Consider the following 121,896-nt stretch of genomic DNA (forward strand, 5'->3'; position numbering starts at 1 on the left):
TTGTAAATCTCTCCTTGTTGAAGGATTTAGGTCACCGATTGTCAATACCAGAGATACTTCATAAAACAATTCACGGAATAATACAGGCTTCTCCTTCTCCCTTTTTCTGGCTAGGTTGTTATATTAGATAACCTTTTAATTACAGTACTCCATTTTAATTTGATTCCAGAAATGATGGGGGGGGGGAGAAAAAAAGAAAGAAAAGGTCCTTCCGTAATTCTATGCTTCTTTCACACATCTGCTGCAGTAAATTAGTCAAGATTGATCGAGGTTGGTTTGTTTGGTTGTTTGTTTTGGGTTTTTTTAATTTTGAAATACTGTCTTCTGTGCTATAAACCAACATGTAAGTCCCAGAGGGAGCTGGGTGAGTTCAGGAATTGTCAAGCTCATAGATTTAGTACCCAGCAATTTCTGGTTTCTCAACACACCTTCACTCCTTAACCTAAGCAGGTCCACTTTTCCAGAAAAAGAAATGTATGCCAGGAAAATTAAATTGCTGCTGCTGAGGCAATAATTGAGCGGTTTCTTTAGCAGAAATTAGAGGCAGTTGTTGCTAAAGAAAAAGTTGGAAGCACTGAAGATTGGCTGATGTTTCATGAGAAGGGCATTTAGTACTGCTACCTTCACCTGAATCTGTATCACAGGCAGCAAGGTCCCAACTTTCCTTGGTGTCCCTGTGCATCTGACCATGTTTGCACAGCCTGAAGCAGTATTGCACATTTAAGTATCACTGTTGATTGTGCCAAATAACTGGAAACTCGAACTGCAGAGCAGGACTTTGTTACTTAGTATAACTGCAACACAAGGCCTGTTAACAGGAGTGTCAAACTAATGATTTAAAACAGATGATTACGATGGGTACGTTGGCTAAAGTGATCAGACCAACTGGATGGTGATCACTCCCCTGAAGGAGTGAATGATTCATATGGTCCAATATGGATCAATTTATATGTAAATTACTTGGTAATACTGCAGCTTCTGTTTGCACTGACGAAAGAAAAGCACTTTGTGGTGATTACAGGAAGCTTGGTATTATAAGACTGTGCCACCTCTGTTTTAAAAGCCTACCACTGATATCCAGAGATTCACTTTCTCTAATTCATGAGAGCAGTGATTTTCACAGTGTCTAATCTGAGCCCACTCATCTAGCCCTCCTGCTTGATGAATGTTTTCCTGTGAAAACAAGAACTGACGATCAGCAATACGCACTTTTTTACAACTTGTTGAGACTCAGTTTTTGTTTCGGGACACATTGATGATTTTTAGAACATAATTCTCATCATGCAGTCAGGCATCAAATTGACATGCTAGCTTTTGGTTCTCAAACTATTTAATCTATTTTATAAGAAATCGTTGTATTATAATTTGTTTTACTACTTCGACCAATCACTGGATATAGTCCTTTTCACATGAAAATAGTACATTGTTTGTTCAAAATGTCAGACATTTTAGGTATGAATACTGGCCTAAGACTTATGATGATAATTTTAGCTATATTTTTACTTTAAAAAAATGCTTTGTTAGATGATCCTAAAAGGATCCTCAATTCCATCAAAATAAGTATGACCTAAGTGGAATTTATTCACAGGAATGTAATTTTTTTTTCACCAGCTTCTAGTTCTTGAGGAAAATGAAACCTTTACATTTTGCACCATTTCTTAGAGTGAAGCAAAAATATTAATTTTATAATGACAGTATTAAAAATATAATGCAGCAATAGTTTATTTTTCACTGTGTTAAGTTTTAAGGACATATCAGGGGTTTTTTCCAGTTTTTTTCTAGTGCCTTAAAAAATACAACAAATTTTCTGATTGTTATAAATTGAAATGATCTTGTTGACTCCAGGGTGCTTTTAATTTTTAGGGTGCTTTTACTCCCTAAACAAATCTCCAGTGGATATCAAGATCACTATATAGATATTATTTGGCACAATTAAAACAAATATGTCACTCTATTGCCACTAGAGTCAATAACCTAACATTTATCTTGAGGTTTACGAAGAATATACTAATGATGGCACTTTTCACAGTCTGGTAGCACAGCTTTCCCCACTCTAACTTCAGGTACATGACAGAGGTCCCTGGATTGGAAGTATAAATGCCTTTAAGCTCCCCTTTGTCAACAAAAAGCAAGGTGTTGTCCTTGCACCTTTCCTCAACATGAAAAAATATGAACTACTTTTAAAAAGACTGCTGGAGAGAACAGATTATATTCCTGGGTCTTCCATGGACTCTCCTGTGGCTGGGAGAGTGTCCCGCTTGTAGCAAAACGTGTGACTGGAACACAGTTTCCCATCAACATTGATATAGCCGTGGTGCTGCCAGCACACCTCTTACTGCAGGGTAATGATGATCATCATAATCAGAATTAAAATCAGCTTTTCTTTCAATTGCGCAGTGATCTGGGATAAGAACTATGTTATTAGAGCTGGGGCTTGTTAATTGTTTTGAGATGCAGCTTCTGGAGAGAGAGGGTAAAATACAGTCTGTAATGCTATCTGCTCTTGCCAGTAGGATCCAGCAACAAAAGGAGAGCTAAGGAGAGTCTCCATTCTTTACTGAATGTGAAGGGAAACATAGCAACAAAGGCTGAGTTACTTAATGCCTTCATTGCCTCTGTTTCTAAATAGCAAGACCAGTTGTCCTAAAGGTACCCAGCTCCTTGAGCTGGAAGACAGGGATGGGGAGCAGAATGAAACCCCCATAATCCAGGAGGAAATTGTGCCTGTTGTGCCTCTTAGACACACATAAGTCTGTGATGTGAGATGGGATGCACGCAAGGGTACTGAGGAAGTGCTCACCAGGCCCCTTTAAAACATTTACCAGAGTCTTGGCTCACCAGGGAGGTCCCAGTCGACCAGAAGTCAGCAAATGTGATGCCCATCTACAAGAAGGGCCGGAAGATGGATCTGGGGAGCAACAGGCCTCTCAGTCTGACCTCAGTGTCAGGGAAGATCATGAAGCAGGTCATACTGAGTGCTATCACACGGCACATGCAGGACAACCAAGGAATCAGGCCCAGATACCATGGGTTTAGGAAAGGCAGGTCCTGCTTGATCAACAACATGACCCACCTAGTGGATGAGAGTAAAGTCTTTGACACTGTTTCCCAAAGAATTCTTTGGAGAAACTGGTCGTTCCTGGCCTGGATGGGTGCACTGTTTGCTGCGTAAAAAACTGGCTGGATGACCAGGCCCAGGGAGTGGTGAATGGAGTTACATTCAGCTGGCAGCTGGTCACAGGTGGTGTTCCCCAGAGCACAGTGATGAGGCCAGTCCTGTTTAACATTTTTATCAATGATCTGGAAAAGGGGATTTAGTGCCCTTTCAGTAAGTTTGCAGACAACACCAAGTTGGGTGGGACTGTTGATCTACCGGAGGGTAGGAAGGCTTTGCAGAGGGATCTGGACAGGCTGGATCAATGGGCCAAGGCTGACTGTGTGAGGTTTAACAAGGCAAAGCGCTGGTCCTGCATTTGGGTAGCAGCAATCCCATGCAGCCCTACAGGTTTGGGGCAGAGTGGCTGGAAAGCTGCCTGGCAGGAGGGGGCCTGGAGGTGGTGATCAACAAATGGTTGAACATGATCTGGCAGTGTATCCAGGTGGCCAAGAAGGCCTGGGCTGCATCAGAAATAGTGTGGCCAGCAGGACTAGAGCAGTGATTGCCCCTCCATACTCAGCACTGATGAGGCCATCTCAAATCCTCTGTTCAGTTTTAGGCCTCTCACTACAAGAAAGACATTGAGGTGCTGGAGTGTGTCCAGAGAAGGGCAGCAGAGCTGGTGAAGGGGCTGGAGCACAAGTCTGTGAGGAGGAGATGAGGGAGATGGGGTTGTTTAGCCTGAAGAAAATGAGGCTTCAGAGGGTCCTTAATGTTCCCTACAACTCCCTGAAAGGAGGTTGTAGCAAGGTGGGCGTCGACCTCTTTTCACATTTAACAAGTGATAGCACAAGAGAAAACAGCCTCAAGTTGCACCAGAGGAGGTCTGGATTGAATATTGGGCAAAATTTCTTCACCAAAAGGGTAGTCAGGCAGTGGAACAGGCTGCCCAGGAAAGTGGTGAAATTACCATCCCTGGAAGGTTCAAAAACATATGGAATTGGCACGGTTTAGTGGTGATCATGGCAGTAACTTAGTTGGACCTGAGATCTCAGAGGTCTTTTCCAACCTTAACGATTCTATGATTCTCTGAAAGTTTCAACATCTCCCAGTGCTTTGTTTTATCTTCCTCTCTTTCTATCAAAAAAGTCTGAGGTGGTTTACTGACAAACAAAAGTTCACGTGTTCATTGCAGGTGCTAGCTTCAGCTAAATGTCAGTTTATACCAGTTGTAAGTAACTAGAAAACATTACCTGTGACGAGAACACAAGTATCTCAAATCTGATTAGATGTATAAGTGTCTGTGTGGATTAATTGCCAGAATTTCTTGTGATGGATTTGGCAGAGAGACAATTTCTGACATGAATAACAAAAAAAAAAAAACCTCCCTTGCTAAATAGTGTAGCGTCCCTGGAATAACATATTTCTTTACCCCTCCTGTCCCCCTCTCAGCCTATCTCCATTTTGAAATCCTTTTAGCCTTACAGTGTTATTACTTCAGTGTTAAATATGACCATTCCTTCTAGGCAAGCTAGTTTTTAAAATTTAGAGAAAAAAGATGTTGTACTCCCATATTTTTGCCTACTTGAAATTCATTTCCTTCCATCTTAGTATATTGCGTCAGTCTCAGGATGCAGCAAAGAATACAGTTCTCTGCAGTGCTGCCCTGAAAGGGCAGCAAAACAGGAGGGCCTTGCCTGTTTCTTTACCTTGCAGTAGTCCTGGAAAATAAAAGTATCTCGTGCTGGTCACAAGGAGTGGGGGCCTGGTGTGGAGCATGGGCAGTGCTGGCAGTGCTGCCTATGCCAGAAGCTGCTCTTGCTGCTTCAAAGGCTGCCATCAAAGGCTGGATCCCACAGCTGCTGGAAGAAGGACCACCCCAGAATCCCATAGGGCTTTCCATCCATAGATCTTATCTGTCCTTGGCTTCTTAGTCTCGAGGCAACAGAAATCAGTTGTTCTTACATTTGTAAGCCTGAAGTGTCCCCTGAGTAGACTTTCTGCAGGATAGGAAACCACTCACCTAAAAAGCTGGCAAGACCCTCATTACGGGCCCATCTCTATGCAAACTTTTGCCTGACCCTATAAAACACCAATCCAAACACAAAATAAACAAACTTTGCATAAAGTTTGTCTATGCAGTATTGACATGGATGCACTAATGTGCTATCCATTCTTCTTTATCCCTATAAGCCATTCATTTTCAAGCTTAAGAATATTTTGCTTTGAGAAAGTGAAATACAACTTCTGAATAGCTCTACTGCAGAGTAGTTAATATTGGACGTTTTTGTCATTTAATTTAATGCTACCAAGTCCTTCTCATTTCTCTGCATTCACCTCTCTCACGCACACAGAGTGCCTCTCTCTCTGTCTCATTCCAGTCTTAGAGCCTTTGAAATACACACCATTAAATGGATACTGTCATGGAATTTACTCCTTGCAGTTTGTCTCTGAGGTTTGTAGAAATGAAATTTTCAGTTTTATAGCAACCAGAGTTTGGAGGGCCTTCTGTGCATCTTATGCTCCCCCTCATTTTTTAAGAGAGGGACATGTAAAAGCTCTATATAGTTGTGTTTTTGCTCTTTGGATTATTAGAAGTCCACAGAGAAGCTAAGCCATTCTAAACTTCAAAGGGTCCTACCTTAATGAATAAGACATAGCACATGAATAATGTTGGCTACATGGAGCAGAAATAAGGACCAGTGACACTACTGTAAATGATCTGCAAACAGCAGTGTAATAAAATGAGATGCAAATGAAAGGACCTCTGTGTTTTGTGTCTGATTAAATTGGCTTATAGATAAAAAATATAATGAAGCCATAACTTTGTAATATCCTGTGACAAGAAGACACTATGCCTCTTGCAAGAAGGCCAAAGATATGCATTTCTAAAGTGGCAAGGCATTCTGGAAGACACATATGCAGAAATACAGGGCACTGTCACAGTAAAAAAGCCTTTTAAAGGTCTAACTAACCATGTAAATACAGATGCATACAAAGTTACTAGATCAACACTTCCTATTATGGGCCACAAGGCTTTACTTTTTAGGGAATGCATTCCTGAGAACTACTGCAGCTCCAATTTTCAGGTCCTTGCCCTCAGTAGAATGAGTATTGAAATGTTATTACTCTCACAAACATGTATTTTTGTTGTTAAAAAATAAAATTTATTCTTGGAATGTTTCAAAATTGCCTGGGTTTAGAGGTATGTGGTTTTGCTATGTATATCGATGCATACTTTATATGCATACACCCAAGCACATGTTTTATAAACAGCGTAGGAGCTTGAATGCAAATTTATCTTTGTTTTTTTTTTCTTATTTCTTCTCACAGACTAAAGTGTTTGTTTATTTACAACTTGGTGCCCTTCTGATACTTTTTTGTCTTTGACCCCAGGCCTTGTAAATTTGTAGGGCATCAGTTCACCCCTTTGATATGTGTCTTCATCTGTCTCAGCATTAAAGAGAAGTTGGCTGTGCAGGCAGGGGAGAAAATAAGCTCTCTATTTTGGCAAATGCCTCTCTTGCACTCCCTGGGAAGACTGTGGTATATTCTGAGCCCTCTGGATGTCACAAGCTAAGTAGCTCTGACAAATAAAACATAACAACAATCCGACGTAAATTTCATGAAGCCACTGGTAATGTTCATCTTCCAGCTTTGTGGAAACACACTGAAACATAGAATGGCTCCTCCTGTCTGCTGAGGAATAGTTAACAAGCTTGAAAGAGATAAGAGGAGGAGGATAGGCTAGACTAAAGCTGTCTCTCCTCTGTGCCTGAGTACCAGTGTGAAGGTGGGAAATACTTTGAGCTCTCAGACAAAACAGTCATCCTTGTAGGCAGCAAGTTTGACCTCTAAGAGCTTATACAGCAGCTCAGCTCTGAAAAACAGATAAAAATGAATTTTGCCATGTGAAAGATTGAGCTCAACAAACTAACTGCTATTATCTGGGGAACAAGTATATTGAAAAGACATTATACCTCTCTTCCAAAAAATTGCTTGAACTATCTACTACTGTGCTGTGCACTTGAGAAGACCATAGACACAACTGCACAGCACACAATTCATTACCCAGGTACAGCACATGGTGAAGATCCTGCCTCTGCTTCCAAATTCTAGGACTTTGGCCTGGTGGCAGCTTTCTGCCACAAAGTTTGATTTAGCTATCTGGACATACTAATTCAATGTGATGGCACAGAAAAGACCTAATTTTGATTTAACTTTACTGCTTCCGATCAGTAAGATCTTTGTAAGTGATGTTACCTCAGGGCCAGGCACTCAACTTTTTCATTCTCCTGTGTGAAAGTGCACCTAGCCCCAACTCCAGGCTCAGCTGGAGTCAAGGGGACAGCTCTGAGTTCCCTCACCTTCAGGGAGGAGCTGAGCCCAGGAAATACCTCTAACCACAGAGCACTTGTTGAGTTTCTCCCATCAAGTTTGCTTTCTCCATCCTTATATCATTTCTTGCCTCTTTCTCCCCTCTCCTCACCGCCTAGAAAAATTAATAAAAAAATAGAAAATATATGGTGCAAGAAAAGGAGAAAAGTAGTAATTAAGTTTGGAATAATTGAAAACTGTCTTCCTATCAGATCTACTATTAAAATTCAATAATAAATAAAGCCTACCTTTGGTTAATAGGACTGCTCCAGGAGCTGTTTGATAAACATGTGGTTTGTCTGTGCTGTATGACAAATCTCCCAAATGCTTTTCTAAGGACTGTATAAAAAGTTCCTTTATCTGCTTAATAATGTATCTAGATTTAACCTCTCCTTTGCAACAGGCAAAATTAAACTGAGTAAATCTGTCTTGGGATATGAGCCTATTATTAATACAGATCTTCTAACTGCACGTTAAAATACAGTTGTGTTCCTTGACACATTCAGTTCCATTTGCATTATGGAAAGCTAATGCATTACCTTGGCAATAAAAATGCATGGCCTTCTGAAATGAATGCATTGGTTGAATAAATGAATGAATGAATGAATGGATTCTGCCGGTTCTATGCACCGTCTCAATGCATTGCTCATATGCCCTTGCTTTTTGCAAGGTTGAGTAATATAAATTGTCCCATGTTCAGTAGCTCATTTTGCAAGACTCATAAAGAGTAATAAACTCACAGTGAACTTATCATTTTACAGACAGCTTCCAATGCAGAAATCCATTGTTTGGTGGGGGTTTTGTTGGGTTTTTTTGTAAGGCTTCCTTCCTTTTAAGGTGACAATCTGTTTAAATAACTTTACTATTTTGCTATAAAAAAATCAAAGCTCTCAGAAACCCCTTTAAATATTATTGTCTGTGCTTCACAAGCTCTGCTTTCAGTCCACAGAAAAGTTTAAGATATTTCAGCAGCTCTGTTCCAAGCTGTGATTATCCAGGAAACAAGAAATGAGTCACATTTACTGTCTAATGTTCACTGCATGTCATCTTCTCAGATTCACTACTTAATTGCCTGTTGACTTCCTATGTTTCATGTGTCCTCGAGAGCCTTGGAATGACTCAAAAACATAATGCAGGGGGCCATACTGATCATACTGATGTGCAAGTACTGAAAGTGTATTAATGGCCTTGTATATACATCTCCATACAAAGCTCTAGCTGACTTCAACAACTCGCTTGACTCTACAGATGTCAGGGTAAACAGATACTAATAAAAGACCAACTATGTGATATTTGTCTGAGCTGTAACTCTCAAACTGATCTTAAAGGCTACAATGGCTGGCTGTGTGAAAATCTCACAAAAAAACATCTACCCTGGTTTTACTGCAATCTCCTTATCCTAAAGGAACAGCTCAGGGCAAGCTGCACGCAGAATTCCATCTTTCACATGCATTTACTTCAAGAGATGGGCCTCTACAGCTCTGCAAATGTGCAACTTTGGTGTTTCCACCACTGTTGATTAAGGCATCAAGCCATAACTTCTGAGGGTTTTGCTAATACTATGGCAGGTATGAGACAAAGTGGTGTTATATCTCTTATGATTTCTAACTGCAACTACATCAATAGGTTTGTATTACTTCTGTAGTGAAACTCTCCAGCCAGGCACTCCCCAGAGAGTCACAAGATCTCACTTTTATGTGCCATGAGTACCAGGAATAGTGTCTTTGCTGCAACACTGCTTCCAGAGAGATATGCTATACTTGATTAGTTTTTTCAAGGGTTGTCTTTTACTTTGATTACTAATTTGAGCTTTGCCCTGCCAGTTCACAATTAGCAACTACTTTTCCTTTGTTTTTCCTATGTTGCTTACCCAGAAGGTATCCTTAATCCCTTACCATGCTTACATTTTTCACTTGTTTTTCTTAAGAAGTTATGTTAAATTAAACTGTATTAGCAATCAGATGAGAAACTACACTACTAATTAAAAATTATTCTCATCTCCTCCTCAACTCTGTTGAAGGGGACTTTTTTTTTTCTCTGCCATCTGTTAAAGAACAATTTGGTTTCTAGATTTTATAGGTGTTTCCAGTCACAGCCATGATTTGTCAATGGCAAGTGTTAGGCCCAGCTATACCTCTTCTGTCAATTTATTGCCTCAACTTCTTTGCTCATAATATTCAAGCACTTCCTGAGCACACTTAGGGATTGCAGGTTACAGTATAGGGAGGGAAACCAAGTTATATCATGACATCCTGAAACTGTATGTCTAAGTAGTCTCTACAGGTCAATTCAGACTATCCAGCTTTCTCTCTCAAACTGCCACTTTAGGGAAAGGCAAGCTACATAAAAAGCCAATAGGGTTTCATGTTGACATGACTCCTAACTGCCAATGCCTTGTCACCTGGAGGCAAACACAGAAGTAGGCTTGATGTTCTGCTTTCCCATGCCATTAATCACTGTCACAACAAATTGCTCATTTTGGGGGCCATTCCCAATCCTCCCCTCAGATCATCCACAAACCAGACTTAGCCACCACCTTCAGATTATTCTTCATGCCATGTAGATTCTACATTATCTGAAGTAAAACCTGTTTTTATTATATGCATACATGCAGGTAGTAATGCACTGGATAATATAAGGGGTCCCTTCCTCCCTCCCTGCCTCCCTCCCTGCCTCCCTCCCTGCCTCCCTCCCTCCCTTAATGCCTTCCCTACAGCTACACTTTCCTTATATATTGCTATTAAATATAGAATAAGCTATTTTTTCTACCAGAAAGAGTTGTCTTTACAGAAGTAGGTCATAGCTTCCCTTACAAAGTGGGTCTTTGTTGATTGGCAATGTTTTTGCACATTTGGCTGTACCTCGGCACACATCACAGTGTAAAAACAGTGCCAGCACAAAGGCTGCCATCCTCCTGAGACAGTTTTTATTTTTGCAGACCCAGATCACAGAGAAATGGACAGTGGGATTTCACTTGCCTTTTGTCTACAGAGCAGCTTCCAAGGCAACACAGTAGTTGCGCTCTTCAGCCCACATAAGGGCTTCTCTCTCATTTCCCAAGCCTACATGACAGTCTGCTGGGGTGGCACATTCATGGAATAGTTTAGGTCATAGAATCATTTCATATTCAACCGTTAACCCAGCATTGCCAAGTCCACCACTAAACTATGTCCTTAAGTGCCATGTCTATATGCTTTTTAAATACTTTCAGGAATGATGGCTCTTCCCTGAAAGAACCACTTCCCTGGGGAGCCTGCTCCAATGCCTGATCACACTTTCAGTGAAGAAATTTTTCCTAATATCCAATTTAAACCTCTCCTCATGCAGCGTGAAGCTATTTCCTCTTGTCCTACCACCTGTGACTTGGGAAAAGAAACCTCCCCTCCCCCCCCCCCCCCCCCCCTCCCCCCCCCCCCCCCCCCCTCCTCTCCTCTCTTGTCTCCTCTCCTCTCTTGTCTTCTCTCCTCTCTTGTCTCCTCTCTTGTCATATATTCCACACAGTAAAATGACAAATCTGGGTTACAGTGTACCTTTCTAAGCACCTAAATCTTTGCTAGAAAGCTGTTACATTTCTTGAATAATGAACAATCTCTGACTAGTAAAATCCAGTACCACATCTTTCACTCAACTGTAATTAGTGCATAAGACCCTTTGTTTTCTAACAGGATGGATTGGGGTTTAATTGATGTGTGTAACTGTTTATATAGCCCACACAGCATGCTCCATTCCACACTTTTCCTTTTGAAATAAGCTTTACTCCATGTAGTCTTCAAGTGACATACAGGCTCTTCAACATAGGCCTGCCATCCCTGCATCCAAAGGAGTGTGTCTGATAAACAATATTGCCTATGACAGATGGACAGAGCATTAGGATGAGAATTGCCAGCATGTTGAGGGAGGTGATCCTGCCTCTCTACTCAGCCCTGGTGAGGCCACATCTGGAGTGCTGTGTCAAGTTCTGGGCTCCTGAGTACAAGAGAGACATGGAGCTCCTGGAAAAAGTCCAGCATATGGATGCAAAGATGATCAGGGAACTGGAGCATCTCTCTTACAAGGACAGGCTGAAGAAGCTGGGCCTACTCAGTCTCAAGAAGAGATAACTGAGAGGGGACTAATCAATATTTACAAGTATCTGAAGGGAGGGTGTCAAGAGGATGGAGCCAGGTTCTTCTCAGTAGTGCCAAGCAGTAGGACAAGAGGCAAAGGGCAGAAACTGATGCACAGGAAGTCCCACCTGAACATGAGGATGAACTGCTTTGCTGTGTGGGTGAGCACTGGAACAGATTACCCAGAGAGGTCATGGAGTTTCCCACACTGGAGATACTCAGGATCTATCTGGATGCAATCCTGGGCAATGTGCTCTAGGATGATCCTGCTTGAGCAAGGTTGGACCACGTGACCCCCTGTGGTCCCTTTCAACCTTACCCATTCTGTGATTCTGCGACATATTGCAGGCTCACCACCCACGGAGAAGGGACATAACTGTGCACAGTTACCTGGTGTTTTTACATTGTGTACTGTCCCTGGCTTCCTTACAGATAAGTAGGGCACAGTGTAGGGGATTGAGTGGAGAGACTTGTTGGTTATTTCCAACAATTAGTCAGTTTGGGAGGTTCAAGGAAATAGTAATCTGATTATAAGTTACAGATGGCCTTAGCTGCAGAAACATTGCAAGAAAAATGAGAAATAACTTTCTGATCTTACCAGTAGCTTTGTGACAACATAATTTTAGTGATTCCATTTTTGTTCATGATTTACACACCAGTCTGTACTGTCAGATAAACCATCACACAGGAGAAATGAAATGAAAAATCCCAAGGTCTTTATCATGATTATTTAACAAGAAGTTTTTAGTAATTGTGATACACTTTGGAAAATTATAGCATTCAAGAGTCGACACAAGCAGTTCCTTTGCACCCTAACAAGAAAGAACATTGTACTATGAAGTATTATAGAACATGCAAGAAATCAGATGTCTTGACACCTACTTGACCCAAACTCTGTGTCTTTATTCATGATTACCTGATTCCTTTTTGAGACAGAAATATTTTTCAGTGCTTTCTGTAACATTCTGTACAATTTCAAAGGGAGGGGAGAGAAATATAACAGTAGAGATGCACATTAGACTCTGAAATCATAGATCTTTTTAGTGTCCTTAAAAGGGTGAAGATTTTTAACTAGTTGCAGATCTGGCTTCACTCCATAAAGAGGAAAGAATCCTGTGACAAACAAGGGTGGTGAACTGACATGTTTTATGACCTACTTATGCAGGATAAGCACAAAAGTATCCTTCCCAAGGGATCTTCTGAGATTAAGATTTCTCCCCTCTGGCTCTGATTTTCTTTCTCCAATTTGGAGACTGCAGGGAAGGTCAACCCCTTCCTATACCCCTTATGCCTAGGAAAACCTAGTTCCCTCTATTATCTCCTCTGTTTTTCAAAAACATGACTCCCAGCATCCCCTATGATTTGATCCAGTTTTTAGCTTGGAGGGAAGGAAGATGATGAAAGAAAGAACAGGGCCATTTGACAAAAAACCCAGCTTTTTATACCAAGCCCTATTCACAATGGGGTATCTGTCTGCACCTTTTGCCATGTCGGCAGAACCTCTCTAAGAGAGCGGAAGAAAAAACAAGGGCAATAAAACTGGAAATGCCATTCATAAAATTTCCTTTTTATGTGGATGCTGCTATATAGGGTATTTCAATCCCTTCAAAATCAATCAGAAAACTATTCAAAACAATAAAGGAATATGGCTCAATTTCTGGCTGTAAGATAAATGACATGAAAAAATGTTCTGAAGCTAAGTGGAAGGAATAGAGACAGTATTGGTAATCTGGATAGATTTGAACAGAAAGAAAGGGGACTGAGGTATACAACTATCCCTCATAGACTGATTTTAAGGCAATTGAAGGGATCGAGTAAAAAAATATTTACCTGAAGCAGTTTCTCTTTTTCATAGCAGAAAAAAGAGAGATAATTGAAATAAAAGTTCATGAAATAAAGTTTTATTCTAGTATTTTTCACTATCATTCCTAAAGAAAAAGAAAGAACTGATGGGAAACTATATCTCAAAATTCATATGGACCACAAATTTTGGAATAAATACTATGCAAGCCTAGAGTGCAATTATGCTATTGTACATGATGATTCAGTTTATAATAGACATAGTAAAACATTATAAGATTAAAAGTTTACACAGCAGAAAATCACCAGAATTAATAAAGTATATAATTTATTGGTAATTAAATTAGGAAAAATCACAATACGTTTACTGAGTAGAAGATAAAAGAAACTAGCATTTTTCCTTGCTGTTAATCTCACCTCTATGAACTACATCTTATTTGACAAAACATGTAAGACAATGAATACCAAAACCAAAAAGTGTAACTATATAACCAAACCCATAGGCTGTTCCAAAATTTGCTGAGTAGAAATGCCTAATTGATCTTTAAATTGCACCTGTTAAGCTCCCTCTTAGCTCATTAATGCAGATATGAATCCCATACATAGCTGGGTTCATTTGTACATCTCTGTAGCCTTGTTATGAAGAGTAGCTACTTGATCCAGATGGCTCTCTTCCCCCTCAACTCACCTGTGTGCCAAGGGAGAGCTAAAGACACAGCCCATCATCCCCTGAGGCTGAACATAAGGCCTTTGGGTGCACCAGCAGGCAGGCTCTCTGGCTGAGAAGCAAGCCAGTTTTGGAAGAGTCCTAGAGAGAAACCTGAAAAAAAAAAGTGTAGCAACTGTAAGAATGCAGTATAATTAAAAGTTACAGGATTCAGTGTGCCAAATTGGTTTGACAAAATTGAACAAAGAACAGAATATCAATAGACATGAATCAATAAAGGATATATTATGGATTTTCATCCATAAATATATATACCTCAAATCCCTTTAGATATTTTTCCCAGAGTGAGTGAGAAGTAGATTCCTTGAAGAGCCCTCTGTATCCTAAATATATAGAAAAATAACTGAGAAGAGTTTAGATGCAGGTTAAGAGTTATTCCAAGGAGAAGGATACATAAAGAAATAATGAGGTAAACAGGCCTAACTTATAAAGTAGGTATTATTGGATGCTTTTCTTTTGAGAACTGTCAGGCAGCGTGGATACTCATGAGGATACTGCTGGGAAAAGAAATGAACCAACAAATCTCTGCAGATTGCCGGAAGCAAACAACACTTAGCACTATTGTCAGTACAGTTTCTCCCTTGTTACTTGAACAATAGTTCAAAATTATGATTAGATACAGTTGAAACAGCCAGTGTACACAAGAAAAGGTGTGAGAGAATGCAGTGTTAAGAAAAAAAACAATTAATTAATTTTATAACAGTGAGGTGGCCTACAAAAGGCAGCCTTCAGAGTGTATTTATGACCTTATTCTCTAATATGCACAGAAACCTTTGAGATAAGTTAACTTAGTGATGACTGTGAGTGCAGGATATGTAGAATTCTTTAACTCATGAGGGGAGAAAAAAATTCATGAATGACTTTTCCTGAAGGGATTTACTTGAATCTTGAATCCAAAAAGGAGCTGATTATAAACTTCAGACCCACTGTTTGACATGAGCCAAGGTGACTTTTGTTCCTGTTCATCCACATGCAAGCTGGTTTAGTAGCTACTTCCTTACTGATGTCAACTAAGTCCCCAAAGCAAAGACAGAGCAGAAGATATGGGGATTTTCATGTGTTTTTCATGTGTTCCTTTTCTTTTTTTTTTACGATATTAAACAATAAGTTATTTAGGGAAATTATAAATAAGCTAGTTAAAAAGGAGACCACGCATATTCTTAGTGACTGAGAAATACATAATTGTAGTTAATTGTTTCCAAGGTATGTTTTGCTAAAAGCATAGAATTTCCAGTCTGTAATACACTTCTATTCCATATGTAGCACTTATTTTTCTGCTAGTGATGCAGAAAATAGTTCCTGTTGTCATCAGTTCTAGCTATTGTCAGTTAAAATAAGGAATTGAAATAGGAAATATTTCTATTTCTTAGTATTTTTTTAAAATTATGCATACAAAAGTTTAAAACTGTATCCTTTCCTGAAACATGAATAATCTGTATAACTGATTAGTGAGATTTAATACTTTTACTTTTGCATATTCAAAAGCATCTTAATTTTATCACAGCCATTGTGATAGCCTTTTCCATAAGGGGTTTTTGAGAATATTATCTGAAAAGGGAACTTATATCTGAATGGCTAAGATTTCACTCTAAATAGCAACTGTGGAAATAAAAAAAAAACAAAGACCATGTGAGGAATTCTTTTTTGACTTCCTCTGGTTGCAGCTTTATGATTTCTGCTCCAAATTCAAATTAAATCAGTCAAATAAGATTGTGTTATATTTTTCCTTGCCCCTAAAATTAGAGTATGTTTTCCATACATATGATTTATTTCAGATTTAAATCAACTACGAAGACTTTCAGAACAAGGTACTGTGCATTTCAATGTAGCAGGCAGCATATGTTCAGTCTCATAGAATGGCAGCTACCTCTGTAGACTGCCTAGTCCCATAAATTTAATGGTTCAGCCTACAGAAAATAGGATCTTAATGGTTATATATCTATAGACAGAGATTCATGGTGCTGGAAAGGCTCATTCAATCATCCAGGTGGACTTTCTGTATATTGAGGGGCTCTTAAATTTCACACTGTAGCCCACAAATGCAGGAGTAAATATATAGCTAATCATCTTTATCACCTATGGCAATTTGTAATGAGCTTCAGAAACCACGCCAGCAGAGCCTGCAGTGTACACGGGGGAGGACTGCCCCAGTGTACACGGCTTCTAGGACAGAAGTGTATCAACCAGAATGGATGCTTCTCTCTAAACCTGTTTCTTCAACCTCACTTTCTTTTATGCCTTTGCTTCTCTCACGTTAAAGTCTGGATGCTGTGGACCTGCAACCATGAGAAGTTGCTGACATACAGACTAGCTTCTTCTGTAGCCTAACAAGCTGTAGCACTTGAGGCCAGAAGTGGAGGGGGAGGGAAAGAGAGTCAGGCACTATAGGGAGAGAGGAAGATGGCAGGTCCATGTTCCTAATGGTGTGATTTTTTGAGATTCAGATGGCCGAAACTTACTCATGTCTACAAAGGCTGAAATTAGCTAATCACAGTAAATAGTAAGGCAAGTAGTGTCAACACAGAAGACGTCAGGGAAAGCTCCTGACTTGAAGGTCAGGAGCTTTACAGTGTAAATTCTGGAGTTGGCACAGAAAACATGCCAGGTTTATTTAGAGTGTAACCAAGAAACCTAGATTCTTTGGTAGCTGACTTGGGGATGGACCACAGATAAGTATTGAAACAATTTGTGCTCGTGGCTTTATGTGTGTGCCTGAGGGTTTAAGTATACCATTCCCAAAGATCACAGCACGCAGCAATTCATTAGAAATTCATTAGAAATGCAACTCATTGAAGACAATGAGTTGTCTTACCTTTTCTACTGACATGCACTGCAGAAATGGGACTTAGCAGAATGAGACATGGATATTTGCTGTAAAATGTTGTAGAAAGGTTTTGGAAACACATACCTAGATGTGTGACACCCTAGAACAGACTAAGATTTGCTAAACTCAGCCTCCAGTACTTTTTCTGATTTTCAGGCATAACTGGCCCATTCTGATTTATACGACTGTCCCTATTGAGACAAGTATCTGTGTATTTGACTCAGAGATGAGATACTAATTCATAAGGTCCCTATATTAAATACATATGCTATATAGTGTTTTCTGTCACTACAATGCCTTTTTCTTCCTATTTTGCATTCATTCCCCTCTTTCATTTATCTTGCTTTCCAGATAGTTAGTTAAGTTAATGTATTTGCACTTGGCTCATGCATTAATCTCTGCAAACTATATGACATTTTGCATACTGCACACCTTGTCATAAATTATTACTTACTTCATAGTATGTATAACTCTGCATTTCCAACCACTCTAAATAACGGTAAAGCAATGCCTCAGTGACTGGTGACTCACAAAATAACATTGACAGAAGGAAGCCATTCACAAATAGAGAAGTAATGAAGATTTCTTTTCAATCTAATGGGCATTAGGGAAAATATTTTAAAGTTCAGCAAGTAGTTTTGAATTTTAATATGTAAGTTTACTAAAACAACTCCTAGAGCTGGCCATGAATTCTAAGAAGGATAAGAAAATGTCACTGCGCTATGAGATAAGGAGTCACTTAATCTTCTGTCTTATTCCTTCCTTTGTTCAATTTTCTTTTATTAACACAAGAACAACGGGTTTCTTTAGGTCTTGAAGTATTCTTATTCATCTGTCTTTGCTGAAGTTCAGTTCTGTAGTGAAAAACTAACTAGCTGGGGGTTCACGCAGTGTCTGTCATTTCTTGCTGTGATATGAAACAAAACGAGGAGCTTTTAATATACACAGTGAGGAAGGTTAGATAGACCTCCTCTGCCCTTCAAATAGGAGGCACCGTGCACCACTCCCTGGATACAAATTACCCCAGCGTAACTGAACATCCCTCTGGAATTGTGGGATCTCACAGTTTGTCCTCATCAGCAAGACAGATTTTCTAGAATCACACCATGTTCCAGTGGGAAAAATAAATAAATCAACAAAAGTCATTTTATAACTAATTTAAAACCCTTCCTTCATCAAGTAAACAGAAAATTGTATTAATCCTCACAGTCTTTTATCCAGGCACACAGTGGTAAAAGCCAAAAGTTGCAAGCAAAGCCATGAAGTTTGCAGGACAAAAACAAAAGCCTTTCTTTCTCATCATAGCTGCAATAAGATCTGAAATATTCCTAATGTTCAAATGACTACTCGCCTGTCTGATTTCTTGTATACTATGCTTACACCATTTTCTGGAGGTTGCTGTTTCTGTTTTCCATTTTGTTGAATTCCCACAAAAATATTGTTGAATGAATATAGCTCTTGTAGAAATCTGCAGTTGTAAGCCCAGAGATGTTCAGGTGGTTGCAAAGCAAGTTTGCTAGGAGAGTGCTCAAAGCTTTAATTTTGGAATTAAATTGTAGTAACAGTAACAAAACCCCATTCAACACATCAGCTAGTAAAAGAATGTCATATGAGATCTGCAATTTCAGTTGCAAGTTTGTTGATGTGCACACCCACTATCTACTTTAGAATCTTTTTTTTAATACCGGGAATACATCTAGGTACAAGGCAGGTGTATTAAGACAGATGTAGTGTAGGTCGATACTAGTAAGCTTAATACTTGAGCAGTGAAAGTCTAGTTCAAAAAATAAGTACAAGTCAGTCCTCCCTGGGAGCAGAAGACTTCTTGAAAAGTTGAAGAATGCTCTTTACCTGCTCTGACTTCCTGGATGTATTTTCCTGCGTTCTCTGTGATACACTGAGACAGACACACTGCCAAAGTGTGGGATAAATTTGGCAAGCCCTTGCTCCTCACCATATTGATGCAGTGGCTTTTCTTACACTTGCTTCCCTGAAGGAATGGCTGTCCTCACAGAAGGTCTATTTCTTCTGTTTCTTAGTTCAACTTTCAAATACAATTGTAACTTTGTTTTATTCTGTGGATTCTCCCACATAAATTTCTTTTTATCTCAGAAGTCAATTACATCAGTTAATCATAAAGAATCTGGCAACATTATGTGATGCATGTGTGGGGCAACATAAAAATTTCAAATCTTGTTGCTACAGACGAAGGGAAATGCTGCTTATGAAATATGTTTTAGGAACTGAAAAGGCCAGAGTATTCCTAGGCTGGAGTTTACTGGCAACTTAAGTGCCCTTATCCCTGAAAGTCAGTGACACATATGCTTGAATCAGAGTTGTGACATTTGCAATTATTTTCAAGTAAATACATGTGCCTCCAGGGATAACACTCAGAGAAAGCAAAAACTTAGACAATAGACTTTTCTTTCTCTCTGTCTTTCAAATGTTTGGAACAGTAAAAATCTATTGTAAACACACCAATGAGCCATTAATAAACTAAATTAACAGATCCATGCTCTTATAATATCATAAAGGAAAATACATTAAGTCCTCGTTATTATCCAAGATGTTATTTGTTAAGGAAGATGATATTTTAAAGGGCCAGAATAGAAGACAACACAGAGCTGGGCTGAATTTCTGTTATGTTGATAATGTCAAAGTCCCCTTCCCATTCTTCTTAATAGAACTCTGGTGAGATCCCAGGAGGGCTGATTATTGACAAATATCTCCTCACGTGAATTTCCTTTCACTATGTATTACTGGATTTCATCTAATTCAAGTTGCTTCTATTTTCAAGGGAAACCATTGTGGTTCCAACCACTTGAGTGGTGTTCTGGCCCTTTTCTATATTTAAAGCACTTCCCAGCATACCCACCAGTAAATTTTATTATCAGACACATTCCTTTGCATCACAGATACTAATCATAGAGGAAGTTAGATCATCATGCAGTGTGCAAGGAGTCTGGCAGGGAGATCAAAACCACTCTTTTTATACTTTACAGATTAAAACCCAATTTTTTTTCAGTAGCAACAACAATGTTGAACATGAGGGCAAAAGTATGATTGCTCATGGAACTGAGGATCTCAAAATAACGACTTCTGGGGAAGAAACAAACCTCCAGTGGTCTCAACAAAGTGAACCAGATACACTTAATCCCACAACAGCAAGAAACCAAACAGACTGAGTCATAAATAGTAAGGATTTTTAATAAATTTTCAATTTGGAAAATATTATATGATCAGAAAAAGAAAGATAATAACTTTATGGAAGGGGTAAAAATTACTGCATGCTGCTGCTGGTTCACTACTCTGATCTCAATAATGCATTAGAACAGATTTTTGAACTAAGGAAAAGGGGGGAAAACTAGGACTGCATTTTCTTTAATAGGAACTTATTTTCAAGATAATAGAGTAATATGACTGGACAAAACATCTGTCATAGAAGAGCATGGAAAATGTTGGAATATTTTAAGCATCTTGCAGGAAGTCTCTTATACTGTTGCAGATGCCCAGACCACCCAAAACAAATAGCTTCCACTGAGAAGTAATAAAGCATGAAAAGGAAGTTTCCCAAAGACAGTGCGATCTCAAATGGTGTTTGCTACAAAACAGATTGCCCAGTGATCACAGGATAGTAGAGAAGAATAAAGTGAGATAATCAGGATAGCAGAGCCATTGTCTCCACTAACCATTTTCTAGACTGTGTCACTTCCTATGAGGACAAACTAGTTTTAGTTGCGGGGCAGGCTGGACAATTGCATTTCCATGGTCCTGTCTGAGCTACTCGAGCTTTTATGATCCACTCTTGCAGAACTGAATGGGGAATCACACCCTCTGCCTCTAAAAGAGCTTATATTACATCTGAAACCCACACAGTAAATCCTTTATTTGATGTACTTCATGAAAGCAGGACTGTTCGTTCAACAACTACATGTGATGTTCACACTTTTTCCATGTGCCATTCCTGCAGAAAAGAAAATGTATATGGTACTATGGATTTTATTGTTTGTTACCATCAAACCTTGACCAAGCAAAATATTATCAGGGTACGAGAGTAAAGATACATCAGCTGTGAACTAGTGATGAGAGTTAAATATTACAGCCTCTGTAATTTTCTAGCCCTCAGTCAGTACTCCACAGTGTCTGATGTTACTAGTTATACCTACTATATTTCTTTTCAGCATCTTTCCCTTGCTGAAATACTTCTAGCTGCTCAGTGGAAATAAATCTGCACACCAATGACACCTTGCTGGGCATCCCAGGGACTTAAGACCTTGACTATGAAAATGACACTGGTACTGTCTTTTAAAAAAAGATTGGCAGAAGATGCCTCAGAAGACCATCATGCCATTAATATGAAGTGCCAAAAGCGTATGTTTTTCAAGGCAACTGACAGATGTTTGGGCCTCTAGCACTTGTTTAAGATCAGCAAACTAATATTTTAGGGAGAAGACAAGAAAAAGCCAGCAAGAATTTTTTAAGGGTCTTATTAATGTCCTTCTCTCTAAATTACAAATGTTTAGATATTTCTCTGCACTTCACAGATGACAATTTTTACAAAAGAGATTTATCATTTTCTTACTGATAGTGTTTTATTTTATTTCTGTCAGTTTCAAACTCAGGTTTAAAATAAAAACAGAAAGATGGAGGTAAGCTAAATCACTGAGACATAAGGGTGGTGCATTTCTTTGCCTTGTAACTGTAAGCAGCTGGGCCAAGGGCTCCTGATAAAATTCATCTGGATTGTTAATCTCCAGCAGTGTGGGCTGTAAAGCAAAAAGCACAGAAAGTCACACACAGTAGTGCAATCCCGATGCGCTATTGACAGGTGTTGGGCAGAGGCTTAAATAGGGTGAAATGAAAGAAAAACAGCACTGAGTATGGGAGCTATCATAGCATTTCTGAGGCAAGGAAGATGGCAAGTTGGAAGAAGTTTCACCAGCAACACAGAAAGGCTGCTCTTAGGGTGGGTAATATGATTGAAAGATTAGTAACTGTGTCAGTCTGCCCAATGGAGACAGTGGCACGGGTGGCAGGCTTGGCTCATGCGCAGGGATTGAAATGGGTTCTTTACAGTTCCAGTTGAATTGCTCACGGATGACACATTTCAGAAAATTCATTACCATGGCCATTTCTTCTTATTTATTTCTCTTTTTAAAAAATACTCATAGTAGAAATAATGATCTAACTTATGAGCTGTTACACACCTGAAAAATAATTGCATGGCACTTAAGTTTTCTCTCTCAATACATTTTTGAAGGCCTCCAGCTTGGTTTTTGGATGCAAGGAGAGGTAAGAACGACCAAGGTACCAAACTCCTGTTTATCAGTTGTTGGCCAGTTTCCATTCCAATTTTTTCCACTTAAGCTAGGCCTCCTGTGAATTAAAAAAGAAGACATGGAATTGTAGGGCTCTTGATTTTCACCCTGAAAGTATACACCTAAAAAGGGATTTAGACACAGAAAAAAAAAATTCCACTTCTCTGTTATTGCTGCATCAATTACTTCAACATATTTTCAGCAGATTTAGGTGGTTTTTATTTACAGTAACCTTACCAGCAACATGATCAAAATACTTGTTTAATTCCTTATATTTATTTTTTGCTGGCCTTTGTGAGCATGTGTTGCTCACAAAAATCAACCTATACCAACCATTTTGAATGTACTTGCCTATACTTAGCATGAATCTAAGCAGATGGTTGAGTGTTGCTTACTTGAAGTGCTTGCTCTCACACTTTAGTATTTGGGTTTTTTTCATTTTAGTTTACATTTGTGTCTGATAGAATTAGGAGAAGGGAACAAAGACAGCATAGCATTGTTTGTTAGATGAAATAACCTGTATTTTCCTTCTTGCTCTATAAGAAGACAAGATGTAGAGTTGAATCCAAACTCTTTAAGGAGAATCAGAATAACCAGGCAGCGGCTGATAACATGTCTAGACCTAAAAAGCTCAAAAAGAAAAAAAAACAGAAGAAAAGAAAACTCAATTCATTTTGTGTTGGTGAAATGGAAATCAGATGAGCCATGACAGAGGCACAGAGAAGGATTTGTCTGCCAGGACATGGAGATCATTGAAAGCAGAGGAAAAACCATGGAAGACGGTGGCTTGGGAACTGAGCTGGTGGAGCTGCAACAGCACACCAAAAGCAGGACAAATATGAAAGGCAACAGCCCCAGAGACTTGAAATACTCAGCAGTGTTGCCTTTGTAATGTAAGTACTCTGCTACTCAGTCTGCCTCTGAAGGGCCTTCCTGTCAGGCTGAACAGAGAAGAAAGCCAGAGGTGACCACACCAGCTCTAAGGGGTTTTGCACTGAGAGCTGTCCACGGCCACTGAACCTGGTAACTCACCCTTACATGTGCCTGAAACTTTTCCTGCCAAGAAAAAGTTTCCTTCCATTTCCCTGTAGACATTTAGGGAAGCTTACATTTAGGCTAGAGATGTTTTTGAAAGAGAGAGTTCAGGGCTAGCTTGTTTAAATAGTAAAGCTTTCTTTTGAAAGGGAGAAACCTTCACGGTTCCCAATTTCTCTCTGTATGTGATGGGTAGAGGTTTTTATGATCCTAAGTGCTCCTCTAAGGCAGGTGTTTTTGGGTTTATGGAACAAAACTAAATAGTCATATCTTTTTCCAATACCAGCTACATTATTTCTGCAAAACTTAAACTGTATCTGTGCTTAGGATGCATGCAAATAATACAGAAGTGGTAAAAAGAAAGGAAGAAAAATTATTTTCCCTATACCTTTCTCTCTATTTTAAGACAAAACATAATCAGTGCTACCATGTACAAGTATAATATTCCCTGGGTAAAGCAGCACTCTACTCCATCTATCTATTTATTGCTCAGTAAATGAATTTGGGTTGGGTAAGTGCCGCAGGAGAGCTGCCCAGGAGTGGTGCAACATTGCCACCGTGTGCTCTGCACCGAGAATTGGTTTTACGGTATCAACACAATTACTCTCCTTTTCGTGTTATTTTGGAGAAATAGAAAAAGATTAAGGGTAAGTAATTTCTCCCCAACAATTTTTTTTTTATTGTGTATTTAGATACTGGGAAACAATGTCTGGAGCAGTGCCATTAGTCTCTTAAGGGAGTCAGCCAGCAACCAGCACATTTGGGAGTCTCCCATTGGTCTGTTGTGGGGCACGGGAACCGAGTTAGGAATTAATGATCCCAGAGCTAATTTCAGGAGCTGAAATAGATCAGGGGTGGGTTTTTTTTTCTAAATATACCATATTTCTTTAATATTTTTGCTGAAACTGTCAAGAAGTATCTTTCCTAGAGTAATCCAATGGAAATCCAATGGAAATCACATTCTAGTCACAGTGGAAACAATTAGCCATACATGATTGCCCTTAAGGATCAGTGACATTTTCAATCACCTTTGACACAGTCTTTCATTTTTTTAGAGAGGTTAGGTCTTGGCTAAGTGTGATGCTGATCTCAGCACTAGCAGAGTTCTTAAATGACCTATCTTTGCCTTTCAACAAGGCAAGAATGTATTTTTCCCTCTTGATGAAGAAGGCTAAACATTAAACACAGAACCTTAATGCAATCAAAATAAAACTGTGTGAAGGCATACTGTATTTTTAGTAGTTTTCAACTGAGAGAACTAAAAAAGTACATAAATGTATGGCATCTGTGATGATAGAAAAGACAAATTTAAATAACAAAAAAGGAAAAAGATTTATTTATTTTTTTTTTATAATCTCTATTGACAGGAAGGTGGAGGGCTACATTGGACCATTCATGATGCAAAAAGTAAGTATGTGTTTGTACCTGCAGTGTGGATACGTTTACTGACTACACACAGTTAATAAAGCCTGATCATCACAGTCAAAGTCAAGGTCACAGTCCCCAGTTGGTCCAAATGATTGGCAGCAACCAGGTGGATTCAGGGAGGGGCAGGTACTGAGTTGGCCCCTTCACCCTACTGACACCCTCGGTGAACCACAAGCAGATTTTAAACCTATCCTTGAGGAAATCAATCTTTACTGAATTAACTGGTGCAAATTGCACCTCTCTGTCTAATGCTAGGCAATGTCATGCAGCCATTCTGGTTCCCATCTTTGCCATTCTGGTCAAAATAAATATTTCTATTGGTACGCAAGCCTAGAGAGCGCATCTGACAGCACTTCTTGCATACTGATGTTTTTCAGCCCAATTTTGTCACAATTCAAAATGCTAATTATGAAACCTAAGACCTCTAATTAAATTAAATCTCTAAATAATGCAGAACATTATAATAACACTAGCTCGGGGCATACCAGTCCTGTGGTACAGTGCTCACAGCCATGACTTTGAACCTCTGAAATTCATTTTTTGTACACACTCGCCTTCACACTGCTGCTAGAAAACTTCCTATCCCATCTCAAGTCTTTCCATAACCACATTTACTAGCTTCCTTTTGTAAACAAACCCCTCACCAGCTGGCCCTTCTCTAAGAAATCAGACAGAACAGAGAGCAATCAGAGTATTGTTCCTCACTTGTACAGGTTTTAATTTTTCATTGTGTATGGCCTTGAGACAGTAGAAAAATGCATGATAATATTTTATTCGAGTTTAGACAGCTATAAGTGAATTCATAAGACATTCTCTGGTGGTGGAGTCTTTTCTTTATTACTCAGCTCTTGGATATTTGATTCTATAGCTCACCAGAAAAGACCCAGCACACCTCAGTATGAAAAGCATGGTGCAGGTAAATATATTCCCAGCAGACAAGATCCATCAGGGAAAGTGACATGACCCAGTTGTGCTAGTTTAGCAAGACAAGAACATGTACTATATCAAACAGACCTATCAAGAAGATCCATAATATTATTTTCTTTCAATAATATAATGTAACATCATTATAAGAACATGCATTATTTGTTAAAAAAATTGAATGTGTTGTTTCTCATATTTAGAACATTTGAATTAAAATTGTAATTTAATTGTAATAAATTATAAATAAAATTGTAATTTAAAAATCCTATTCTCAGCAAAGACAACAAATGTAGTGGTTTTCAGCTTGAGGCAAAAATTGGTTTAAGAAGCAGCTAGTGCAGCAACTACCAGAGTTGCTACTACAAATTTGCTATCAATAGTTCATAGCTGCACATGAGTTTGAGGATTGTGTCAGTACATGGCTAACAGGGAATCACTTCCACTCCTCATTTCAGGACAAGACCAATAGAAAACACATCTGAAGCCTGAATATTCCCAAAGTAGGGGCTGTCTTAGGGTTTGGGTTCAGTCCCCATTGGGGGTACAGGCTCTGAAAGTTAGCTTTGATTTTTCCAAATTTTTGACAAGAGACATTTCAGACCCTTCACTGAAATCGGGGTTTTTTTTATTCCACTTAGCCTCTCCTATTTTCATGTCACATGCTCTGCAATCAATGAATAATTGCATCAACCCAGCAAGAGCATGAATCGCTAAGTGAGCAATATCCATTTTCAACGGGGCAAAAATATTGGTGTAGGCCCACTCAATTGTTCCATGATACAATTTAGCACTGCTGTATCATGTACTAAATTAATTAAAAGACTTTCCTTCCTGTCAAAGGTATAATCAAGACAATTTGCTTCCAAACATAATCAGAAAACTATGCAAGGAAAGCTTTGCAATATGAGCTATTTTTTCATGTGGAAAGTTAATTGATTTTCTATCACTTTTCCCCTCTGGGATTCAAATGAAGCTTTATAAAAATTGTTTCTCTTTTATGTGTAATTGGTCCACTTGAACTTTTAGAGCTTACTTGAAACTAGGCCAACAAAGTACTTCTTTTCTCCCCTTCTCCTGAGAGATTGTATCAACAATCATTTAAAAAAAAAAAATTACCTAGAGGTCACAGAAAACTCCAGAGTACTTAAAACAATTAAATTTGTAACAGAGAAACTTTACTGTGAGGTAGAATCAGTTTCCTCTCCTACTGAATATATCAGCAATATATCAGCAAACAATGTTAATAAGAAGGAGGTGGTTTGAAGAAACACATTCTTGTTTCCTCAGCGCTTGGCACCAAAGGAAAAATTCCACCTGGAAAAGAAAGGTTAGGGAAAGTGAACTGAAAAGCAAAATTGAACACTCAGTAATACCAACAAGTGCTAATCAGCCTAGGTGTTGGTATTCTCCCCTAGACATTCCTTTGGGGAGGACAGGGTGAAGCAGGATTACATGGAGGTGTGTTTTGGAACAGAAAATAAATAAAAATTACATTCTCCTCTGGGGAGCCTCTTGGTAAGCTACAGCTCCCTGGAAGTGTCCCAGAGAATTGGCAGCATTATACAAGAGCCCAGCTAGAACAGACAGTGTGTGTCCTGTGTTTGCTATGTCGATTCTGATAGAGCTACAGTGAGACAGGAGCATCCAGAGGAATTTATAGTTATCAAAAGACAGACTACTTTGAAGTTGACTGAACTGAGTTTTCCTCTGAATTATTTCAACAAGCAGCACCTCCCTGATTTGGGTAGTACAAATATTTCATAAAAATAACAGCTTAACTCAATATCCATCTATGCAAATTGACAGATGGCCAGACAAAAAGGTTTCAATGGCCTCTTTATATCTCAGTACGGAGAAGGTTCCCTTTTCCTGCTGAAAAATGTAGCAGTGCCATACCTTGTTCTCTGTGTATTACCCTATATTATAATGATTGCTGTATAGTAGCAGTTGAGACAAATAAAGGCAAGGAGAAAAAACAGTAAAAGAAGTATGCCCTGAAAATATAAATTAGACAATGCTTTTGGATTCTGAAAAAAAAAATAGCTTCATTATTCCAAAGTAAGATCAAATTGATGTCATTTACTTCAGCAAAGAGATCAAGGCTGAGCAATGCAGTCATGAGCCAAAGATCTACATATAGAACACAGGTTTTCTCAAAGCCCTGATGTGGTTCTGATCCAATATTCCACTTCAAAATTCTAAGCTAAATTACCTTCTTAAGAGCAGGGGAAAAAAAGCCATCTCTCCTATCTTAATGTGCAATTGTAATGCAATGAGGCTGTTCAAAAAAAGCGGAATATTTAAATAATATATCACTTCTCATTTTTGCAAATGCTGGCAGTGATGCTTCACAAATGGAATGCCAGCCTGTGTACAAATCAAGAGTTGATAGAGATGCTGTGGAACTAAAATGATCAGACTGAACCTGCAACAATAGTAACCATCCTTTCTTCCAGTATAAGAATTGGAACTCATGACAGTGACAATCTTAACAAGTAAAATTCTTCAAACCTCAACCATTCATTCTCTTGTGCCTTAATCTTAAAGAGAAAACATTAAAGAAGTCCAGCTCCTGACTGATACATTATTCTGTTTCTGTAGCATATTCTCCAATTTTCTTTTCAGATTTCTTTTAATTGACCTCTGCAAATCAGCTCCACCAGCTTCCTTTTGTGGCACTTGCAGAGTCAGTGTACTTAAATTTCAGCAAGCTGTTTTTCCTAAATTTAACATTACTTAATTTTATATCATTCCTAATTTCATTGCTTCTGTTCAGAGCACTCCAAGTCATGTTTTTTTAGTATCATCTTTGAAGGATGACTTTGATCTGTTGATTCTGAGGCAGTGAGTGAAAAATATCAAAAGAATATACATTACAAAATTACATTTTGGGAAGTATAGGATTACAAGCAGTACCAGACAAACACTCATTTGAACACTTGTGATCAGAGCCTAAGCCTGTGAGTAAATGCTATCAGTTGCAAGCACTTTGTAAAACACACCCTGTAATGAACACTAACTATACCCTTGAAATAGTAGCAAATTGAATTTGATTAGCTTGTTTGCCAGCACGTTCATACATGTGGGTTTGGGGCCACAGTGGGGAGAGGTGCTATTCAGCTAACTCTTTTGACAACCAAGATTCTCATAACAAATACTGCAAAAGAATCAAAAGCAAGACATCAAGCATCACATTTGGAGCACAAGTAATGTCAGGCTGCTCAGCCAACCTCTTTTCCCACTAGCTCTCTTCCTCCTCTCAGCAGAAAGATACCCACTGGGCCATTGTTTTTTGTACAGTTGACATTCCTAATGTTCATGAATGGCAAATAAATCTGTGGAATTCAGGAAATGTGTCACAACCCAAAACAAAGAACCTTAAATAGATCACAATTTTGTTGTGGGAAATGCTGTTCAGCTAATGCAAGCTGTCAGTATTTTTGACAGTTTGGATTTTGAAATATGTTAGTTAACAGAATCCTTGATGGGCAGTGGAGCTGAAGTGTAAGCAACTGATTTAAACAAAGGATATTTGGAATTAAATTTTCATTCAATAAGAAGGCTGACCATTATTTGTATTTTCCTGATTGTTTGGTTTTGACAGCTTTGCAAATGCTAAGCTTGAGCATGAAATGTTAACCATGCTTTGATGTTTCATGGCCCAAACAACAGCCTTCCATATTTTTTACTTTAAAATTTTATCCAGCAGGAAAGTAGCTCATGAGACTAATGTAGTGTCTTGTCAAGTTCTAGGAAGTTAGTTGCAAAAGTGACGTAGGAAAGACAAAAACAAAAATAAGGAAAAGAGGATGAAAAATGCATTTCAACATTTCTCTCTCAAAGAACAAATGTGCAATCTGCAGCAAATCTAAATGGCAGAATCAACACTCCCAAGTAATTGGGAGAATTTGTCCTCTTGCTAAGTTATTCTGAGGAGCGTAAGCAACATAATAAATGACACTTCTTTCTAAGAATTATGCATATCATACAAGTTTTTATACATATGGACAGAAAAGCAGATGGATTCAAGAAAACTTATTAAACTTAGCACTTACTTGCTACAAGTACACACCTGCTCTCCAGAAACTGCCACCAGAATCCTCAACCACAAAAGCCACATAAGAACAAACTCTGTTGTAACATATGAGAGAATAAGGCTAAAACCTTAATTTAAGGTGTTAGCACTGCCACAAAATATACTGAAGAATCTCACACAAGTTTTAATGTTATTTTAGTGGCTCAAGAGATAACTGTGTTGTAAATCCACATGAATTACAAAATCATTACACTAATTTTTCAGTTGGGCATTCAAAGACTCTCTGGAATTGCATGAAGTCAACAGAATATTTAGCATGGTTCATTCTCTAGAGAAATATAATTTTCTATATAAAATATAATACTACTCTATCTTTAGAGTCCTTTTATCCATTATCTTCGTATAAAGTGTAGTTATTTCAATTGTCACATTCCATTGGTTCTTTTTATATAGGTAAGTCCCTGATTGCTTTGGTTTTTTTAGTCCAGATTGGTACTACATGGTTGCTACAGAAATGTTTGGTTAGAGATCTTTAAAGTAAAGTAGCTACTTCCCCAAAGTTTGGGAATATTCAGATCAAAGAGGGGTTTGAATATAGAGAGAGAGTTTCCACAACCTGTAATTCAGTATGAAGTTAGATTTGGGGATTTTGTTCAGATCTATCTTTGCTTATTATTTTGAAACATTTATGCAGAGATGTACTGAACAAGGCACCACAGAGTATATAAAATTTAGATCGTTAATCAGGGAAATTTTACTATCTGTCCTTTTTAGAAGTGCTGTAAATGAGACAAATATTTCTGCATTTTCATAAGGCATTAGAATTGATTTCCATTTTAACTGTGAGGTACTGCAATTGCAAATAAAGTAGCTCGTCTATAAAAATGACACCACCTTTTAACACTTGCTTTTCTTTTTGCAAATTTGTTGTAGACAAGCACTGAAACCATCTCCAGTCTAACTTGTGGTATTGCACAGATCATACACCTGCAGTATTGGCTTACAATGTCTTGCCAGCAAAACACAAGGTGTCACCTCCAACAGCCAGCAATCACAAATTTACCGAACTCATCATCTTTTGAGATGTCCCACTACTTAAAACGATTACAGGGAAAACTGTCTGCCTTGTGTTCCCAAGGGATGGCCAGACACTCAGCACCTGGGAGAACTGCATGCGCCCACGACTGGAGAAGACAGGCACCTTGCTGTGAGAGGAGCTCCGGACACAAGCCCTCGTACCCACCTGTGCTAACTGACACCCGGCCACAAGAAAGTGCTCTGCGGTGGGAACCTCTCTGCTACCACAGGCGCCTGGCTCCGCAGTGCAGGAGCTCACCTCTTGAGGCCAGCAGGAGCCCTTCTCAGGGGTTTCCTCGCTTTACTGGGAGGCTTGAAAATGCCGAGGTTGACTTGCAGCCCGGGAGGGAGGGCAGTGAGTTGCCTCTTCAGCAAGGTCCCCGAAAGTGAATGGAGTCTAACAAATCTCTGGCCCAGCCCTTGTCAGTCACCACTTTTTCCACTGCACATCTTCAGGAGTATCACATTCACGATGGCTGTAACACAAATCTCTGCCAAACAGAGGTGAATGGCCACACTCAGCTAAACTATTCAGCAGGCTGGAGTATGCACTAGTACAGCACTGCTGGTTCAGCTTCTTTGGTGGGTGCAACTGAACTGTCTCACAGCCTCTTTGCAGGGCTGTGAAAATTCATACCCTGGTAGGAAGGAGCAAGCTACTGCTCAGACTCTCAAGTAAAATTGAAGGTAGAGGACAGCAGGATACAAATCAGCCTGCTATCCAAGAAGACACTTTCATATTAAATATATGTTTACCCACACTATGATGTACATGAAGTTGCTGAGCAACTAGGAATTTGGTCCTATTTACTTCTGCATTTAGTGTTGCATCACAAAGTGTCAGCCTACCTTTATAAGGAAGTGTATGTTTTTACAAAGGATACCAGATCTTTTTAAAACAATTCCAAGATAAAGCGAAGTCCACTTCCAATCCTTGGCAAGATGCAGAGGGAAAAAGAAAACACTTTAAAGGAGGTCAGAATCTGTAGTAGTTATGTATGTAATCAAGTTTTGTGCTTTGAACAGGACTTGCAAATGTATGTGATATTTTTCATAAAGCAAAAAGCAATGTTCTAAGCATACATTACTACAGAAACTCCAAAATGACCTGTGCAAAATTAGCATCTGAACAGTTACAAGATATGTTTTTTACATTTCATTTGCACTGGCTCTTCATTGAAATCTTTCCCCATAATGATAATGGGCCATACACATAACTATATATTCAGTGAAGTTAAATCAGGAATTGATTTGGCTCCATATTCTTTCAGCTAAGACTGTAAATACCAGGCTCCTGTCTGCTCTGTATGAATACAAATGGCCTCAGTGGAGTTCTGCCAGTTTATAGCAGCAAAAAATGAAGGCCAGAGGATCAAAGGGTCTTTTCCGTAAGAGCAGGGATTTGTTTCTGTGCCATCTTTTTCAAAAGGTTCTGAATTATTGGGTGAGTACTCTCCATAGTAAATCATTTTCTTTCAGTGGCACTGTGTGTATGCAAGTGTATAAAAGGATACCTTTGTTCATTAATAGAAATATATTTAGAACCATAACAATGTCTGAGTCAGACTTGTCTGCATCTCTTTTCATTTCTTCAATTTTTATCTTACTCTTTCACAACCATTATCTCACCAAATAATTACTGTTACTTTTACACCCACAAGGAGTATCTCTGTGCATTAACAATATTCAAGCTTTCACCAGAACCAGCCAAGGAAACAACCCTTCAAATTCCTGCCCTGATGGAAGGACTATTTTACTTCCCATAAAACTCAAAGAGTTTCCCCCAATACCTGCGGATCCATCAAGACTGTGGAGAGAAACAGTCAGTATCCTTCTGGTAACACCAAAGTAAGCAACAAGTTTAATGAAAAAAAAAACATTTTCTGTAGATAACAGCTACCATAACCAGTCAGATAAGCTCCCTGACTGATATAGATGCACATCTCTACTGCATTTTAGACATCAATGAAGTCACAAATACAAAGGGATTCGAGAGATGCATCACATAGCCTTCACTTCCAACGGGTTCACCCAATGTCACAGATTTTGCAGTTCCTCATCAGTGTGGTAGGGAGAAAACTGTTCCCTACTGCAGCACCCCCTAAATCTATCCCAAGAATCACTCCAAGTTTCCTGTTCAGTGTAAGAGTTTTGCCTTTAATTCTTCTGCAAAACAGGAAAAATGTGCAGAAAAACCATAAATACGAATGACAAATGTCCCTTGCCAACCCCTGCTGGAAATATTAAAAATTAAAGAGAACAGAAGCTACAAAAGGAAAAGATATATATTATTCAGATTTCAAATCACCTCACAAACACTGAAACAATTCCAGGTAACTAACTCCATGTGCAAGTATAAAATTTAACATGCACATAAAGTATGTTCTTAAAAATGACAGCCTTGTAATGGAGAAGAGGAAAATATGCCTCCTCTGTGAAGGATAATCAAATGAAAGGTATAAGCCAAAAACAACCACAGGGGCAGGCCAATAAAATGTCATGTTCAGAAAATGTAGCCTGCACTGCCTAATCTTCACTGTGATATTCATGTCTGTTAACAAAGAGCAAAAAATCTAACTCATGAGTGGTGTAAATGTAAGTGAATTATCCCCATTTCTCTGTGTAAGATGAATGTCACTAAAGAGTTCCAATTTTGTTGGGTATTCTGCAGCAAAGTGCTTCTTTATATCAAACGAAACCATATAATGACTATACTGAATGACACTTATGGAGCATAATAGGTACTCTGAACATTTGGTAAGAATCATCTGCCTATGAGAGAAGGAACTGAATGGCTGGATGTATCCCTAATGTACAGGGAAAATTGATAATGAAATGAATAGAAAATTCACTTAAGAGATTCCAGAGCCAATTTGGCCTAAAGAACATTATGAACCCCTAGACAAGTCTTCTCATTGACTCTGCTGGGAATAGGATTCCCACAGGACCAATCTATTGTTTGTGTGTCTCACACCTTTCTAAAAAAGAACCTTACACAAGAAGCACCTAATTCATCACTCCACAAACCCACAAAAGTTCTCTTTTATGACTGATTCTTTGTCTGCAGGATAGCAAATTCTGTACACAGAGGTCTCTCAGACTGAAAGTTCCTTGCATTATCTTTGCTATACATATATATTTCAATGAGGTTGTCTCCCTTATTTTTCTGTTGAGGTTTTCAAAGGCTGATCTTGCTATCATTATACAGCACTTCTCAATTTCTTTCTCACAGATTTGCTCATGGAGCTCTTCCAGAACTTACTTCTTCTCCTTCCCATTTATACACACATTACATGTGTCTTCCAGATGAATTAGTAAATAGATCTGTTCCGAAAATTTTAACTGAATGTTTCACTGGAAAATTTCATTTGGATCTAAAGCACTTAATTTAAAATATCTTGGGTTCAACAAAACACTTCATTGAGTTCTAATAAATTCACATAAAACAAAACAAAAACAAAACCAAAAGTTTCAAAAAAACCCAAGCAGAATCTGCTACACAGCCAATTACATTTCAAAAAGCATTTTAACTACAGCACAGGCATCTTTTTGAGTGTAGATGTTAAAAAAAAAAAATCTCATTACCTTCTACCAGCAAGGTCCTGTACAGACCAATTTTTCTATACAACGTACTTGTAATTTTATATCAGTCTCCTTAAACATCTTCTGTGAGACCTCTTTCTTTTCTGTTTTTTTCTTTGTTAATCTCACTCTTAAATTATATCCCTCTAATCGAGGTAAATGTCATTCCTCAAAAGAAATGCTATTCAGAGCATAATTGTGGTCTACAAAATTACTGATCCAGAAAATCTCTCCCTTGGAACACCGAAACACCTTTCTTTGCTTTTATAAATTGATGCCAATGAAGCAGCCAACTGGCCACAGAGATTTCATCCACAGCCTTTAAACAGCTTATGGTTTGGTGTTCTGTCTGTCTGCTCAGGCACTCTTCCTATATTTATCATCATATTTATCACTTCAGAAATAATGGAAATAGGCCAAGGACAAAATGTTGGTCAGTAAATTTTAGTGAATGCAGTTGTACCAGAAAACGACCAATAATACAATGCAGTGTTGTGATGTTAAACCAACCTCTACAGTAAACCTTCTACAGTTAGCTGAAAAAAAAAAGAATTCTTAACTTTTCATAGAAAGTGTACATACTACCTTGCATCAGAGACGCACACTCTTCTTTCCCACCCATGTAGCTGACCTTTACTCAACTCCAGTTTGCTGGCTTTCAGTGATGCAGAGTATAAGCTATAAGCTGGTATTCAAAATCATCTGCTATAAAAAACAGTAAAATCTTACAGCCTTTCAGTGCCAATTCCTTTAATGGATGAGATTGCTATTTTTTCCTCTGTGTGGAAGGGGTTTTTTTGAGCAGTTACTGTTTTCATTTTAGGAGTTGTACCATGTCAATTTTGATCGACACAAAAAAGTTTATCGGAAACCGGAATATCTATTTCTTTGCAGAGAAAAAAAAATTTTCCCAGATTTATTCACTCCTGTAACTCTGTATATTTAAGAGAAAGAGCTCAAGATTTGTCAGGTGCAAAAAAGCAGCCTGAGATCAGAGCACAGAAGCTCTGATAGAACTCTTGAGGTAGAGGTCTTCAACTGGAAGCTGCCCAAGACGTTCTGACTCAGGGGTGAATCCCCTGAGGAAGGGACCTTCATGGGATGTCTTACACCCCATGATATGACGTAGTGAAGCGAGTTTTGTCCCTGCTACGCAGTCCACGGAAGAGAAGACCCTCGCTTGGAGATGAAGGGCCACGAGGGCTTGGATACCCCCTCGTGTGTACTGGCAGAGATCCAGCTACAGCTGCTGCATGAGAAGAAGATAGATGCCTGCTGCCTTAGAGACATTGCTGCTCTAAGAGTGGAGAGGGATCTTTTCCTTCTTCCCTCCTGGACTTTTATTTGGAAGGGAGAAGAGATTTGATCCACTGTAAATACTTTTATGTCATGGTAGAGATAGCTAAGATTGTATATAATGTATTGTAGTATTTATTTTGTACAGTCATTGTAATATATATTCCCTTCCCCCCATTTGAGTCTTGTGTGGTGTCTGGAAAACCCCTCTCATACTGGGTTGAGATGTGGGAGGGGGTTTGGACTAGGGAATTGGATTTTGGAGTTCTCAAACCATGACACAGCTTTAAGATCAGCTTTGCACTAGTCAGGAACCAAGTCAGTATAATAATAAGCAAGAGTAGCCATCGTGCTAGTCTGAAATCCACCATCTTGTTTTGGTCACTCCAGCATACCTATCCTGACCCAATACAGACTCCAAGGCACGCTGGTAAAATAAACAAAAAATCTCAGGGATGTCATTTACTGACCAGGCAGGTAAGAACATTAAATAGGGGTACAATGAAGAGCTAGATTTGTCCCATAAAAATGTCATTTCAACAGCCTGCACAGAATGCCTTTGACTGAGTCTTCAGCTCATGCTGAACCCGTTTTCTTCTCTTTAGACAATTCTTTAATGGCCTTCAGCTCGGCTTCAGAGAACTTAGGGGTCACTGCCACATTGTCATAGTCAAATTCTTCATCAAGTGAAAATGGTTGAACATCATCCCCCAGTAGCTGTAATGAGAAAAACCAGATACATAAATAATATTGCTGCAAGTGATAATAAGGTAGCTTAAAATATAAACTTCTAATTAATATTTAATTAAACTTTTTTTTCTGACTCTAACACTCTCAGCTGATTAAGCTCTTTTTAAGTAAAAGAATAAATTCAATTATTCAATTTGACCTAATTTAAGCCATTTAATGTGCCCCATTTGTACTGTACTGTATCTGAATGAATATCATTAACTAATTTTGCTCAAGGCAAGGAATCTAAAAACCACCCCAGCATACATCTATTATATTCCTGCCACTTGTAGCAGCAAGGCTGTGGGGATATGGACATGTTATGTGCAGCTATGTTAAATTTCAAAGACAGATTCCATATCCTTAAAATTTGGGCTAGTATTACGTAAAGCTTCAGCATACATGCATCTGATACTAATGTAACATGATTTCCAGAACAAAGTTTCAGCGAAGGAAAGATCTGAAATGAGCAAAATGACACATAATCAATTTTCAGACTCCAATAATTTCTTTTCACCATCTCATAGATATGCAATTGGCTGGTTTGTATTTCTTGCATGATGAACATAAGAATCTCACTGCATTTGCCAATATGTGCTTTGTTGACATATTGTATAGCATTTTATTGCTTCTGGTTGAAATATCTTAGAATAAACAACTTGCCTATAAAATAAAATAATGAAAATGAATAACTATGGCAGGCCCTATGCTGAGAAGAAACTGCAGAGGGCCACAACACAAAAGGTTTATGGTAAGCAGTTACATAAAATGAATTTCAGGGTAACACAGGAGACACATCCTCACTACTAAAACTGTACAGGAATGCTCCCTATACCATGAGAAGTCAATATAACATGCCTAGAAATGTGTTTCAAAGATTTAAGTACTTCAGCACCAAATCAGCAAAAGATTTAAACGTATGCTTATTTTTTCAAGCTTCTGATGAATCCTTGGTGAAGCCAGTGACTAATGACATATTGAAATTTAGAATACACATTTTTTGTTTGCTGACAGGTAGGAAGAACAGTCAGCATCTTATGGTGACTGCTCAGTATCCTGCACAATTTGATGCAACATTTTGTAAGAATTGGCATTGACACAGCTAATGCCACAGGCCCAGTGGTAGCTGGATTCCTCTCTGGTGGCCAGGCACGTGATAGACATGGCAGAGAGCATCTGGGTAATATCTACCTCCTTTATTAATAAATTGTAATGTTGCCTGAATGATCAGGAAACAATTATTTGGGTTTGTATCACTTTATTAATCATCTGTATTGCTTAATTTTCTAGGGACCTGTCATACACTGGCTTAAACAGATGATGGAGCATATGAATCATACTAGATGCAGACCTGTAGACCATGGGCATTTATAATGGAAAAAACTGTAGATAGAGTTGGCCTGGAAAACAGCATTCATTCTGCTTGCAGTTATTATGTCCGTGGACTATCCAAGGTAAACCATCATTAACTTTTATAAATAGCACATTTGAAATATGTTTACATGAGATAAAGCTTGCACACAAGCTTTCATTCCCATCAACTCAAAGGTCAGCTCCTTGACCTCCACACCATATTCATGTCCATTTTCATCTTTTTCACAGGGAGACACTCCTGGAATTCTTTGTAAAGTCAGTAAGGTCACCAGTAAGCAGGTAAAAAGTTGTACCACCAATAAGGGTTCTACTACCTGTCTTTCATTTGCAGAAATCCAAAACACTCTTCTAAAATACAATGCAAGGCACAGACTTTTCATTTAGTTTGGTTTTAACAATATTTGTTACCACATTGTGCTGGTTTTGGCTGGGGTAGAGTTAATTTTCTTCACAGTGGATGGTATGGGGCTGTGTTATGAATTTGTGTTCAACACGGTGTTGATAATACAGAGATGATTTTGTTATTGCTGAGCAGGGCTTGCAGAGAGCCAAAGCCTCTTCTGCTTTTGGTACTGCCACACTGGTGAGGAAGCTGGGGGGGGTGTGGGAGGTTGAGAGAAGACACAGCAGGGACAGCTGACTCCAACTGACCAAAGGGATACTCCAGACCATATGGCATCGCACTCAGTATATAAAGTGGGGGGAAGAAGGAAGAAGGGAGGACATTTGGAGTGATGCCATTTGTCTTCTCAAGTAACTGTTACATCTGACGGGGCCTTACTCTCCCGGAGGTGGCTGAACCAGGGAATTGCGTGCACAAGCTTTTGGTTTCCCTATTGAAGTGTCTTTATCTCAAACCATGAGTCTTCTATCTTATCCCCTTCTGATTCTCTACCCCATCCTACTGGTGTGAGAGTGAGTGGCTGCTTGGGACTTGGTGTCTGCCTGAGGTTAAACCATGACACATATCTATAGGTAACTAAGCTAAGAAGAGTTTAAACTACAGAAAGCCTTCATACGGATTCTACAAAAGCAACTCTATTTTCCTCTACCAACATAGTTACAGAAAGTATACACACATTCCCTATGACCTTGTGCTGACCTTCATGTAATTCCAGGAAACATTTTAGGTAGACATAGCAAAATAGTGGAAAAACTTTTGTTTACAAAACTCGACCCCAAAATCCTAACTGAAATTAGATGCCAAAACAGAACATACCCAACTTCACCCCATTAACAATTTTTCTGTTATCCACTCATTTCACATTTGAAAAATTTGTCCACACTGCATATTTATCAGTATGCTCCATCTCTCAAATGAATACTCAAAGCAGTAGGGATTCTTTTTTTGCTTCTTCTCCTAAGAAGCCATTGACTTCAACCTTCCTTGTAGACAAGTAATCTAAAACTTTTATACTACAAACTGGAATTTTTATGTATTTCAAAAGGAAGACATCTTACAATAGAACACCAAATCCTCTGAGCTGATCAAGTTATTATCTGGTTATTATGCCTAAGGAGCTGAGAGAAATATGTGAATTTCAGGTGTCTAATTTAACATCTAATTGAAATCTTTTTGAGAGCTCTCTGGGAATAGAATCCTGCTCTAATAGAAAACTGCCAGTTTGCTTAAGATTGCTTCTGTGATTTACTCTCCGAAGAAAAAATCACTTTCATTTACCGTTCCTGCATTTCCAAATTAAAGGGGGGAAAGAATGTAATAATTATATTAATAACTGAAGTATTTTGCTAGTGGCTGTTTTATGAAGTAATATCGTAAATAAAATACCTTAAAGTTGACATTTTCAAAAGTCTATCAATAACTGGCAACTCAGTTCTTTTATTAATCTGAGTGAAGTTACAGTTAACTGAACAGCCTGTCTCTGTCCTCCTAAAACTTGTATTTCTGTGTAATTATGGCATCTATGATTCACTTGATCAAATTATGCAAAGTATGCACATACACTCACCAGTGATTTCATTGCATACTCATAGGAAAACTCACTAGTTCACTGACAACAAACTAAAAAAAAAGCTGGGGGGAAGGCATGTGCGCTATGATCTATATAAGCTTAACATATACTGGGGTATGCAGGAGAAAAAAAGTTTGTCTTGAGCTTGAGGCACTGGACTGGAAGTCAATAAATCTTGTCCAGTTTTCCACTTCTGCTTCATCATTCTGGACAAGTCATTCAATCTTTGTGTCTTTACTGGCCTCTGAGAAGACATAACTCTTCCATCTTCTTTCACTTAGTCAATCCTGTCTTTAAGTTCTTCCATGTTCTTGTTGCATTTATGCACAGCACGTAGCAGAAACAAACCTCAGTTGAGGCCTATCAGTAAGACCTTAAACCAAAGAAACTCAGTGGAAGCCGTATTTTAGATGATAGATGCTGCCATGCCACAGATAAAGATAAAATGACAGGCATGGTAAATACTTTTTTGAATGCTGAAACTACACACACACAAAAAAAAGGGAGAATAGAATTCTTTCCTAATCCCAGCCATATAAAAATTAGGTTTCTAGATTAAGGTAGTTAATTAGCAAAAAATGGCCCAGCCAGAGCTTATGGATGGAGACATATTACATCTTATGACAAATGCCTATAGCAAATGGGATGAATCACTTTATGGAGTTGCTTATCTCTGCCTCTTGATGACTGAAGGACTAAATTAGACTGCATCTAAAGCTGAAGTTAGGTGAGATGAATCCCACTTTGAATGCAAGTTTATATTGAGTGGATGGAAAATATGCATCAACTGCACTCATGTGTATGCAGGGAGGGAAATAAGAACAAATAAAGACCCTAGGAAGCAGGCATTAAGACATAAAAAAAGCTATGATGTCCTTTATGAAAGACAGTATTTAGTAGAAATAAAGGAGATAATAAATTTCTGGGTAGAGAAGGAAAATGTTCTATGATAATGTACTTCAATCATTGAGTGCATGCTGGTTCAAACTGCAGTGGCCTGTGGGAGGTCATGTATGCTGCTCTGTCAATACTGAAATCTTGTGATATGTGTATGTCTAAAGTGAGGAAAGAAAGATGAAGGAACATTGGTGGACAACACAAATAATTTGCTGGGTCATTCACCAAGCCACTTCCTAACAGCTTTTGACAGAAAAACATTTTCAGGCAGACAAGTTGGTCTCTAACAATTAGCCAGGTTATAAACTGGGTCTTAGCAGAGCTTCATTTTTCAAACTTTCCCCAGCAATACATTCAGAGATACATACCTTACCCTGAAGTGCCTCACAAGTATTTCCACAGCGTAGACATTTGACATGCTGCTATTTTTCATAAGGAATAGTCTTCCATTCTCTAAGAAAATCAATTAGGCAGTCACATTCTGTTGCCCTTCCCTAACAGAGTTGTTTTGATGGACAGAGAACAGTCTCATTTCAAAGCAGAGATGTCTCCAGGGAAAAATATTTTTCCCTCTCTAAACTAGTTCTGCCATGAGCAATGAAAGACTTAATTTTCAAGGCAATGACAATTTGAAGCACTGAGGGATTTTCAAATGGACCAGTTCAGTCTTGACAGTTCTAAAAAATCAGGCCACAGATATATTATCTAAATGAAGACACAAATATGTTTATAATTTAGGTAAAAAACTGCCTTCATCTTAAGTAGCCTGGCACCAACCAAATGGTTGTGAAAATTGTAAATCCTTCTTCTTGAAAAATGCAGCAACTCTTAACCAATGTAATAATACTCAGTTTCTTTCATAACCTAACTTTTCCTCAAATGGACATGAATTTTGCATGCAGTGGGATCTTTATCTATTTTTCATGAGATATAGTTTAAAGAATCATATGCAGTCCTTTATGAACACTGCAGGCTGCTACAACCCGCCTTCCTCTTTGGTTTTATACAGAAGTTATCAAATAAGAAAGCTATAAAACAGCATTCTAGGTTTTTTTGTTGTTCTTTTTTTATTTTCTGTGCCAATGGATATATCTCGAGGCAAAAACCTTGAATTATGTCAATCCTTAGAGAAAAGAGTGAGTATTTTTATTCACAGAATGGTGGGCATCAAAGCTTAAGAGGTCATTTTAGTACGTCTACTTTTTCCCAAAGCAGCCTTGTTCCTTATAGTAAAGGGTTTATTGCAAGGAACTAAACACAGCTGAGCTCAGGACAGGAGGCACCATATGCACTGCTATAACACCAAACCTTCATTGGTCATGAGTCATTTATAAACTTGATTTAAGCCTCATGGGAACATCAATAAGCATATGAAACTATCAAAACTGGCCCATTTTAGCCAGAAGGTAACTTCAGCTTCTAGCACAATGATCAGGCAGGGGAAAGGAGTGGTGAAGAATTCTCTGCAATAGAAACATCCCCAAAAGTTAATGCTCACACTGACTATTTTGATAGGAAGCTTAATGACTTAAAATAAGCCTGTGAGCAATCTACACCTTCTGTTGCAGTTTGAAAAGAATTGAAATTCTGAAGGAAAATGGCAATTCTAAATTAAAGCTTGTATTGACTGTGTCTCACTAAATGCTCACAGTCCATAAAGCAAACCTCTCCATACCAGACCTAGACAATGCAGACTCTCAGCAGCATCTTGCTACTACTCATTTCCAAGGGAACAAATCTCAATTCTGACCACAATATATTTTAAATCCTTTTTTTTTCTGAACTGTCATGTTAAAGGGACCATTCACTACCTCCTTGTTGCAGAAAATGGTTCCTATTTTCCAGCCAAAGAGAACTGCAGAATACCATGAGATCACTGAAAAATTAAATGGCCTATCATTCTGCATAAGTAAGGATTTGTTAAAAGGTCGGGAAGTGCAAGAGTTTACTTGAATATTCTGTGAGTTAAATAAATTAAATATTAAAAAGCCCATATAGCATTTGAAGTATTGAAGTACACATTTTGAAAATGTAGGATTATATAGTAGCAGTGTGAGAGATAAAATAGAGAGTTTATCTCAATTCTTAATGTATTTAAGAATTCATTATCAATTTAAAAATCACTAATATGACATGTTAACTCACAGTGGTTCAACACACTCCATCTAGATCCATCTGTTCTTGTGGAAATAACATTAGAAGCTAAAAGGAAAAAAAAGTACCCCAAGCCCCTAGTGTTTAAACAAAGAAACCTCATACCTCTTGGGGTTTGCTGTCCAGTGGCTGTGGAACTGACAAGTTTCTGAACTTCAGTTGAATAGGCTTATCAAAAATGGGTGTACAATAAGTCCCTGTCTGTTCCACCTCTCCTGGAAGAACTAATGACCCTGCTGAATAAAAAATAGTCAACATTAACCTTCCAGTCGACATATAAATTAGCAAAATCTTGTTAAAATCTTGTACTGCTCAGAACACAAGTAGAATCTTGTTAGTCAAAGTGTGCTGCACTTATTGTTGCATAAGCTATCATTAAAACAGATCCATGCAGTCCTGAGCTACAATCTAAATAGTAATACAATACTAAGCAAAAATCAAGGTAGGTCTTCTTCCTTGAGGACACTGCATTAAAAAATCTGGATGTAGATGCTCTTAAACTCAGAGAACACCTGGGATTACACCCATTTAATTCATAACAAAGATGGAAGGTCCTGAACAGAGATGTCTGCAGTATAAGTTATAAAATACCTCATCTGCCATTGACTAGCCGAGTAGGCTCATTCATTTCTCATCACGTGTACATTGGGCATTAAGAATCATTGCAAAGCATCCTAATATGACTCTCCCAAAACATTAAGTAAAAATACTTGGTAGAAGTACTAATATTCCCCACTACAGTGCCAGATGACTCTCTCGTCCAAGGATATTTCATGGATGTTTTTTCCTCCCTAAATTTCCAAAAAGAGGTACTTGAGAGGACTTCCCCATATCTGGGATAGAGCAACATGTGACCTGTCCATGCAGGCAGGATTTGGCCCACAGTTCACAAATGCACAGCCTTTTTGAATTGCTCTTCCTTTACAAACTTAAGCAAAACACTGGGAACAGTGGGTTTGCATTCTGTGACAGATCAGAAGGATATGCCTTAGGTTGAAAAATATCTTTTAACATGAATCAATCTCAGCTCTGCTACAGCACAGATGCATCCATCTTGTCTCAGTAATGTTTTTATGAAAGAACTTAAGGGGACCATATGTCTTGCAGTTTAGTCAAAGAATTATGTAAATCTACCTGCTATTTTTTCCATCTGATACACAAGTATCTTTACAGTTTTACACTACATTTACATTCCTCTTGAAATTTCAGAATAAATTTTCAAAGCATCGCTTAAATGTTAGTTAATGGAACCAATAAGAGGATACAGAGATGCAGAGTGGAAAGGATGAAGTTACTATTTAACTATACCTGCACAATTTTACCAAAGTAGTGGAGTTATGTACCTCTCATTCTTCTGTAAATCTGCATTTGAAAATAATGATTTCCTAGCTAGGCCTTTGTAAAAAAATCCATGATCAAATTCTTCATTGAGCTTTCTTCTGGGAATAGTGTACTATTTCAAAGCCAACGGGGTTTGGAGTTGTAAAGTAAAATGTTCTTTTAAAAGGAGTTGAATTAATTCCCTTGGGTATTTCATTCCCAGATTTTTGTTTCTTGGTTCATATTCACACATAAGTGGTTTCGTTTTCATACCTATTCTCTTGGTTGTGTATGTCAATCTCTAGCCACCTATGTGCTTTCAGTACTTGTTCTCAGCATAGCATCTGTTCTGATTCTGCACCAGTTATATGAGAAAGCCTCCTGAAAAGGACAGCACAGTCCACGGGTATCTATGTCTTCACATGCTCTGCAGCTCCTTTTTTCATAATTTGGGTCAAAAATATTTGTAGGACAGAAGGAAGATGAGAATGCTTATTTACAGACAATGGCATCTTCCAGTATTGTTTCAAACATGCACCTTAAATCTAGACCCTCACTAAAGTAAGGGAAGTCTGGACATGAAGAGGTTTGTATCACCTCCTGATATAAACACTGATTATTTCTGCACTAAGAGCTTCTCCCCCTCAACAGCCCAATCCAGAGAGGGAAGATGAGGAGGAAGCACTGTTATGCAACAGTCTGGCAATGGCTCAGAAAGATAACTCTTAAGAATTAGGACAACAGAAGGAAACTTATTTTTGCTTTTAGCGAGAAGTGCTTGTCATACTCAGAATGTCAATTCCACTTTTTAAGGCTTGTTAGAAATGCAAATAATGTTTCAAATTCCCTTCAATCACCCCATAAGAATGTAATCAACCTTTGTTTGCCAGTAGACATGCCAGAAATGAGCTTTGTCTCTCTCTATCCTGGCTGTGTGACAGCATATGAAAGTCTAATTGGTAAATGCTGCTTTCCCTGATAATGTTTAATAAAGAAACTCCTTCAGAGAGAAAAATTAGAGAGTTTTGACAGTCCTTCTCAGTGGGAGAACCCAAAGGAACTCCAGGCTATTGTAAGTTCTAGCCAGTACCTCACAGCTTGTTTAGGCTGCTGCTACAGCACTACTGGATGATGATCCTAATTAAGCTGCTAATTATGTTCTCTGTGGAGGTGATTAATTAGCAACAGGAAAGCCTTGGATACTGCCAACGGCACCATATATAGAGATAACTGAACAGGCAGTGATATCAAAAAAACTGAGAAGACATTTTGAAATGCACCTCTCATATCATGAAGAATCAACTCCCTGGATGATATAGCAGTGAACACCAAAGATTTTACTCAAGTCCAGCATACTTTAATGACGGCACATTTGGAAACTGAACAATTCTCTTTAGTCACTCCCCCCTCAAAACCCAGAAAGTGATTATTTAATCTGTCAACAGTGCTGAGGTGGACTTTTTGCTTATTGTGTACCATTAATTATAGGTATAGAAAAAAATCTACTGGTACAGGTCTGCTTCAAACTTTCAAGAGTAAAGAACTTCAAAGTCCTGTCTATATCTTTAACTTTATGGTAGCCAAACAATGCCCAAATATATATGCACTGACACAGATTTTACCACTTTCAGACACTACATTTCACAAAAATGCTGTTGATGGGCAGCTGAGAAGGGAGGCAATGATAACAAAAAAAGCTTAAAAGCTAAATTTTGCAGTCTCCTCTGATTCTCATGCTTCAGGCTGTTAGTCCCAAAGAGCTGCCTAGCGTGAAATCATCTCAAGGCAGTGCTAAATGGATTGCAGAGACTGGAGGAGAAAAACAAGAAAGGGATTCACCAGCTGGGGGGAGCCCCGTACTTAGAAAAATCCACCTAATTTAACTCTGAATCCTCTTCCTCAATCTGACTTTTCTGGAGGTAAGCATAGACTCAAAATATAAATGAAAAAGGCACGGATTATGAAAAATAACAGATATTGATATAATTTGCCTAAATAATTATTTAATTACTCAATAGTTATGCTTGGCCTCAGCTTCAAAGTAACTGAGTCAATTAGGTTCTCCTCAGCCTCTGTGGGGTTACAGACAACCAGGACCTTGAAAAGATAAATTTGCAGTAACTCAGTATTCCAAGCTGAACTAGGATGAGACTCTGACACCCTTGCCTATGCAGCCTCATCCATATATTTAACTAGTCCTGTTGTAATTTTAATTAATTTAATTTTCATTTTCTCTTGTATTTAAACAATAGCACACTCCAGGTCTCTAGACATGCTTTTCACATATTTTGTACTTTATACAAATATTGCCTATTATTACCTAACTACCCTTAAAGCCCTGCAGCAAGAGATTTGTAACCAGACCTGGAAAGGAATTCTGTTGATCAAACACAGGGCAACACAGGCACTAAGTATTCTCCATCTATCCCTGAAGAAAGCCTGATCATCTCTATTGTTGCCTTACGCAACTTACAGTTACAGATTAAATGCAGTGAGAAAGAGTGATTAAACAGTTCACCATACACACGCTGTCTCTACACGAAGCATTAAAGCTATGGTTTATAGTTTAGGGCAACAATTTTACTTTGCCAATCATGGTTTACTGTGCCAAAGTCCCACAATGCAAAGCATTGCCCTGGTTTCAGGCTTTCAGCCCAGTGATGTCAAAGAAAAACAGCCACAATGAATTTGCATATTGGCCAACTCCATGGGCTGTTTTTTTCATTTGTAAGAAGCAGCTGCATGCATTCACACCTTAAAAGACACTGAACTTTGCAAAATACATCAGAAAAAGAAAAAAACCCACTAGAATGACTCTTCCAGGACATTTCCCAAAAAGCACTAGTTTATATGAGATATTTTAACATCTATTTTCTATCATGCCTTTCACACTTGTCAATTTTGAGCCACTTGCCCCTAGGTGCGAATATTTATTATATTAATGTACAGTTGCTAACTTAGCTAACTGATCTGCCCTTTAAAGCTAAATGAAGCACAGAGATAAAAGCTTGTGGCAATTACACTAGCAAGGTGTGATATTTTTTACTGTGTAAAAAAAGATACAATATTTTTAGCTTGTTTTGTCAATATGAAGTCTTAAATCAATCATTTGTTCTGACATATAGGTGGCAGCATTTACAAATGCCAGCAAAAGAATGTCTTTCAAATTTGTGTCACACTTTGCTTCATTTATAAACTAACTGGAATTCTTCAGAATTAATCCCTATTAAGGTGGTCAATAGGGATATTATTTTAGATTACTTTATTATTGCAAACAATAGAAGTGACGTCATTTTATATTTTAAATTGCATTTTGTTGCTATGGTTTCTAAAGGAGTAAAATTTTACCTCTCTTATTACAAAGCCTTTCAAGTGGATTTTGACATGTACGACAATCATCAAGCTATAAGTGCTATTTTCTGCACTTAGGAGTCAAGGGGAAATTTTTTAGCCTGACTCAACAATGATCTCCACCAAAGAAGCCCCAGGCAAAATCCAGGCTGTGCATTTCCCAGGTATAAATTTCGATGCTGTTCACTTTCCTTACAGAGTTTAAAAGGAATAGTAAGTGTCTGGCTCAGCAGTGTTTCCATGCTGTAAAATGCAATCTAAATGCTTAATGATGTGATGAGTCTTGTTGATACAGTTTCTTTCTGCACTAAGGCAAGTCTGCCTCAAATGAAGCGTGTTTTACTAGGGGTTTCTAAACGTATGTGACTGATATTTACTCTTGCACACACACAAATACACAGAAATGACCCAAAAGCTGGAGAAAGGCAAGGTCTGTCATCATTCTCTGTGATGAGCTAACCCCAAGCACTAGCAGAGCTCTTCTTTCCTCACAGTTCCACTCAGTATTTTAGTGTTGAGCTTAATTCTCAGCAACCAATTTGGGGCCTGTTTGGAACTCACAACATCTAACCATACTTTAATGAACTAGACATAGACAATTATCATTTCATTACGATACAAGTGAAATTTTTATGCTTACATCAGTAAGCTCCAGGGTCTTTTTAACAGATATTACTATAATTTAAGGCATAAACACAGAACAATTGTCTATGAAGGGAAAAATGGGCACATATGAACACTACACTCAAGAGAAATCTTTGATGTCTGTACCTGATGTAGCACTGCTGTCTTCCTACCTTCTTTCTGAAATGTCCAGGTTGAAGTAAGAATATTTGCTGTAAACCTGACTTATGTTTATTAGGTTTATTATTTTCTTATGAGATACTAGAAGTCTCTAAGCCCTCTGACTTCATAGGAATTCTGCATATACAGAAAGACTAATCAAATCTTTACTGTAAGAGTGGACAGACCAATCAAATGGCAATGAGTAAGAAACCAAGGATCAAAGTCCTCCTCAGTAGCAGCTTCTGTCAGTGACCTCAAGCAAATCCCTTCATCTCTGTGGCTTGGTTTCTTTACACAATCACATGTATAAATGAGGAAAATTAATTTAAATACTAAAAGAGTGTCAATTCTGGTGGCAATAAAAACCACACAAGGACCTATGACAGACAAATAACTATAGACATTAACATTTCATTTATTTTTCGGAGGTGGGAGAGTTAAAATTATTATAGACATTCAACAATTCAACACAACTCAAAATGCTCATAATTGGAACTCTTAAAGAACTTCACTGTTAATTCAAAATCAGTCTCATCTATTTTAAGCCCAGGATGGAATCATTTTAATAGGTAGGGACAACATTTTCATTAAATACTTCCACTTTGCAGAACTGTCTCTTAGCACCCAATCGCTTTGTAAGAAACTTCTGTAATCAAAATAATTTCCATATAAAACAGAAGTGCAGGAAAATGCAGAAATGTTGCTAACAAGAAGTGTTCCGCACTTCTAAAAATCTTGACAAAAATAACTATTCACAAGGACACAGTTTAATAAATATTCCTTTTAATTTATTTTCTCATTACCTCTTAAGAGTGAGGAAATTAGTACTTTAATTTGGGGAATTGGGGCAACGTGGGGAATTTTCTGGCAATAGAAGAACTGAGGAATATCATTGCTTTTAGTTCTTTAATTAATGTCCATACTCTTGCATTCAAAGAAACATGTTCATGCTCATAATCTTTAATCATGTTCATACATTTGCATTCAAAGACAGAAAATGACAGTGAATATGGAGGGGGAAAACCTACCACTGCATGTCTCTTCATCTGAGTCTATATCTTCCCAATCTAAGTACTTGTCCACCTGCTGTAAAAAACCCAAATTCCAAAATAGATTAAGATGTATTAATTCCATTCCTTTTAGTACAACCTAGAGCAAAGCAAAAATGCATTAAATTGTCTGCTTCATCTTTTCAATTCTCCCTTGCATTTTTTTAAGAATATGAATTTTCTTTGAAATGTGTAACCCAAAGGAAATACTTTTAGGTATAATATAATAATTGCTGCCAAAATTGCCGCATATCAATGTAAGTGATGGAAAGAAGCTCAAGCTGTACAGCAACTTTTTCAGGAACTCAGTGGAAAGATGGAGAAGTAAAATATTTTCATAGGAAAAAGATAAATGATAAGTTACTATGCTATTTTGCAAGTTCACTTCATATGGCACAGAGACAGTACATGCTATAGGCAAACTAGAGCTTGATCCTTCTGTTTTGACATTAATGGTGAACTGATTGGGAAGTAAAAAAGCTAAGAATAATTAAATTTCTAGTATTTCATCTGGGACATTGCTCTACTGTTTTTTTAGACTGATGTTCCTTGAAAACAGTCTAAACCATCTAAAAGGTACCAAAAGAAAAGGCATTTGTCATTTCAAGTATCACTTTGAATAGATGCACGGGGTGAAAGGCCTTTACCAGCCTATATGTAACTAGTGTTACCATGGAGGATTTACTATATGCACTGAGTTGTCTGCTGTGTTTCTATGAAGTAATTAGAAATGTTCTTAGATAAGTTTTTCCAACCTGGTTTGACAACATTCACATCAAGAGTTACATAACCTTTACACTCTAAAAGCACATACTCACTAATATTTGAAAAAATTCTGGATTTCTCTCATTGTTCTTTCCCACAGATGGGAAATAAATACATCAACAAATTGCAAGTAATTTATAAGTTAATAAAGCAAAAATCAGTCATGTTCTGATCATAATCTCCACTCAGAAAAAAATCAAAGAAAACCCCACCTTCACTCTTTCAGACAGACTGAGATTCTTTCCATCTGATCCACCAGCTTTCCAGCTCTCATTCATCATTGTCTGCAGGTAGATATGTAGAAATACCTACATGCACAAACCAGAACCAAAGTAAGTCAAAGCTTGTACTGATTTACACATACAGTTCACGGAATCACAGAATGGGTAAGGTTGGAAGGGACCACTGGAGGTCACCTTGTCTAACTTCCCTACTCAAGCAGTGTCCCCTAGAACACATTACTCAGGATTGTGTTCAGACAGCTTTATATACGTTGTATATAAAAATTTTTAAGAAGTGAATGCAATGCTTCTGAAAATAAAACGGATGCAGGTATTTCCCTGAAAACCTACACAGGACCAGACTGAATCAATTGGAACAACAGTGCAAGTAACCATAACATGCCTAAAAAGCAGCATTTAGAGGAGTAGCACTGTTTTCAATAGCAGTTTTTTCCCCTCTTTCCTTTCCTCAGGGTAGGCTTAAAGATCACAGTGGTCAATTTACCCCATTACAGCCTCCTCCTGCTACTACACTAGCAATTTTTCTAATGCATTCTACTATCACTGTATTTGTTTCTTAAACTGCAAATGTGGCAAAAATGTGCAGCCATGTCTGAAGCTTTTTTCCTTAGATACAAAGACAAGCATTAAGATGTTCTGTTACAAAAAGGATACTGGAATTCACACATTGCTTTATGGACAATTCAAAGTGGCTAAAGAGACCCAAAGACAGACTATCCCAATGAAGCAACACTATTCTTCATGAAAAAAAATGTTAAAAAGAATCTTGTCATTATTATTACACAATTAACTGACAGAATGTGATTGTTTTAAAAGCCTTGCTTGATTCCACCTCAAGTGGAATAGTCCTAGTGGGGAGGAAAAGGTCATTTTGTGCTCTTTGCCTGAGGCCTGGCAGGCCCACCATTTGAATACCCCTAAGTGTGTTGCTCTGTGTATTGCACAAAAGGATGTGCTACTTCTTTTTTAATAAAAACTTTAATGAAGGGAAATTTTGAGTACAGGTTAAATCACAGCTTTGTCACTTTGTCAGGTAGGAGGGCAGAAGTTCTTAACAAGTTGACTCAGATTTCCATATCACTCTCTCCAGATGACGTCTGTTGTTTTCCTGTCCCTACACGTTAAATCCCTAATCTCATATGTTTCAGAAGACTAAAAATGCCTCTGGCCTGCCTGCTGTTTACTTAGGCATTACTTCAGGCATCTGAAGTAATCCAGCTTCGGTAACACAGAACTCCATACTTCCTAAAATCTACAAGAAACAAAATAAATCTTTACGTGCTGGCATCCATACTCTCAAGATTTCTTTTCCTTTTTGCCAACCTCTACTACTTACTGCAATCTTCAGCAAAAGCATCACATGGCCATTGCAGGGCACCTTAGTTAATAGCTGGATTATGGCAGCTCTTCAGCAAGGCAAATGCCACTGCCAAACACGATCCCTGTAGGTGCCTCTCTAAGCATTAAACACTTCCATAGTATTTTAAATATTTGCCTCGAATCGGATAAATACCACTAGCCTCTAACATTTGAACAGTGTATCTCTTCATATTTTCAATGTGGTGCCTGTCCACTTGGACAGTTGTAACTCCTTACCTCATTCTCATTTGGCATCTGTGATGGAAGAGATACCCACATTTCTTTGCTTCTTTCAGGTGAGCCATTCTGTTTATTTCTGTTTGATAATTCAGAAGTAGAAAATATTTTTCTTAAGTAGTCCACTTTATTTCCTTGAATTGTCTTCTCCTCTTTCTCTGCAAGGAGAATCACACCAGGTCAGATAACATAAAGCACTACCCAAGAAAAAGAAAAACATGTATTTCCTTAGATCTAATACTGACTTATTTTACACATTCACTTTTCCTCTCATGCTCAGAGCTTCCATGTGCAACACAAACAAGTATTTTGCAGCCCTTATCATAAAACCAAATATTCATTTGAACTTCAAGTGCATAGAGTATCACCTGTTCCTCCATACTGAAAACTTAATTGTCTCAAAAGCTTATGCAATGTACAGAAAAATTTATAAAACCAACCAAGAGCTGAAATACCCAAAAAAGCAAGACAGTAGAATTATACCTCAGCTTTTATTCTAAAGCTTTATTTAAATTCTCTCTCAATTCTGGACAAAATGGCACATAACATGTGCGCCCATGTCTTCATCTGACACTGCAAACACCAATATATATGAAGAATCTCTTCTTTGAGACACTACTATACATCAGTCCAACAGCAACTGCACACAGCTATTTCAGAAGTACACTTTTAACATTAAAACCAGAAAACCTCCCTCATTCCGAAACACCAACACACACTCCCAACACTTATATCTCTAATTGTAAAATTCCATCAATGATGCTTACATGGGATCTGTGCTTACAAAATCACTTGACTTGTCAAGGAGATGACTAATCAATGATGTATCTTCTGACCATGCACAAGAAAGGGCTCTGATGTTGATCATAGTACAGAAATGATCTGGGCCACAAATGGAGTAATTCTTACACTTTCTACATCAGTATCTTGGTATCACCCTATTTATACTGGCTATTAGTAGGTTCACATGTGAACCTCACAACCACTAAAGCAAATGCCCATGTTGTCTAGTACAGAAGTGAGCTTTGGCAGTTCTTCTCAGAGTTGGTACTGATACTGGCTGGTTCAGGGTCAGTATTCACAGAGCTCCTGGGTGTCCATGGACACCACCACTAGAACCTCCACCACTCCTCCACCAGTCCAGGGCTGTGTGATGAGATGTACTGACAGGTCCTATAATTCAGCTCCTATGTCTTTAGTTAGAAAAACACCTCGTTTCTTTACACAGTGTTACTTTCAGTGTTTAACAACTATAGAACGCTCAGTAATCTGAGGGGAAAATTTTGCAACTAAATACTTTTTTATTGGGATCAGACTAACAAACAGCAGTATACCAGTGATACTTCATTGCCAAAAGTTTAGGTCCAGAAATTAAGGAACAAATACAGATGTTCAAGCAGGGTTTGTTCCCTTAAGAAATTCCTTTGGTCTTGAAAGACAGACTGGAAAAATGTTTTGACAGTGTATTTTCAGAAGATCAAAATAACTTCTCTTGGGCTTATTTTATACATCAATAGTGGCTAATTGAGTCCTCACTGAAAATAGGGAAGTATTCAGAAACAGAACTGAGTATTTCAATGATAATTTTTGACATCTTTCAGACCTTTAACAACTCCTTGGACAACAACAGCAAAGTTAAGACAACTATAAGAGCTTCTGACTGTCTGACCAGCCAGGGCCCCAGGGCACAAAGGCTACATCTAGGTGATCATCAAATGAAATGTCAACAGTACTGGCTGGATCTAGGAGCTGCTCACAGACAAGTATGTGCATGGATGTGTGGATTTCCAAATCCATGCTGTATAGTTGGGTTTTTTTCCTTCAACATGGTAAAAAATACAGTAATCACGGCCAAAATAAAAACGCAGTACTTTTTCTTTTAGAAGTCCCATTATCAAATATGGAGCAGCTACAGGACAATCAGTTCAAATAAACTTCACACCATATTCTCTTAATGAAAAACAAATGCTCATTTAATGAAGTTTTTTGGGTTTAGTTTAAAAAATCCGCTTTGCAACCACAAGAAACACCGCAGTGCATTTCTAAAGCATAATTATATGTTACAAGCATTGAAGCAATTCTTGTGGAGAGTACTAATGATGCCCTTGGGGTTACTACACTGAGCCATACGGCAGAGTTCTTAATACCCTGGGACAGCTCTGTGCTGCCATTACTATGACACAAAGAAAGAACTGGCAGAATGGGTATAACCTGAAGTCCACACTCTTATATAAAGTAGGGTTCATAGAAAGAAAATTGCACCAGACCAGAGCAATCTAGCAAACAGATTTTAATGTTCACATCACAGATGGATTCTCTGAATAATTCCTAAATCCCAGGACTCTGTGACATGTGGCTTCTCCCCACTTTTTTAGCAAGTACTTTCCTAAAACAATATTTTGATACAGCAGCACATATGAGCAATCTCTTCCTCCTACACACTCTCTTTTTCAAGTCATGGAAATGAAGCAGCATTAGACAAGAAAAACCCTCTTTTAAATTCTTGACTGGTAAAATGGTTACTCACTATTTGAAGAGACTTTTACAGTCACCCTACTTCATAGGATGGCTATCTCAAAAAGCTTCAATTTTTTGTTACTGTAGTAGTAAAGCATGGATGGACATCCTGTTTTATACAAAGAACTCGCAAGTTTTATCTTAAAGACTGACAAGACACGAAAGGATATTAGTGTATTTTAAGTTAAGTGTATATTGGTGAATTACTGCAGCCAAACACCTGCAGACCTATAGAGTAACGAGGGACCGAGGACCCAGTATCCTCCCTGTCCACACCAGGAGCATTTATGTATGAGAAGTGATAAAAAGCTTCCAGAAGCCATACAATTTTGTCAGCCAGACCAACAGAGAGACAAAAGAAATCATCACTGGAATGATCAGCAACATAATTCATACAGATGACAGATTCTGAACAAACATGATATTCCTGTACTAGCCCGTGCTTATTTTGGATACCACTGTGGTCATTCTTCTGGGATATAAATCAGATCATTCTTCTTGAAAATACAGATTCTGAATTTTCCAAAGAAAATAATATAATTTTTAGCATCAAAAAACCTATGACACACAGTTGGGCAGTTATAATTAGGCAGTACATATGAGCTGACAAACTTCCTTTATTAGGTTATATATTTTCTGGACAGCTGAGCTATTGTCACAGCTAAAAAGCTAGATAGATTAAATAGCTGGTAAGAAATCAAGTGCATTCATAGTCTTTATGTGCCATTTACCAACTCCAGACTACAGCTAGAAGCATTATCCCTTTTCCTAAGAGATCAGTCATAAACTTTTGTCAGAAACCTTTTTCTGGTTAAGACCATTGCAGAGTTATTGGGTTACAGAATATTAAACATTACTTTTGATGAAACATTCCAACTGCAATGTAATACTAGATTAATGACCGCAAGTGAAAAAAAATTCAGAAAAAAAGTGACTAAGCAACCCAAAGCAGTTGTTAAAAGCAAGTCTGCAGACAGAATATCAGCTATGCAACCGTGAGCATAATGAGGCCATGCCATATAAATTAAAGGGGGGGAGGTAAATTAAACATTATGTTGCTAGCCTCAAGCACAGTGCCTCACGACCAGTAAGATCCACCTTCAGATGTCCAAAGTAATTACTGACACCTACAGCTTCCCAATGCAGGTATCACTTAACTGGCTCCCTCGAAACAGTTAACAGTCATGATCTTACAAAATATTATTAAAAACAACACACATAAGTTATTATAAAGTTAAGGAAACTACAATCTGTAGTAGCAGACAAATATCACAGATGTATTTCTTTGCTAATGTTCTGAATTTCAACCATTTCTGTTCCCGTTTCTGAAAAAGGGGAAGAAGGAAGGATCACATTCAAGCCAGCAAGCGAATCACTCTGCCTTTCCCCTGACTAAGTGATAATTGACTCATTATTCACAGTCACAGCTCTCAACCTGCCAAGATCCTTTTGCAGAACACTGGCCTTCACAACATGTGACTTAAATCAAAAATAAGGGATACAAACACAACAGAATGTAGCAGAGGAAGAAAGTTGAAATGATGGAAAGATTCACATATTCATCCTGCAGACAGATTTTGTCTCACTTTTTAGACAATTTACTGTCTGTATCTTAAAAATGAAGTAAGAAGCCAACTTAGGTCTCTAGAAAAGTATATCTGAGTCTCTCAAAAGAAGTATCCATCATAATGGTGTGTCACCAAAGAGTATGGTGTACACTTCAGAAACATGTTTGTATCAGAAAGTATATGAAGCTTGATAAATTATTTTGTCTCCTGCTATCTATCCTCTATATTGCTTAAAATTCTGTTTGTCTTCCAATTTGGAAGGGAATCTTTTGAAAACGTCCACTGATCACTCACATCTTTCAGAGAATATTGGATCACAAAAGCAGAGAAGAGAGTTACCTGTATTATCAGGAAAAACTTACTGTCAGTGTAATCTGTTAGATGACATAGTAGTCCCAGAAGAATGATAAAAGTCTCATGGTCTGAAACATTTCAAAGCCAGACCAGACAGAGCAATCAGTAACATAATATAGAAAATCTGGCTTGGGATAACACACTGCACAAAACAATACAAACTACCAGATATTTCCCACCTTTTTTTCAATTGAATTAATTCATTCCAAAAACAAAAACTGGTTGAGAATTATAAACAGACTCCTTTAACTATATAACAACAACAACAAAAAAACATACAGGAAAGCTACTACTGTAAGTTCCACCTTACTTTTTTATCTTCAAATCCTGGACTGAGGGCCAGCAGAAGGCCTGTGAATCACTTAAATCCCTTCCAAGCTATGCTTTGATGAAAAACCTGGGATTCAAATACTACAGTGACTTTGTACAGGACTCCTGAACAAAGAACAATTTTAATCAGAGTAGCATAATAACTGTCTTGAACAGAGGTCACAAGTACAAATTTCATGTTCATTCACTATCTCCATTCTTGAAACCCATCATCAGCAAACAACCACATTTTAAAACAAGAACAAAGACTGTCACTGAAATGTTTCCATAAAATATCACTTTGACATGTTCACAAGGTGGTAAAATACTGCAGAAGTACCTGTATTTACCTATTTGTAACTATGTAAACCATTGTACCGCGCTGAGTTCATCTACCCTAAATGACAAGCTGTAAGAGGTAAAAAAACGAAATTTCAAGGCTTAAAATCCAATTTGCTGGGAAGATAATTTTTAAAGCCTTCTATCAATTTTTGATAACGCAATCAAAGCAGCCCCCAGATTTTCTGCAGTAATCCAACCAAAACTTCCAGCCTCCCTCTGCTTGTATGTTCTCCTGCTGAGAATAGAACAAAGTGTTTTAAAGTTACTTAGCCTAAAAAAGCCTTTCTATGTTCTCCAGATATCTTACTGTTTCTTTGTATTTATATGCATAAATCTCTGTAAATCAATGCGGTTTGTCCAAGTTTTCATCACAAAAACTCAAAGTATCCCATGCAGTAAGTACCTGGAGGATTTCAGTATTAGGGTTCTATATGTCTGCCCATAAGTAAGAGCAATTCATGGGCAATTCAGGCACCTAAATTTCATCACATAGTCCTGTTTTGGGAGTCTTAGGGCACAGCCTCCTGCTGCCACTCAAAGAAGCAGGCGATGCGTCATAGATACTGTGCCATATCTGCCCACCCTCAGCACTTGAATTGGCTATCCCCTAACTACCTGCATTCCTGTAAATCCCATTCCAATCTTACTCCACCACAATCCTCACTAATTTCAATGACAGTGATCTCACAGTAGCACTGAGGAAGCAGAACTCTTCTGTCAAACTTGATCTATACAGCAAAGAAAATAACTTGACTAAAATACTTGCCTAAGTGTGCAAGTTAGGCAAAAATTCAGCTGGTGCAGCCTTTTTGTCTAAGATCTTTGATCTTATCTTGATTAAATAACAAATTAAATAACAATCCACAGAAAGTATTGTTTAGCTTTTTTTTTCCTTCAAAAAGGTCATTTTTACTATAATCAGTAATATGGCCTTGAATTTTTTTCTCAGTTATGCCAATTTTTAAGGATATCTCACTACACCATGTCCTCAGCTAGGATAAGTCCATGGAGTGGGACAAGTAATTTCAGTGGGACTATTCCTCACCTAAAAGGGTCCCAATTGTTACTTTTGGTTGTTATTTTTGAATACTTACTATGTTTAAAAATCAGTTAGGAAAGGACTTTCCTTGTGTGTGCTCCTTCAGGAGAAAGATGAATGACTGCTACTCTCAAGTATATTTCAGCCATGCTCACACGCCTGCTCTAACTTAATGTACTACAGTAATACTTCTCTAAAACCAACAGAACTCCTAATTTTCAAAAGTTTAACTGTTCTTTTACTGTATCAGTCTCTTTCCCTTTTTACTAAATGGAACCTATGCGTTCTGGTTTTATATAGTGTTTATCTGTATCAATATCTATGTCTCTGTTGTGCTTTAAATAGTCTCAGTGTTAGAAAAGAGGCAATATTTCTTGTTTCTACCTCATTCACACCAACTGATCATTTAAAAATACGTATGATTCTTCCACAGTTCAACACTGTTTTTGCTGGATACCTTCTCCATTTGAACACTAATGTAGTCAGTCACTTGATAATTTCAGTAGCCTTCATGAGCAAAATCTGGCTTCTTCCAACAGAGGAAGATGAAAAATAATCTTAAAACAAATTCAGAAAACAATGAGAGAAACACTGAACAGATCCTCAGTGGATATTAACCAGTACAGTCCTATTAAGGGAGCTACACCTCTTAGTATACACCAGGGATCAAGTGATATCTATCACCACCAAGCAATGCCAACATACTAGAGCAGATTCCTAGTTCTAACAATAAAGAGTGTTTATGTGATAGGGGGAAAGCACAGCTTTCTAAAGGCAGAGGCTGTACAACTGATAGTATTTTGTAATTATAATTTGAGAGAGTATCAGGATATAAAAGCTGTAACACTTTTTCCAGTTGAAAAAGGTAGGCCTGCTTCCAATAGCTTCAGAAAATCTACACTGTACTTTGCAGAATGCAAATACTGCTATATTTCATAAATTCCATTTCAGGGACAGTTTAAGAAGAGCTTTAAATTAGACAGTAACTAATTGGAGAATACTATTTCAGTGCATAAGAGCTCCAGACTTCTGAGTTTTGGCTACACTAAGCCATACTTTGAAGCTTAGCTAAGAAAAACAGAATGTATTTGAGTTTATTTCTTAAATAAGCACTGCATTTGCTACACTTGATTTTTTTATTTTTTTTTACAGTCAAAGAAACCACAAACGTGCTTAAAGTCATTCTCAGCACAAGGAAACTACATTAAATACATATGTGGAGAGCACTTTAAAAGAGCAGGAGATATACTAAGAAATCAGGGCAGAATCAATTATGAAAACTTTCTGTGTACTTGCATCCTAGAAGAATTCAGCACTAGTAGGCAAGTAGACAAGCGCTGTAAGAAACAAGTGAATTGTATATAATTAAAAGCATCTGACATCTCCATACAAAGTGTTCCTTTCTTAACAAATAATATCATAAAAAGATTACAGCAGGTGGGAACAAACTAATAAAATGTCAGAGAGCCCAGGAAAATGCTTGATTTTAGACATTATAATCACAACATTAAAGCATCCTGAAAAGGTCTGGTTTTGGTTGTTGTTTTTTTTTAAAGGCAAATACCTACTTTCTTGAAATTAGGCAATTGTATTTGATTTTATATTGAACACAGAAAAGCACTCAATTCTATAAAGAGTTTAGCACTTAACTGGAAGCGAAGTTACTTGATTTCTGTTTCCTGATTGTCCTGTTAAGTCACTATATATAGCTCTGATCTCTGACATTATTTGCTCTGTGTCATTTCCACATCTGTAAAAGAGAGCTTCCTCATCTCATTGCAATGACATGAAACTAAGCCAACAGCTGCAGTTAGTACACTTCGATGCCTTTCAAGACAAGGTGATGAGGTACAGCAAGAGTTCACTCTGTGTTACTGCTTTTTATAGTACAACAGAATTCAATCACTGCCAATATGTCACTGTATGATGGAACCTTTATCAAGCTATCAACAGCACAATCACAAAATATTTCCCTTTCCTACATTCTAGAAAATCTAAGTTATACAAGAGAATGAAAATGCTTTTTTTCTTTTATCTGAAACAATCTTTAGAAATTGTTTAGTAATAAAGACATCACAGAAAAAAACCCAAAACTGCTATCAGGGAAGCACTATTATTGAAGGGCTGACCAAGTTTCCAAGAGTCTGAGTGCCTCTGTCCTTATCTGGTGCTGCCAGTGAGCTACTGTGCAATGAACACAAGTCATTTCCCTTTTTTTAGGTATATTTTTTTTTCTGTCTATACAATGGAGATGAAGTATCTTGCACAGCAAATACCACGACAAAAAATATCCATAAAACAGATCAGCCATTATTATTTCAGAAATAATCTATTAAGTTTGCATCTCTATGTCTGGGGTTTTTCCTACATTTAGGGGCTCTGTATGATGTTTGATTTTATACTATATTGAATAAAGGTTACACAGAGATAGGTACTGAATTTATGATCAATAGAAAATTGCAAATTTTGTCTCCCAACCAATTCTATCAAATGCTCCAACACAACACATCAATAAAAAGCTCTGAATTGACGCTGTTCCCCTATTTCATGCCCTGTTTAAGTTCCGTGGGGATGACAGATTAATTTAATTAGTTTTATTGAACTGTCTACTTGCTTTTATTGGAAAATACACTCATAGGCTGAAATTTCTCTTGGGGTTAGCATTGTCCTATTGGTCCATTTTTAAAATTAAAGTGAATTTACTGTCATTTCTTATATAGTTTTCTGCATTGCTTTCTGCTGAGAAGACTCACATTTGTAAAGTGCCTCCACTGACACTTATACAGGAAGTTGAAAGCTTTTGTTTTTCCTGAATGTAGTTAATGCAAAAAAAGCAACAGATAGCTACCATCAAATGGACTGTGAACTGAATACATCGCCCAGCTTTCACTGGATGTTGATCACAACACAGAAAATGGCTCTTGCAGGCCACCTGGAAGCAGAGAAGTGGTCAGTCACTTTCAAACTTCCTCCACTTGACAGTTTGTTTGGCACAGAAGTACCAAAACAACAGCACTGAGGCTATGAAGTTTATATCCAAGATTTCGTTTGCTTAGATGGGTCTGATCAAAGTCCTTGGACTTCAGCGCACTGCCAGGCAGTGTGAGGTGTATAAAACAGAGTAAAATGAACAGCAGGAATGGAATTAATTTAATTTCAGTGGTCAACTGCCCAGGACTATGGAAAAAAATACAAATTTAAACTTGGGTTTGGGTAAGAATTTTATTAATGGCAACATTTTTCTATGCAGTTGACTGATCCAGAATCCTGTATTTTCAGAAGTGGGAGAGGAGTAACTTAAAATCTAGATGAAGAATTTGAAGCCTGGAGGATTTGGGGGGTTTTTTTCTGTAGTTTTTTTGCAGATGGTCAAATGAGATATTTTATGCTCCAGTTAACTTCCCATTCTTCCTCTGAGTTTAGAAAAATGAGCAGATGCTGCCTTCTAATTTTGGACATCATAGTTCTCTCCACCAGATTTCAAACACTCTTCCTATGATTTGAACTCTTTCGTACTCTGTGGGAATTTTTCTGAAAGTAGGGTTGGGTGTATTTTCATGAGATGTTCTCCGAAGTTGTTCTAGGAAATATATAGTTCTGAAGATACCACTCATTGACCACATCTACAGAAATCTGAATCATCCATTTTTTTGTAAATCCAGCTCTTCTGAAGTTTCTTCAACTGCACAATCAATAAATCAGTCTTAAAATTTTTCTCTGTACTTAAAAAACATAGCGGAGTTGTGCACTCTCAAGACAAAAGTCAGTTAATTGTTTTGTCATCAGGTTGTTTTTATACTCAAAGATAAAAGAATAAACTAACAAAAGTAAATATATAACTTGGCATAAGCATAAGGGGGTTTAGGGATTCTAAGAACAGCACAAATGAATGTATTAAAATAAATGACTAAAACACTTATTCCTCTTACCAGTGTCTTTGCTCTGACTTCCCACAAGAGGAGGTCTTTTCTTTTCCAGATGCAAAACTTTTGCAAAGCTTGAAAAATGCGAGCATGAAAAATTTCATCTTTCTGAATCTGTGCTTTAATTGCTAAATTATATTCCCAAGGATTCACCAGCCCTTTCACCTATCTATTCATCTTGTTCTTATCCATATCACAAAAAGCACACTTTGGATGGTATAAGTAGGAAAAATAAGAGACTTAACTAGAATCTTAACCTAGCCCTCAACTGTCCGTCCATTACAGAATCAATAAAAAGGGGTTAAAAATTTTCCACTTATGGAGGAAGTGCTTTTTAAATATTATGTATTCAAGATATATAGGTCATGTTCTGTTGGAGCATATATGTTTTAAATGCTGAGGTCAGACTTTTAAAAATACATTTATGTATGTTTATCCATGTTCCATCAGATCTGTAGATGTGAGGTAAAAGTCTTACTATAGGATTTACTTGTCAATTAGTCTATGAACTCTCATTCTCTCACTGCACCAAGTACAATTTAAGGAACAAAATCATTGGGATTTTTTTGAATTTTAATCAGGAAGATTAAATTCCCATATCAAAGATATAATTTTATGGTCCAACTAAGTTATAAGTTATCTGTGTGATAGTTACACCATACACGTCATGATATCTATTATACAGAATTTAGAAGGACTTATTTTAACTCCAGATCTTGTTCTATATGAACTAAGAGAATATCTTTTCAAATATAGCACAAGGAAGAATGGAAGTAGTCAAAGGTCACGCATTCAGATACCAAAAAAACATTCTAAAACTGTGATTTTCTCGATTAGGATATTAGCAATTCATAAAAAGTCAAATGGAAGTCAGGAATGTAAAAATTTGCTAACGCTCTTTCCCATATTTATAAGAATGAAACTGTTCTCTAAGCAGAAGATCCTAATGTGTTCACAGTGGGTCACTCCAGGCTATTTAGCTCTTTTAAGCTAGGCCAGAACAGTCAAGGATGCTTGGGTCTTTATATCAAGATATATTCTTTACAGTATTACTGTGTGCAAATGTAATTTATGAAGAAAAATTAAACAATCGTTAGGGTATATAGGAGATGCTGGAGAAAATATCCTTGCAATCCCAAATATAGACCTAGGACAAATTCATAAGCAAGTGAAAATCACCTTCTATAAATCTGTTTCCCTGTGAAATCAATGGGATCCAATTAGTTCTGTGTGTGGGTCTTCTGTTTCCAATGTTATGACAAAAATCTATCAGATGACAATGTTTTCCAAGGATTTTTTTTAAAGACCTCCTATATATTTATGCTTGGTTATTTGTGTATACAAATAGCTATCTCCATATCTAATTAGGCAGGACTGCAAATTCTCACATTAATGCTCATTGTACAAAGATTTGGTGTGGGGGTCAATACCATTATCAAGGCCAAATTTAGAGAGGTAATCTGAAAACAGTAAGATTTTTTGCCTGACAGTAACCACAAATATGTCCCCACAGTAAATATCTCATCTCATTACACCAAAGTGAAAACTTCTGGATTCTATTACCAGGTAAGTTGCTTTAAAAAAAAAAATTAAAGTCGAATGACTATTTTTCAAATGCAAAATTAAGAAACTAACAATGTGATATTTTATAAAATATTTTGCACTGTTCTGATGCTAAAATGCCTTATGTTTTAAGTGGAATTTTTGCAGGTCATTAGTTCATAATGCAAACTAGCGCCTTGGATATTTTTAAAGGAAAATGAAGGTAGGAAGAAAACAAGCTGAGCTGTTTAGTTTATACCATCATACCTGCATTTCTAAGCATTTGATTCAGGTAAAGCTCTACCTTTTATACAATTTTAGTGGCAAATGCTATAGTGACAAAGAAAGTGACTGAAACACATGCTGAAGCTTTTTGCAAGTAGCATCATGATAAGCAGCATGCTTCTACAAGAGCAGCTATCCCCAGTGTATCAATCATACATAAGAAGACCACAACCGGATTTTCAATCTTCTTATCTCATTTCCCAGTGTCTCCTTGCTCTTCTATTTTTTATAGGGAGGAGAGACAGAAAGTTGCCACAAGATTATTTCTGTGGCAGCTTCAACCCCACCCCCCAATGGTTTTCTGCTCAGTGCCTGTGACTGACAGTTCTGCCTGAAGGACAAGGACAGGACAGACCTCTGAGTGCCAATCAATGGAGCATGCCACATGATGTATTGAAAAATACAGTGCTTCTGCAATAATATGAGAACATCATTTTTAGTGCAAAGTGGTGGTAAAGAGATTTGTGAGTAGCTTGTATTTATTTTTATGGTACCAGACTTAACATGGTTAAAAGAAATAAACCCGAGCTACAGAATTCAAATCCTGTAATTAAGCAATGCTGAGATCAAGGTTAAGCACCACCTTTTATTTCATCTGCAGAGCATGAGACCTTTTCAGCCCAATCATCTAATCTGATGTGCCTTCATCCAAGTTACCTATTAGCTCGGCACAGAATGGATACAGTTGGGTTAGGATGGAAGAGACCACAGTGGGTCATCTGGTCCAACCTCCCTGCTCAAACAGGGTCATCCTAGAGCACAGTCTGCAGGATTGCATCCAGCTAGAATCTGAGTATCTCCAGTGAGGGAGACACCACAACCTCTCTGGCCAATCTGTTCCAGTGCTCAGTCACCTGCACAGTAAAGAACTTCTTCCTCAAATTCAGGTGGAACTTCCTGTGCATCAGTTTCTGCCTGTTACCTCTTATCCTATTGCTTGGCACCAATGAGAAGAGCCTGGTTCCATCTTCTTGACATCTTCCCTTCAGATACTTATATACATTGATGAGATCCCCTCTCAATCATCTCTTCATGATGCTAGACAGGCCCAGCTCCCTCAGCCTGTCCTAAGTGAGATGCTCCAGTTCCTCAATCATCTCTGTCACCCCTTGCTGGACCCGCACCAGGAGCTCCATGTCTCTCTTGCACTGAGGAGTTCAGAACTAGACACAGCACTTCAGATGCAGCCTCACCAGAGCTGACTAGAGGGACAGGATCACTCCCTCAATCTGTTGGCAGTGCTCTTCTTAGTGTACCACTGGCTTTCTTGGCCACAAGAGCACACTGCTGATTCATTGATAGTTTGTTTTCCACCAGGACCCCCAGGTCCTTCCCCACAGAGCTGCTTTCCAGCAGGTTGGCCCCCAGCCTGTAGTGGTGCTTGGGGTTATTCTTTCCCACATGCAGGACCTTGCACTTGCCTTTGTTCTGCTCTGCCATCTCTCCAACCTGTCAAGGTTCTTCTGAACGGCAGCACAGCTCTCTGGGTCATCAGCCACTCCTCCCACCTTTGTGTTGCCAGTACACTTGTCGAGGATGCATCTGCCCCTTCATCCAAGTCATTAATGAATAAGTTAAACAAGACTGGTCCCAGTATTGTATCCTGGGGGACATCATTACTGACAGGCCTCCAGCTAGACCCTGTGTCACTGAATACGACCATCTGACCATTCCGCCAGTTCTGAATTCCCCTCAGTGCCCACTCCTCCAATACACACTTTCTGAGTTTATTTCCGAGGATGTTGTAAGAGATGATGTCAAAGGCCTTGCTGAAGTTGAGATAGACAACATCCACTGCTCTCCCCTCATCCCTGCAGGTAGTTGTTTCATCACAGAAGGCAATCACATTGTAGAAGGCAAACACACAGGCATAGCACAGCAGGCTAGTGTTAGTAAACCTGTGAAAATTTTGCACACCCCTAATCTCAGCCATCTCATACTATTAAGTACTTTAATTAGGCTCTTCTCTTATGGAAACTTTTCAAGCAAAACAGTGCAGGATGTACTTAGGAAACATCTATCCTTCCATAGGATAATTCCATCACCGCCCTAAAGCAAGCAAAATGTGGTTACCCACCAGTACAGACCTACCTTAGCAGTCTGTGAACTAATCTAAGGAAAGTTGTCCTTAGGGTTCCCACTGCTGAGCAGAGAAACAAAAGCATCACAAGGATTTGCCTAAGGTCACAAAGCAAGTAAGAAGCAGACAAACACTAGATACTACTGCTTCTCCTTTTACCTTCCCTTCTGTCTGTGATTTCTAAGGAGAGATTTGGGAAGTTACATACCTTTCAAAAGACAGGTGAATGTATTTAGAAACTCTTCATGTGACTGCTCATGGCTATTAATAAATTGATCAAGGATGCTGTTCTCTAACAGTTGTTCTCCCATGATCCTCACCTTGAGAGTCGAACAGGTGGATTTGCTTTAGTAGGCTGCTTCTGCAATAGAAAGAGAAGAGCCATATGTATCTGCAGGCAAAAAACAAATCAACTGAAGAGTCCCTAATCCACATAGATGGACAGCAAAATTTCAAATTTTTCTTCTCTCCTAGTGAAGTTCTGATCTTGTCAATGAACTTTACAAAGTTCCCAAAAAATTCAAATGGACAGAGAAATTTTAAGTACAAAGGGAGAAACTTCAATCATCTATGCCTGGAATTTAAGACCTCAGGTAATATGGGTCACAGAAGTGCCATCTTCTCTCAGTGGTGTTCATTCCCTCATTTTAAGTTGTTCAGTCTTTCAACCCCTGCCTTCTGTGCAGAAACAGCAACCACACTCACTAGCATGTTGTGTTTAACAACTGAGACATCTGTACATTCAAAACTTGGACTGAATCCATCATTCTCCAGATGCACTGCTCACTGTACCATCAAAGCCACTAACCCAGATTTTGAACAGCATGTTAAATCACCATGGCATGTGTGTGTATGCTGAGACAACACACAGGACAGGTGAGTATGGTGGAATGGGGCAGCCACATGTGAGGACCACTCTCAAGAAGAGAACAAATTATGAGAGCTAAGGGAAACCCACAGAGGGTTTTCTGACTTGAGAGTCACACAGCAACAGCTTTCCAGCCGATCTTCATCACTTAACCAGCCTCTACAGGAAACAATGGCCCTGAAAGAGTTCACGGTGAAGTTTGCTGAAGTTAACCTTGCCCCTTACTTATAAAAGCTGTGTGATCCTAAACAGTTACTTATGCTATTGATTTCTGATACACATGGGTCCACACTACTGTAAGCAGAAAAACACAGGTGAGGGCATGGACACACAAAACAGGCACACTGTCTCACAGAGTAGTAACTTAACTAAAAAATGCAAATGATCAGTTTGTATACATAAACATGATCAAGATGCAAAAATGCATTATACACTAAGTGCTTGATTTGCCTGTGTTCCTCTGTTTCCTCTCTTGATTTAACATAGCATTAAGAAGTGGATTTTGAGGATGAAAGCTTAATTCTTCAGCAAAACTTCAAATCAACTACACTAAGGAAAAGCTGCCAACACGATTTTAAAGTTATATAAGATCTAAAAAGAATTGATCAGAGCCGAAAAGGAAAATGAAGGATAATTTCAAATGTAAAACTCTAATTTTGTTGGATTGCCTGCTTGTAAGGAAGACTAATGCCCTGAAGATATAAAAAAACACGCATGTCCGCATGACCTAAAGTTTAAGTTTTCTGATGTTTTACAAAAATCAAACCAGCATTAATCTCTCTGTGGACTGACCAAGCAGAATATAATTCACCAGACTCTCAGAGTGATTTACGTATTACAGTGGTTTGAGAGGGAAGCAATGTCTTCTATTCATCATTATGGTTAAATTATTAAAATCATTGTTTAAGGTAATTTCATTATATGAAATAACACAGTGATTTGTAAGGCTACTGTAAAATTATATACATAGATTTAATTAAGAAAATGTTAATAACAAACTTTTGTTTTTCTTCGGTATCTGGTGTCTAGGACCTCCAAGCCCCTTATAAACACTAATGAAATAAACTTAACAATACTCCCATGAGGAAAAGCAAACAAATATTATTCCCAATAACAGATTAAAAAAAAAGGGGCACCAGGAGTTTAAATTACTTGAATACAGATCAGTGGAGGGCTGACAATAAAGCTTAGATTACTTCGTTCTAAAATGCTCTAGGAAACTAGAAAATTAATATGCAATTAGGGGGAATAGCTGTATCCTTAACCAAGCTGACACAGTTTTCTCAGTGAATGCCATGCTCTACAACCACTGGATCAGCAGCCTGAGACTGAGCACCCAGATCAGGTGGCACCAAAATTACACATCTCAATTCTTACTCTGCCGTGCAGCCTCTACTTCCTACAGAACTTAGGAAACTTCACTCCAGATTTTCCCTTGCACAGCTGTTATTGAGGTCTACAGAATCATCTCCTCATGGAGCAGAAAAATCAGCTAGGTCCTAATGACACCTTAGGCTCTGTCAGAAAAACAGCCATTCACTCACACAATAGAGAGGAGAGACTGGCAGCTGAAACTACCTGTCCCCTGTTTTCAATTAGTTCGAAGAACCACAGGGCGCTATAGCATCACCCTAAATGAAAGCAAGCACAGAGGATGGTATTTGGAGAACATCTACTATCCCTGAAACTGAACACATGGTTAGAATGAACGGTACAATAGTGTTCAAAAACTTATCTCAACCTACCGAGGTTTTGGTATTTTTAATTTCATTTTGCTTTTCTGCTGCCTCCCACCCACTTTATTCCCGAGTCTCTCTTAAATGAATACCACGCTGTGTCAGTTGCAGAGAAGCTTTCTGATGTGAACAGCTGAAACCAGGGGGACTGGAAGACTCTCACGTGTGCTAAGGAGCTCACCAGTAAATTCTACATAAATAAAGGGCTTCAGCAATCACACAGTTCACAGCCTCAAGGCAGTGAGTTCTTTAAACTGTCATGAAAAAAATGTACAATAATGGATTGGAATCCCCATAATTTATAAAGTGGATACGATGACACCACTAGGAATGAAATGACTGCATTGTTCTGCTAGAGAGTAGCTATTATTAAAATCAAAAACCTACCCTATTTTTCCCAAAAGGCATCAAACTAACTTGGAGGTTTCAAGGAAAGTAAGGCAAGGATATCTGATCCTTTCCCTGTGCTGGCTTTGGATAGTTTTGGAGTCAAATATCATTCATGCATTCAAACAGCAACTATGTTTTCTCCTTTTGCATTTCACTCCTGCTCATCCACCCAAGTAACTTTAATGAGGTTTCTTGAGGTAATCGTTCATTAAGCCTTGCTGATCATCAGCAGATAGTGCAAAATCAATTTTATTTCTCAAAATGCAGTCTTCTTTCCAGCAGTTTAGAACAAATCAGAGGTCCCTGTATTGAATCACAGAGGCAGGTCAAGTGAATATTAGCATGATTACAATTATGCAGTGGTTAGTTCTATTAAACAATACAAAATGCGGTGAAATATAGGCTTCCTGGTTTATGCTGCATTTTCAAGTGCTTTATTATGTTTCTCTTAAATATAATAAAGGCAGTGAAAAAAAAATCAAGATTCTGAATTTTTAAATGGAAGGAGCAGTAAGCTAATCCTCTCTACAAACTCAGTAAAATCTTATGTAATCTTATTTTTCTGGGAAAAAAAATACCTCACTAGCATTTCTGGCATAGGTTCAAGTCAGGTTTTTAAGCTACGAATTTGCTCTCCCAGAATTCACTCTCAATTTTAAAAAATAGGGTTATTCATAAAGTTTTTTTATCAATCACTCACAGGTTCATGAGAAATACCCACTAGGTACACCTGTTATCAAGACTGTGTAATCTATGTCTGCAAAAATGAGACTAAACACAAAGACATTATTTTAAATCTTACACTCTGTTACCAGAGTACCTGCTCAATCCTTTTTCCCCTATAAAACGATCACAGTAATTATACCTGTCTCAACTAGCTTTTTTCAAAGGGGTCTTTACATTTTTCAGATCTAAGTAACCTCTCATAAAAGTAACCCTAAGCAACAAGCATTTGTGAAACATCTCTCAACCATAAAGGTTTTACAAGTCAGTCTACACGAAGATCCTGATTCTGGGGACTCTCTTGGGCTGGCTAGTTCAGCAACTAGCTCATAGTAGCTGTCTTAGTGATGAGGTGGGCTGCTAATGCAGAAATTGTCTCTGAGGGTTGGCTGCTCACATAGTTTGGCAATACTGCAGATGTACAGGCAAGTCTTAAGAGTGCAATAAACTGTCAGGAGACCAAGTTGAAAAACAGAGATGCTTCCTGTTTACTAAGGACAATGAGAAAGCACACTATGTTTCAGGACATCAGAGTCCCCTCCAACCTGTTCCAGAAGCTATGTAACAGCATGATGTCTCCTACAAAAAACCCTGTAACATCCCACTCTGCCCTCTAGGCAACGGTACTGGAGAGGTCATCCCACGTAATATATGCACTAGAATACTTGTGTAAAGCTTGCTCAAGAAAACTGGTTTAGTCACACAAAATAAATGACCTAGGTCCTATATTGTTAGATCCTTTATTGTTACTAAAGTAAACTCAACCTGCAAGAGCAAGGACTAGTTAATTTTGGAGCAAAATTATGTGATTTCCACTCCTTGCTGTCTTACTGCTGTTTACCACATTAGTTAGTGATGAAGACTCTAGAGGAGTATGGATTTGCTACAATATTCTTACAGCAATGAAGAATGAGATAGTACCTTTGCAAAAAGAATAAGCCTGTATCGGATGAGTGCAGTAAGAATCAATTTAAGCCTATCTAGGTGCTGGCTCCTCCCAAAAAAGCCACCACCACCTTCTCTTCCTCTTCACCCTTAGGTTTTTCACTCCACTCCATTTCTTGGCCAGACAATATAAACTTCCAATATAAAACCTGAAGCTAAACTGAGCAAATCCATAAATTGTTTTAAATACACCTTTCCTGATCTGCCTTACAGCCATACGATCGTGCCTGTACAAGCAGACAGTGGGAACACGCAGTGGGAACAAGGGAAGGATGCAGGATTGCCCTTTTGGCAGCCTATCATAGTTGTTTATGCAACCGTGAAAGCACAGCCTCATTAGGAACACTCCTCACAAATGGCCCAGAAAGCTGTGCTTCCTCCACACTAGGAAACGCAGATGTTACCAGGGCACTCCTACACTCACCACAGCTAGAGCCAGAGCCTGGAGTGTAGATCATCAGCTCCCATGGTGCAAAGAGGCAGGCAGAGCTGGAATTCCAGCCTGTCCTTAACAAATTCTTGTTGTTAGATATGGACTGCTACCTTAACAAACATTCCAGGATGGTGCTTTAAAAGAGGGCAAAGGGAAAGGAGTGATTCTGGAAATTTACAGAATATTCTGAGTTGGAAGGGACCCACAAGGACCATCGAGTCCAACTCTTAAGTGAATGGCCCATATAGGGGATTGAACCCGTGACCTTGTAGTTATTAGCACCAAGCTTTCACCAACTGAGCTAACCTCAATTCCTGCTCAAGAAAGACATAAAACATTTTCAGTCAGTCAGCAGAGGAAGGTTACCCTTTTTCCTGAAGACAGCCAACCGTTTCCTTCTTGTCTAGACATCTGCAAAGCTACAGTTGCAAAACAAAGCCCTCCCTGCCCTATTGTCCTGCCTTACTTTCCTCCCTCCTCCTCCCTGCTACCCACACCACCTGTGGGAGGCAGAGCTCCTGGAGCGAACCCAACAGCAGCAAGCTCTGCCCATGAGCAGGTGCAGGTCAACTGAACTAAGGGAACAAACTAAAAGTTTCAATTGCAAAGGAGAAAAACTTTCAGATGAGGTTCCTTGCAGCATCTCTCAATTCAATGTGATCTACAACAGCTAATCCCATTAAAATCAACTGGATGTTTGCCATTGCATTCCACAGGAGGCCTTAAGGGCACACACTTAATGCAACAGCAATTTGTGTGGATGGGAGCTGCATCTGCTTGCCTAAGTACATTACTGAGCCTGAGAGCCAACCTCTGTGATGGACAAAAACATATGCTTCTCGTGCCCAGCTCATATGAGCTTTTACATATAGGGCTTTAATTGTAAGCAAGCACATTCATGCTGTTTGATTTCAGTGCTAATATATCAGTCCCACACCTGAGCAGAAGTTTTTTTAATGAATTTTCAATGGCTTCAAAAGCACTGCACCCTTTAAAGACCATCTAGAGGCCAATGGTAAGGGTAATGTTTCCTCCAAACCGCAGTAGCCACTGCACCCTGGAAGATATCATCCTGGATTTGACAGTCAATGCACAGTTGGATTCAATCAGCTATTTTAGATAAGACCTCCAAATAAAACCCTCTCCCTCACATCCTAAATACTGTTTACTGTTGCTTTTAGATGAGACAGAAAATTGAAGACTGTAGGATGCTGTATTCCCCATGCCCTTTTTCACAGGTTTCAGCCTGAGTGTCCTGGCTAAATATCCAGCATATTTGCATTCTGGCTGGCAAACCCTACACAAATGAGTAAGGCAGCCTTCCCTTTCCCTGCTGAGCTGGAATGCATTACTGCAACCCACAGGAAGCCACCTACATTCCAGCTCAGAGATGACTCTGTTTTACTAGTAGAAAATATGTTGAAAAGCCTAGAAATATCTCAATGCAATTTGGAATGACTTGGGATGAAGAAGATGCAAACCACATATTATTTTAAGAAATTAATTGTAGAAAATCAAGTGAAACAAAGCATTTCCATAACAGAGAGCTATCTGCTGAAAACGTACTACCTATGTCAATGTTATTAAAATAGAATTTGGGAAGGAAAAGTTTATTTATTCATTTTCACATGGATTCTTTGCCAGTTGAATTCGGGATACAAATCCAAGATGTTCTTGCTATGACCTGGACAGTTCTGAACATGATTTTCCTACCTTGTAAGTACATTATTCTGAAGCTACTTGCTGCAGCTTTTCCAAAGCACTTCGTCATTTACAGTTACAGAGACCAGCTTGGACAGACCATGTCCTCATCCAAAACTGACATGCTGTAACGAACAAACATTAATTTCTCCATCTTCTCAACCACAGTAATTGTAAAAAGAATTTCTAAAGATAAGGCATGTCAACCGGCAGAAAGAGAGTAAAATGAATGTAAAATATTAATGTGACACAATTTGGGGGTTGGATTTTTCACTTAAACATTCGTATCTTTTTTTTCCAGTACATCTTTGATCACAGACCCAAACAAGGGTCAGAGTATGTCAAACACTTAGATAAGAAGCTGTCAAGTATTATCTAGGCCCTACTGAAAATAAATGTGAACTGAATGCCTTTAAATTTGGGGAAAGTTCTTCACCATTCAACTCTGCAGTACAGTCTCCTTTCATCTTTTTTCAGTAAAGAAGTAAAAAGCCTATATGGATGCTACAGAGCACAGTGCCTTAGCACTGCTGTATTTCAGATGAGAAACATCACCACATCCTATCTACATTACAGTTATTCAAAGTCTCAAGACAATTTTCACAAACATTTGGTATGTTAGCTTTGCTGTACTAATCAAATTCCATTTCCTTCTATTTCTATTCTCACAGCAGTTTCAAATGGGAGTTGAGATATTTCTAAAATACTGTGCAGCAGATGTTGTAACTCAGGAGTGGGTGAAGTAGGGCCAGGAAAACAAAAGCAGGGAGCTATGAAGAGTGAATTGTTTTCACGATTTTTCTGTTTATTTGTTGTGCTATGTTATGCAAGCGGCTTATCCTGTGTGCCCCAGCACTGCTAGCTGTTGAAAGGATATGTTCCCAGAGGACTTCGCAGAGTCTAATTACTTTTTGTTGGAGAAAAGCACTGTGAAACTGATGAAAAATGCCACAGAAGGGTGCAAAGTTTTATTAGTCTTTTAAGGTCTGATCAGAAGGCCACTGAAGTAGAAAAAAAAGACATTTCTAATTATTTTAGTGGACTTCGAGTTGGACTTTCAGTCAGCCCTCACTCACTGAATTGCATGCATTTGTCATTTACTTTGCTCTGTTTCAATGTCATTGCTTACTCGGGGCAGAGCACTGCTGGGGAAAGAAGCAGTATGCCAATCAGCAAGAGCTGTTTTCTTTTACTAGCTATTAAAATTATTTTTTCTTTTAACTCAAAATTTACTTTAAATTACGTTTTAAACCAGGACTGAAATATTCCAAAAAAGATCACAAGGTTGGCAGGTTTAGCAGTACAAAAAATTAAACCCTAAAGAAGCGTATGCTGCGGACATTTACAATCTAACTAAGAGACATCTTCTGTCACTCTAATCTTGTTCTACTGCAAAGAGTTAAAGCTTCTGGAGGTTGGTGGGTTTCTTGTTGTGCCATCTAAAGACAAGAGAGGAAAGAAAAAAAAACAGTCACAGCCTGTTAGCCACAGCAGATCGAGTTCTCAGGAGCATATCTGCAAATCAAGCAGATAGATTCCCCTCCATCAGGCTGTCTCTCTTTGCCACGAGCCCCCTGCGCTGTCAGAGAAGATTCCTCAAACTGCTCACACTTGAATCCCAATTACACAGAAAGATTTCGGAGGACGCAAAAAGCCACTATCAGCCAGGTATGTCTAAATTACTGTTTTGCCCAAAGCAAACTTGGTTGATACACTCAGTATATGTTTGGAGAAATAATATATAAAAAAACTCCTTCCTTAAGATTGTTTATGGAGGACTTCAAAGCTCTCTGAGTGTCTGGATATGATTTTGATTGTGGAGAATTTGGAAACAGCACTTGCTTTTTAGGGGTATGCTTCTCCATTTTGGAAATGAAAAAGCAAATCAGTCAGAGAAAAAGAATACAATGCTGCCAAATAAATTTAATCCTACCATAAATATTTGTGTTCATGTCAAATTAAAAATAATTGCAAACTAATGAATTTAATGGTCAGCAATGGGCATATACCAACTAAGACTCCACGCTATCCTGCAATCCATTCTCTCAGTGTCCAATCAGTACTGCTCAAATATCTTTATGTAAATGAAAAAAGGTTCTTTGGGTTTGCTACAGTTCATAAGGTCAACTCATTCATCATTCATTATTTGCCAGCATTCAAATTACTGTAAAATTATTAAAAATACGGTACTTTTAACATTAAAAAATATGAGATGTCACACTAAACAGCAGCACTGATTATTCATTGTTCTCCTTATTAGAATGTTTTTGTTGCCTAAACAGGTAACAGGCAAATCACATAGATGAACAATTTCGGAGCCAAAAAGGACAATATGCTTGGGAGTGACTCAGTGCCTAAACGTTGTAATCTAGTGACATTTTATAAACCCTAGATTTATAGGACCTGGGACACAGAACCAATGGGAAACCTGCCTTCCATAGGAGAAGCTAGAAGACAAGGAAGAATATCCAAAGGTATATGAAATGTCACTTGATGTTCAGGTGACTGAATCCTAACCCTTGTTTCTAAAAGACATTCATCCTGTTCTCCATGAACACTTACTATAGTTCCTGAAATGATACACCACACGAAATTGTAACTATATCCATCTATTTCCATACTAAGCACATTTCAAATTACATTACATTACATTACATTAGCTAGTGCTTTTAAAAAGCACCTTCTCTCTTCATTTGATCCTTCTGTAAATGTATCTGCCAATGAACCTACCTAAATCTGAATTCCTTGTAATCTCGTCTTGCCATACAAACAACTATTAACCCAAAAAACCTGCTCAAAATACTGTTTGATTTTAAAATAAAATAGGGAAGAATATTAGTTTTCTCCTTTCTGTTAGCTTAGCTTTTAACTCAGGTCTCTACTGCTTCTCAAATACAGGCATTACAATAGTAATGCTGAGATTCTCACATATTTGTATAATCCTTGCAGCTTTACCTTTTATAAAAACACCAAATATGATGAAGCATGACTCAAGTCACCATAACTGGTAATTCCACCCTTCTCTATTTATTTATCTTCTTGTAGTGTCTTTTCCCCATAACTTGTGTTGCACCACAACAAAGGCATCTGTTTCCCTCTGCACTAACTCTAATGCTAATCCGACTCCACAGTGACACAGTTTTGAGCATAAAACCACCAAAAACACTTTAAACTCTGTGGTTATGAGGTTAGAGTTTTACCTTTTGGGTTCCCTGAAGTTGTTCAGGGTCAGACAAGCCCAAAGGAACCAGTGGTATTGGAAGGTTAGAGGTGGAGGTCAGCATAGCCAGAGCAACCACACTATGTTAACACACTGTAATTATTATGAAAAAAACACAGAAAGCCAAAGCAATTCCAGCAAGTGCCTAAGAAGCCATGTCTGTCAAAAATCTCAGATAAATATTTTCTCTGTTACTGACTGAACTGCTTGCTTATGTAAAGTTCAAGAAATATTATGAGAGGACAAGGAGGAAGTGTGTTTGTGTGTTTATTTACTTGTATCTATCAATCTCACTTTTTAATAATTTTCACTGATCTTAGACTTCAAATATAAACCAGCAGTCAAATGTAGAACACTAGTGTTACAAAATAAAGAACACTAATTTGATCATAAAGAATACTAATTTTCTTAAGGCATCTTCAGTATGGAGGACATTTTACTTTTCTAAAGATCCTGTAAAAACAAAGAAATAACTAACCAATATGAAAGAAGAGACAAAGGACATCTAATCCAGTAAACCCAATTTAGTGCAAGCTCCTCTGACACCATTTTTGAATCCTTGTAAGGAACAAGCAGCAGAGATTCCTGTTCAGCATATCACCTGAAGGTAAATAACCTGGCAAATCTTTCTTCATGCATAATAAGAACAAAACCCGCTGTGTGTACTGACATGCTCAGAACAGGGTTCACTAATTTAATTAACTTATAACTGAACTTACAGTGCAGTACTTCTGAAAAGGAATCTAAATGTAGAAAAAACTACTACCTTCAGGGAAGAGGCATTAGGACCAGCACAGTGAACAGAACTTGACCATAATCTTTGGATGATTCCACAATATCCAATTTTGTAAGACAGCTATTCCATGGATTGTTTTTCAAATGGACTCAGTAATGGCTATACCTACTCCGTCCATGTGCTCTGGCCTAAGCACATCTCACTTTTGAAAGCATTCCATTGCAGATCCATATTTTAGCACAGCAGTTTGCACACCAGTTTGCAGGCAGGCAGTGCAGGAATATGGTACAACATGGCAATTTGATGTAGTCGGTGTCATCAGTTCCCATGTTTTTACAGTGACTCTTCCTGTATGCAGTGTTGTTCCCGATTCCCCAAGATCATCACATAACCAGAAGATACTGATCCTTCCTTAAAAAAGAAACCCTCCGTGTCTTGTTTTTGTTATTACAGCAAAATGAAAAGCAGGAACAAGGACAATATGAATCCTAAAGATTTCAAAACAAGGAATTAAATTTTAAAATGTAGAAGGATTTAGGTTTTTTCCTAATATTTAGTTCACATCTTTAAATTTTGGGGATTTGGCAAAGGCTGGGACAGAGAACTTGGACATTTACTAAAAGGTACGTCTCTGCTGTCACCATAGGACAGTGTCAATGAATAGGCCAGTTATTTCCCTCCCTGGTGTCTGTGCTCTCCAAAGCTCTTTCAGTGTTATTACCCAGGCTGACTACATGAACTCTTTTAGGTTTTTGAACAAACAGGTTTATAAAAGATACCCCTTGAAACTTACTCGTGAAAGCATGAGCAAATAGTAAACGTGAAAGATAAAGAATTCGACGACACATCGAAAACATATCCCAAGGAGACTCACAAGCCACCCAGATCTCTGAGCGGACTGTTCAGCACAAGTGTGATTCACCCTGGCACTAATAGCCTCTGCCGCTTCAGTGATACCTGCACGGTTAGAAACAGAGCGGGCATCGCTGCTTCTAAATGTATCCAACAAATCTTGATTTATTTTTTTTTCCTTTTGTAACCCTGCAAACCGTGTAACTGAAGTTTGCACTCGGCTGTGCACGCACTTCAGCCCACTGGCCACAGGACACTGGGGCACATTCCCGGCCAGGGACCTGGATGGGCGGCAGCCCCCCGATCTCCTGCCGCTCCGGGGGAGCCGGAGCCGCTCGGGACGCGGGATCGGGGGCGGCGCGGGCAGACGCGGCTCCCGCAGCCCCCGGGCGCCCAAGCCGGGGATCCGCGCCCCTTCCCCGGGCGGCTCCAGCGCGGTACCCCCGCCCGCCGCGGGACAAACAACGGGCAGGAATCAGCCCGGCTTGCGGCATCGCTGGGGCTGCTCCCTCCGCCCCCGGGCGCCCCGGAGCCGAATCCCGCCGCCAGCAGAGCGGCCCCGGCCCCGCGGCCACACTCACCCGCCGCCGGCCCGCTCACCCCGCCGGGCCCGATGCCCCACGCCCGGGCCGAGCCAACCGGCGGCCGTGCAGCCCCGAGCCGAGCAGAGCAGCCCCGAGCCGAGCGGAGCGGCCCCGAGCCGGGCAGCCCAACGAGAACTACCGGCCCCAGCATCCCGCGGGGCCGCGTTCCCAAGGGAGCGGCCGCGCCCGTCCCAGGACGTCGCCCAAGCGTATCGCTGGGGGCGCATCAGTGTTCTCCGTGCCAAAAGGCCATAATTTGTAGAAAATCCCGCATAACTGGCATACAGCTCATGTTTGACTCATCTCTTGAGTCCCAGGAAAGGGTATCTTTTCGGTTCTCAAAGTGTGAGCTGAAGCGCAATTTTAATACGATTTATTCAAGTACTATTAAAAAATTCTCATAGGGTATAATACATGTTTGATCTGTTTCTTTTGTGGTTTTTTTTTCGTTTCGAAGCCACAGTATGGCCCAGTCGACAGATGAAATGTCACTGCAGATGGTATCAGCCGTCAGTAACTCATCCTTGCTTCAGCCAGGCTTCTCTCTCCTGAATTTTGATGGGCATGTTTTCTTTTTTGGGCAGAAAGGATGGCCAAAGAGATCCTGCCCCACTGGTGTTTTCCTCCTCGATATAAAGCAGAATGAGCTCAAAATGAAACCTGCCGCCTTCTCCAAAGACTCATGTTACCTTCCCCCTCTCCGCTACCCTGCTCTTTGCACACTCAGAAGCAATGCAAAGTCTGATGAGTACCAGTATATCATCCATGGTGGTAAAACACCTAACAATGACCTCTCTGATAAGATTTACTTTATAAGTCTGGTAAGCAAAAATAGCAAGAAAATGACGTTCCAATGCATTGAGAAAGAACTGGGTGGAGATGTCCCTGAAGGTAGATATGGGCATACGATTAGTGTAGTTCATAGCCGGGGAAAAAGCATGAGTGCTATATTTGGAGGGAGATCCTATACTCCTCTTGCACAAAGAACCACTGAAAAATGGAACAGCGTAGTCGACTGTTTGCCATCTGTGTTTCTTGTTGATTTTGAGTTTGGATGCTGTACATCATACATGCTTCCAGAGCTTCAAGATGGACTTTCTTTCCACGTTTCAATCGCCAGAGATGATACAATCTACATTTTGGGAGGCCATTCACTTCAAAATAACACCAGGTGCCCCAACTTGTACAAGCTAAAAGTTGATCTCCCACTGGGCAGCCCATCTGTGACGTGCACCATCTTGCCAGGGGGGATATCAGTGTCAAGTGCTATAGTGACTCAAATCAGTGATACTGAATTTGTCCTTGTCGGTGGCTACCACTCCGACAACGAGAAACGGTTGGTGTGTAACACCATAGTTCTGGAAGACAGTAAGATAAAGATTGTTGAAAGGGAGAGCCCAGAGTGGACACCAGATATTAAACACTGCAGAATATGGTTTGGCTGTGATATGGGCAAAGGGTCCGTATTGCTGGGCATTCCAGGGGCCAACAAACAGTTAATCTCAGATGCAAACTACTTCTACATTTTGAGATGCAAAGGAGAAGAAGAGGACAAGGAAGAAGAATTGACAACACAAATTTGCAGTCAGACATCAAGCGAAGACCCTGGAGATTCCACTCCATTTGAAGATTCGGAGGAGTTTTGTTTTAGTGCTGAAGCCAGTAGCTTTGACATTGATGATACTGACACTTACAATGAGGATGATGAAGAAGATGAATCAGAAACGGGCTACTGGATCACCTGCTGTGACAGTTGCAATATTGACATTAACTCCTGGGTCCCTTTCTATTCGACAGAACTCAACAAGCCTGCAATGATCCTGTGTTCCAGCGGGACTGGCCACTGGGTCCACGCGCAATGTATGGATCTCTCAGAGACCACGCTTCTACATCTCTCAGAAGCAAATGTCAAGTACTTCTGCAACAAGCACGTTGACCTTAATAAAGGGCTACAAACTCCCCCAAAGGTGGTGCACCTGAAAAAGCAGCCCATGAAACCATTGCGCAAAAAGAAAACCATGAAGTTAGCAACGTCCACAAAAAAGTCCTTTCTTCGGAGACTGTTTGAGTAGATTTACACTGCTGATTTGAATTCACCTGGGAGGAAAAGAAATCACAGTTGAAGACAGTAATGGTTGAAGCAGGGTGGGTTATTGGAGCTTGGAGAGATCTTGTTATTTCAATTATCTCAGTGTTTCTCTTACATTTCAAAGGTCATTAATTTATTCTGTCTCTTATGTGTATTTTTGTAATCTCCAGATAGGAACCCCTTCACAGAGGGAATTGTGCAAACGCACAGTCAGATACTGGTAACTGTATGCTGTATTTTATGCTATAACTTACACCTCAGTAAGTTTAATGCAACTGCTGGTAGAATGAGACATTATCCCATGTACTTAGTACTGCTAGCATCTGTCCATAAAGAACATTATGTTACCCATTTTACTTTTTTATCTTAGTAGTTCTAGAAATATTTCACCTAATTTATAGCTGCATTAGTCCAGTTTTTTGTCAGTGTAATGAAATAAAATGAGACTAATTACTCTGGTCTTAAACAAAAATAGTGACATAAGTCCCCTGTGTCAGAAATAATGAAATATTCAGACACTGAAGGTCAGTTTTCTTCAGGGAACTCCATTATGGAAAGCTTACATGTGGAGCATTTAATGCTGGATAATTAATGTTTTCTTTTGAGAGGTATTGAATGATCATATGTCAGTTTTGTCAACAGTTGAGGAATATCGTCTCACAGTATAAATCAAATTTCTTTTTAAAGGTAGTGTGCTCATCAACTGCTTTATGTTTGTATTTTAAAAAATCTAGTAAGCTAATAAAGTTTTTAATAAAAATGACTGTATTTTTTTACCTACTCATGGGGAAATCAAACACTGTAAATCCCCAAGTTTACAAAAGGACAGCATGTATGCTTGGGAGATCCACATGAAGCCTAATAAGGGGTTGAGCTTCACAGCCACTCCATGCTGTGAACTCCCACCAAGTTTAGAAGTAGTTCCTTCTGATGAAGAGGACTTTTATCATTTACTCAGGTCCTACACTACCCATTTCCCTCTCTGCTTTCCCAGAGTAAACTCTGTAGAGTGTGAAAGCTTAGAAGTGCAAGCTGTAGCTCAAAGTGATCCTTTGGGCCAGTGGAGCATTGTGAGCGTAGAAACAAATGCTGTTGGCTGTTCAAAGCATGAGGAGAAGATTAAATTCAGATTGAAAAGGACATTGTCAAGGTTGAATAGCCCAAGAGTTTACTAAGGGTTTTTGTGGATTCTTTTATTGGCTATTTGTAAAGCCTCATCATTCTTGACTTTTATTTTTATTACTGCTCCAAACATCTTTTCAGAAAATCAATACCATCAGCTCAACATTTGTGAGCCAACAATAATAGCACAGTATTCACAGTCCAACTCTCATGCTGGATCCCTGAATAAAAAAGAAAAACAGGAGCAGCAGTAGCTGTCAGGTATTTGATCACTGTGTGCAGACCCTGAGCAGCCACTCCTTTACAAAGCAGCCTGTGTAGCACAGTATTCCTATCAACACTGATGTATATCCACAGTACTCCCCTTAAAACCTTACCAACTCCAGTCAACAGAAAAGAAAAGTAAAGGGCAACTGTACAAAATTTCTATTTCCAACCTTTTCGTGTGCTGAGGGAGGTGATAGTTTGGGTTGAGCTTGTAAATGGGAAGTATATCACCCTGATTCCCTTCTCAACATTTTGATATGGGTATTAATTCATAGATTTCAATGCCAACTTCCCATTTCCTTTGTCATGCTACTTTACATAAGCTCAGAGTATATAGTGCTATATGTTTTTCCAAGGAGGAAGTTAATATCATCCCCATGTAAAGTCCCTTCAAACAAATGACGTTTGGCAACATCCTCTTTTGTAGGTTGATCAAAGGTGTTAGTGAGCTGAATTGTCATGCATGTTCATCATGGACTTATTTACACCAACAAAGCAAAAAAAAAATCCACATCATCACAACACCAACAAAGAGCAACAATATACTCCTACAACAAAACTCCACCCCTTATTACTTTGCCATTTTACAATAACAGGACTCCCCACAGTTATTAAACTCCTGGGCAGTATCTAATCTGAGGTTTTGCTTGTTATTTCTCCCAGTTACTGTCATTATCTCAAATTCCACAGACAGCATATTATGTGACAAATTTGTCTGCTAGTGCAGACGAAAGGATGGAAACATTTTCTTGAGGTAAAGCTTGACACTGCCTTAGCAGAAGTGACATTCAGCCTGAGATAAAGCCTGGTGACTCGGGCACTGGTGTTGTGGTTGCAATGTGTTGGGAGCTACTCTGAATTTCCGGAACTGCCTCGTGCAGCTTCAGTGACTGCTTGAGCCCCTGGGAGCTGAGAGCAGGTACACTCAGCACGTGGCAAGCACAAGCACACATTGCAGCCCCTTTCAGTTGTTACCTGAGTTATTGTTCTTTACTTTAACACTGTGGCTATGAAAGAACAACTCTCACTCAGACTTTATGTTATACCTCATTGGGCCCATAACATTAGTGTATTATATATCTGAGCTGTGCTTTCTTAAAATGTGTGGTTTATTTGAGTAGGAGGGAGAAATTGCTTGGCTAAACCATGTCCCAGCCTCACAGTGAAGGGCTGTACAAGCAGCATTAAATCACAGCTCCAACACTGTAGTTTACTGCAGAAACAGGAAGTTGTAAGTAAAATATAAAACACTTGAAAGCACTCGAACATAAAGAGATATATGAACTTCAGCCTGTAAAGAAGACACTTGACATAGCATTCAAGACTGCAGAAAGTACTTAATTTACTGAGTCATGTACTTTAAAAGCATTCATTGTCTTCAAAACCAGCTAATCAATACAAGATGTTTCTTGCTCAGGCAGGTTAGAATTAGTAGATAAAATGAAGTACATTTGAGTGTAGAAATAAATCTCTATTTTATCTGCATTCAACTGACCTGTGTGTTTTGCAACCACAGTATACAGCATCGTGGTTCCCAGATACATTTTAGTAATACTGTACTTCTATTATCAGCTTTTATGAGAATAATATATGGATTTTACTAGTATTGAAAGGTGCTTGGACCTTGAAGTACCTGATTAATCTACAGCAAAGGCACAGCACAAACTTTAGTGGTAGCACTAAAACATGTGTCATAGTTCAGAGTGACTCATTGTACCAATAGACCATTGGAATGAGTGGAAATAATGCAACTGGGAGCCTAAAGCAAAAGGAAAATATTGAATTCAGATTGAAACGGAATCTGTAAAGTTATTTACTCCTAGACCCTATGTATTAAAGACAAAAGGATTGCCTTACTTCTTTTTTTTAATCATTGATGGCTATACCTCCCTCCATATTTGATTTCCCATTCTATTCCGTTTCAAACAAGACTTAACTTTTGGGAAAGCCTTGAGCCTCTGAAAATCAAACTCCAGTTGTTGTCTCTACTTTGAAAATTGTGACACCAGAGCCCATTTTTAATTTGAAAAAAGCAAGGCGATAACCTTATAAACTTTCTGATTTCTATACACATATCCATATCCATATCCATACACAGGAAAAACAGGGCACTGGCCACTGCCACAGATGTGCAGATATTTCCTTGTCCACTTGCTCAGAGTGGCCATCTCCAGAGGAAGAGCTGGGCATTGAAAACACACCTCTTGACCTCTCTCCTGATTCTGCTAGAAAAGGTGCTAATTAAATCCTTCCTAATATGTCTTTTTGTATCATGAACAATATTAAGCGTGATGCAAAAGTAGAAAAGCTCCCTAAACACTTAAGGAAACAGAGTTGCAGCTGGTCAGCTGTTGGAAAATTATACCATATTCAGTTCTCTAAAACAGTACTCTGAAGAAGAGCAGGGACAGGCCTCATTATTCTTCATCTGATCCCAATAGGAATACATGGAAAGGAAAATTCAGTCAGTTATTACAGGTTTAGGAGTAAAGGAGTTAAATCATTACCAGAAAACTCTCTCAGGCTTGTTTTTTGGTTTTATATGAGTTCTGGTTTTTTCCATCCAACATTTTTTTTTATTTGAGGTCAGATGAAAAAAATAAGTTGGTGATATGAAGTGCAAATATGAGATGTCTAATTATCTGATTACACACAAGGAAATCAGGTAGCTTAATTTGCTCATCATTAGTTCCATCCAAACCAGTTTGTTTACATAAATCTTTTAACCCAGAAATATCATTGTAGGGAAGAAAGAAGGATTTTTCTGAAGTAGAATAAAGGTTAACTTCAAATAATGAACTGAAAGGTAGATTGGAACTAATCTTTACAGCTCAGTCTCTGACAAGGAGTCAAAATTTGATGCAAAGGATGCACAGAAACCAGTAAAGAGACTTAATGTTTCATCACGTAGATAACAGTGCAAGGCTGATTTTAGATAAAATCTGGGATGGTATTTTTAAATGAAGAAAAAGGCATTTACAGACTAAATAAAACTGAGTTTATATCAGTTTATTTTTCTGTCACACAGCTGCTGAAAGTACTGCTGAGACTCACAGAGGAATCTTCATTTGTCTTAATTTAGTGAATTCCAGAACAGGGCTGGAATCACAGCTGCCTCTGGGTATTAGAACAACCTAACTATGAAAAACATCCAGAATTTGAATGAAAAGTAAGACTGGTACCATGAAATTATGTGCATCACTGAAAAACTGTTAAGAAATCAGAAGTCGGAAACATAAATATTTATAAGACCTTTATTTTAAACTGAATTAGGAAATTAATTAGGAAACTGTAATACATTAAGAAAAAGTAAAATTATGAAACCATCAGTGAGACAAAGCAAAGAACTCAATGTAATCAGAAATTAGGATGCTGTAAATATCTAGAGTTTGTTTCTGAACTACCTGACTAAAAGTCAAAGGTGATTTGCTTTAAGGCAATAGAATTATTCCTGTGAGAAAAAAAAATATGATACAAAGATCATGGCTTCTAACATAGTTCACATCATTTCATAACATGGCAATTCACAATACAAAGCCCTCGAATAAAACAAAACAAGAAACATAATGTGATTGTATAAAAACTACAGCCAATACAATTTCATAACAAGACAGTAATTATTTACCGTGAATTACTGAAGGATTTGTACCAATTATTAATGTAAAAAAGAAAATGTGGAGGTTTGAAAGAATGCCATGAATAGAAGTGTCTCCATATTTCTAAAGCCTCTTCAAAATCAGAAAGCTTAACAATAGGCTGCATAACCAAATGATGCACCTGTCTGCAGTCAGGATTTGTTTGGCCTCCGATGCATGGCTCAGTGCATGCAGCATTGTTATTTTAGCTCTGTTTACAAAAGCTTGTACTTGAAGGTACCTACCCTTTCAGTACTGTTTGTTCTAATGAGCTCAAAATTCTCAACTGATTTACAGAAGATGTCAACAATGGGGAAATAGAAGATTAAACTAGACTCAAATCTAAAAAAACAGAAAAGAAAACAAAATAGTAGTACTTCTCTGTGTCAGCTATCCTGCCCAGAGCTGGTAGGATGTGAAATGTGTCTTTATGGCTTAATAATATTTCACAAAAGAATACTTTCACGTCCCACTGCATTTCTCTATCCCCATCCAGGTTTTGTTCAGTCTGATGAGTTACCCCAGGATATAAGGCTTGTCTTAAGAAATCATACATGTAAGGATAAAACTTACTCAACCCTTTTGCAGATAGTGAGACAAATCACTTGCTGTTACATCAGCAGCCTGTGAAATTGAATTTGGAATTTGAAAATGTTAACAGAGTCACTGAAATTACATGTGCAAAATTAACAAAGTCTGGTCTGTCATTCCACGATACATATTCATTGTAATGGACGAGTTTGGATTACGTGGGGGTAAAATTCATTCCTATGCAAAAGGCAACAAAAATTATATACACCACTTAAATGGAGTGAAAATCACCATGAAATGAGTTGAGATTGTTAAACAAACCCCTAATTTATTCAAGCAAAGTCAAGGATAAAACATAAGGTAATACAGTTGTCCCAAATACACATAAAGAGAAAAAAGAAAAGTATGCAACTATCTGTATATTGAAATATACGTTGACCAAAAATGAAAACTGTATCTGCATTTACTGCTAAAAGATTTTCTATCCACCTCATATTTATACTACATGGGAAACAGATTTATTTGTGACCTACATTTATTGGTAAAGAATGATACTTATGTAAAACTAGTTGTTATGCTATATGAGAAATATTTGCTTTCAAAGAAATTTAAAAAAAAATTAATCTAGAAATGAACAGTCAGTAAGAGGAGATATACAGATATACAGGGTACACCATACAAAAGATGTTGTAGTCCTTATGACTGCTAAGAAAAAAGGCCTTATTTCCAACTGCAGGTTTTGACATTGTGTTTCTTAAATGCAGGTTTGACATTTATACTATGTTTAAAGAAACCATGTTAAACTAAAATCCTAAATTACTGATTACTTGTAAAATAGTATTTTAATTAATAAAAACCAAAAGAAAGGCATAATTAGAATAACACTAATATATGTATTAATTACTGACACTTAACTCTATTTTTATTGTCCATAAATGGTAAATGCCAGACCCTCAAAGAAACTTTACTATGAAACGAACCTCAGACCATTAATCCTTTTAAGTTTGTTGTTCACTTACACTCAGAAACCAACTTCTGCCACATCAAAATGAAAAAAAAAGGCAGATTCTTTTAGATCCATGCTTTGATTCTTTCCGCATTTAATCTTGTTTCAGAAATATTACTCCAATCTGAGTAATATCTTAGCTACAGATGCAAACCTGAAAGGCCAGATGATTTTGGGGCATCTGAGGTACTTGAGTGTGTTTCATGAATTTGTAATTGAATTAAAGTCATATAATTTTAGTATTTGATTATACTAAATATCACTTCAGAGAGATAAGTACCAACTAAACACTGAGTAATAGTGTAAAATATGTTATGCAGAAATTTCAAGACAGTTCATTACTTTTTAACTAGTCATGAATGCAACTATCTTGAGGTAAATAGATATAATTCCACTTTTACATATTTGGAAAATGAGGCTGTGTGTTATATCCCAAGTGTGAAAAAGCTCCGTGTCAGATACAGTTGGAGTACATCAGCAGCAGTCAGTGAAATATCCTACTGGCATCTATCTTATCAAAGTAATAAACATCTTCTGACAAATGGGACTGCTGTGACTAAAGTCACTTGGTGAAACTGTGGGCCTGCTGGTATTAATGATGATTTACTGGTGACTTCAGTGAGGCCAGGAATTCATTCAATATAACTATACTAATACAAATTGTACTATATTCTGAAGTAACCATAGAAATCTAAAATGCTCATGAAGCAGTAAGCTACACAGCAGAGCTTGAATGTGCTTTGTATAATGAGATAACCACAAGGCACTGTAAATCCTGACTTAGGAGAACAAGTTTGCATTTTAGAGTAAAGAGGCTATGATAAAAATATATTTTAAAAACTTCAGCTATCTTTCCTATATCTTCATATAGTAAATTAGCATGGTGATATCACCATCTGCTCCTAAGCAGTACTACAATATATATGTTGAATAATATTTTTAGAATATGTGAGATCAAAGTTTGCATCTTTAGTCAGTATTTTATACAAAAATAACTGAACTTTATGCCAAATCAATTATCCAAGTGTCTTACTGATGAATCCTTACTTATAAAAGCCAAAGAACCATCAATAAAATAATCAAACCTCTTGAAAAGTAAATAGCAAAATAGTTCTAAAAAGTAAAACAGAACAAACAGCCATGCTCCCTTTTTCAGCAACTGTCTTAACTCTCCAGAATCATATTCCTTCCAAAATCATACTCTCTATAAAACCTTGTTTACTTTGATTTTATCACTTAGAAAAAACACTTCAAGACCAAAACAAAACGGAGACCCTTCTTTGCAATTTGTTTCTGCTTTCATGTCATTTAACAACTAGTAAATGCACCAGTGCATTGTCTCTTGGAAACTCCCAACAGGCAATGGCATTTATTAAACTCCTCTCAGCACCTTTGATAGGGAGTGTAAAAATGATCATTTCAGACTTCCCTGTATCTCTGCAGATCTGAAAAAGAATCTGCTTCCTTGCAGAAAGATATCATTACAAACCCAACACCAAAGGTGGTTTACATTTAGAGTACTGCTGAATCATTTTTTCCCAAGACCTCTACTGGCAAGGAGTCACCTAAACTATCCTCTGAATCAATGGTGAAGCTCTGGTTTTTTAATGTTTTATGAGCATTCATGAACTTCTGGAGGTACTTAGAGGTATATAGCCAGTGATGCTTCAAGACATCCTCCATCTCATAGAATTTGGACTGCCTGGCATTCATTTTTCGGAACCTCCTAAACAGTTTGTTTCCAGACTCATTTCCTTCACTTGCCCAGGCCCCTATGGATCCATCTCTTTCAATGATTTCAGGAACATGAGCAAGTGTTTTGTGGAAATAATTTGTAATCTTGCCTTCATATCTGTACTTGAACTTTGTAGATAAGAGCTCAGCAAAACGCTGTGAATTGTAGCTATACTGGCAGAGCAGTTCTGGGCACTCCTTGGCAGGGCATGAGGATCGCCACACTGGCTTCATCTTCAGATAGAGGTCCATTAGTTCTTTTAGGGCTTCATGCCTTTCCTCACACTTTATTAATTCACATACTGCCTCTACTGCCTCTTTGGACATGAGCTTTCTAGCAAAATTTCCACTCATCTTCATCATAGGCTTCAAGTTCATCTTCTTCCTGAGGTGTTTGTCAAGAGTCAACTGCCACCTCTTCCTCTCCTCTTTGGACACATCGGGATTCTTGTAAAGTTCACCAATCTCCATCTGGAAGATCCTGTAGAATTCTGTTGCATTGCCAATGTCACAGTGCAGTGCATCTATGGAGGGAACGGTCTCAATAAAAGGTTTGGCTGAAACACCTTTCACTCTGTCACGGAGCTCATCAACAGATTCATGATACGGGTTGGACCTCCATATTTCATATCGCTCCAGATTTTCAGCATGGCTCCTGGTTATGGAGTGGAAGACCAAATTCTGCGATGCCTCCAAGCGGGTTGCATCACACAGGGTACAAATGTAAGTGGAACCTGAGGCCTCCAGCCCTTCCACTTCCCGCACAAGTTTCTCATCATATCCTGTACCCCTAAAGACAAATCTGAATGTTCTCAGGATGCCTCCCATTTCAAGCAGCAGTTCACTGTTTTTCATAGCCTCTCTTTCTGCTATGAGGGGGCTCAGGATTGCCGTTAGAGTTTCATGATCTGATTCGTCAGCCAGCATAAGGCACAAGGGCTTGCAACACAACTCTGAATTTGGCTTTACTTCCTCAAAGATCCTCTTGCTTTCATTCCCATGTGCTATAGCAATGTTCATAACTGTGAAAGAAAAGCGAACAGCCTTCTCTGGGACAGCGGGCCCACTTCCATGCTTCTCACTGACATCTCCCATTCCATCACAGGACTCTTTTATTACCACAGTGAAGGGACCATTCAAATAGTCGTCCAGACATTTTGCTTTCATGCCTTCCAAGATCTCCTCCTCCATGTCCTTTAAGGCACAAACCAAGGCTGCATCATATCGAAATCTCTTCGCAATTGTGTCTACTGGGTAGTCATCAACTGAGAGTGGCAATCCTGATAGACCGTCTATAATTCCTACCTCTGTATTAGTGGATACATTTTTCAAGGGAGGTTTCCACTCAAATGGGTGATAACCTGGTAGAAGGGCTTTCTCAGCAGTGCGAAGAGCATGCAAGGGCTGGAAGATCTGCCTCCCAGTGACAGCTTTTACAGTTCTATACATTTTATGGTACTGGCTACAGCTGAGAAACGTGTTGACTCGGATTGCCAGACAGACAGCAGGATGAAGTCCAGATCCCCTCCCTTGCATTATAGCCTCCAATTCATCTGCTTGTCTGTGTTCATTTTTTGCTCTTAAAGCTAGAAGGAACAAAGTCATGCATACAGCCTTTATATCACCACCCTCTTCTTTCTCAGCAAAAGCCTTGACTTGACGTTTCAGTTCCCTTAGACGATGTTTCTGAGCTCTCCTTGTCAAAGATAGGAGATGCTGCCTTGGTCGGCCACCTTTATTTATGTAGCTATAGAGCTCTCTATCTTTCATCTCCTTGTGGTTGGAGAGGTGTTGGCCATATTTTCCATGCAAAATCTCTTCATCACATTCCTTTACAGGGCATCTTATACCCAGGCTATCAAGGATGTTCAGGAAGGATTTCACTGGGGTTACCAGATCAGTAGGGAAGCAAGGATACCAGCAGGAGGGGCAATAGCTGCCCATAACCTTGATACATTTAAGGATGCAAGTTCTGCAAAACAAGTGTCTGCATGTTGTTTCCACTGGATCTGCCAAAATATGCTCACAAATCTGGCAAGAAATTGATTTAATGAAATCTACTGGGTAATCAACTGCAAGCAGCTTGGTGCTGAGATGCATATTCTTGCAATTGACAATCTCTTTCATTAAATTTTTGTTGTTTATCTGTGCCTGGTTCTTTACACCTTTGTTGAGTCGAGCACGTTCCACAATGGTCTTCACACGTTTGCCTTGTTGTACACTTGATGGCTGGCTTTTTCTCTTGACCCCTCGACTGGTAGTATGGCATACATCACAGTTTGGGGAGTGAGGTTGCCAGTCCATCGTGCTGTTCCTAGGAAAATATACTTCACATAGGGTATTACTGTATTTTCTATGGATAATACTCCAACAGTTGTGACAAAACCGAGTGGGATGGATAGTATCAACATCCCCTCGCACATCAATCTTGAAAACCTTAGCAATAAGATCTGGCCAAGAGGTTGCTTTTTTTTTCTTTTTTTCTCAGAAGACACAGAGTTTCATCATCCACCGGACCATGCACTGGATGAGTTCTCTTGTAGCAATCAGTTTTAAATGAAACTCCACAGATGCGACAAAGTTGCTTCAGATTGTTCTGATGAGCTCTATTGTCTCGTGTTTTCATGTCATGGGCCTCTTTCTCAAGTGCCTGCCTATTGCTCATTAACTCCATCTTTTCTTCTCTTGACACTGCTTCATCTTTATGCAGTATGATTTCTTTGTTTGAAGAAGCAATCCCTTCTGCCTGATTTTTGTTTATGTGCTGCCTGTCATCAGAGGGCGTTTTTTCAAATGATCGCACTTTAAAGAGCTTGAATTTCCATTCAGAAAATTTTGTATATGGATGCTGAATTTCTTCAGGTAGATCCATTTGGGATGCTACTGACATCTTCAATCTGACAGAAACCAGATCACCTGAGAAATAGAAAGATGTAGGTTAGCTTATTTTCCAAATTAACAATAATGCTATGGGTTTTAATAGAACAGTTCTAATCACTTTAACTGAGAAATGCTTTGAAAGTGAGTTACTCATCCAAGACACTTACTGAATTGAGAGGCTCCAACAATATTGACCATTCAATATCTCAGATAAGTACACAGTTGTGTTTTGACTTTGATCCTGATGCATTAAGTGTCTATTAGATCACCAATCTGGTATAAATATCCAAATCTGCCCCCTTCCTTCTTATGCCTGACCGAACTTACCGTAAGTAAAGCTATTACAGACAACAGAATTAAATTCTGAAAGTTGATGATTTTTTTATGTGAAACTGAACTCCATTGGTGTCTGAAAGGTATAGTATTGTCTGTCTCGTGCTGTATTATCTAAATCAGCAAGACCATTCCTCTCACACTACTTGTTCTGAATCTGATCTGAAGTGTCTAATACATGCCATTCCACATGGGCAGCACATAGTACTCAATCCCAGTGTAAACTTTATTCAGGCTCCAGTTTTGTAAGGTGCTTTAACCTGTGCTTAATGAATGTGAGTAGCTCCATTAAAGCAGGAAGAGTGTATCATCTATTGCTGCAAAGCACTACAGTTCCCTGAACGCTAAAGGAGATATGGAAATGTATACTGGCTGCAATTTGATGTAGAGAAAATATTTATAGATTGTACACTACTCATCTGTTTAAGTACCCTGCTGAGAACTCTCTCTGTAAGGATTACTGGTACTGGAAAGCTGAAAATGTCTGTTTAAATTTGACCCCAATTTTAGCTTTCATAGAGGTGCAACCAAAAGTAGTATCAATGTGGTTTCCATGGAAATATGGTGTGTGTAAAAGTAAATACCAGACTTTTACCTCAAACACTGAAATTTTTTGCTACTGCATCAGCCTCAGAAAATAAAATTGTGTAGAAACAACCACAAGAGTAACTAACCTATTTTTATTACCTGGCTGTGAAAAGTGCACAAAGTAAACAAACAGTATAGAGAAAATTCAATTATGTTTTCTGATTTATTTTGTTTTTACTGATCCAATTGGTGTGAGTAATAAAAATGAGGAAAACTGCATATTAAGGCAATGTACTAGAACTAGAAATCACATGGGTATGGCTGTGGTTGCTTTAACAGATTATATCATCACTTAGCAATCCACATGACTTGCTAGAAACCTTAGTTCAGTGTCTTTTCAGGAAGCGTCCTTCATAAAAAAATACATCCAAGTCATGGTCCAAAGTGATGATGCCCAGGGTGTTTCTGAGATTATTTCATTTATAACCTTTTGATAAAGCATCATTTCAGCACAGCCTTTCAGAGTCCATTGGGAAAGGCACTGCATTAATTAATTAAGTTCCACATCCAGAATGACATATCAGTATGCTTAGCTCTTTCCTGAAGAGCTGAGATTTACTTCAAAATCTTTCATTAGGCCTTGGCAACTAAAATTTAGGTCTGTTTTTTCCCAGCTTCTCTTCCTTCCATCCCACTAAGAACAAGCTGCCCATACGACTGCCCCATCTGCACACATTGTTCCGTCCAGCTGCCTGTGCTACTAAATATCTCTATCTGCACTGCAGTCCGCTGCTGTCCACCACCAATCCAGCCCAGCAACATGGTTGCTTGTATTCTGCTGTTCGTAGTTCTGTGATGTGCAGCTGTGCACAGATGTATTCAGAGCATTACTACTGCCTCACTGTCTTGGCTGCATCCTGTGACTGACTTGGTCAAATTTATCCACTGAGCAGCAACCCATTTGCCCCTGAATAGTTCTGTGTTCCTACCACTTGCAGAGTAATTGAATAGCTGGTTGCCCTAAACTGTTCACAGATCCTTTTCTTCTACATAGCACCCTATGTAATTTTGTGTAATTTCACCATCCCCAACAGCACCTTCAGAATCTCTTAAATCATGAGCAATTCCTCTTCTGAGTGGTATCTAAGTCATTGTAAAGAAACAGCCAGCACTGAGTACATTTACTGCAAAATATTTAATACTTTCTTTACTCTTCTAACTCTTTAAGTGCCACTCCAGTGCCATACTCATCTCCAAACCTATGACCTGACCCTTATTATTAATCACCAACTCAAATGAATCAGACAGGGTTTACTCCTGCTAAAGAAAACTTTAAACATTCTTTTTTTCTCTCTTTCACTGAACATGTTCTGGAAGAAATGAATGACAAAGAAGCCCTCTCAGGTCATGTGATCTTTGCCTTCTGCAGTAGTTAATTGTTACCAACAGGCTACTCATCAAACACTTTGAATTGTCTAGCTCCCAGGCAATGTTAAATTCAGCAGCTCCCTTAGGAGAGCTAGAAATATTTCCAGTGCTAGGAATATTTCCTGCTACTCATGCTACTCATGCTAAATTTGCCTGTGTTCTGTTATTCTAGTTGGGGGTCACATCTTTTTTCTCACTGCTTACCACACTCAGATTCTTATGGAGGGAACCCTAGGCATGAATCTCCTGCCACGGTTATTTAATCAAGTCAAACAGCTGTGTTCAGTATTGCCTCCTTTTATCTTGAAAAGGGAAAAGAAATCCCTTTTCTCCCCAGATCACAGTATTTCATACACTTCTGAAGACAAGCAAGTTTGCAACACTTCTGTTCACATCAAGGAAGACCTTGCTTTATAGAAAGTCTCTCCAAAATGAACAGAACAACCTCCAAAGTGACAAAGCATGTATAAAATAAAATCTTGACCTGCACATTACACCAGAAAAAGGAACCAAAACTAGGATGTCCTACAAGCATCTGGGATGCTGTCATTAATACTACTAGCCTACCTTCAGCTTGCTGTCAGTTTGTAGAGCTGCTGCTATGTCTGCCCAGTTTGTTCCAAATGTCAAGCTTGTTTGCTCTCTCATGCATGCTCTCACTCTTTCTGTGTTCCCTCTGGTTTTTAAAGACAACGTAGTGCTGTTTATCTCACTTATCCTTGTCCCTCTGTGCTCCCAGTATGACCCTGGTGCTAACCACAGGTTACTTGAACTAAACACAATACAGAACTCTCAAATCCAGGTGGCACCTGGCAATTTATGAGGCTTAACCACAAAATTCACATAAACAAGGTCGTCTTGTGTGTGACTCCTGAGCTCTGAGATAAGTATGCAGACTCTCTCTGAGGAGCACCTGCACTGTTTTTTAACACAAAGGTTTGCATTTGGCTTTTTTCTTTATAGTTTCATAGCTGGTTTCTTCACTGTTAACTCTTAGAGAGCAGAATATAATCGCTGGCCACACTGGTGTTGAACATCAAAGCTATTTCATTGAAGGTCAATGTCCCACTTCCTCAGGTCAACAGCAGCCAAGCCAAGGGTGAATTGACAACAGGGATCACAAAATGTGTTTCTTCTGATACCAGTATTTAATTTTCATGGATATTGCCTCTTTGGTTGTGTATGTCTGGGGTATTGAAGGCCCTGGGCAGGGAGGACAAATCAATAATATGGAAGTTAGCTATATACATATTGAGTAACTGTTAGATACTTAACCAGGTATAGACCATACATGGCTACAAACAGAGGCCAGTAGAGTGTCTTTCCTGGAGAAGCCCAAGAAGACTCAGGCTTAGTTTCCACAGAGCAACCATCTCAAAAACTGACTAAAAGTGGAAAGAAAACAAATTTTTTCATACAACAGCACCCTGAAAGTTTTCAGTCTCCACGCATAAAATTGTGCGAAAATTCTAGTGATCCATCAAGTCCTTTCAAAAGTGAACATAAGTTCACACTCCAGAAGTAGGAATTTGCAATAGTTGCATAACTACTAACATAAACAGCCAAGCATTTTTCTTTCTCGGGAGACTCTGTGATCCTGCAGGACTCAAATCCATTTTCGACTTGCACTCTCTTCCAACTGAGAAGTTGGCTGAGGCAGGCCATTGGGCTTTGATTGCGGGTCAGGATCTACCAGTTAGTGTGCCTCCTACCTGAAAGCATCTGATGTCAGCCAGAAGAAAAGTTGTACTATTTGACATTTGCTATATCTAAAAGAGGTGAGAGGATTCCCACTCTATTATCCACTCTGATGTTACAATGCTTTCAATTTTTAGAATCATAGAATCTTTTAGGTTGGAAAAGACCCTTAAGATCATCAAGTTCAACAGCAAACCTAAAACTATCAAGTCCACCACTAAATCATGTCCCTAAATGCCATGTCAACATGTCTTTTAAGTAGCCACAGCTATGGTGACTCAACCACTTCCCTAGCCAGCCTGTTCCAACACTTGTTCAGCCCTTTTCATGAAGAAATTTTTCCTAATATCCAATCTAAACCTCCCCTGGTGCAACTTGAGGTGAGGCCATTTCCTCTGTAGAGTAACCCCCACCTTGGCACAACCTCCTTGAAAGGAAGATATTTGGACAGAGCAGTAAGGTCTCCCCTGAGCTTCCTTTTCTCCAGGCTAAAACACCCCAGCTCTCTCAGCTGCTCCTCACAGAATTGTGCTTCAGACCCTTCGCCAGCTCAGTTGCCCTTCTCTGGACACACTCCAGCACCTCAGCATCTTTGTTGCGGTGAGGGGCCCAAAACTGAACACAGGCTTGAGGTGAGACCTCCCAAGTGCTGACTACAGAGGGGCAATCACTGCCCTGGCCTGCTGGCCACACAATATCTCATACAAGCCATGGTGCCATTGGCCTTCTTGGCCTCCTGGGCACACTGCTGGCTCATGTTCAGCTGGCTGTCGAGCACCTCCGGGTTCTTTTCCACCAGGTAGCTTTCTAGACACTCTTCTCCAAGCCGTTCTCTGTGGTGGTTAGTGTCACAGGAATACTGCCAAGGGCACTCTGGGAAATGTAGTTCCTGATACTCTATTGCACATGCTCCTTGAGGTACATGGATGTGATTGCCTCAGGATGGTTTATTACCTTTTGAACTGCCCATATAAGATACTGTTGTTCTCAATAAAGTTGGTTCAGATGCTTGGAACCCCAAGCGTCCGGGTCTGTGCCCACAGTGCCGTCAATTCCCAAAAGATGATGTTTTGGAGAAGTGGTTAGTCCTTAGTGTTTGTGCCACATGGAGATCAACAGTTCCTACTAACTAGTGTAATGATTCATGCCAGAGCAAGTAATGTATCGAGAAAGAAAATAATTTATGGAATATGCAATGCATGGAGAAAGTAAAAAAAGTTCAGGTATCAAACCCTCATATCCTTGCTTAGATTCTGATACACACAAAACCCTAATGTGAAATAAATCCCAACCAGAACTATCTGAATGGGATTGTCAGGATAAGGTGGAAAAGAAGTCATAGATGTCATTCCAGGCCAAGGCAGAGTGGGAGAAGGATGTAATGTCTGAGGCATTTATATACCTCTGAGAATATTAGCTGGCTAGGACCTGAGCTTAGCTCTTCAGTTGTTTTGCCTGGACTTCCTATCAACCTGCCTATTTTTACTATTCACTCCTTAGCATTTGGAGAGACCTTTTCAAAAAAATATCAGATCGGACTGCAATACCAGATATCAATCAAAATCACTCTCTGCAGTCACATACTGAATTCCTCTCTTATCTTGAAATGGCAGGCACCACTCCCTGACAATACACATTGTTAGTTAAGGAATTTCAGGGCTCTTTGAGAAGTTTAGCAAATCTCGCCCTCTGGGGTGCTTATTCAGAACTTCACCCAGGTAGCTGGCTACCTGTACCATTCCCCCAGGAGCTCGAGTTCGCATGCAAAACTGCACTATACAGGCATCAGCTTCTTTATCAAAGGAACCACATGATCATACATAAGCTTAAACAAGTGCTTTATTTTCAAGTACCCAGGAAATCACCTTGAAAAAATATTGTCTTGTAGGGATACAGCAGGCAACTAAAGATTTTAATTTATCTCAAATTGCTACAGCTTTGGATGTGTTTTATGTCCACATGAGCACAATTGGTCATACAATTTCAGCTGCACAGATCCAGTGCTGGAAAATGTTTTTCCTGTGCCACTGGCACCACCGAGTGGAGAAAAGCATTTTTGCATTGCTTTCGCTTACAGCATGAGCATTAATATATGACCAGGGGCCTAAGCCATACAGATTTGGAAACTTCTCAATAAAAGCATTTCATTTAAACTTGGAATAAAAACTCCAGATAAGTTCCTTGAATTCTCAATTAAAATAGGCTGGACCGCAGTGCTCTGGGCACCTTGCCAATTATTTACAATAGTATTTTTTTAGTCATAGAAAACCCTCCATCTAAGGATATTTGTTTTACAAAGTTCCATAATGATATATTTCCTCGTTTTACAGCTAATGAAAAGTAAAACAGAACAAACAGCCATGCTCCCTCGGCAGGAGAAAAAGGATAGCTCCTAAATTCAGCTAGTTGTCCAGGAGAGGGTTTATTATTTATTTATTTATTTATTTATTTATTTATTTATTTACTCTTAATATCATTCCTTCTTTATTGTGATATTTTGGAGCCCTATGTAATGGCCCAGATATCTCTCTCCGCCCTTACTCTTAGCTTCCTGGCAGATCCTAACAAGAAACGTAAATATGTTTTGGACATAAACAGTGCTCGGAGGGGTGCATTAGCGTATGGGATTCGCCTTGGCTCCAGCAGCACCCTGCCGTCTGAGAGCTCTGCACTCCGAGGGAGACAGGCACTGTAGCGATGGCACCGGCCACTGATTTCCAGCTCCCAAGGACCGTGGCGTGTGGACAGAGACACAGAAAACCACTGAAAAAGTGGTTTCACAATCCCTCCACCCCCAGCTTATATCCTCCCAAACGCTGGGAACAGTAGTTGTTTTGGTTTTTTTTTTTTATTTAAATGTGTGTTAATATGAGATTCTTGCCAAGAAAACTCTCCGATGCAAACAACCGAATTCCCCTCGTTCGTTTCTAAGGAAATGAAGATGTCTGTGTGTTCACACTGTGCCGGTATTTCACTTACTTACAACTGGCCGCTGTCCAAACCCCCGGGAGAGGTTCCCCCCATCGCTCGCCCCGAGGGAGGAGCGCACCCGGCCTCAGTGCCTGCAGGGGTTCCCAAGGGCCGGCTGAGGTCGAGAGAGGAAATTATTTCTGATAAGAGTTTGTTTAACACAGAGAAACGGCTTTTTTGCGTATCCCGAGCCCTTGACGCACACACCACTCCCACCCTCTCCAGCTTTCAGTGCCTCGTTTTTAACAGCGTTCACAACGGAGCCCAGAAAAGCATCCTGACGGCTGTTCACAGAAGCCTCAGCAGCGGAGTAAAGGCCGGCAGAACATAAAGATTCAATGCTCACACAAACACCGCCGGTGACGGCTTAATTTCTTTTTAAGGGGCGGGATGACGGCGGCACTGCCCTCCAGCTGCCCTGGCGAGGCGGCCCCGCCCCTGCGTCGCTGCCCCTCCGCGGCGGCAGGAGGCGCTGCAGCGGCCGTGGCGCCTCGGGCGGCCCCGCTCTCTTCCAGCCGCCGCTCCGACGCCTCCCGAGGAGAAGCGGAAGCGGCGGCGGGCGGGGATCGGCCGCGGGTCGGGGTGAGTCCGGACGGGCCGCGGGGGGCGGCCGGGAGGGCGGGGGCTGCGGCGGGCCCGGCCGGCTGTACGTGGAAGCGAGGGCCCGGCCGGTCGCTGGGAGCGGGAGGCCGGCCGGCGCGGGCTTGTGGCGGCGCCCGGCACGGAGCGTTTCCCCCGCCGGGCCGGGGCTGCCGGCTCGGGAGCGGAGCCCGCGCCTGCCCAGCCCCGCGGAGCCCTGCGGCCCCTTCCCCGAGAGCGGGCTCGGGGCTCGGAGCAGGGCCGGGGGTGCCACAAGGGGGGCCTGCGCTAGGGCAGGGCGATGATGGGGCTGAGGCGCCGGCCTGCGCTGCTCCGGAACTGAAACTGTGGCGCGATCTGAGGCCAGGCAGCCCGGGCTCCGAGATACGCTGGTTTACCTGGCTGGCAGCCTGGCTGAAATGACCTTGTGTTGCCTCTTAGCTCCCCATCGCACTGCGGTGGGAGCGTGAGCAGCCCGTGGCTCTCGAGTTGTGGCCCCGCTTGTCTCGCTCACATCAGCTTAACGTGGGCTCTGGTTTTCCCAAGTCAAGTGAAGATACAAAGTAAATTCTTCGGTAACACGTTAAAGGATAATTATCAAGATAAGTTACTATTTCTAAAAACGACAGCTGTGTTTTCTAGTAGAGACTGGCAGTATTTTATATTTAACGATAATTAACACGAGTAATAAATTATGACTTCAGTAGTACTTTCCATCAATTTCGTCTGGTTTAGGTAGGTCACGCTGAGTCTTTTCGTACTTAAACGGAAATCTCAGTGTAGGTGGGAGGAAAATGTTCTAATTATATCCCTTATACCTAGTAGTTAAAGCTTGCCGAAAATATTTCTCTGTGTTTGCCTCTGACAAGTTCTGTATGCTGCAGAACTATGAGCCGTGTGGTTTTTGTGTCTTAGATACCATTGACTGAGTGATAAATACAGGGTTGATTTGAAGTTTCGGTGAGGGACAGGTAGGAAAAGGAATGGGGATCATCTCCCATTCATTTTACGCTGTGTTCACCAACTGTGTTAACACTTGCAAGCAAACTTGCTCTGCCTTTCCATTGTATGAAAAGGCCGTAGAACTAGTCCTTATAGTAAAAGAAGGAAAAAAACGTCACGCTGATAAAACAAGTTGTATTATTTTGTATATACTGCTTTGGGTATAAATCTTCTGCATATTCCACATTACCTTCAGCTTTTCCCAGCAGGTGAAGATTTGTGAAACTCAGGCAGACTCCGTCAAGTCAGACTCCGTCAAATGGCAACCTGTCAAGACAGAAATAGCTTTTTTAGATTAGCTAAGCAAATACAAAAAGGTTTTAGATCCAGTCTGTGAAAACTGGTGATAAAAGATTCTGGGTATAAAGCATGTCAAAAAGACAATGAAAGTAAGTATAAGGTGGACAGAAAAGGAGAAATGTTTTAATTGTTTCAGAATGTCTGCTTAATTCACTGTTTGTTTTACCAGTCTCAGACTGTTTTACTAATGCCAGATACAAGCTTGCAGAGGTAGATGGTAATTAAATCTAGCCCTGAGACTGTACCTAGCAGAAATGGCATTTGTTCGTAGCCGTGCTTCTCCCTGCCTCTTGAAGTGCTTTCTGCCCTGGTATTTACTTTGTCCCCATTAGGCAGCACCTTAACGTCTCTTCAGATCTTTTGAGGGATATAGAAAGGCACAGTGCATATCTCAGTGTGTTCTCGGTGTAGGGAGAGCAAAGGGAGAACAGAGGCCAAAGAGCAGAGTCACTGCCAAAGTAAAGAATTAAATAGTATTGTTCTTCTCACTAACAATCCTTTCCTTATATTGTTATTCTCAACAATTCTCAATGGATTGTATCTAGAAGTTAATAAACCGAAGAAAGGTTGGGGGGATTTTGGCTTGGGTTTCTTTTTTGGTTATGGGAAAACCCATGGAATATTTTGGTGTTAAATACAGTATAGTACACTTCCACTGCTCACTAAAATTAAATTTGTTTTGACATACCTAAGTAGGATAAAATATGAATGTAACTGTGAGTGTGCCACCATCTAGTTTCCTAAGTAACATTCAAGCATGAAAATATGTATGTATGCCTGACAGCATTCTCTCCAAATAAAAAGAAATCACCTGGAAAATTTTGAAACTCCCAAGAGCTGCTCTGCTTTAGCATCAGGAGCTCTTGATAGTGTCTAATGAGCTCTGAATGTTGTTCAATTCTATTTACCTCAAACAAAAATTCTTCTGTGAAGTCTTCAAGTTCACATGGTAAGTATAGTGGTTATCCAAAAGACTTGGAAGTCTTAGCGGGTACTGCTATTAGAAAAAAAAAAATTGCTACCTCAACAAAATATAAGAAACCAGAATTTTTTTTTTGCAGTTACAAGCCCTGCCCAAATCTCTTATTGCTTTGGCTTGTCTAGACATTTGATAGCTTTTAAATGAAAGTGTTTTATGGTATTAATTAAAAGGAATTTGCATAATTTCATATGTTCTGCCTGGATGAGGCCGCAGTGATGATAGTTACAAACCTCATAATGGAAACACATGGTGCTTATCAGTTGTCAGTAGACCATTAATTATTATGCCTGGGAATAAGTGTTGCAAGTATTGCTCCATAAAATTATCCAAAGTCACTCCACTGGTCCGTCAATCTCATGACCCAGAAATCTATACATAAAAAACTGTTCTCAGTGAGAGAGAAGAAGAAAAGAGAGGAGTTTGGCCAGTTTTTCTATCTATGTGGTGCTCAAGGCATTTCCCCTGCTGGATGTCTGCAAGCAAATTAATTATGTTTGTGAACTTCAAGTAAGAAAAAGGATTTGGAGTAGTCCTCTGTATTGATTTCCTTATTTATATGGCTAGTCAGTGTGAATTTTCTAGGAAAGGGCATGTGGAAATTAATTGTATTCAGTACTTAATGATTAATATTAAAAGTTTTCTATCTTATGGAAAGTGATACTTTCTCTGTATACTATTCCTTCACCTTTGCCAAATGCTCAAAGGTATTGTTTCATATTTCAGTATAAATAGGATAAAATGCCTAATTTTATTTCCTCCTTATTACTCTAATGATAATGTGATTTTCCAGGCAGTCTGAAGATATCTTCTGATACCAGCAATATTTTTTGATTTAGAGGAATTTCTGAATTAATCCCATGGCTCTCTGGAGACTGAAAATCTGTAAAAGTTCTACCTAAGCACCATATACTATGGGACTTGACAAATCAGAGTACACAGTTTTGTTGCATGTGTTAATTTAAAATATGGGCAGTTTAAATTCTGTTGTGAAATCTTTGTTTTGTCAATCATAAGGTACATTATTCTTGCAGGAGTTTGCTCTTCTGATTTGAGTGTGCTAGCTCACATCAGCCTAATCACTCTGTAATGCAGCAGTGTAAATAGCAACATAGCACAGGTTGTTTAGTGAAGAAAGGGTTCATTATGGTTTGAAGTTGGAAGAGTAGTATGGGGACTCCCTGTAGTCTTAACTGTCTTTTCTGGGACATGACAGCTTGATCCTTAGGGCATTCCCACATTTCTGCAGCAGAGGTAATGATCAGGCAAGTTCTGTCCGTTACCATTTGGCCTGGAAAGCGCCTCCCTTTCTGTTGTCAAACAATACAGCTGTTGCTTTGGAGAGCGAAATCCACCTTTGCTAGCCCAAGGACTGGGTACCCCTTGTGCTGCAAGCTAAAGCCCATTATCTCCCTACCCATCAGGTGTGATAGGACTTCCTAGCTTTAGAAGAGGGTACTTCAGGCACATTACCAAACACAGTTTAAGGCTTTCTCTGCCTGAGAAACTTCACTCTAGCAAAAACAAGAATTACCATATAATGATCTAGTTTAATTTCCATTTTTCCTGGATCTGAAAGCTGGCTGTTGGGCAAACAAAAAAAAAGGTATAGAGAGCAGTCTAGCAAAGCGTTTAATGTATTAAACTAGTAACATTAAAGCAAAGGATTGATTGTAAAGGCTGTGGTATACACAAGGTATGAGTTAATACTTGGATATTGTTGTACTTGCATTTGACTCAGTTTTGTTTGGCACAGAGGAAGAATGCCAACTATTATCAATAGGAAGAAAAACTGATGTGGGTTTTGGGAGATGTTAGTATGGTTTTGGGATATATACTAGTTTGAATTTTAAAATCCATCCTCTTCCAGCCAAAGCAGTTTTTAAATTCCCCAAGGGAAGAACATGAAAAACTGCTTCAGTAGGCTCACAAGCTGTCTGCTCCACCTTCATTGGGAGAAAGACCTATCATTAAACATTCAAAGTATACTTTTCTGTAGTCAATTTTGCACTAGCACTGCTCTGTTCAAGATTGAATCTGTTCCTGCTCTTGGAGGGTAAAGTAACTGCCACAAGAAACAGAACTAATTCCTACTACAATAGTTAGAACTCACAGAGGAATTGTTTTAAACAATGCTGGAGTGATCAGAGTAACAGCAGTATGCATTTTTATTTGAAAAATTATACCTTGCCCCACACCTATAAATATGTGTGGAGGAAAGACTTCCTTCACAGATAAGATGAAATGGGTAAGAGTAGTAGAGGAATCCTGTCTTAGAGAAAACATGAACAAAGTTTAAAATCTGGTTTTTAAATCACCTTATTTAAGTTGCCTCTTTGTGCCTGAATTTCCAAATTTAAAAAGAGCCAGTGATATTTGCGCTTCTTTTTTTATGAACCACTCGATCATGTGCTGACAAAAAGCTTTATGTAGAAGTGGAGTTTATCACTGAATAAGGGGATTTTTTGTGGGTGTCTGGGATGTTGACTGGTTGCAGTGACTCATTCATTAAAATGACTCTGGTATAGGAGTTTTGTTTCTGTAAACTGAATGGACATACTGCTGTTTCTGTAGAAACAATATAAAGGGGTAAAGAGTTCAGCTAGCGTTCAAAAAGTTCAAAAAGCATTCAGCTAGTGAGATTATACCGACTCAGATCCTGTTTTCTTCCTTATAAGAGCAATATTTGAAATAGTATGGGTTTTTTCCTAGTAACAACCCAAGAGAAGAGTCACACACTTCTTTTCAATTAATGTGAGAACTGAATTTGGGTAAAGTTATTATATTTTTCTCCGTGCGACTTCCTGAATTCCTTTGTCACATCACTAAAGGGATATATGTTCCTCTTTCCTTTCTTAGTCTCAGTAAATATACCCTTGTGGCTTAGGTTTATGTGAATTTTTCAGTCCTAGGCTGGCCAGTAGATTCTAATATCCTGCATACCAACATTCCCACTCCATTGGCCCGGTTTGGTTCCTGTGATTTTTCATGATATGTGGACTAAACATCCTCTGCAGCAGTTGTTAAATAAGTTCTATTAGTTTAACAATGGAAGCAAGTTGGGGTTTTTCCTCTGGAAAGATCTACTGATGGCACTCTAAAAAAAATCTCTGTTACAAGGCATCTTTATAAACATTGATTCTTCTGCTCCCATTCTAAGTTATTGGGAGAGTTGCTCCCTTCATGGGATTAAATTGATCGTGACCTGGCTGAAGCTGCTGGTGAGAATGTACTTGGTGTTTAGTGTGTATTGCTGTTGTGCTTAGGAGCCTTGATTAATAAAGCCTGTTCTGGGTAGGTAATGTATAGGGATAATACATTGGGGTGGAGAACAGTAGAAGTGAACATCTCTCCTTGAGTGCAGTTCCAGGCAGCTCTGCTGTAGAGTTATTTCTGCATAAAGTGAGCACTGCTGACCTGTACACTACAACTCAAAGCTGTCGAACTGCGCTTTGAGGCTCTGTGCCTTAATGGTATTTTGGAAATGTCAAGAACGCTGATCTTCAAGTACTTCTCATACCTCTACATATCTCAACAATATGGAAAGTTACATATTTACAAAACAAAATAAAAGTTCTGTTTTGATTCTAACTGTAGCTGACCTAAATATGGTAACTTTGCCTGTTTGGTTTTGTTCAGTAGATCTGCCTTTTTTTTTTTTTTTTTAAGATCTGGATTGCTGGGGAAAAAAAGCTCATGCAGTATTACCATGGACAGTATTGCCAACTGTTTATCATGTAGATGGCCTAAAGCGCATTTCTGTGATGTTGCATGTGTTCAAAATACATTTCCCAGTAAATGCTAGTTGAGACCTTGTGTGATTAGTATTTCTATTGATGTAATCTTCAGGTATCATATAATAAATACCCAAGTAAAACTACCTGTCTGTCCTCCTCCTATCCATGAACATTTTGTAAAAATGAATTGTGATATTCAAATTCTGATAAAGGCAGGAAAACTTTTACGTTTGTGAGCTTGTGCTCAAGGTAGCCCTGTTCATTCTGCTGGCCCCACCGTCTGCAGTTGTGACGCAGATGAACAATCCTTATACTTTAGCTCTTGATTACATTTGCATCCCTAATATATTTTAAATGATGTAATGGTATTACAGTGAATTCAGTAAGTGAACATTACAAAAGACTTTGCCTGTACTGCTATGCAAAGGACAGTCAAATCTGAGGTTAGTGGACTTGTTTTGCATGCCTGGCTCCATAACCCTCCGATTACTCATACTGCCTTGCAATTGGTGGTAATCTCTGTTTTTCAAAGAAATTTCATTTATAGAAAACTAACCACAGTAGGATTCTGAGAAAATGGTTATGACCATTACAAAATCAAGGCAGAGGAAAATTTCTTGGACATCTAGAACTTATATTTGTTTAGATCTTTTTTTTTAAGGCTCCTTCCTTCAGTGTAGAAACACTGGCCATCTGTTTGGGGATACCAGCACTTTTTCATTTCATACCTATGAGTTCAACCTGCTTGATGAGCAGTGTTTTAAAAGCAGGCTTTAGTATGCCATTCACTGCTCTTCAGGGAAAGGCGACTTGTATCTTCTGTTCTTACAATCATGTCCGTTGTCCTCCCTGCCAGCTAGACTAGAAGAGGCAAAGGAGAGCAAGAACTCTGAGTGCTAGTAATTTGTAGATAGCTTTTGAGCTGTGGAATTATTATCCTTATCTCATGTGTAGCTTTTTACCCCATTGAAAGTCCTGTTGGCAGTTCTAAAATGTTATCAGCAGTGCTGTATATTTGAATTTCATTTGCAGCAGAGCATCTGCTTGGTTTAGGTACTTGGACTTGTATTTTATTTGTGGACCTGCACCTAAATTGATTTGAAACCTATACTGTGAATCGCTGTAGACAGATAATGTTAAATAACATGTATACTGCAAGGAAAATCTGGAACTGAGCTATTGTCGCCCAATAAAACATGATTCTGTACAGCATTTTTTCATGCAAAGTCTGTTTGAATGCCTTCAAAGTAAATAATGTGGAAGGGGTAAAGAGATGCTTTCAGTAGACATAGCAAGGACAAAGAGTATTCCTCTTTTTACAGAAATCATGTAGTCAGATGAAAGAGATTACAGAAAGGGGTGTGTGTTTGTTTGAACTGTACCGACTGGATGCAGTGTTCTCACCTATATATCACAAGATAAGTTAGAAAGATAACGGAATCTGGGAGAAAACCAAACCAGTGATTTTGAGTAGAACCAAATCTGTAACTGTTCCAGTGTTTCTTGTCAGAAATAAATTTTGCTCTTGACTTGAAAGGAAGGTATTTGAATATTTTAAATTAATACATCTTTTTGTCATCTTGCAGTGCATTTCTGTGTAGCACTTGATTAGCTACTATGAGCTTGCTACACAGTGATAGCAGTTGTGGAGCCCGAGACGTGGAAAGCGGCTGCTGTGCAGCCATGGCCAGTGCCTGCAGCGCTGGAGCCAAAGAAGACGGCACAAGTGTCAGCAGTGGGACTGGAAACCCTCCAAGTTCTTTCACAGAAGAAACACAAGGATATGATGTGGAGTTTGATCCGCCCTTGGAAAGTAAATATGAATGTCCAATCTGTTTGATGGCTCTTCGGGAGGCTGTGCAGACACCGTGCGGACACCGTTTCTGCAAAGGCTGCATTGTCAAATCAATAAGGTAAAAGAACATTTGTGGAAGCTGCTTTTAAGAAGAAAGTCACTTACCAGAGCAGTTTAAGGTCAATGTAAACTGAATAGAACTGGCCAAGGGTGCATTACCAATGAGTGCTAATAGAACTCTGGAAATTTATAATTCATTAAAGATGCTTTCTACTAAACACTATATATGGACAAAATGTCATGAGTTTGGAGGTTTCATGAGCTTTAGATTTTGCCATTTATACAAATTTATCCAGGTTATGAATCTAAAAACTTGATTGATTAAACTTTTTCTTTTTAATTATTATTTCAAGGAGCCAAATCCTCCAAATAAAGTCCATTTTTTGTCTAGGATTATGAAATCTGTATTTTGCCTATGATTGTTTCCTTTAATAACTCCAGGAAACTACAGACAGCATGGTTTCTTGGTGCAGATAAGGCAACTCATGCTTTCAGTTCTTCACTTGAAATTAGCTGCTTTCTTGTTGAGCTGGAAGAAAGAATGTGATAAGGAAATAGTCTTGAAAAAATCATTGAGGCAGGAAACCAAGTGGCATATGAAGGAGTGGGAACAAGGTATGAAGGCAAGACCAGACTGGGCTTATAAAAATGAATGAAAGAGCAAGGAGGGCAGAGAGTGCACACGTCCCACATGTGTCAATGAGTATTGGATCGCATTGATAGAAGACTAGATATTGTGCTGTAGGATTTTTCCTTCTCAGCATAAGCCATTTTTTTTTCTTAACAATTGCTCACTTAGCTCAAATGTCACTTTGGTAGGAATCTATACATTTAATTCTGTGTGAGCCGTATATATAATTGGTTCGTTTCTAACCTTACTTTGCACACTTGTATAAAGATCATTAAACTATTTTCAATGTTACCGTGTTTCTCCTTGGCATTTATTTTTAGCATGAAAAATGGACAGTGCTTTCTTGATTGGTTTTTCATACCATTTGTCCGTAGTTCTATTCCATTTCTTTTTCTCCATTGTCCATTATTTGTAGCTCACCAAATGAATAGTATGCCAGCAGTGATGTTCTCTAAATACAGTATTTTGTATGTTTTGTGGGCTTCTCTGTAACTTCTGCTGCGTAAATTCTCAGGAAGAATTTCTTTGTGGAAAGGGTTGTTAAGCATTGGAACAAACTGCCTGGAGGAGTGGTGGAGTCACCTACCTCTGGCATTGTTCAAGAAATGACTGGACATGGCACTGAGTGCCATGGTCTAGTTGATGAAGTGGTGATCAGTCAGACATTGGACTTGGATTCTTTTTTACAGCCTAAAAAATTCTGGTATTCTGCCACTGTTGTATCTAATGCTACTGTATTTTTTCATAGCATACCTTTTGGATCGAGGAGGGGGAAGTGTTGGAGCTGAGAATGAGGAGACAAATTTAATATGCGCTCCCTACTTATGATGGTGGATTCTTTCTAGCACAGAAAATTTGTGTGCATTTGCAGCACAGTTCCTGTTAACATCAGTTTCATCAATATTTCTCAGAAAATACAGAACACCATCAGTGTTCACCCATGACAAGTGACTCACCTGTGGATTCTGCAGAAGCAACTGCACCCAATGCATCCCTTGGTGTTATACATTACCCAGGTGCATGGAAGAAGGCAAAAAGCCCCTGAACCTGTCAGCTTTGACTGTAATCCAATTCCTTAGGCACAAGCAGTTGGCTTCACTTTCTGGCCTTTGCTTTGCACGTTCCAACCCAAATTCTTTCAAGAGGTTAATGTACATAATTTCATGAATGCTTGTAGGCATTACAAGACAGTCGTAATGGTAAAGGCCATTAAATTTTGAAATTCCTTACTTGCTCTCTCTGAGCTTGCTCTGTTTGTTGGCAGTAGCAGTTTTATATTCTTCTTTAACTTGGGTATTTCTGGAAGAAAGAAAATATATCTTTGAATCTTCTCTTGAGATTATGATGTCTATAGATTCTGAAGGTAAATCACTACTTAAATATAATGAGCTTTAGAAATGTCTACTCGGCAATCATTTCAAAGACAACAGAATTCCTACGTTGAAAACTGAGGGGAAAATGACTAAAAATTACCAAAAATGGGTGTCTCATTTCTAGTCTTTCAGATCTTTACAAGGTAAAGCAATCTTGTTTTCTAATCCTTATGCTTCTGCTGGTGAGCTGCGCAGTTACAGTCATTGGTTGGAATTTACAGGACTGAATGAGAAACTACAGTGAACCCAAGCTCAGAACACATCATCTCCTAACAGGAAGATAAATTTCCTTCTTAAACCCCAGGCATGGGAAGTGGTTTCTCTTCCTTTTTAAATTAACAGAGCATTTGCTCTGCTCAAAGTTTTAGATCTCCAAACAGTTTCAATGGCCAAAAGAAGCTTTTGCTTCTTTTACACCCTTTGCTTATTTTACTTCATTTCTATAAATAGTGCTGACTTTTTCAGTGAATACTAAACACAGGTTGAAAGCATTTTTTTCCTTGGAGACTATAGATCATCACTGTAATATTTCAGTTGTTTCATTGATAGTAAAAGTTTTCCCTCATTCCCCAATGAAATCTGTCTTTAGAATGCAGTTTGAGTGAATGCTTGTGAAAGCAGAGCAGACAGTGTAAAGTGCCAGACCTCCCTGAATCCCTGAAGGGCTGAATGCATGCTTAATTGGTATCCATGGATCAGGCTATTGATTTGGATTATGTAGTGTCTACAGAACAATATTGATTTGGAGTATGTGCTGTCCACAGTACCATATTGATTGATGTCATTGAGAAGCTTCTATGGGACGAAAATGAAAATAGAAAGTGATTTTTACATTCTCTAAGTACTGGTTTTTTTCATTAAGTGATTGTCACAGCCTTTATTTGATCAGGAAAAAATTGCTCCTGTTTATTTCTCACTTCCCCACGGTTTAGCTCAAGTGAACACAGAGATTAAGGATTTTAAATGATGAAGGATGTACAAGCATTTCTTGAGTAATCGCTTCTTGTAACTTAGACAAGCAATTATAGTTGTTCATGTTGAAGTTGTGGCTGCAATTAGAAAAAAAAATTGAAAACCTTTTAAAAGCTGGACTCTTAAAACTTACAGTGTGAGGGACGTGATTAGACCTGATGGATTTGATCACAGCATATGTTTGCCTCCCAGAAAGTCTTGGCATCTTTTTAAATAAAGCTGTCTGAAATGCTTTGAAGTGCTTTAAGTCATGGTAGAGGAGAAGCTTATCTATCTAAGTAACTACAAATACTGTTTTACAAATGTTACTGTAAACAAAGTACTCAATTAGAAATTTTAGAAGAACTGAGTTTGGTGCAGTGGGTAATTAAATTTCACTCTAGTCTTTCTTCTCCTGTATCTTTTGTCAAAGCTGACTTAGGGTTTGTAGTAGAGCTTGCCAAATACCAGAACCTCTGTTTATCGGAAAAGCAGAATTGTGAGGAGGGCAGCAGGGAAAGCTTTGGGTGCTAGCAGTCTGTCAAACAGCTGGCATGGCTGCAGTTAAAGTGTATGCCAACTGTTTCAACTTCTAGGCTAAGCCACTCAGTTGTTAAAATCATGAAGCAGGCTTTTTCTGCAAACAAAATTATTCTGGCTTTACTCTTTATACCTGCATTTTCATTTCAGTGAAAATTGTAGGAATATTCATTGTACTTTGTAGCAGATGGTTGTTGTTTTACAGGTACTGTTGTGGGTGGCAGAGTCCTATGTGATAAATACTTTTAGCACAGGAAATCCTTCACTGTAATAGAAGTTAGAACTGAGGTGCATAAACTCAGTTTTGTGATAGGAAATGTATGGCAATGTCTTTGTCTGCCGGTGCATCTAAGCAGCATTTTAAGCACAGTCCTCATACTTGTAAATAATATTTGAAGCCTGTTTAATATACTACAGTGAGTTATTGCTCTTTGTTTACTATACTTTCCTACATTGGAAAATTGCCGTACATTCTTATTTCACCCTTTGTCTGCTATTATTTAAACTGGAGAACTGGTAATCATTATTTCACATTATTCTGTTGTTGGCTGTTATTATACATGATTAGCTTTTCTGTGTAGAAATAAAGCTGCTGTCTTATCAGCAGGCTTACTGGGCGGTCTTTGTACTCTACTAAACAGGGTGTTTGTAACCAAGTTATACCTGTGAAAACTGATTTCCTGTAGGTTGCAAAGTGAGAGAACATTTCTGGGTCGTACAAAGATCAGCATGCTGATCATAGCTCAGGGAGCTCTGAAGCAAAATGGCAAGCTGGGTATTTTCTTCCACTTGTTTGGGAGTATGACTACCAGGCATGTGGTGAGCTAGCTCTTACAAGTAAAACCTGTGAAAGGAAGTTCATTGCCTCTTTCTGAGGTCTCAGCTTTACCTCCACTTCCTCTAGCACATTGCTAGTGGAGTTGCTGAGCAATTATTTCCTTTTCCAACAAAGAACATAAATTCCCTCCTGGTCTCCACAGCCCTCTAGGTTCTCCTTCCCCTCATGCGTGCAAGCAGTGACAATGATCTGGCCTTTGATCCTTGCACCACAAGTGGTCTCTGACATTTTTCTGCCTCATGTATTTTTCCATTTTATTGCTGTTTCCATTAGCATTTCAGCTCAGGGCTTTGATCCCTCATGCCTTTTTAACTGCCTTACTTAATTGTGAATCAATATGTTGGCCTACTGCTTTCAGAATGAGCTGATACTGGAAAATTTGATGGAGGCAATCCCTTTTTTTACTCTGTTTCTAATTATTTTTGTGTTTAAATCCAGATATACAGAACCTGATGAACTGGAACTTTAGTTACCTTGTGCAAGTTGCCTGCATCCGTGTTCCACCATCACGTTCCAAACTTTTGCCAGTTAGCACTTCCAGTCTGTTTGCTGTTAAAATGGCTTCAGATGCAACACTCAGTTCCAAAGCCAGTGTAATTTTCATAGTTACTAGTAGTTTTCATGTCTGGAATTTTTTTGCTCTTATTTACTGTATAAATAAACAAATTGAAGGATAACCAACTGTTCAAATGGTTGTACAACAAAAACAGCAAAATGAGCTATATGAGAAATAATGACAAGTAGATGAAGTAAATCTGGAAGAAAAGAAAATTTTACTTTTTCTCTCAGCTGTAATCGCCTTGGATGTTTATAAAGCGTGAATGAAATTGGAGAAAGTCCAAGAATGTTTAAAGAATTGTTTTGAAATAGTATGTGAAACATACTTTGATGTTTGAGCTATGTGAAGTATTTACACAAACAGGACTGTAAGTTCTTAGTTTCCTTATGTCCTCCTCAAGTTTGTTTCCAGAGTACCTAACATGGCATTTGTACAAAAAAAACGTATTGAGTTAGAAAAGGGCTGCAACCCCACTCATACCACTTCTAGTGAAACTGTGTATTGTCAACTTTTCTGGTGTACCTTCCGTACTTTCTGGTCATTACCACATAAATGCCATTGTTTTCAAAGACTTTCTTACTGTGCTATAACTTGCCCACTAATATCTTATTAGTGTAAAAATATTTTAAAATAAAGGCTTGGAAATATTAGAATATCTTTTTCCTTGCTTTTCTGCATTATAGAGATGCAGGTCACAAATGTCCAGTAGACAACGAAATTCTGCTTGAAAATCAACTTTTTCCTGACAACTTTGCTAAACGGGAGATCCTTTCATTGATGGTGAAGTGTCCCAACAAGGGCTGCAGTATGAAGATGGAGCTGAGGCACTTAGAGGTGAGAATTGGTTTTGAAAACATGGAACCTGATTTTCATGAACAAGTAAAAAGTCAAAATAACTTAAAATAGATACTCATTTATGCTGATTCAGTGCATCGTTCTTTCAAGACTATAGCTGCACGTGTTTGGTTTTGATGAGTCTTTAATTGTAAGTAGGTTATTCTCAAGTGAACATCGTAGTGCATGAAAATTATACTAATGCAGCTTTCTGTTTGGTATCTTTCATGTTTGTCTTTTGATCAGTTCTATCTGTACTTCACACAAGTTGCTTAAAGTTAGTTTAATGTTCCCTCAAAGTAGCTACATATGTTAGTTGAAATAATTACTTTGCAAAATAATATTTGCAGTTAAAAGGATAAATATAAAACTAAATTTTTACCTGAGAGCCTTCTTAAAGCTCTGAATATGTTAAACCCTGATCTTAGTAATGGGACAGTAATGGGCTGTTAAGTCAGCATAAGAGTATAAGGATTTCTTTGCATGAAAGAAAGATTGGGATTTGTTTGTCTTGTACTGTGCTTTCCCTTGAAAACAGATGAGATGATAGTACCTGTTTGTAGTATCATCCCTCTTCTGTCCTTTTGCAGGAACACCAGTTACAGTGTGAATTTTCCACTGTGGAATGTCCACAGTGCCAAGGAACCTTCCAGAAGAACCACTTGAAAGAGCACATGACCCAGGAGTGTCCGAGGCGTCAAGTGTGTTGCCCAAACTGTGCCACATCTATGGCCTACGAAGATAAAGAGGTACTTAGCAGGAGTCTCAGTTTTTCAATCTTCATTCACATGGGTTTGCTTGTAAATAGAATATCAGTTTAAAAAAAAAAAGCAACAAAGTTTTTGGTCTAGAAGAGCACTATCTGCTGCTGCAGAGGTGAGAAGGTACAAACTCAGGATATTAGCCTAGAACAGGAAAAGATGGGAAGAGATTGTTCTTAAATGCAAACTTATTGGGAACCTTGTGGTCTGAGGAGACTTGTGAAAGAACCATTGATTTTTGGCCACCAGAGAGGCCTGTATCTACTGCCAAACGAATAAAAAAGGCAGTATTTACATTTGCTTTACATTTTATGCCTGGGAGAAAGGATATAGCAGGAGATAAATCTTTTGGGGATCTCTGCTAACACTCAAGACCACGATAATTTCTGAATTCTTCTCCTGGTTCTGCGTTTTTTTGCTCATGCAATACCAAGGACAGTACTTTCCTTTTTCTGTTTCCTTTTCTTTATCTCTATATAGATGTGTTTTATCTCAAGGACTGTTAAATTTTATGAAATTCATATTGTGAATTGCAAACAAAAGTACCTTGTATAGTTCAACAATAAAAAAAAAAAAATCTTTAATATAGTTCCACTGCAATTGAACCTGTATTTTAGAAACTTCTGGTTAAATTCAGACTTCTTTGGAGCATAAGAGCTTTAGGAAATAAAATATCTGCAACTTTATGTAGCTCCTGTGTAAGTCCAGGAAAAAACAGTAATAGAAAACATACTATTCAGAGTAAGGGGGGCGACTTTTTTTCACAGTTGCATACAGCTAAATGCAAAATTTGAAATGTAAATAAAAATTTGATGTTTGATCAGAGGTGATTAGCCCTCTCTTAAATTTTGTAACTTTATTGATTCTTTCTTTCCTCTCTTTTTCTGCTTGATCACTAAGCTTCATGACCAAACCTGCCCACTTGCCAACGTGTTTTGTGAATATTGCAACACAGTGCTAATCAGAGAGCAGGTAAGAGACTACCACCTTCTGTGTTTAATCTGGGTCAGATGTTTTGTATTTACATTGCTTCTTTAATATGAATTTAAACTTGGAGAAACAGTTTGTCTACTAGCTAATAAATCTCTACCTATCTCTCTGTGAAAATGTCCAGTACAGGTGTAATACTCTTTTAAATGCTGTTCCAGCTGTTCCAGCTGTCTGGTAAGACCTCTGTAGGATTTTTGGCTGCACATCACATTATTTAGCTGTACTGCTTCTTGACAGGGGACATGCTGCATGTTTTTTATGTTGAATGGAGGTTAAAAAATAGGCAGAGAGTGAGAGTATTTGTAATTGGAAAGCCATTGTTGGGAAGTAGCTATAAGTAGTTCACTATGAAACTGCAGATGCTGACTGGAATTCTGCTTGTCCATTACTATTGTAATAGCCATTATTATTTCTTCTATTCAATAATAACTTCATTGACAGAAAAATGATAAATGTTATTTGATATGCAGCCTATCCTTGTTTGAATGGGATGGCAACTATGTTGAATATCATGTCAAATAATATTGAAGGATCATGTCAAATTGTCCAAATACTTTGAAAAGCAGGATTGAGCTTAGTAATGACAAAGGCAAAAATGTGTTGTTAGGTAGGATAATCAACTGCAGAAATGGGAAACAGAGAATGCTGAATTTGCTAATGGTTTAGATTTAATGACTGACCTGTATTAAACTTGTGTTCTGCTTCATCGTGATATTTAAACAAGGCAAACATACGGGGTTGTATAAACAGGTATTTTGCCTGTGAAACCTAGAATTATCCTTTGCTCTGTTTAGGGCTGGTAAGGCATCAGCTGAAGTTGTCATGCTTTTGAGATGGGGGTGGATAGGGTGGGTCCAGAGCAGTGAGATGGCTGGATCTGGAAACTACAAGAAAATTGAAGTAACTTGCACGTTTTGAGGAAGAGGGTAATGAAGAGAAATACCTTGAGTATGTGCAAGCAGTTCTTCAGAAAGGAAAGAAATGGACTGTGATCTAGCTTGAGGATAGGCTAGCAGTGAAAGGCGTTTGGTCTAGCAAGGAAACTCAAATACTTTCTGATGCCTGATGTAAGAACAAAGTCAATGAATTGTTAAAGGACGTAGTAGTAGGATGTAGAATTTTTATCATCAGCTAATATTTTTGTTCAAAACTTCCATATTCCTTTGAGAAATTATGTAGGTATAAACTGATCTGACTTTAGGTACCAGTTCAGAATCCATCTGGCTGTATCCTTTTTGGATGTTATAAAAGCATACTCTTGATGAAGAAGTAATAGCAAATCTCATTTGTTTTAGATGCCTAACCATTACAACAATGATTGTCCTACTGCCCCAGTGCCATGTTTTTATAGTGCCTTTGGATGTCCTGAAAAGGTAAGCCTTTTATCAGAATCATATGTTGGAAGACCTTCTGCAGGCATTTGTCTGGGGCTTTTTTAATGCGTTTTCCTATTCTTGTCTCATTCACTAGCCCAAATCCTCAGTGATTTGTGGGTTTGTCTTTTTTTGGTTTGATATCAACTACATGTTGATACATTGTCTTTCAATATTGGCTTTTCAAATTTAAAAACTGTGAACTATTTGCTTGATGAACTTGCTTTTATTAGTCCGTGACTGACTGTTTTCTCAGCTTTCACATCAATAAAGTAGCTTCCAGCATTTCTTCCAAAGTTGTGGCCAAATACACTTGTGGCTCTTAGAGTTCCATGAAAAAAACCGATTTTATTAAATTCTAAAGTTATTAAACTAGATACTCTTACTTCTAGTTGTTTACTACCTCTTTGTAAAAATGGATCTTTCCCCTTCATCGTTTCCACATCAATTTTCATACACCATTTGGTACAACAGAACATTTTAGCAAATCAATGAAGGGAATACAGTACTAATTTAAAGCACAGAAAAAAATACTAAATGTATATTTATCACTAACAGTCTTTCACTACATCTTTGTTTTGAGTTGAACAGTGTTATTGAAAGTGTACTCCATAATTAATGATGGTTTAATAGGGAAATAATTACTTCTACGAAACCTGAATCTTTTTATCATGAATGCTCATTAACAAGAAAGTAACCCTGAATATACACATAATGCTTGCCTTTGGAATATTTATCAAGAATGTTTTCAGTATAAAATACTCCATATTTCTTCGTATCTTGTTTTTACTTTCAGGTGCACAGTTTGAAATACACTGTTTCTATTTCTCATTGTATGTACTACTGAAATACCTCATGCCTTTTACTCAAAATTGCCTCCATTTGCAGTGCAGGTTTAAAATGTGATTTCTGGTTACGTTTGATATGTTCCTAATGCCACATCTCTTAAATTCTAGATGCAAAGGAATGAACTGGCACGACATATGCAGGAGTTCACTCAGGTTCACATGAGAATGATGGCGCAGAGTTTTCAAAATATCAGTGTCACTGCTACAAATCCTGTACCCTTCATCAATGGCCTACCCTTTGAGCCTGCCCTCTTCTCACATGTGTCACGTGCCACATATGATTGTAATCCAGAAGTTGAAAACTTCAAAGAAACTATTCAGCAGTTGGAAGGTCGTCTGGTAAGACAAGATCACCAAATCAGGGAACTCATTGCTAAAATGGAGACTCAGAACACTCACATGGCAGAACTCAAACGTACTATCCGAAGTTTGGAGGGAAAGATCACTGAAATGGAGGCCCAGCAATGTAACGGTATTTATATCTGGAAGATTGAGAACTTCAGCGGACTTCAGAAAGCCCAGGAAGAAGAGAGACCTGTTGTCATGCACAGTCCTGGCTTCTATACTGGAAAGCCTGGGTACAAGCTGTGTTTGCGCCTGCATATCCAGTTACCGAATGCTCAGCGCTGTGCTAATTTTATATCTCTGTTTGTCCACACTATGCAAGGAGAATATGACAGCCATCTGCCATGGCCTTTCCAGGGCACGATACGACTTTCTATTTTGGATCAATCAGAAGGCCCAGAAAGGCAGAATCATGAAGAAGTAATGGAAGCCAAACCAGAGTTACTGGCCTTCCAGAGACCGACAGTTCACCGCAATCCAAAAGGTTTTGGTTATGTGACTTTCATGCACCTTCAAAATTTGAAACAAAGAACCTTCATAAAGGATGATACACTTCTGGTGCGCTGTGAAGTTCTAACGCGTCTAGATTTGAAGAGTGTCCGCAGAGAAGGATTTCAGACTCGCAGTACAGATGGACCTCTGTAGCCTGTAAGTCTTATCCAGAGGAATGGAGCCACTAGTTATGTTCTTCCACCACAAGAGTGCTTCATTGTAAATATAGGCTGCGTTTGTAAAAGATCATAGTTACCAACATAGTTGATCTTCACCTGAATGGAACTTTCTTGTTGCTGGTTTATTTTTTTCTGTATGAGGTCATGTATTTAAATATTTGGTATGGTTCTCTATTAAAATAATAAGCTACTTTTGTAGCAAGCTAACTAAATGAAGTGTTGTTAACCAAAACTTAACTGCCTAAAGGAAAATCCTGTTGCAGAACCTGTACGTCTCTGGTAAAATGTAAGTCATGTTGAGAAGTCCTGTAAGTCTTTTCACCTCAGTGCCTCAGATACTGTAACAGGGAAATAGCTAAATTAATAAAGATGAGGAATTTTTTTGTTTGTTTTTTACAGAGCTTGGGAAAGTTGAGACAGTTTCTATATTGACTTATCTAGAATTTTGCATTGGTTATGCTTTTCTTGAAATCTGAAGTCAAGACTTCGCTTATGTCACCTAGGGTTCAGGTATGCTTTGGCCCTTCCTTTCTTTGGAGTTGGCTTCAGGAAGTGGCATGTTGATGTACAGTTGAAGTTAGTATTTCCAAAAGACATGTGGTATTGTTGTGGAGAAGGCTAAACAACTATGAGCTGAGTTCACTGAAGAAATGTTTGTAATATGGTCTGAAAGTACCTCCCTAATTCTCTTTACTTGAATAAATCTTTCTGTAAGTGTGTGCTCTAGGCCCAGAGTGTCAATTACAATTGACAAGAGATATAAAAGTTTAGCATTTGAATGAAATACCTTTGTGCTGAGGTACCCCCTATGCTGAACATTTTTCAGCTTATGAGTGGATACATGAGCAAGGGGATGTACTAACTAGATAGGGTGATACAGGATGCGTTTTACTGTTGTTGAAACCCGAATTTGTACCAAAGCTGAACTTGTGACCTGCATGTATTCGAGCGATCTCTTGGTGTTGTGCGTGACATATGACCTATGTCACCTCCTATGAATTCTCAGTGGGCAGCTGGCCATATCAACATCCAACTGTTGTGTGTATTTCCTGTCCCTTTAAACAATAGAAACTGGGCCACTCTCAGCAATTTGGAGAAGAAGGAAAACCTGCTAGTTCAACAGTGTGAGGAAAAATTGCAGTCCTGTTTGCTCTTAGGAAGAAAATCTGACTTCCATAGTTACTCATTTATCAAACACTAGATTCACTATGTCAGGGATTCATGAGCTTCCTAATATTGCGTGTATTATTATTTTCTGTACTGACTGTATGCCACATAAATGTTGGTTTTGACCAGTCAAAGCTGAGTAGTTCAATTTCACTGGTGCTAAAAATTTTAACTTATCATGGTGCTGATAAAGTTCTGAATCTTGTCTTTAAAGGAGGGAAGAAAAAAGTTTTGTCCACCCCATAACCTAAACAGATATTCTGATACAGAAGAAAGAATTAAATGATACGTAAGCATATGTGTATTATTTATCCATGCTAGTGAAGTAACCTAAAGACTGCCACTTAAAAAATAGTAAAGAGTATTCCAACTATTTGGCCTCATCAAAGCGGTACCATGAGTATCGTCAGTGGGGAAAGGGCACATGCTTAATACATACATATACATACATGAGTAAAGAAAGACTACTGTAGTATATTGATTTGGGAGGATACTCTGCCTGACTGCATGAGATGTAAAAGTTCCTGGACCCAAGCTACCACATTCATCATATCCAGATGAGTAAAACTTCTTCTGGAGATAGAACCTCTTAGATGAGGGGTTGTGTTCAATGGAGTGTTGTCACTGCTGAAACATGAACTTCCTGGCTAATGGTAAATGCAGTTGGTCATTGAGAACTTCATTGTATTCTCTGTGATTAGGGAAGGGGTGAGCATATATTAAAATAGGAAAAGATCCTTGCTTTAAAACTGTGGGCTTAAGCTTCTTAAGTAGTCTTGATGATGAATAGCCTCATCCTATTAGCTTTCTTGTTTCAGTGTCTTCAGTTAGAGAATGTCCAGTTAAACCATTCTTAACCAAGAGCTGTTAATGTACATAGCAGTGCACAGACCCACTGTATACAGAAGGTGCTGTACACTAGTTCTCCATTTTCAAGCTATGTTAGTTATACTTATTTTTTTCAAGATGCTCAAAAACTGCCATTGTCTCCTTTTTTCCCCCCTTTCTCTTTTTTTCAGGGGGTGGGGTGGCAGTCAGAAGAAACTCTTGTAATTAGAGAGCTTCTTCCTGCCCCAGGTCCTTTATCAGCCCTAGTGGTAATAATAAAAATGTCCTTGCTCTGTGTTCACATTGGTTATAGCCAAGATCCAGTAAGTGCATTAACACTTCCTTTGCTTTTGAATATTTGCATTCTGAATGGAATTTTTACTTTGAACCATATCTGCAAGATCGGATGTACTTTGCCTCTGAGGAGGAAACTCAGTTTGGTGGCAGAGTTTTAAGTGATTCAGGTTAATACAATAGCACAAGCCAATAGGGAATAGAAGGCTACTGCATGTATAGGACTGCATTGGCCACAGTAATATGAATGCTTTATTCACTGCTGCTATTCTACTGGTTTTGTATTTTTATATTACCCACTAGAACTCTTGAGAGATGTCAAATTACTGTAATGACAGAGTTTTACATGCGAGACTTTCAGTGCTAATTTGCTAAGTATCGGTTAGATCTTATTGTCATAAAAACACCTTGTAAATGTTAATGAAATATTTATTCATAATATTCATGTACTTGCTCCATTTTCCTCTTTCCCCTTTCTCCAAATCTCTTCTTTTGAGAACTTGTTTTACCACGGTAGATTGAGGTATAATTGCTAGAACTGTTTAAATGGAAGCAGAAAGGTATGCAGCATTGAGAGTTGTCTCTAAAACAAAGCCGAAGAAGAATGGGAATTTAACCCATTTCCTGTGTAATTCATTCAGCAATGGAGTTCTTTAGTTTTGTAACTCAAAGCTTTGCAGCATCACTGGATCTCGAGGTGATTTAAAAAGTGGCTTAGCTTCTTTTCCAAATTTCTGTTGTCTTTGATGTGTCCTAAGTCACCGACTTAATATGTGTATTTGCAAAGCTGCTATGGCACAAATTTACCAGTGATAATATATTACAAATATGTTACCTTTTGCCTCTAAATGTCTTCACCTGCAGGGCAGGGAAAATTATTTTACTAAAAATAATGTGTGATGTATATGTGGGAGCTCAGATAATGTGAGATGTATAGACTTGTTTTTTAAGTGGTCTCATGATATGTCTGGTCATGTTTGCTATCAATGAATTAAACTTGCTGATGAAATCAGAGATGGTGACAGAATAAATACATTTATGATGGATTTTAAAGATTATTCTGGGTTCAATGTTAAAGGTTTATATTGGTTTGTGTTTGAACAAAAGGAAAGTACTTCTATTCCCTTTGATGTATTGATCGATAATTTAATATATTTTGTAATAGTGCACAGCAATATTTCTGACAGAACTTTAAAAAATAAACTAAGTAAACTGTGCACTGCATGTTGCATCTTTATTTGTATGGAGGGCTATTCAAAAAGTTTCACTGATACAGGACCTCTGTGGTAGTTTCTCTGTCTTGTGAGTTTCAGGTTGGCTGTTTTTTAATGCAGGAGACCATGTATCATATAGCACCAAGAAGGCAACAGATATTTCAAGATAAAAATTTCTGGCATTTATAACGGGCATGGATAATTCATTACTAGAAGATATAGCTCATGTAGTCGATAATAAACTAAATGTTCTCATGATCATCCTGTAATTTAAGAAATCTGAAAAAAATTGCACACTGTCACCTCGATGACCACATCTACTTGCTTGTTATGTTTGTGACAAAAGTAATTATGGGTTGAAGCTTTGTTCCAAGATACTCAGAGCAGAAACAAAAGGGAAGTAAGTGCTTCATTGAAATCTGCTGATTTATCTCAACCACAAACATTCTGGATCTGTTTTTTAACAGCATCTGCAGGAAGGGATATTCCAAACTTTCAAATTCTGAGTAACCTTAATGGTATTTATAGATATAATATCTAATGCACTGCGGTTAATGTCAAGTTAATTATGACCTTATCTTTCATCCAGGTTGGTCCTAATAGCTTCTATGAGTAATGGATAGGAAAATATGGTCAGCTACCAGTTATTTGTTTTGCTAATACATCTTTATTGTTTCATATTTTGAGGGCACTAAAGTCTTCTTTTGATGAGATGAAGTAATAATGACCTGTTTTTAAGCAGGAAAACTAGCTGCTTCAGATGCACCAGTGAATGGAAAGTCCACATGAAGAAACAGAAGATGCCAGCAATATGAAAGTATGTTCACACCCTTGTAAATACAAATGTCTGTATACCTGTACCTTTCTGAAAAAAAAATGGCTGAGCTAGATGTGGACCAGGATATTTTGACTGAATATTTTATTGGACAAATACCAGTTCATTGCAGTGACTTCACAAGAAGAATGTGTTTGTTTTACCTAAATCCTTACTAGTGC

At 38.6% G+C, this 121,896-nt stretch overlaps 4 protein-coding genes across 14 annotated transcripts; 2 read left to right on the top strand and 2 right to left on the bottom strand.

Moving 5' to 3' along the window:
* Positions 1-36,105: 36,105 nt before the first annotated feature.
* On the bottom strand, positions 36,106-78,114 carry CUNH11orf74 (chromosome unknown C11orf74 homolog). 11 transcript variants are annotated; one of them, XM_027642532.1, is made up of 8 exons: positions 78,027-78,098; positions 77,436-77,531; positions 66,031-66,185; positions 51,864-52,021; positions 50,238-50,333; positions 49,240-49,297; positions 42,860-42,990; positions 36,106-36,344 (listed from the first exon to the last, which is right to left on the bottom strand). In XM_027642532.1, the coding sequence occupies exons 3-8, from the start codon at positions 66,131-66,133 to the stop codon at positions 36,204-36,206; spliced, it is 687 nt and encodes a 228-aa protein (XP_027498333.1). In that variant the 5' UTR covers positions 66,134-66,185; positions 77,436-77,531; positions 78,027-78,098; the 3' UTR covers positions 36,106-36,203. The 11 variants fall into 11 exon arrangements, with proteins under 11 accessions (XP_027498333.1, XP_027498334.1, XP_027498335.1 ...); XM_027642533.1 differs by lacking the exon at positions 78,027-78,098 and adding an exon at positions 77,624-77,725; XM_027642534.1 differs by lacking the exon at positions 77,436-77,531 and having other exon boundaries at positions 66,031-66,183; positions 78,027-78,114.
* Positions 78,115-78,385: 271 nt separating this feature from the next.
* Positions 78,386-80,634, top strand: RAG2 (recombination activating 2). Its single transcript, XM_027642304.1, has one exon. It carries the CDS (start codon positions 78,475-78,477, stop codon positions 80,080-80,082), a length of 1,608 nt encoding a protein of 535 aa, XP_027498105.1. The 5' UTR covers positions 78,386-78,474; the 3' UTR covers positions 80,083-80,634.
* A 6,848-nt stretch (positions 80,635-87,482) lies between these two features.
* Positions 87,483-91,284, bottom strand: RAG1 (recombination activating 1). The gene is given in 2 exon segments (XM_027642425.1): positions 87,483-90,866; positions 90,868-91,284. Coding segments are annotated over 2 exon segments (3,111 nt in total). The 3' UTR covers positions 87,483-88,172.
* A 7,434-nt stretch (positions 91,285-98,718) lies between these two features.
* TRAF6 (TNF receptor associated factor 6) lies at positions 98,719-120,905 on the top strand. The gene is made up of 7 exons (XM_027642327.1): positions 98,719-98,813; positions 106,415-106,741; positions 112,259-112,409; positions 113,000-113,158; positions 114,071-114,142; positions 115,456-115,533; positions 116,490-120,905. Exons 2-7 carry the CDS (start codon positions 106,446-106,448, stop codon positions 117,369-117,371), a joined length of 1,638 nt encoding a protein of 545 aa, XP_027498128.1. The 5' UTR covers positions 98,719-98,813; positions 106,415-106,445; the 3' UTR covers positions 117,372-120,905.
* Positions 120,906-121,896: the final 991 nt, after the last annotated feature.

Source organism: Corapipo altera, unplaced genomic scaffold (assembly GCF_003945725.1).
Source record: "Corapipo altera isolate COAL_440 unplaced genomic scaffold, ASM394572v1 23b, whole genome shotgun sequence".
Taxonomy (NCBI): domain Eukaryota; kingdom Metazoa; phylum Chordata; class Aves; order Passeriformes; family Pipridae; genus Corapipo; species Corapipo altera.

Coding starts and splice junctions, on each gene's coding strand:
- CUNH11orf74 (XM_027642534.1), bottom strand. CDS start 66,133: ATGGGAGAACAACTGTTAGAGAACAGCATCCTTGATCAATTTATTAAT. Junction 42,991..49,239: donor AGATGAAGAGACATGCAGTG/GTAGGTTTTCCC, acceptor TTTTTTATTCAG/CAGGGTCATTAGTTCTTCCA. Junction 36,345..42,859: donor TGGACAGCAAACCCCAAGAG/GTATGAGGTTTC, acceptor TTCTCATTACAG/CTACTGGGGGATGATGTTCA.
- TRAF6 (XM_027642327.1), top strand. CDS start 106,446: ATGAGCTTGCTACACAGTGATAGCAGTTGTGGAGCCCGAGACGTGGAA. Junction 113,159..114,070: donor TGGCCTACGAAGATAAAGAG/GTACTTAGCAGG, acceptor TTGATCACTAAG/CTTCATGACCAAACCTGCCC. Junction 115,534..116,489: donor CCTTTGGATGTCCTGAAAAG/GTAAGCCTTTTA, acceptor CTTAAATTCTAG/ATGCAAAGGAATGAACTGGC.
- RAG2 (XM_027642304.1), top strand. CDS start 78,475: ATGGCCCAGTCGACAGATGAAATGTCACTGCAGATGGTATCAGCCGTC.